We start from the raw sequence: 144,179 nt of genomic DNA on the forward strand, positions 1-144,179 counted from the left end.
ACACACAGATTGAAACACTCCAGCACTCTTGTTGTAAAATATTCTAAACACAGTTACTATTATAATATATACACCCCCTTTTTCCTTATCAGATAAATCACAGTAAAACACCACTTATTTTCATACAGAGGTGTGCGCTTAACTAGATTGCACTCCAATAAGTATGTGAGAAAGGGAGGGAAAAAGACAGAATGTGGAAAGGTACACCACTCTAAGATTCAGGAACACTATTAGCAAGGCAGAAGAGCAAAGGTCACAGGTGAGCCAAAGTCCAAAGGCTGGGCCCACTCTTAGAGAGAGCAGAGCACAAATGCGCCCAAGATCACACAGTTACATTAGGCTTAGAAAGTCTTGCAGAGGGTTCAAAAAGAGTTTAGAGAGGCTTAGGAAAGTTTATCCAGGGTGTCCCAGGCTAACCCAGGTTCGAAAGCCGGGGGCTAAATCTACCCCGTACAGTCGGTAGCAAGGGAAGCCAGGCGGGACACGGTACCTTAAGTGGGAAGGATCCTCCAGCGGTGGCAGTTGTTCCTGGTAGTGGGTGCAAGTTGCGTCGTCGTCCAGGGGAAGAGAAGATCTCGACTTGGAGGAAAGATGAAGGTCGTTGCATTACCAGGGCAGAAACCAGCCGCAGAGTTTTTCCAGTTAAAGGTGGTACCTTTGTTTCGCGGTCGTGGTAAAACGTGGTATCCCGGTAGCCGGGGTGCTTGGCACGGGCAAGGTGGCCACGAGGTATGTCGGGAAAGCGAAAAGACGATGAAACTGGTTATCCCCACCAGTCAAAGGAAGAAGACTCTCCGGCGGGAGATCTCCTCTGTCGTTGGGAAAAGTGGTGAGGCAGTCCAGCAGTGCTCCACCGGTGGTGGTGTCGTGGCAGGTCGGCTCATCTTCTCCCTCGTCGGATTCTTAGGTCCTGTGGCGACTTCTTAAGTTCCAGTCCCCAAAGCCCTGCTTTTATGCAGCAAACCCCCATTCACTCAGCCTAGCTGTCACTCAAACATGCTAAGTGGTGAGCAGGCCGCCTCACCACTTGGGCCAATCAGGATGGAGTGCGCCTTGAGTTGCCTAGGCAACTCAGTCCAGGGTGCCTAAATGTCCCTCCACCCCTCCTAAGTACCCCAGACAGAGTGGCACCACTTTGGAGGGCTTCTGGGGAGAAGCCCGCCAAAAAGTGGAACAAAGGGCTCGACTTGGGTTGGAGTCACAAAAGAGAACACAAACGCCATTTTAGAATCAAGTTTTGGTAAAAATTACTACCGGAGAATTAATATTAATTAAATAAACCGGCGGCATGTTCGAGGCTACCGTAAATAATTAAATAAAGATAGTAGCCTAAAACAATGGGAAATCCCAAAGGAAAATATTCACGGTTGAATATAAAAAGTAGTATCCACTGCCACCAGCCAAAACTCGATCAGGGGGGATGGAGACGTGCCCCCTCGACTAACAGACCCCTGGGCAATTGAATTGCCCCAGCCAGTACGTCCACAATATGATGGTTTGTACTGGTTCTGTTCAGAATTTAAGACTAGTAAAGTCAATGGTGACTTTACATGCCCTGGGAGACAGTAGTCAGTCCCAGGGTATGGAGTCTATACTGGGGGGGTCACTATGACACCCCTGTGTTACTGCACGGAGGGTGCTGTGTAACACACATCACAAAAACACATGAAGCCCTATGGAGTAAAAGACCCCATAGCCCATTAAACACATCTAGATTCAAAGAAACACACTCAAGTCATGCCCAAGAGTGAGGGTAAAAGAGTCTCACTCTTGGCAGGAGAAAAAAATAAACCCCAAAAATCCAGCAAAGCTGCTGGGCGACTCACTAGGTTAGGAAATTCAGCCTAAACAGAGAATTCTCCCTAACACTCACCCCCCCCCGACTAAGGGACAGGAGGATTTAATCCTCTCCTGGATGAACCTCATACCTCTAGTCGATGACATACATCCAAGAGAGTCCATCAGCATTTTGATGGTGACACCCTGACCTGTGCTCAATGGTGAAATCAAACCCTTGCAGGCAGTTGACCATCTCAATAGTTTTGGATTTTCCCCCTTCATTTGCATTAACCATCTCAAGGGTTGGTGGTCAGTCTGAATGACAAAAGTAGAACCATACAAGTATGGCCTAAACTTCTTCAGTGCCCACACAATAGCAAAGCATTCTCTTTCTATTGTTGCCCACCTTGTCTCAGGATCCTTCAGCTTACGGCTGATGAAGCAAATGGGGTGCTCCCTACCCTTCTCATCCAGTTGGCTTAGAACTGCACCTATACCTACATTGGAAGCATCAGTTTGTACAATGAAAGTTTGGTGGTAGTCAGGAGCTCTCAATACTGGAGCTTGGCAAAGAGCTTTCTTCAGTTTTTCAAAGGCCTGATTGCACTCCTCATTCCATTTGACCTTTTTAGGGAATTTTGGAGAGGAGATTACATTCAGTGGAGAAGCTATGGTCCCATAGTTCTCAATGAAATTCCTGTAGTACCCAGTGAGGCCTAGGAAGGCTCTCACTTGGGTTTGAGTAGTAGGTGTTGTCCAATTTTGCACAGCTTCAATCTTGCTGAGCAAAGGCCTTATTTCTCCACCTCCTACCTCATGCCCAAGGTAGACCACCTTACTTTGACCTATCTGGCATTTACTTGCCTTGATAGTCAAATTGGCCTGTCCAAGAGCCTGCAAAACATGTCCTAGGTGGTTCACATGATCTTCCCAGGAGTGGCCGAAGACTGCAATGTCATCCAAGTATGCCATGCAGAAGTCCTCCATCCCAGCCAGGACTTGGTTTACCATCCTTTGGAATGTAGCAGGTGCATTTTTTTAATCCAAAAGGCATGACCTTAAACTGGTACAAGCCAACTGGGGTGGAAAATTCAGTTTTCTCCTTGGCATGGTCTGTCAAGGCTATTTGCCAATAGCCTGATGTAAGGTCAAATGTGCTGAGGTACTTGGCTGCACCATGTTTATCCACCAACTCATCTGTCCTTGGTAAAGGGTGGGCATCAGTCTTGGTGACTGCATTAGGAGCTCTATAGTCCACACAGAATCTCAAGTCTTTGGATCCTGCCTTTGGTACTAATACAACTGGGCTAGACCATGGACTAGTAGAGGGTTCTATTACCCCGAGATCAAGCATCTTCTTGACCTCCCCCTTGATATGGGTTCTCACATTTTCTGACATTCGGTATCCTCTGCTTTTGACTGGCAGACAGTCACCAGTGAGTATCTCGTGCTGTCCCCAAGGGGTCAAGCCTGGTGAGAGTGAGACCAGGGAGGCAAACTGATTTAACATAGATTTGCACTCCTCTTGTTGCTCAGGTGTCAGATCTGAAGAGAGATTGACTCCTTCAATTTTTCCATCTAAAGGTACACCTCTGAGGAGATCAGGGAGAGACTCACTCTCTTCTTCCTCTGCTGCTGAAGCTAGAAGCAAGGCCCCTACTTCAGGTCGGGAGATGTACGCTTTCAGTCGGTTGGTGTGGAAGACTCTAGGAGCTTGCCTGGGTCTGCCCAGATCCACCAGATAGTTGACCTCTCCAGGTTTTCCCACAACTTTGAAGGGTCCCATCCATTTGTCTTGCAAGGCCCTCTGCCTTGTTGGGAGCATAATGAGAACTAGCTGGTCTTGAGTGAACTCAACCATGTTAGCCTTTTGATCATGCCAATGCTTGACCAAAGCTTGCCCAGCTTTCAGGTTATCACTAGCTTCTGCCATCATGTGTGACATTCTCCTTCGGAGACCTATCACATAGTCAGTCACTCTGACTGGCTTGAGGGGAGGAGCGCCTTCCAACCCCTCCTTAATCAGGGCCAATGGACCTCGGACCGGATGGCCATAGAGAAGTTCAAACGGAGAATAACAAACTCCCTCCTGAGGGACTTCTCTATGAGCAAAGAGAAGGCATGGCAGTAGAAGGTCCCACTTTCTTTTCAGAGGTTCCTCTAAAGCACCTATCATGCTCTTCATGGTTCTGTTAAACCTTTCTACCAACCCATTGGTTTGGGGGTGGTAGGCGGTTGAGAACTTGTAAGTAACTCCACAGGTTTTCCACATGGCTTTCATGTAGTGGGACATAAAGTTTGACCCCCTGTCGGATATTACTTCCTTAGGAAACCCAACCCTGGTAAAAATACCAAGGAGGGCCTTAGCCACAGCCGGAGCTGTAACAGTTCTCATAGGAATTGCCTCAGGGTATCTAGTAGCATGGTCTACTACAACAAGGATAAACCTGTTGCCTGAGGAGGTAGGGGGATCAAGGGGACCAACAATGTCAATCCCTACCCTCTCAAATGGGACTCCCACAACTGGGAGAGGCACTAAGGGTGCCACATTCTTGGCACCAACCTTACCAGAAGTTTGGCAGGTATGGCAGCTCTTGCAAAACTTATCTACTTCCGCCCCCATTTTTGGCCAATAGAAGTAGAGTGAGAGACTTTCCTTGGTCTTCTTGAAGCTCAAGTGACCAGCCAAAGGAATCTTGTGGGCTAAGTGCAAGAACTGTGGTCTGTTTTCTTGAGGTACTACAAGGCGTTTGTAGTCTCCAGGTTCAGACTCAGTTGGTTCACTGTAGAAGAGGCCATCTTCCCAGTGCAACCTATACTTCCCAGGCTCTTGCCCATCAGCCTGAGCAGCTGCCTGTTGGCGGAGACCCTCCATAGTTGGACATTCTTTTTGTCCCTTACGGAAAGCTGCCCTGCTGGGCCCACCTTCTGCCAGTAAAGACTGCAGCTCAGGATGGTCCTCAGGGTCTAGATCTCCAATAAGTTCTTGGCCTCCCACTAGCTCTTCTTCAGAGTCTAGTTCAACCATGCAGGGTTGTACCTCCCTCTCTGCCTCAGCTGGAGGTGGAGTTACAGGTGTAACTGTTGGAAGCACTGGAGTGCTTGCTGCTGACTTTTTCCTAGGAGTCTTGGGTTGCCCCTTTGCTCCTGATCTGGTAGTTACTGCAGTGAGTTGCTCCAGTGGTAGAGGAGTGATCTCTGTCAACATCTCCTGAGATAACCCTCGCAGGGTTTTCTCTATTGCAGGTTTTGTGAGCTCCTATAACCTTTTACTAGGTGGTCTGGGGGTATGTGACACAATTCCAAGAGCTTTTAGGTAATTACCCAACAGAACCCTACCTGGCACTTCACATTGTACACTGACAGGTATTTTTACAGACATGTCATTACACTGGATGAGAACTGGTAACTGGGGACACATCTGCACAAGCGCTCCAGCTAACTTGGTGAGGCATTTGGGTGCCTTAGCAACATCCTCTGCCTTTAAAAATGATTCACCCACCACAGTTATACTGGCCACAGTGTCTCTAATGGCAGGAGTCTCCTGACCATTCACCTGGACACTGTCTTTATAATACTCTTTAGTATTATCTGGGATAGAATTATACACATCTAAATTCTGTTGTTCCCATAACCCCAGAGAGACTAAAGAAACACTGGCTGAGACACCAATGGGTTCATCAGCCAGCAGTAGAAAGTTTCCACTTGCCATTGGGACTTCCTCTTCTGGGGCGAAGGCTAAGGAGGCAAGTTGGATCCCTGAAGGTTTACCCTTGCATCTGGGATCTCCTTTCACATGGTCAGTAGAGCCACAAACAAATCATTTACCAAATGCCTTCTGGAATGGAGGCTTGTTCTGACCTCCCTCTGGTTTGGCACCAGAGGAGACACTATTCTGCTGTGGTTTCCCTGGTGGCTTAACCTTCTGGTTTTGTTTGGGGCCCTCTTTGGAATTTGCAGTATTAGAATTCTCTTTGGAGTCCTTTTTAGGCTGTTTCCCCTCATCCTTTTTCTGAGTTACCCTAGAATCCTTGTGAGTGGCCCTGTTGGCAACCCACAAGTCAGCAGATTTAGCTAGTTTTCGGAAATCTAATTCCGTTGAATAAGCCAAGTGCTGTCTGAGCTCAGGAGAGCAGGCATCATAAATTGACTCCAACATAAAAAGATTCTTCATACCTTCATAAGTGTTCACCTTGTAACCCTTAATCCATCCCTCTAAGTTGTTCAACCCTTCACTCACCCAGGTAGCCCAAGGGGTACCATCATGCTTTTTGAGGGTTCTAAACCTCTTAAGATACTGGGAAGGGGTCTTCCCAAACCTAGCTATCAGAGCTAGTTTCACACATTCATACTCTTTCCTATCCTCCTCCCCCAACTCCATTACCACATCAGTTGCAACAGGGGGAAGCCTAGAGAACAACCAGGTGAGTATGTCATTTCCTGTGATGTTCTGGAGCCCATGATTATATTCAAACAGAGACAACCAATCCAACACATCCAACTTAGGCTCATACATAGGAACCAATTCTTTAGGCATCCGGGGTCTTTTAGGACAGGAACTTCTAGAGGAGCCAGAGAGAGAAGCATTTTCGACAGATAATTTCTTCATTTCTAGCTCATGCTTGAGCTCCATTTCCCTTATCCTTAGTTCTTGATTCATTTCCTGATGTCTCTGTTCAGCCAGAGTATTCAGTCTCTTGAACTCTAGTTCAAGTTTCATTTTCTCTAATTCGAGATATTGAGGACTTAGTGTGGGACTTGGCAAAGGCCCAGTAGGTACATCAGGTAGAGCAGACAGAGGCCTAGCGGGGACAGTCATATCAGCCGCACCCTCCTCTTCTGACTCTTCCTCAAGATTATCAACATTCTGATCAATATCAATTTCTATACTGTTATCTACATTTTCTGGCATGGTAGGTTCCTCAGACCCATCATCCAGACTTTGGTTAGCTAACAACCTTTCTATTAATTCCATTTTCTTGCCTTTAGTCAGGAGGTTCTTATGCTTACATAGTACTCTTAAACAATCAGCAGTTTTTGTAGCAAGGGACTCTTGACTATAAGTTTCCATAGTTGACATGTTAGAAAGATTACTTTTTCAGTGCTAAGCCTTGTGGTTAGATGTACTAAGGTATCCTAAAGCACTCTAAAGTGTATACTCAATACAAATCCCACCGCTGCACACCAGTGTTAGGCAGAAACCTGTGCAGTTCCCTTAGGGACCACTGCAAAAGATGTAAGACTACAGGTGTTGGCAGTAAACCCACTTGGTAGAGGTCTGTACCACCCAGATTTACCTGGTAGCTGTGGCTGAGCAGTCAGACTTCCCTCAAGAAGAGTTAGGCAGTATGCAAAGTATACAAAATAGGCACTCAGATACAAGAATACAAGCAAACACTGACCAGAGCTTTGGTATCAAAGTATATAATTATTTATTTAAAAACACACAGATTGAAACACTCCAGCACCCTTGTTGTAAAATATTCTAAACACAGTTACTATTATAATATATACACCCCCTTTTTCCTTATCAGATAAATCAGAGTAAAACACCACTTATTTTCATACAGAGGTGAGCGCTTAACTAGATTGCACTCCAATAAGTGTGTGAGAAAGGGAGGGAAAAAGACAGAATTTGGAAAGGTACACCACTCTAAGATTCAGGAACACTATTAGCAAGGCAGAAGAGCAAAGGTCACTGGTGAGCCAAAGTCCAAAGGCTGGGCCCACTCTTAGAGAGAGCAGAGCACAAATGCGCCCAAGATCACACAGTTACATTAGGCTTAGAAAGTCTTGCAGAGGGTTCAAAAAGAGTTTAAAGAGGCTTAGGAAAGTTTATCCAGGGTGTCCCAGGCTAACCCAGGTTCGAAAGCCGGGGGCTAAATCCACCCCGTACAGTCGGTAGCAAGGGAAGCCAGACGGGACACGGTACCTTAAGTGGGAAGGATCCTCCAGCGGTGGCAGTTGTTCCTGGTAGTGGGTGCAAGTTGCGTCGTCGTCCAGGGGAAGAAAAGATCTCGACTTGGAGGAAAGATGAAGGTCGTTGCACTACCAGGGCAGAAACCAGCCGCAGAGTTTTTCCAGTTAAAGGTGGTACCTTTGTTTCGCGGTCGTGGTAAAACGTGGTATCCCGGTTGCCGGGGTGCTTGGCACGGGCAAGGCAGCCACGAGGTACGTTGGGAAAGCGAAAAGACGGTGTAACTGGTTATCCCAACCAGTCAAAGGAAGAAGACTCTCCGGCGGGAGATCTCCTCTGTCGTTGGGAAAAGTATTGAGGCAGTCCAGCAGGGCTCCACCGGTGGTGGTGTCGTGGCAGGTCGGCTCACCTTCTCCCTCATCGGATTCTTAGGTCCTGTGGCGACTTCTTAAATTCCAGTCCCCAAAGCCCTGCTTTTATGCAGCAAACCCCCATTCACTCAGCCTAGCTGTCACTCAAACATGCTAAGTGGTGAGCCGGCCAGCTCACCACTTGGGCCAATCAGGATGGAGTGCGACTTGAGTTGCCTAGGCAACTCAGTCCAGGGTGCCTACATTTCCCTCCACCCCTCATAAGTACCCCAGACAGAGTGGCACCACTTTGGAGGGCTTCTGGGGTGAAGCCCGCCAAAAAGTGGAACAAAGGGCTCGACTTGGGTTGGAGTCACAGAAGAAAACACAAACGCCTTTTTAGAATCAAGTTTTGGCAAAAAATACCAACCGGAGAATTAATATTAATTAAATAAACCAGCGGTATGTTCGAGGCTACCGTAAATAATTAAATAAAGATAGTAGCCTAAAACAATGGGAAATCCCATAGAAAATATTTGCGGTTGAATATAAAAAGTAGTATCCACTGCCACCAGCCAAAACTCGATCAGGGGGGACGGAGATGTGCCCCCTCGACTAACAGACCCCGGGACAATTGAATTGCCCCAGCCAGTACGTCCACAATATGATGGTTTGTACTGGTTCTGTTCAGAATTTAAGACTAGTAAAGTCAATGGTGACTTTACATGCCCTGGGAGACAGTAGTCAATCCCAGGGTATGGAGTCTATACTGGGGGGTCACTATGACACCCCTGTGTTACTGCACGGAGGGTGCTGTGTAACACACATCACAAAAACACATGAAGCCCTATGGAGTAAAAGACCCCATAGCCCATTAAACATATCTAGATTCAAAGAAACACACTCAAATCATGCCCAAGAGTGAGGGTAAAAGAGTCTGACACTTGGCAGGAGAAAAAAAATACACCCCAAAAATCCAGCAAAGCTGCTGGGGGACTCACTAGGTTAGGAAATTCAGCCTAAACAGAGAATTCTCCCTAACAATAAGGTACTAAGAAACATTTTGAGAAAAAATTGGCATTTGCTACAATTGGACCTGAATGTAAAGAAGTACATAGGAACGAATCCAACAGTGACTTACAGGCGTGCGAAAACCATCAAAAACATTCTCAGTCCCTCTTTTCTTCCAGAAGTTAAAAAAGACCATCCTATCACGTGGCTTCTTCCACCACCAACAGGTTTCCGAAAATGTGGTACTTGTTCCATGTGCAGATATGCACTCACCAACACGATGATATTCAAAGATTCATATGGCATAAGTGAAAGAATTCTAGACTCGATTAACTGTAAAACGAAGTTTGTGGTCTATGCGATTGTTTGTGACTGTCAGAAAATCTATATAGGGTGTACAATTAGGGAACTCAGGACCAGAGTAAGAGAACCTCTTTCAACTATAGGAAGCCAGGACTTTAATTTACCATTGCCACAACACTGGCAAAGCAATCACCAATTAACAGACAAACAAAAATTAAAATTCCTAGGCCTTAAGAAAGTGACCTTGGGCCCAAGAGGAGGTGATCATGAAGCAAAACTCAGACAAGAGGAAGCAAAATTGATATGTAAATTTCGGACAGTAGAAAGGGGTCTCAATTCAGACCATTAAATGGTCTCTTTCTTATGAAATTGACTGTTTCAAAAATCATCACCTTTGAAGGATTCTCTCTTAATGTAATTGATCATTTTTATACATTGGTGCTGTCACATATTTTGAAAGAACTTAAATTTTCTCTTTCCCTGTAAAGGCTCGTTTCAGACCAGCACGTTTCTAATTTTTTATTTTTTATTTATTTTGTCTCAGACAACAACAACACACTTCAGAGTGTCAATTAATAATGACCATTGTCACCAATTTGGCGTTTTTCCGTGCATTTTTGACCAAAAGATGGCCGCGACAAAGAAAACAAAAAAAGGACCAATTGTAAACAAGCAAGGAACACATATATGTTACTATGATTAAAAATAGACACGTAATCATTTACTTGCTAGAATTCCATCATGGATATGAACACATAAGGTCGGAAACAACTTTTTAGCAACACGTAGTATCTATTGGTGCGGAACTACGAGATTAATAAATATTTTCTTTTAATTCGTATCTCACAATGTTTCAAATATACGTACATATAAAAGTCATTTTTTCATGCTAACATGTAGAAAGAATGTTGTTAAGTGGTCCTTAGCCTCCCGTAAGTGAGGCAAGGAACCCAACATGGAAAGCATAGTAAACACAATGATAGGACTAGTTAACATCATGCTGAAAGTAAATAGGAAGACGACAAAGAACCGCGAGGACCATTTGAAACAGTATTCGCGGCTGAAGGTAAGCATACAGGCGGATCCCCTTAGGGGGCTGCATTAGGAACTAGCGCAAACATGTGAGCCCACATGCAGATGGAAAAAAAGGGATTTTTTAAGAAATTATCAGGACGTCAGTACAGCGTTGAGGCTTAAAGATTACCCCATTTGACATTTGCAATTTTAAGCGACAACAGAATGTTAGAATGATAAAACCAACACAAGCATTTAAATTAAGCCGAGGCCATTTTTTGAGGACCTAAAGTCCGTAGACAAATACTAAAAATGAGCACCTTAATGTACCAGTAGCGTGTACAGGAACATTGACGCAATGTAAAAAATAAGCGGAAGTATCTAAATATTGAAAGGGAAATCAACCTGTAAAGCTTAACATTACCTTTTGTGTGAATTTACAGGGATTTAACCCATGACTTATTCGAGTCCACAGTAATGAACGTTTCAAGTATTATGAATATCCAACATTAGGTAAGAAATTTGATGAAACCAAATTTCAATGTAATTTAAATGAATATTTGAATTACCTTCAAGTACAATGTACTTCAAAACTTTTTCGTTAATCTTTATTTTTTTGTAAATTTCTTTCTCTCTCTTTGTTGTTTTATTTTTTATCCCTTACCAATCCGTCCTTTGACCCCTCACCAATGGCCAACCAAATGTTTTTATATTGTTTTGTACCATTTAATTATTGCATGAATATAACAAAAATGTTTTCATTTCTCATGTACATTAATGTTTCAACAACCTGATTCATGATTGTCAATTTATGTTTTCAAAAAATCACTATCTATTTTGATTTATTAACTAGCCCTGATTTGAAAAAGGCGATGGTTTCGCTGAAACACGTGTTATCATAGAGGGCAATTCGACAAACATAACAATATGTTTGAATAAAAGATATCTATTTATTACAAAATCAAGAAAAAAGTTTGGTATACATATTTTTTCTTTCCATAAGGGCGCAGAAGAAAAACAGTAACCCAAAACACTTTATTGTTCCTCTAAAGCACCTATCGTGCTCTTCATAGTTCTGTCAAACCACTGCACCAGCCCATTGGTTTGGGAATGGTAGGCTGTTGAGAGATTGTAAGTCACTCCACAGTACTTCCACATGGTCTGCATGTAGTGGGACATAAAATGTGATCCCCTGTCAGAGATGACTTCCTTAGGAAAAGCTACCCTGTTAAAATTACCAAGGAGGGCCTTAGCCACTGCCTGAGCAGTAACATTTCTCATACATATTGCTTCAACATACCTGGTAGCATGGTCTACCACAATCAATATACATTGGTTGCCTGAAGAAGTTTAAGGGTCTAGGGGACCAATAGTTTCAATCCCAACGCTTTCGAAAGGGACTCCAACCACAGGGAGGAGCACTAAAGGTGACACATTCTTGGACCCACTATTGCAAGAAGTCTGACAAGTGTGGCAGCTCTTGCATAATCTCTCTACATCAGCTCCCATCTTGGGCCAGTAGAAGTACAGAGATAACCTCTCTTTGGTCCTCTTAAACCTCAAGTTGCCAGCAAGAGGAACCTCATGTGCCAATTGCAATAATTTCTGTCTCACCTCCTGAGGCACTACCAGTCTCCTGTAGTCCCCTGGGGTAGACTCAGTTGGTTCACTGTAGAGGAGGCCATCCTCCCAGTAAAGTCTATGCTTCCTTGGATCCTGCCCTTCCAGCTGGGAAGCTGTCTGCTGGCACACACCTTCTAGAGAGGGACACTCTCTTTGTCTCCGGCTGAAGTCTGCCTTAGAGGGTCCAACTTCTGCAAGTAAAGTCTGCAGTTGTGGATGGTCTCTAGGATCCAGATCTCCAATTCAGAGAAGGTTTTTCTTCCAGCTCTGTGTCACCGGTAGCTGTCTGTATTGATTTTGGCTGTTCCTCCCACTCAGCCTCAGCTAGGGAAGGCGCCATTGGGGTGACCTGCGACAGTCCTCTCAGGGATTTCCTTGTCCTGTGAACCGGCTTTGGTTTGAAATCATTCTTTTTCCCAGAGACCTTGGATTTCTTCTTTGTCTCTTTCTTTTTCCTGGAAATACAAGGGTGGACTTCCTGTGGAATGGAGCTGTTGGAAATCTCCTCAACCTCAAACTGAGCGTCTCTCAAGGTTGCTTCTCTGGTCTATCTTGTTTGCTCCTGCTTCCTTTTACTGGGAGGCCTAGGGGGTGCTAGATACAAAGAGTTGTCAAATCATTTCCCAACAGGACTCTCCCTTGCACTTCATTCTGTACATTAACAGGAATTCTAACAGTCATATTTTTGTACTGGATGAGAGCTGGCAGAATAGGAACCATTTGGATAGGGCCTCCTGCATGTTTAGTGGGACCTTTGCATGCCTTAGCTACATCCTCAGGTTTGAAAAAAATCTCATCTACCACTGTAATGCTTGGCCCAGTGTCTCTTATGGCAGGGGTCTCCTGTCCCTGTACAAGAACACTGTCCTTATAATATGTTTTTGTGTTATCTGGTATGGAGTTGTACACATCCAAATTCTGTTGTTCCCACAGACCCAGGGAAACTAAAGAAACACTGGCTTGAACTCCTATGGGGTCTTCAGCCAGTAATTGAATGTGTTCACTTGCCATTTGATCTTCTCCCTCAGGGATGAAGGCTAAGGAGGCAGTGAGGACCCCTGAAGTTTTAATCTTGCATCGTGGATTCCCTTTCACATGATCTACAGACCCACATACAAAACAATTCCCAAATGTTCTCTGGAATGGGGGTTTCTGTTGACCTGCCACCAGTTTGTCACTAGACGTTTCACTAGACCTACTAGTTACCCCATGGAATTTATCCTTGCTAATGTTTGTGGCCCTCGATTACATGGTTGGAATTAGTTTTCTCTGTTCCCTCTTTCCTGTGCTGATTCCACTCTTCCTTTAAGTGAGTTGCCCGATGGTCTTTGTGAGTGGCCCTGTTGGCTACCCACAAGTCAACTGCATGTGCTAACTTTTTGGGATCAATCTCTTTTGAGAAAGCCAAGTGCTGTCTCTGCTCAAGAGAGCAGGCATCAAAAACAGATTCTAACAAAAAAATATTCCCCTTTCCTTCATCGGAATTCACTCTGTACCCCTTAACCCAACCAGCTAAGTTTTTCAAACATTCACATACCCCGGTAACACAATGGGTAGCATCAGTCAGGGTCCTAAACCTCTTAAGGTACTCCAAAGGAGTTTTCCCAAATCTGGCTATTAATGCCAGCTTTACTGATTCATAATCCTTTCTCTCAGTGGCAACCACCTGCATTACAGCATCACAGCCATTCAGGGGGAGCCTAGACATGAGCCATGGAATTAAATCATTCCTAGGTGTATTCACACTTACACAGCCAATCCAACACATCAAGTATAGGTTCATATGTACTCACTGCTTCTTTGGGCAGGTGATGCCTCATGGGACTAGCAGACCTAGAGGACCCTGAAAGGGAAGCAGAATCAAGGCACATTCTTTTCATATAAATTTCATGTTGCATCTCTCTCTCTCTCTCTCTCTCTCTCTCTCTCTTTCTCTCTCTCTCTCTCTCTCTCTCTCTCTCTCTCTCTCTCTCTCTTTTAGTTTCACCTCTTGATGTTTGGCTTCAGCTTGGGCATTTCATTTTTTGAACGCCAACTCTAATCATAGTCGTTCAAGAGAAACACATTCTGGGCTTAAAACTGGACCTGTGGGGTCTCAATGGAAAATGGCTGATGCATAAGGGCAGGCTGTGGCAGAAAGGGTCTCTCTTCCTGAGACTCTTCTACCTCCTCTGACTCCTCTTGCAAATTGGAGCTTGACTCTAAACTAGCATCCTCGTCATTATCTTCCACATTACTTGGGTGAGTTGGTTTTACAGGCCTACTACCCAAACGTTGGTGATTCAACAACCTTCTAATACATTCACAAATTTTTCCTTTCAGAGTAAGACCCCTGGTTTTACACATGTCTTTTAGTTAAACTACTGTCAAGACAATCAGGACTGCTTCATTAAAGTTATCCACATTTGGCATGTTACAATTGCTTCACGTTTTGATGGATTTCAGCCTTTTCACTGGTTTAGTTGGGCACAAGTACAGAAAATAAACAATGTAACCACACTACATTCATTCCACCATTGCCACCAGTGTTAGGCAAGAATTGATGTAGTAACCCTGTGGGAGACTACACAACACTTGTCCTCTTGGTATTAGGTAACCCACCTATTGGTATAGGCCTAAACCACACAGGTTGGTAGCGTGACTGAGCAGCCAGTCTTATCTCAAGAGGGGTAAACGTGAGCTGTAGAGCTGTAGCAATGAAATCCACAAACACAAGTAGACAGGTTTGTGTTATAAATACATATTTATTTATTTAATATTAGTTTCTAAATAAGCATTCTTTAAAAAGGAAATGCATGTAACAATCAAATATACTTTAAAACACTTTACCAGTATAAACACAGTTGATACTCTTTAATAGTGCTTCTTACACACTTCCTACACCCTGAGGTAACTTCACTAACTAGGACAGTAATGGCATTTATATATCACTAGTACACTTTGTGAATTCTGAGGTTTGTAGAAAGGAAAGGTTAGAGGAAGGAAAAAGGTTAAACAGGTTCTCAGAACATGTGAGCACCTTGAATCTTCCAATGAAGTCTAGATAACAACCTTTCCAAGCAATAATAGTTAAAAACCAATGTATCAGCTGGCTTCTGTCTGGTTGCAGTGATGCAGATACTGGGTTCCTGGGCCTCAGTTGTGGCGAGTAGAGGGAGGACGTCTGGGGACTTAGGAGGTTGGACGCAGCTACGGGCTCTTTTCGGATCAGCAGTACTTCGTGGTTACAGCGCTCAGTAAACAGCACCACCACGTATATTGGATACCATTTGGGCTTCCTTCACTCCTTGAGTCCTGCAATCTGGTGAGGTGACTCGAGCTCTGGTTGTCCTGTTTCTGGAGGGTCCTTGGGAGACTCCTCGAGTTTCTGGGCGGATCACAGAATTTGCACTCGACTATGGATTTCCTGACCCCTGGCACTCAGTTCCTACAGCAGCAAAGAAGTACAGCCAGTCGGGGAAGGTGCTCCAGTGGAGTTCGTCTCAGGGGTTAGTTGGTCCCACTAACCCAAGTGAAGAAGTCATCCCTTCCGTAACTTCTCTTGTTGATCAGAAAATGGAGTTTCAGCACAGCATCAGGGCTTCCTGGGTCAGTTCAATGGTCCAGGAGGATGCAGCAAGCTTTGTTCATGGTTTCTTCATCGGGTTGTTCTTCCCAGTGGTCGACTCTGTCTTCAGTTGCAAATCCCTCACCGTTTACGCAGGTTTCTCCCATTCATGCACAACCTAGCTGTCACTTAAACAGCAGCCAGCCAATCAGAACTGGGTGCATTCAGGCTATCCTAAAGATAAAGGACAGGGGAGTTTTGGGAGCCTCCCTCACTTCCTGCCCTTCCAGAAACACTGGAGCCAGAGGCGGGTTTCAGTACTGAAGCCTGCCAAAGGCAAAATGAACAAAGGGTTCATGCCTGGCTTGGCGCAAAGAGTAATACCCAAGAAAGACCTCCCAAATAAAAAATAGCAAAAAAAGAAGACCAGGGCCATTTTGACACAATGGTCACCCATTACATACATTACATTACTTTTGTTATGTACACTATTGGCCCTCAGGCATAACGGAGCAGACTAGACAGACAATAAGGAAAACATTGAAAGAGACACAAAAGAACAAGAGAAGAGGAGCCCCCGAGTAGTTAAAAAAACAAGGGTCCCCCACAAGGAAGCCGAAGACAGGGCATTGCATCATAAAACATACCTTACTGAAGGTCAGAAAGGTATGATTCCCAAGTCCTGGTGAACCAAATCAATAGTATCAGGAAGAAAGGAGTGTTTTCAATTCTTTCTTGAATGCTTGGAGTGAGATAAGGCTTCTTAATCTGCCAGGCAATTTGTTCCAAAGGGAGGGCATTTTCACATTAAATGCCCCATTTTCAGCCTTTGAGGTCTTACATTAGGCTGCATTATCAGATTTTGATTTCCTGATCTAAGAGTTTGTTGATTACACTAAATGAGATCCGGGATTCAATGGGAGAACGCCTGGCCTCAGTTATGTGGCGCTGCAGAGGAAGTCTGAAAACTATTCTGACTGCGCAATTCTGAGCTATCTGCAGCCTGCGCTTTTCTTGCTGACTGAGGCCCAACAATAGAATGCAGCAATAGGCCAGCTTTACTTCAATTATTGCCCTGTCAATTGTCTCAGCACTTTTTTGTGAAATCATAGGTCTCAAGCGAGCCAATAGTTTAATATAATACACTATTGTTGAGTCATGAGCCTTCATGCTCAGTGTCGAGTCCAGAGTTACCCCAGAATTTTTGTTTTAGGTAGAGGAGAGATGATATCATCTCTCAATTTGAAATGCTTTAGAACTCCCTACAATCAGCAACTCTGTCTTGCTTCGGTTCAGGGCTAGGAAGTTATCCAAAATCCAAATTTCGATCAGTGCAAAAATTCTGTTAACCTCTAACTCATCTGTCTCATGATGTCCGGTTAATGAGATGACACATTGGGTGTCAACTGCGTAGTTTGAGAATACGACCCTCTCTTCCTCTAACATGAAGAAGAAGGGGGCTATAAACAGATTATAGAGACAGGGTGACATTCTTGCCCCTTGTGGCACCCCATACAGCACTGATAGTGGCGTGTCTTCAGCGGAGGCCGAGCAAACTCTACTGCTTCTGTGTTCCAGGAATGAGGCAACCCACTGGGCTGCCGAGTCAGAGAGGTTTGCTACCTCCTTTAGTCTGGAAATAAGAATGGAGTGTTGGATTAAATCAAATGCCCCGGATTAGTCTAATGAGATAATTAGAGACAATCCACTTCTGTCCATTTCTCCTAAAAGTTTGGTTTTCAGCTCTAGAAGAGCGGTTTCAGTCCCATATTTTTTTCTGAAAACTGACTGGTTAGGATGGAGAATAGGACATAACTCCAAATGCTCAGTCAATTGACCATAGGCCACCCTATCCAAAATTTAAAGTAGAAAGGGTGTGTTGGAGATGGTGTGAAAATGTAATGGATTATCCATTGCCAAACCCGGCTTCTTAAGAATTGGGGTGACCATCGTAGATTTTAGCTCAACTGGTACATTGCTTTCCTTCAAACAGGTGTTTATGAAGTGAGACACAGCTTCAATGAGACGTGCAGGGCATGTTTTTATGATCACAGAAGAGCAGGAATCTCCTCTGCACTGTAAGGGTTTCATTTGCTCGATGATTTTTTTAGTTCACTCTTTGTTATGTGTTGAAAATTGAACTGAGAAACTGAGGGGTCGTCACTGAAACCTTTGTTTGAGTCCTTACTAGAAGGAATAGAAGAGTTCTTTTTTTCTAACATTGTTGCCTCAATTTTATGTAGCTTATTATGTAAGTGTTACCTAAATCAGGTAAATTCCCAAGCTTTTTTTCTCGGGGGATCAGAACTCAAAGGGAATTCATTCAAAGTAAACAACACAAAAGGTGAGTCTGATTACCCCTCTTTCCATTGCCCTGATGTGTCACCGTGATGCTCAGTTACAAACTAGACATATCCCATCTTGCTATTACGGGACATCATGAACCCAAAACAGGCACAGACTTATAAAAAATAAATTCACTTTTTAATATTGTAGATAAAAAAGGGCGACAAATGCCCTACATACAAAATTACACAATTGAACCATACAAAATTTGTTAAAAACCAAGATACAAAAGCACTCATGGAACAGGGTGGTACAAACAACACACAAATGCTTTGTTTGTATAGAAATCCCACAGTTCAATCATATGAGTATTTCAGATAAATGTCGACATGTTTCGGCCATTTTCTTGTTTCAGACACTATCTCTAGTGTCTTAGATCTCTCTTTTCTTAGGCCATCTTCAGGACACGATTCCTTCAGAAAGGTCAACATAGACTCTAAACCCCAGGATTGATCAGCATGACCACTTTTCTACAACAAAATATATAAAACACATACCACATATAAATTACAGGCCTCGTTCATTACACAGGTTCAAAAAAGATTTCCAAACACTAAAAAACATTACAAGTTATACATGGCAACGTGATCACAATACCAATGTTAAAACAAAACACAACATGACATGAATGTACAGGCCTCACTACAACAAACAGTATAGCATCAAGGCAATGTAAATGAGCTATTCTTAATCTATCTCTTTCATTTAATTCAGTGCTCAATAGTAAGCCTTCTTGTATGAGTTCACACCAATTCTCATCATTTTTAACTTGAGTGTCTAATGGAGTGGGAGTAATCTCCTGTTCCTTTAGTATCTTTAGTAATGTCCCTTGTATTTGATTTTGCCGTGTTGATTTGGTCATTATGAAAGTCTCTCTTTGCCTCGAAAATTGACTTTTCGTACTCACCTAATAAGTTTTTATACCTTGCTAGGAGTGCTGGGTTGTGTTCCTTTTTCCACTCAAAGAAGGCTTTGCTAACTTCCGATTTCTTGGTTTCTGAGATCAGCAGAGAACCATACCTCGCTTTTATGTTCAGTATCCTTTATCTTTTTTAACTTGCGCAGTGCCAACTTGTCTGATATACAGGTCAGGTTGTTTATCAGGATCGCAGCCATGTCCTGGGAGGACATTTCTGTTTGAAAGTTTAAAAGTTTATTGTCTAACAGTGGGTCAATGTTATCAGAGGTGATACGTTTAAGATTCCGCAGTGTTAGACTGCCTTGCAATTCCTATGTGTTCAGTTTTACACAACAAACAGCTAAGCACAGTTATGTAGCAAGCAGAAAACGTGACAATAAAAACAAACCTGATCTGTATGACAGAATCAAATTCAGAACAATGGTTTTCTAAAATACGGTGCAATTAAAAGTTTATATCAAATATGTATGCTCTGTCTGATCCCATATAACATCTATCTCTGAAGAGGAGGGAAACCAGTTGCCTTACATACTGGCGCAGACTGGCCCCAGCATTTAAGGGAACTGGTTTCCCAGGGTGCTATACTGCAGCTGAGGATTCAGCCTGCAGTGGAAAATCAAAACGGTAGGAAAATCAAACCACTGCCACCAGCCATTTAAAGTAGGAGGGTAACACAAAATGTTACATGAATAGGTCGAAAAAGGGGCTAATAAGTAATCCCCCAGCACTCCACACACAGAGAAAATGTAAGTAAAGTCAATTTCACTTTACTATTCATGTGAATAGTAGTTCACACAAGAAAAGGTATTTCAACATTATGAGAAATATAAAGGATTTCTCTCTGACACTGCACTGAAGTTGCTGTGTGCCACCATACAAAAAGTAGAGGCCTATGGAGTTTGTTAGACTCCAAAAACAGAGGAAACACATAATCCAAATAAGGTCAAAACACATGAGAGAGTGAGAAAAAAGGCTCACTCACTCCATGGTTAAAATGAAAAAGTCTGAAAGTCCAGCAAAAGGGCTGAGGGTCTCTAAGGTTGAAGGGAATTAGCACGGAAATGAGAATTCTCCCTAACAATGATTATTGGGGTCATTTTGTTACAAGGTCCCCGATGACCGACTCAGCATAATCTGGAATTCATTGGATGTGTATCCAATGCTAGTTTACACATTAAAAGACTTGCTATTTATACAAATATGTGTTATATGAGTTGTTAGAATTAGCTTCTTTAATGTTCTTTTTAAAAGAATGGTTAAGAGATATTTGAGGCAAAGGCATGGTCCCTGCTTGTTCATAAATCGATTTGATACTGCTTTGTGGCAGTAGCTGCTATCTGGTCCATATAGTACATCTTAACCTTTTAAAGATGTTTTAAAATTAATATAGGTGGTGCCCGCCTACCCATTTCATATTTCAACTCTTCTTCGATTGCAATGGGTTGCTTATTTTGATGCTATTGTGAATACATTTTCAATGTTTTTCTATGATAGCATCGATATGTGCAGAGCTGAGGCATCTTTCAATTACTGCAAAGTATGCAGATTCACATCCCTGCCCAACATGGCATTGCACATGTTCCCAATATGCTGTCTCTGTTATTTTAAAGCATTGCACAATCTTAGAACGATATTCTCTGATAGAAATTGTAACGACACAAGCATAGGAATGATTTAATAGATATATCAACATTTTTTGAGTACCATTCGTTTTTAAATGTAATGCGTTTTCAATCATTCGATATACCCCCTCCCCCCGTATCATGAGATGAAGCTTTTCCAATGTGTGCACCCATCCAAAAGTTGGATCTTACTGTTTTGTACATGCATATTTGATGTAGCCCCCGTTCAATAGGGTTGGCTTCTGCCAAAATATGTTTCTTTTAACTTGACGTTTGCACTTAATGTAACTAGCGCTGCGATACCTCAGGGTCTTGGGCGCTGCTATAAATGCTAAAACATAATAAATTAAGAAATAGCATTAGCAAGTTCTGCTCTGACCGCCACTTCCCCTCACCACCCTCCCTTGTGCCTCTTATTACTGCACTTGCACAATCCAAATTGTCGCAAGGCCTAGTATGACCATTTTTGTTATTCTTCTATTCTGTTTTTGCAATTCTTGTTACTGCACTTGCACAATCTGAATTGTCGAAGGCCTAGTATTTTTGTTAATGTTTATTTCCTTACCCCCCTTCCATTTTTGCCTAGTTGTACCTTGAAACTCCATTTGCTGTATAGTCACATTATAAATACACAATAAATACAATAATTAAATAATGTACGAAAGTAACTGTTTTCAGACAAACATTATTGTATATCATTACAATATGATTGAAGAAAGTATGTAAAAACAATAATATAACATGATTCAAACCTTATGCATGTGATTTTATATAGAAGATTCAAGGTAGGTGACATCATAGCGTTAACACATTGGTACGCAATATAATAATGCCTGTATCATCATTGTTACATTTTTTAAAGAAAGAAAAGCAGAAGTAAGTAGGAACAAAGCATGCTAGAATAGACACGTGAAAACAGTGCAGGATACATATTGTAAGACCAGTGGCCTAAAAATCAATAGGAACTTATGTTTCTCCAAAGAGTAATTAGGCTGCCGGGTGCCGTTACATGTAGTCATACACGTAGGTGGAACCCCACAGCCAAATGTTGGTCATTTGCACATTGGAGTGCAAATGTGCAAGCGCAAAATGAGTCGTGCATGCACATTTGCCCAGACCGGAGGGCAGCTGCACTGTTAGTAAGTTGCGTGCAAAAATAGATTTGCAGTACTTGCTTCTTTGTAAGAAATAGATTGACTCACAAATTCACACTGGACTTCAAAGAGTAAGCCAAAATCACCAGGTGAAAGCAATCCTGAATCAGGTAACTTTGATATCTCCCTGGATGTCTCTGATGATGACCCCATGCAGGAATCCCTCTTTGTTTGACTTGGATGTTTGTCATGGAACATTTCTGACAGACTTCAAAAGCAAAAGGACAATGAGGTTGTGCTTAATTTGATAAGGCTTGACATTATGGGGGCGATTCATGGAACAAACGTGCGCCGAAAATCTTGGTGCAAGCAGGCGCAAACATGAAAAAACATGGAAGTCGTGTTTTCTTTGGGAATGCGCCAAACCCGAGCGTGGCGCACACGGGTGCACACGTCATTGCAATAGCTCAAACGCTGTGCGCGATGCGCACAGGGAAAGCGCACAATGTCCGCGCACACACCAAAAAGGGGGTGGGACACAGGGCGTAACGCGCGGAACAGGGAACAACGTGTGAAAAAAGGCGTAACTGGGGAAGTACTGCTGTGAAGTACATGGAACGCCCACACGCACGCGAACCACACATATTCATGGAATCAAATAGGGCAAACCCGCACACGGGCAAAGACACGCACAGGCCTAAACACGTGCGCCACATGGAGGCAGGCGGTAGTGTACCTGTGCATTACAAAAGTGTGCGCAAATAAAAAGCACGTATATACAGCTATGATGAATGTCCCATACTGTGGCCCCCTAGGATAAATGACGTGCACGCAACACACAGGCACCCCATAAAAAGAAGAAAAAGAGACAAGCGCCCCCCCAGTAGCCCACGTGCATGCAAAAATAACACACGTAGTACGGTTGGCAGCCAGGAGCCCAAAAAAAACATACGCGATCAACAGGCAGGCCAGTATGGCCGTAAAAAAAAGAGGTACGCGACAAACACGACACCTGCTGTGTGAAAAATATTATGTGCATTTATTTTGGGGGTGCGCGGGATGTTTTACATGCAAAAGGGCCCTGTGTGAGTGGGGTACGTGTATTACTGGGGTTCGCAGGAAGTTTCTCATGCGAAAGTGCCCTGTGCGAATGGGGTATGTGTATTCCTGGGGTTGCGGGAAGTTTCACACGTGATTGGCCCTGTGCGAGTGGGGTAAGTGTATTAGTGGGGTTCACGGGACATTTTACACGCGAAAGGGCCCTGTGCGAGTGGGGTACGTGTATAACTGGGGTTTGCGGGAGGTTTTACACGCGAAAGGGCCCTGTGCGAGTGGGGCACGTGTATTACTGGGGTTCGCGGGAGATTTCACACGCGAAAGGGCCCTGTGCGAGTGGGGTATGCGTATTCCTGGGGTTCGCGAGAAGTTTCACACACGATTGGCCCTGTGCGAGTGGGGTACGTGTATTCCTGGGGTTCGCGGGAAGTTTCACACGTGATTGGTCCTGTGTGAGTGGAGTACGTGTATTACTGGGGTTCCCGGGTAGTTTCACACGCGATTGGCCCTGGGCGAGTGGGATACCACTCTCCTTCTGCCTTGTGTGTAGAAGAACGCGTAGCCAACACCCACCCGCTGTGAAGTAATAGCGTGTGAACCCCAACGGCTGGAAAACACACGCCCGCACCCCACGAAAAGCATGTACAGAGCAATGAAAAGCCACGTGGGATCTTCAACCCGTGCCAGGGCAACACCCGTGCGCGATATGTCACAGACGCGCTTACGCGCCAAGGGCCTTTGGTCCAATGAAATTGCGTACGTGTGCTGACGCGCTTACGCGCTAAGGGCCTTTCCTACTGCCTGACTGCCTGCTGCCCATGTGCCCTGCTATTTGGTGCCTGCACGTCAGCCAGGTTCCAGTTGCTGTGTCCACCCCTGCTGGAACAGAAGACTCCCGACTGGGATACCATCGCTCCACAGCCCAGCCCCAGGACCCAGTTGCCCACCCACACCTGCCTCGGGGGTCGCCATGTCAGGGCAAACACCATCTGAGACCACTGGCGACCCCAAGCCAGAGAGGCAGAGGGCCACCAGCTTCAGTGTGAAGGAAGTTGGTGTCCTGGTGGAGCATGTCCTGGGGCATTATGATGCCCTCTTCGGAACATCACGCGCCAACAAGGAAGGACGGGAGAGGATCTGGGATGACGTAGTGGTTGCCATCAACGCAGAGGGGAGGACTTCAGGTTCAGGAACCTCCACAAGGCCCGGCGACTCGCGGAGGGGGGCCGGGTCAGCATGAGTGACATCCAGATGAGGGTCCTGGAACACGTATGCCCAGCGCTCCACGCCCAGATCCTTCAGAGGAAGACCCATCTGGAGTTGAGAGGTAAGTGGCCAAGCATTGGTGTGAGAGACAGGGCATGTTGCAGTGTGCTGGTAGTCTGATACTTGCCTGTATGTGTGACATGGGCCATGTATGGATGTGTGTGTGCAGGGACATCATGGTCATGCATGTGAGACCAGTAATGTGCGAACCACATGGTTGGTGCATGAGTTCCAATGCACATGGGGAGCTGTATGGCAAATGCACACATGAAAGCATGCCAGTGTCTGTTCTTGCACATGGTGGGGGTGTGAGGGATGGGTGCTGCTGTCATGTACATGCATGGTGCACATGTGTGTGTGTCTGAGAAGTGTGTCTGTGACTTCGATACATGGATTCATGACACATGTACGTGATGATGTGTAGATTCACTTATGCAGTGCCGTCACCGTTGTATGCACTGTGTCTATCCACTGTGTCTGTGGTATACAAGGCATGATGCATGACCCTCTGGTGATGTGTGTGCATGGGATTAGTGTGATCCAGGATGCATGTGAGTTTGAAGGCAACATTTTGATTAATAGAGGCCTTTGTACATGTATACTGATGTTGATTGCATGCGCCATGCCTGTTTATGCATGTGTGTTGCGTGCATTCACCCATGTGTTGTGGAGGGACAGGATGGAAGTGACTTTAGACACTGCCACTCATGTGTTATTGCTTCCTGTCTAGGGGAATATTGTACTGTACCCTGATGCTTGTGTTCTAAGTCTCCCTCTACACAGCGTCAAGTGAAGAAGAGGGTGGAGACGGCGCTGTGGAGCCAAGTGGCGGGGATGCCTCCACTGGGCGGCGACGCAAGGCCCAGCCACCCTCCCAGGACTTGCCATCATCCGGGAGCGAGGGGCTGGTGCCGCGTCTGCCACTACGGCTGTGGCGGAAGGGCCGGGTGAGCCCCCACAGGGGCTTGCAATGCCTGAAGACGGTACAGAGACATCCAGGTTGGTGGTCTCCACAGAGGAGGAGGAGCCCGCTACTGAGCCGCACATGGGGCCTGGTGGGCGTAGTCACACTGGTGCAAGTGGTGCAGTCCAGGGCCAGGGCCAGGGTCAGGAGGCAGCACAGGTCACCACGGAGGGGCCTGTGCATGTCCCTGTCCTTGACCCTGTGACTGCACCACCATGCACCAGCAGGGAGGCCCCCGTCCCAGGCCCGTCCAGGCCTGTCCGCAGGTAGGGGAGAATGCCATGTCATCTGCCTCTCCACTACCTGCAGACGAGGGGTCCCATGAAGGTATGGGGTCCGTCCTGATTGGTGACGCGTGATATTCATGATGACGTGCATTCTTCCTTCCAGAGAATGCACGCCATTATGAAGAGCAGCGTCTCAACATGGCACTGTTGGGAGGGGCCCTGGTTGGTGGGTAACTACATGTGATGCGCACTCTGGTGGACCTCTCCTCCTCTGTGGAGACTATACTACAGTCGTTCTCCCTGCCGTCTTCCGGCCCAGATTCCACCAGGGCCCCCTGTGGACCTGGCCTGACCAACACAGCCAGCTTGGTGGAGATCCCATCCCTGCCACAGTCGGGATTCGGCGGTCCAGCAGGGGTGGACACCACAACTGGAGACCAGCTGATGGAGGTTGTGCAGGCATCATCGGACAGGGCACATGGACAGCAGCAGCAGCAGCAGGAGCAGGCTCTAGTTGGGAGTAATGATGGCTCGGGGCCATCGACATCAAGGGTGCAGGCATCGGCCAGAGGGCAGGAGGACCCTGGAATGGAAGTGTCTTCAGTGTGGCTGCGGTTGGGCCAGTGCATAGATGCAGAGTGGCGGCGGGCGGAAGAGGCATGGCTCACCATGGTCAGGGCAGAGTTCTCCATGCGTCGGGCGTTGAGGCGGGCAGAGTGCCTGGAGATGACTCTCAGGGAGTTGGAACAGGCCATGAGTGCCTCCCTGCAAGACCTCGGGGCCAGGGCAGAGGCCTGCCTCCGGGAGATCGACATGGAGTTCGATGATGCCCTGGCCCGGGACACCACAGAGTGAGCTGCAGGACTTGCCTGCCGCCATTGTATATAGTTAGATAGTGTTAGGTTTCCTTTCCTTTTCTTTTCTTTTTAACTCTTTATTTACGTTATTCAAAAATAAGTACAATTCAGAACAGGCAATCAAAAATGGAACAAATAGAGCATAACAAAATATCAAATGTGATAACTAAATTAAGGCAAATACAGTGAGGAAAAAAAAAAAACTCTACAAACCTTAATTGCCAATTCACCACTAACCAATTATCCTAAACAGCACTTTTACACTTAACTAACAAAAATACAACATCAAAGACACCACAAACATCAACCCTCTCCTCCCACCACCCACTGCATAAAAAATAAAAATAAATAAATAACACATTCTGACAAAGCATCAGTCGAAAAACACATTGAATTCACTCCATTGTTCATTGTAAATTTCCTCTTTGTGTAATCTACCCAATTTCAATTTCTCAAAACGAGAAAGAATTTGCAACTGAACTAACCAATCATCTACACATGGCTTTTTCCTAGTCTTCCAGACTCGTAATATCAGTCTGACAGCAACTAGAAAGACTTTATTAATCCAACACAACATCAGATATTCAAGATGTCTCACACAACTCCAAGATTTCAATATCACCGCTAATGGGTTTCTAGGAAAAGCAATCTCACACACCAAATCAACCCTATCCAAAACTTATTTCCAAAACCCCACTACCTTTTCACAATCCCATAACATGTGTAGCATAGTACCCTTCTCTCTCAAACAACCCCAGCACCTATCAGTATCACCAAGTCCCAATTTAAACATCCTATCAGGAGTCCAAAAAAGACGTCCTAAAGTCTTCTGGTGAATAAAGTGCAAATTCAAATCAGCCTTTGCCTTAATAAGAACCTTCCACATACTTTCCCAATCATCAGGTATAACCTCTCCAAGTTCCTCAGACCATGTACATCTCAATTTATCCCAGAATACTAGGGAACAATTTTCAGTCGGAAAGAGTTTTAAAAAACTAGACACCTCATGAGGAACAATAGAGAGAAAATCACACCTCTGAGGTCTTTTCAATAGAGGCAAATCAATCATCTGACTCCTCTCCAACTGTCAAGGCGAAGTCCGTCCCAATGCGGAAGTAGCAAGAACTCCTACCTCCCCATGACGGTCTTGGCGCCTGGATTAGCTGAAACGCAGGTCACCACGACCCCCACGGGGAAAGAGGGTTAGGGTCCACGGATTGGATGGGTTTCGGGATGGTAGGGTAACCGGATTGAGGGTTAGGGTGAGGTTATGGATAGGGAGAGGGTTTTGGGGATGAGTTGTTCCCAGACTCTGACCTTCTGAGTCTGGACTACCTTCACCTTGGTAGCTGCCCTTTTAACTCCTTGGGCATTCATTCAGTCATGCATTCTAACCACATGCATGCATTACCCTCAGACTGGAACCCAGCACTTGTTCCCTTCATTCACAAGTTTGCTCCGGTCTTGGATTTCTATAAACACAATATTCTATCTGACTTCATATGCAGATAACATTTTCCCCCTTTTACATACCCCCACAGGGTAAACATAAATTCAATAATGCCTTGGTCACATAATGCACTTAGCTCTAGTGTTCCACGTGTTCCAGTGCGCTTCTTCCGCCCGCCGGCTCCGCAGACTGTGCGTTGCGAAACAATCAGGTCGTTGTAGGTAGCGATTCACTCCTGACAAAAAGGAAGAGAATCAGCTTTGCCCTTTCACGCCTTTTGGCTTTTCACAAGTGCTCGCAACTGCGAAGACGGCATAGAATGGCCCGCAACAGGCGAGCATACTGTACGCTTGCACCCGCAACTGGCGAATGCATGTCACATGCGAGTTTAGTGGGTTAATAGTTAGTTCGCGAACTTCCGCGTATCTCCCCCAAAGTTATTACGGTTTCTCAACAGTCACTGGCAAGCAGAGTCTCTTTCCATCGTTAAACTTCCATCTGGTAACTAAAAAGAAGACAGGGTACTTATCTTTGACATCGCGGAGCCTGAAGGTGTGTCCAGTGGCGAGGGCGGCCCTGCGAGAAGCTTTGCTGGAGCTCCGTCAGATGCGTCCTCTCGGCAGCAGAGTCGAGCACGGACAAGCTTTTCGGGATCGCGCATGCGCGGTAGCTTCTTTGCGCATGCGCGTTGCGACGGGCGATGTCCAGGGCGTTTCCTGGCCTGCTGGAGCTATAGCTTCAGGCCCGGGGCTGCTGGGAAGCGTAGTCTTCCTTGGATTCTGTGTCCTGCACACCTTTTACCCCTACACCAAGCACATCTGCAATGGGGACAAAGGTGGCAGCGACTCAGAAACGTTCCTCCCACAGTCCCTGCAACCATCCTGCCTCTGTTCTTACCTTTAGGGCGTAATGCGGGCCGTGGGTTTCTGAAAGTACATCCCCTCCCCGCAGAAGGACCGGGTTTTGTGGGATGATTGTGATGAAATAAGCGCACTAACCTAGGGGCATGCACATTGGTGGCAGGTTCCCAGGACCTATCCTCAGGGCCGAACCCCACCCAATCAACCAAGTAATGCAATTTACCCCCTCTCACTCGTGAATTCACTATGGCCTTAACTTCGTACTCTGGGTACCCTTCTATGAAGACAGGTGGTGGTTTTTCCATGCGCATATGGGGCTTTGCTGGTTTTAGGAGCGCTACGTGAAATACAGAGTGAACCCTCATGTGGTCTGGCAGACGAAGTCGCATTGCTACTGGGTTAACCACTTGTGTGATGCGAAATGGGCCTATGAAGCGGGGCTTCAATTTTCGAGAACCTGGGAGATGCAAATGTCGCGTTGAGAGCCAAACTTTATCACCCACTTGATATTTCGGGTTAGCACGGCACTTTCTGTCAGCGTACTTCTTTGTTGTGTTCTTGGCTGTGATCAGGATTTGTCGGGCCTTTTTCCAGATCTGCCTTAACTGAGCCACTTTGGTTTGTACTGATGGCAATGCATCCGGAGTTCGTTCTCCACTTGGCTGCACGAATGGGTTGTATCCGTACGTCATGAAAAAAGGAGAATATCCTTTGGAGGCATGCTGAGAGTTGTTATAGGCTAGTTCTGCTAACCACAAGAGTTCAACCCAACCCCCTTCAGCTCCATGTGTAAAACAGCGAAGGTACTGTTCTAGCGTCTGGTTCAGTCGCTCAGTCTGTCCGTCGGTCTCGGGATGGTAACTACTAGACATCTGCAACTGTATTCCTATTTTCTTACAGAAATGCCTCCAAAACTTTGACGTAAACTGCGATCCTCGGTCTGAGACTATGTGTTGTGGTATTCCGTGCAGACGAACGACATGTTGTAGAAAAAGATTTGCAAATTCCTCCGCCGTCGGCTGGCCGCAACTGGGTATCAAGTGGGCCAGTTTAGTAAACAAATCTATTACTACTAATATCGTGGTTTGACCCTGATCTGGGGGCAGTTCAACAATGAAGTCCAATGATACTGTATGCCACGGCTGTGAGGGAGTGGGTAAAGGTCTCAACAGTCCTGCTGGTTTCTTGTGATCCGTTTTATTACGAGCACATATTTCGCAATTTGCCACATGTTCTCGCACATCTTTGTGTAAGTTGGGCCACCAATAGTGCCGTTGAAGTAGTTCTTGTGTTTTGTTCACCCCCGGGTGACCAGCCAATGGGGAGTCATGGCACCATTTAAGGGCTTGAGCCTGTAGACTTTTAGTCGGTAAATATATTTCTTTGCCTTGGAACGGTATGCCTTCCTGCAAAGAACGCTTTAGCTGTGGATCTTCCCATTGAAGTAACTCTTTCGCTGTCATGGCATTCCCCACCTGTTCCAGTAAGGTATTGGTTACACTCCCTACGATCTTGGTTAAAGGCACAATGGGTTTTTCCGCTTTCTCAGGTCTAGGAGAAACTGGTAATTCCGGATATATGGAAAGTATGTCTGCCTTCTTGTTCTCCTGTCCGGGTCGGTATGTTACCACGAAATCGAAGTCTGCGAAATACATTGCCCATCGTAATTGCCGTGGAGTGAGAGCTCATGCCGACTTTAGGAACTGGAGATTACGGTGATCCATCAGCACCGTTATGGTGTGCCTTGCTCCCAGTAGGTAGTGCCTCCATTCTGTAAAAGCCGCCTTTATAGCTAGTAGCTCGCGGTCTGCAATAGTGTAATTTTGCTCTGCAGGGTTAAGTTTTCTTGAGTAATAAGCGATTGGGTGTACATGCCCTGATTGGTCTCGTTGTGACAATATCGCTCCCAGCGCATAACTAGAAGCATCCGTTTCCACCAGAAATGGTAACGTTGGGTCCGGGTGTAACAGAACGGGGGCTGTAGTGAGCGCCTCCTTTAATAACTTGAAACTGTGTTCTGCCTCGGAATCCCACACACATTTTTTACCTTTCTTGAGCAGGCGGGTAATGGCTAAGCTTTTCTCCGCAAACCCCTGGATGAACCGAAGGTTCATCCAAATCCTAATACTGACTGTAGTTCTTTGACATTCTGCGGGGCTGGCCAATCCAGAATTGCTTGTACCTTATGCGTATCCATCTTTACGCCTTCGGGAGAGAGTATGAAGCCCAGGAATTCCACTGTGGTACAATGAAATGTACATTTTTCCAATTTAGCAAACAGATGGTGTTCTCGCAAACGTTGCAGAACGGATCTGACATGTTGCACATGTTCGTCCTTATTCCGGGAGTAGATCAGTATGTCGTCGATATAAACAACGACGAAAATGTCTAGGAAACCACGTAGAACTTCATCCAAGAAGTGTTGAAAGGCGGCGGGTGCGTTACAGAGACCGAATGGCATGACCTGGTACTCATACAGTCCAAATTTCGTTCTGAAGGCGGTCTTCCATTCGTCCCCTTCACGCACCCGCACCAGGTGGTAAGCACCTCGTAAATCCAACTTGGTGTAGATTGTGGCTCCTCGTACTTGATCCAGCAGAACCGGTATCAACGGTAGGGGGTACCGATTTTTGATTGTAATGCGGTTTATTGCATGATAGTCGATACATGTCCTGAGATCTCCAGTTTTCTTCGGAATGAAGAATAACGGTGAAGAAACAGGGGAAGTGGAGTGACAAATAAACCCATTCTGGAGGTTGGTGTCTATATACTCTTTGAGATGTTGGTTCTCAGATTCCGTCAAAGCGTAAATCCAGCTGCACGGCAGGGTGGCTCCTGGTTCCAGATCTATCCTACAGTCAAATGACCTGTGCGGTGGCAACGTTTCTGCTGCCTTTTTGCTAAAAACATCCTGAAACTCTTGGTATTCTTGCGGTAATCCCACTAGCGGCTCTCCTTTGCTTTCTTGTGTGGCCCCTAGAACCTGCACCATATGTCCCAATTCTTTAGTGCACTAAGTCTGGCAGAGACTAGAAGAGAAACACACTGTTCCACGTGCCCAGTCAATTGCCTGGTTATGTAGCGCCAGCCAAGGCAGCCCCAGGAGGAAGCCAAACTGGGGGGCGGCGATGACATTGAATTGAATGCGCTCTTTGTGCCCTTGGACGTTCAAAATCATCTCCCCCGTTTGCTGTGTCACTGGTCCGGATGTCAACAGAGATCCACCGACTGATCGAACCTCCTCATGTGTGTTCTTAGTGGCAACTGGTAAACCCAATTTAACAGCATAATCAGAATCCACAAAGTTACCGGTTGCTCCTGAATCCACCATTAACGTGATGGCTTGATCCCTTTGGCGTGTCTGAAGAATTCCAGTAACGGTAACATGGGTTTTGTGTACCTGTGTCACATTACCCAATAAATGCTTGGGGGCGCTGTGATGATTTTGGCTCGGCAGATCCCCCCTCCTTACTGGCGAGCGTTGGCGTTTCCCGACGAGGTGGTGTTCTTTGGCTTAGCTCCACATTCTTTCACAAAGTGTCCTGACTTGCCACAGTACATACACAGCTTTTCTCTTCTGCGTTTCTCCCTTTCTTCTTTGGTGATCGGTCCTCAAATTGTTCCGATTTGCATGGGTTCAATTTCCGACTTCTCTGTTGCTTTGCCCGAACCGGGCGCAGCTCTTGGGCAATCCAATTTTGTCGAATACTGTTTGGCATCCCATTTACGTCTGTCTTGCCTCCTTTCTCCTTGCCTGTGATCTAAACGTAGAGCTAACTCTATCATTCCCGTGCAGGTGGTTGGTTGCGGGTCCACTTGCACTATAAGGTCTTTCAACTCTTCCCTAAGGCCTTGATAAAATAGGGCTAGTCTTTTTTCATGGGGTCACTCTGCTTCAACCACTAATCTATTGAACGTTGTAACATACCAAATGAGTTCTCTACTTCCCTGCCGCAAGGTAAGTAACTCCTGATCCCGGATCAAGGAGGCCGCCTTCCTATCAAACATTTTACTGAACTCCTCCTGAAATACACCCCAGTCATACAGTAAAGCATCGTCCTTCTGTACTAGGGGGGTAGCCCATGCTGCAGCATCCCCCGTGAGATAGGAAATCACGAAGGCTGTGCGGGACTGGGCCGGACGAAAGATTGATGATTTGGTCAAGAAATGCAACTGGCATTGGGTCATAAATATGGAGAACTTTTGTGGGTCCCCCCGTACCTTTCTGGGGTGGCTAAGGGCATGGGCGGCTCTGTGGTCACTTGAACCTGCACTGGGGTAGGAGGAGGCCCATCTGGCAGGGGTCTACCTTGTGCTGTGAGTTCCTGCACACGGTGAGCTAGTGTTGCATAATCCTGCCTTGTTGCCTCTAAGGCATCTTTTAGTTCATGTAGGACGCAAGCTATGTCTTCCATGGTTCCGGAGTTCGTGCTACTTGGGCGTGTAAAAATACGTGGGTCCGTGCTTCTGTCAAGGCGAAGTCCGTCCCAACGCGGAAGTAGCAAGAACTCCTACCTCCCCTTGACGGTCTTGGCGCCTGGATTTGCTGAAATGCAGGTCACCGCGACCCCACGGGGAAAGAGGGTTAGGGTCCACGGATTGGATGGATTTCGGGATGGTAGGGTAACCGGATTGAGGGTTAGGGTGAGGTTTTGGATAGGGAGAGGGTTTTGGGGATGAGTTGTTCCCAGACTCTGACCTTCTGAGTCTGGACTACCTTCACCTTGGTAGCTGCCCTTTTAACTCCTTGGGCATTCATTCAGTCATGCATTCTAACCACATGCATGCATTACCCTCAGACTGGAACCCAGCACTTGTTCCCTTCATTCACAAGTTTGCTCCGGTCTTGGATTTCTATAAACACAATATTCTATCTGACTTCATATGCAGATAACGTTTTCCCCCTTTTACATACCCCCACAGGGTAAATATAAATTCAATAATGCCTTGGTCACATAATGCACTTAGCTCTAGTGTTCCACGTGTTCCAGTGCGCTTCTTCCACCCGCCGGCTCCACAGACTGTGCGTTGCGAAACAATCAGGTCGTTGTAGGTAGCGATTCACTCCTGACAAAAAGGAAGAGAATTAGCTTTGCCCTTTCACGCCTTTTGGCTTTTCACAAGTGCTCGCAACTGCGAATACGGCATAGAATGGCCCGCAACAGGCGAGCATACTGTACGTTTGCACCCGCAACTGGCGAATGCATGTCACATGCGAGTTTAGTGGGTTAATAGTTAGTTCACGAACTTCCGCGTATCTCCCCCGAAGTTATTAAGGTTTCTCAACAGTCACTGGCAAGCGGAGTCTCTTTCCAGTGTTAAACTTCCCTCTGGTAACTAAAAAGGAGACAGGGTACTTATCTTTGACATCGCGGGGCCTGAATGTGTGTCCAGTGGCGAGGGCGGCCCCGCGAGAAGCTTTGCTGGAGCTCCGTCAGATGCGTCCTCTCGGCAGCAGAGTCGAGCACAGACAAGCTTTTCGGGATCACGCATGCGTGGTAGCTTCTTTGCGCATGCGCGTTGCGACGGGCGTTGTCCAGGGCGTTTCCTGGGCTGCTGGAGCTGTAGCTTCAGGCCTGGGGCTGCTGGGAAGCGTAGTCTTCCTTGGATTCTGTGTCCTGCACACCTTTTACCCCTACACCAAGCACATCTGCAATGGGGACAAAGGTGGCAGCGACTCAGAAACGTTCCTCCCACAGTCCCTGCAACCATCCTGCCTCTGTTCTTACCTTGAGGGCGTAATGCGGGCCGTGGGTTTCTGACACCAACAAATTATATCTCTGTAGTTCCTTTTGATGCAAATCAAACATAACCTTCAAATCCTCAAAAGACCTCATACCCCCATCATACCAGATATCTCGTAACAGTAAAATGCCCTGATTAATCCAGCTTCTCCAACACAACATCCGATTATTAATCTGCAAACCCGGATTCTGCTCGATTGCCCGGGACACCACCGAGTGAGCCGCAGGACTTGCCTGCCGCCATTGTATATAGTTAGATAGTGTTAGGTTTCCTTTCCTTTTCTTTTTTATTTTGGTTGCGCTTGGACAATGCACCACGTTTTTGTACATAGTTTTTTATTAGGTAGTATTTTTGGAAGGTTTCATTTCATCAGTTGGGCTCATGGACCCTGGATTGTTCATGTGTACATAGTTCACCATTGGATTATTCTCATTTTTTTTATTTTCATCATGGAGCAATGGATTTCACTTTCTTTTTTCCCTTGCATTTGCTTTGTTGGACTGTGACTTTGGACACCATTTCTTTTGGATTTTTTTGGATTATGATTTTTTGTTTTTTATTCTTTTACGGACATGCAGCATTTCTTTAATTATTCCCATTGTTGTGTGTTTTCTTTTAATTACATTCATGTTGTGTTTAATACATTTTTTTCTTCATACTTCGATGTGTGGTATTATCTCATTGGATTCATGCATGTCATGATATGGGTTTTCACATTCATTGTGTGGGTGTGACGGACATGTGTTCATTTACATACTTGCCTTTGGGGTTGTATCATGTAATTGCCTTTTCTATGTGGGTGGATGCAATACTTGGTTGGGTGTTTGGGCTGGGGAGGCTGGCCATAAGGGCCATGATTGAGGATCTTCATGACGTGGGGGCAGGGGGACATGAGTGGGACATGAGTGGGGGCCTGCTGGCAGGTGCCCTCCACTGCTGGGGCGTGGGGGTGCAGGGGGACATGAGAGGGACGTGAGTGGGGGCCTGCTGGCAGGTGCCCTGCACTGCTGGGGTGTGGGGGTGCAGGGGGACATGAGTGGGACATGAGTGGGGGCCTGCTGGCAGGTGCCCTGCACTGCTGGGGGGGGTGCTGGGGGACATGAGTGGGACATGAGTGGGGGCCTGCTGGCAGGTGCCCCGCACTGCTGGTGGGTGGTGGTGCAGGGGGACATGAGTGGGGGCCTGCTGGCAGATGCCCTGCACTGCTGGGGTGTGGGGGTGCAGGGGGACATGAGTGGGGGCCTGCTGGCAGGTGCCCTGCACTGCTGGGGGGTGGGGGGGACATGAGTGGGACATGAGTGGGGGCCTACTGGCAGGTGCCCTGCACTACTGGGGGGTGGGGGTGCAGGGGGCATGAGTGGGACATGAGTGGGGCCTGCTGGCAGGTGCCCTGCACTGCTGGGGGGGTGCTAGGGGACATGAGTGGGGCATGAGTGGGGGCCTGCTGGCAGGTGCCCTGTACTGATGGGGGGTGGGAGTGCAGGGGGACATGAGTGGGGGCCTGCTGGCTGGTGCCCTGCACTGCTGGGGGGGGTGCTGGAGGATATGAGTGGGACATGAGTGGGGGCCTGCTGGCAGGTGCCCCGCACTGCTGGGGGGGTGGTGCTGGGGGACATGAGTTGGTGATCAGTAGTGCAAGCTGACATGTGGCTTGGCTGGGGGGCATGCCCATGGTGGATGGGCTGCCTGCGGGACATGAACAGGGGTGCAGGGTAGTCCCCTGTGGTGTGGGCTGCCTGCAGGGGCCGTGGAGGGTGTAGAGGGAACACCTGGGAGGACCCACACTGCCAATTCACATGTAGGACTCCCCGCGCACCCCCGAAATACACGTACCTGGATCCAATCGCGTGTGAGACTTCATGCGAACCCCAGTTATACACATACCCCGCTCGCACAGGGCCAATTGCGTGTGAAACTTCCCGCGCACCCCGAAATACACATACCCGGATCCAATCGCGTGTGAGACTTCACGCCAACCCCAGTAATACGCGTACCCCACTCGCATAGGCCCTTTCGTGTGTGAAACTTCCCGCGAACCCCAGTAATACACGTACCCCACTCGCACAGGCCCTTTCGCGTGTGAAACTTCCAGTGAATTCCAGTAATACACGTACCCCATTTGCACAGGGCCAGTCGCGTGTGAAACTTCCTGCGAACCCCAGTAATACACGTACCCCACTCGACAGGGCCAATCACGTATGAAACTTCCTGTGAACCCCAGTAATACACGTACCCCACTCGCACAGGCCCTTTCACGTGTGAAACTTCACGCAAACCCCAGTAATACACGTACCCCACTCACACAGGGACAATCGCGTGTGAAACTTCCCACAAACCCCAGTAATACACGTACCGCACTCGCACAGGACCAATCGCGTGTGAAACTTCCCGCGAACCCCAGTAATACACGTACCCCACTAATGCAGGGCCAATCGTGTGTGAAACTTCCCGCAAACCCCAGTAATACACGTACCCAAATCGCACAGGGCCAATCGCGTATGAAACTTCCCGCGAACCCCAGTAATACACATACCCCACTCGCACAGGCCCTTTTGCGTGTGAAACTTCCCGTGAACCCCAGTAATACACGTACCCCACTCGCACAGGCCCTTTCGCGTGTGCAACTTCACGCAAACCCCAGTAATACATGTACCCCACTCACACAGGGCCAATCGCGTGTGAAACTTCCCACGAACCCCAGTAATACACGTACCCCACTCGCACAGGACCAATCGCGCGTGAAACTTCCCGCGAACCCCAGTAATACACGTACCCCACTCGCACAGGGCCAATCGCGTGTGAAACTTCCCGCGAACACCAGTAATACACATACCCCACTCGACAGGGCCAATCACGTATGAAACTTCCTGTGAACCCCAGTAATACACGTACACCACTCGCACAGGCCCTTTCACGTGTGAAACTTCACGCAAACCCCAGTAATACACGTACCCCACTCACACAGGGACAATCGCGTGTGAAACTTCCCACGAACCCCAGTAATACACGTACCGCACTCGCACAGGACCAATCGCATGTGAAACTTCCCGCGAACCCCAGTAATACACGTACCCCACTAGTGCAGGGCCAATCGTGTGTGAAACTTCCCGCAAACCCCAGTAATACACGTACCGAAATCGCACAGGGCCAATCGCGTGTGAAACTTCCCGCGAACCCCAGTAATACACATACCCCACTCGCACAGGCCCTTTTGCGTGTGAAACTTTCCCGTGAACCCCAGTAATACACGTACCCCACTCGCACAGGCCCTTTCGCGTGTGCAACTTCACGCAAACCCCAGTAATACATGTACCCCACTCACACAGGGCCAATCGCGTGTGAAACTTCCCACGAACCCCAGTAATACACGTACCCCACTCGCACAGGACCAATCGCACGTGAAACTTCCCGCGAACCCCAGTAATACACGTACCCCACTCGCAAAGGTCCAATCGCGTGTGAAACTTCCCGCGAACCCCAGTAATACACATACCCCACTCGCACAGGGCCAATCGCGTGTCAAACTTCCCGCGAACACCAGTAATACACGTTATCCACTCGCACAGGGCCTATCGCATGTGAAACTTCCCGCGAACCCAGTAATACACGTTCCCCGCTTGCCGTTCTGGTACAGGGTTAGCACAGCAGTTTGCGCTGGATTGTGGATTTTGATGGCTTTTCCCTGCGCGAGGGGCGTTCTTGGGGCGTAACTGGCGCTGCTGCAGGGTCGCTGCGCCACCGTGCACCACGGTTGGTTTTGGTAGCTAAAATCCATGAATACGCTGTGCACGGAAATGGATTATAGCGTAGGCGGCTGGCGCAGAGATTTGCACGCGCACACTGCGCGCCAGCCGCGTGTGCCACTTGTGCACTAAACTCTATGAATTACGCCCTTGATTACTACAAGAAACTTGGCCTGTGGACAACCTCGTGTTGGTGGGATAAGTTTCTTTTAAAATCCCAGCAGATAAGAAAGCATGTGGTAGATGGTATGGTGGTCTAACAATCTTTGTAAGATCTTCACATGAATGTCATATTATTTATTTTGTTTCAGAATCACTTATTATTGAGTCACTGTGCTTATCCTTTCCATGTGGAAATATCCACCCATTGATTGATTTTTATAATAGCCCACAAATGCATGGAATCTCCACAAGCTGTGCAATTAGTAAATGTTTTATGGACAACCATATGTTAAGTAATGCGGGCCCTTTTGAATGTGGACTTTAATGTTAAGGTAGAACATGCTCCATTTGGAGAGCAGTTTGATCCTCACGAGGATGAACTGTATGGAATTTCTGACCCTGTAACGAGGGATCCACAGTGTTGCTCGAAAGATCTATTATGGCAATAATCCCAGAGACAGCGGGCCAATACTGGCCCATAGTTATGAAGGCCCTGGGGGCATTACCGTGGGTGGTATTGGCCTGCCATCGATGGGCTTATTGCCATTAGTATTCCAGGGTCTGCAGGCTTGGGAAACTAGTTTTCCAGAGTCTGCCACCCCGGAATACTAATGTGTTGACAAAACCTTTTCAAGCAGCATTTTGTTTGAAGTTTGAAAAGGTGTCACCACAGTATGCATTCGTTCTAGGAACACTATAACACCCATTCTGCTTCATTAGTACGGAGCAACAGGGCACAAATTTTGGGCCAAATTGCTCCGTACTCATGAATGGGAGGAAACTGGCCACACTCGAAAAGGGATAAGGGTCTATTTGTGGTCCATTCTCTCTTTCCACGGTCGGCAGAAAAAGAAAAAAAAAAAAGATTGTACCCGGCGCGCGATGCACGTAAGTGCGTCCATGGGATTACACTGTGGTATGGCTCGGAAACGAGCCAATCCACGTTAAGTGTATCCCGTGGAATATCGCCACCGGGTACTTATGTTATATAGGTGGTTAATTGAAAGGGGTTTTGAAGTACAAATGTTCGATTTCAGGGTGACAAGCCATGGTAATTTACTTTTGAAGTACACTCGGATAATTCAACGATTGACTACTTTTTTGTGTCTCTTTTGAGGTGGACTAGCGTAATTGATTATGCTGTAATTGAGGAATTGTGCAGTGACCATCATCCTACTGCTAAAATACTTAACAGGTTGGATTGGGAAACAGCAACAATCTTAAGCAATGTATTAAGCAAGTAAGGCTACAACCTGATTTGAGAAGAGATAAATGGCAGGAGAGCAATGCACATTTTCTTGAGGAGCAGATTTTACAACCCATCTATCTCAGCTTCAGCTATTATTTAATGGCTCTAATGACTATGAGGTCACTTGCAAATGAATAACAACACACATTTCAGAGTCCTTTCACAAAATAACTCTATTAAGTTAAATCAAAATGGCTTGGCTGGTTTGATGTGGAATGTAGAGAGGCAAAATGGGAACTTGCACAGGCATTGGAGGGGAACTGTACAAGGAATAGAATGATCACTGAAGTCTAACTATAAACAATTCCTCAAGAGGAGAAAAGAAGAACTGGCAGAAGATGCATGGAGATAACTCGTTCAGGTATCTAAAGTGAACAGCACTAGAACATTCTAGAATTCGGTATAAATGGGGCCTGAACACTTACAAATGGACAATGATGTGAGCACTTCAGTGGAGGCTCAAGCTTGGGTTGAAGATTGTGTTGTCTTGCAACATTCCAAAAGGGATGGGATGATGTCAACATCTCTATACGTCCTGAAAACTAGTCAAAGGCAACATTTGTTGGTGACACTGATAAGGCTGTGGTACAATTCACATAAGATGAGATTTCTATTGCCATAGAGAGACAGGGCTTAAATCGCTTCATGGCCTCAGATAGAATACCGGCTGACCATTTCCATGAATTATTTTCTTTCTGGGCCCACACTGGAAACATTCTCTGATCCAAGCTATTGTTTAAAAAGGAAACCCGGGGGCATCCAGGCCTGTTTCATTGTTACATTCACCACTAGGCATATGTTAAACAAAAAAGAAGCTTAGGTTAAAGGAAATAATATTCTAACACTGATATAATTTGGGATCAGGACCAGTGTGCAAAACGGCAAACAGGCAATGGACCTCTTTAAAAAGGAGCCTGTTCACCTTGTGTTTATGCATCTGGGCACAGCCTTTGACACGGGAGACAGGCTCAAACTGTGACAGATTCGATATTCCCTCAACAAATTAAATACAAAAATAACGAGCCTGTGAGTGTTTTCAGATCAAATTTCTTTGACTATTTTGCCCTTTTTTAAACAAAAAATAGATGGCAAATTAGGTAAGGGAATAAATAAAGGTTTGGGGGACTGTGGGGAGTGGCTGTGGGGGGGGCTCCTCCTCCATTTAAAATAAGAAAACAAGTGCAAAAAAGAATTACATTTTTTTAAAAGATTTCACCATTAGGAGAACAGTATTCGATGACATTGCATATATTCGCCCAGAGAAGCTTGTTAACATACTAACACACCTTTATTCAAATACCACTGCATGTGAGTGAAATGGACGAGATAGACATAGTACACCTTCCTTCCCAATTAGATCAAGTGTGTGTAAAGACACCTCTGCATTGTCTCTATATGTCAAAGATATAGTAGGCCCTCAAACAAGCTTTTCATGCCAGACCCAATGTAGGAGGTATGCCTCTGCCTGTACTTTATTGGCTTATTCGGACAACATGGTTCTTACTGCTCGCACCCCACATACTCTGCAAGTTCTAAATGAATTGTATACTTATTATATCACCAACTTGGATCTCAAAATATACACTGAGAAAACTGTTATTACGGTCTGTCAAGATGGGAATACAAGGCTCAGATTGCCTAGATTCCATTGTGATGATAACTCCATTTTGGTTGTGTCACAGTTTGATTATCTAGGCATTGGTTTCTCCTCTTGTAGATCATTGGGTGGAATATGTACATGAAGTCGAGGATCTGCGATGGAGTGTCATTTGGAAAGCAAACCCATCCGGTGACAGTAATAGAGATAGGATCAAACTCCTGCAAAAGGAACTGCAGATTATATTCCTAACCAAATGTTTGGAGATTGGGTTGAACGACAAATTGGACTGGGCAATCTGAATTTGTTCTGGGTGATGGATGCCTACCCTAGATACCCCACAATAAAATCAACAGACTCTTTTTGACTAACATATAGGACAGGTCGATATTGAGTTTAATTAGCCTTTTCTCTTTAACTGTCAACAGACCATGAGCTTTAACTCTTAAGGCACCTTCCCATCCCACCTCTGTATGCAACATGGGTGACTCATATATTGGCACTCGCCCAGCGATTTGCCAATTAGAATATAGGGCAATGTCAATTTTTTAATTTTAATTATTTTGATCTTACTTTCCTTCCCTGAGCCCATTATAGTTCTGTGATGGATTTTGATGACACTCTGCACAGCGAATCCGTACATAGATTAGTGAAAAAACTGTAGAACATACCAACTTAGTGTATGCTCCGCCACTGCGGTTCTGCTGTGTTACTAGCACCAGCGAGGTGAGGAGTTTCCATCTCTGATATCCACATGAACATCCTGTGTGGTGATGCTGTTGGTTTGTCTGTTCTTGCATGTATATTGGTTTCTGTAATTGCGGCCAATTGCTTGATGATGCTACTGGCAATTTTCATCGGTAGTGACAGGATAACCACACTGTTATGATCAGTGTTTCCTTTTCAGCCTATGGAGCCATCTATGTTGGGCTTTTAGCCCACAGTGCTGACCGTTGCCGGTCCCCCCACCACAGTGTTAGATTAAAGGTGGTAGTGACTGTGGAATACTACTACCTCGAGCACTGGCGGCACTGAGTTTTTTTCAAAATTGATAAGCTCAGGCCGCCTTCTAGTTTGTGGTCACATGATGAAGAGGTGGGCCCTTATCACCATGGAGGTGGTGTGCAGGCCACACCCTGCCTACCAGACACTGGGAGTTTGCTGGCGAGTATGAGCACTCGAGCCGTACTAGTAGAGGAGACGCGGGCAACGAGTACCCTGCCATGTACATCTGCTATACAGACTAACGATAAGCAGAATACAAGTTCCCCGTTGGTACCCTTAGCACACGGTCGCCGAGCTATGCTTCCCATGAGTCACAGAATATGCCAGAATCAACACTGGACGTTGGCTATGGCCGCTCATGTGTAGCCCCACTGATTTGTACTTAGCTCTCTCATCATTCATACTCGACAGGTACAGCAACCGATATAGTCACGGTTTGTCTGTTAGCCATGGGACAAATAGGTTAAGAGTGAACACACAGAGTCGATACTGTGCACATCTTCCTACACTGCCAAACGCTGACCGGAGTCACCCGAATTCACAGGTACAAACCCCTATGTAAACTTGAAGTAAGTTGTACTGAAGTCTGCCCAGTTCTGACCTGACAGGACTAATGGTAATTCCTGTCTATTCAACAGCAGATGGTGAAGACTATTCGTTGAAGTTATGGTCATTTAGGACCGAAAGTGATTTCCCCCTTGGAGGACCATTAGAGGCTCATTTTATACACAGAGTGAGGTACTACATTTTTAAGTACCCACCTTTGGAGATTGTAAGGGGTGCAATTAGACAACATCTATCTTCAACTCCCCCGTTGTTTTGTTTATTGATGACACAAAACATTTTTTCATTGACAAACAGGAAACATACTTGGCCTTTTTCATTCTGCCGGTGTGCTGAACCACTGACATCGACCAACTGGACAGGGAAGAAATCCACAGCAAACAAAACCCTTGCTGATATTTTTGGTAGAAGACACAAAAAGTTTTGTCCTTCTGTGTCCACATGGTGAAAGTGATCTCTTCCGGTAAGTGACTTGTTGCATAAACGCTACCCCGTGGTTAAGCGGTAGGCTTTGTTTTAGCTTAACCTGTGTAAACTTAATGCATGTCGTTCAGTTAGGTCACCATTTCTTAGTGTTCCACCCCTTTGTGCGAAGTCGATTGGCATGGCCCTCCGAATGAGTGTGAAGAGTACTGGTGCCTAACCACATGAACCACATTTACCAGCTCTATTTTTCCAACATGAGCCATATGTATTAGTTAGCCATTGCGATGTAAGAACTTAGAGCTACTTTGAGCTCAACAGATTGCTTAATTCTACAGTCTGGATATTTAAAAAGATTACTTATCAGTCTTTTTACTATTTGTTTGTTCATAGATGTGACTTTTCTACCTCTTGCTGGATTAAAAGCCAAGTCTTTTGCCACAGCAGGAAAGAGCTGTCTGAAACCGCCCATTGTCAAACCACCATTCGACAATCAACGCGTTTGGTTGGGTTTTTCATTTTTCAAAGTGAAAATAATGTTCAAACTAGAAGACTATTTTGCTTTTTATGCAGCCCTTCAAATTGTAAAACATTTTTGGGAATTTCTTTTAGGTAAAAGTGCATGTCCCTGATGAATTTCCCTGTAATTGTGTGTGTTGAGAATGAGTGAGGAATGAAACATGTTGGGTTGAATGGGAATGAAGTAGTGTGAGATTTATTGGTTAGTTGACAAGTTTATGTTTTGAATTTGGTCAACCTTATATTATTTAAGCGTGATCATAGACAATGATTTATCATTTGTCTTTGTTTATAAACCTTCCTTGTCCTGGTTTATATATACTTTCTATCCCTGTGTGCTTCTTTTTTCCTTTTACTTCATTGTTATTGTATTGTGTTCCGTTATAAGGAATTGTAATACTCTTTGAAGGTGCTTTTTATACATTATTGATTGTTAATGATTGTGAACTACAATAATAAAATGTATTTGATATAATCCTGTTTTTAGTACGATTTAGTGGTTGGTTCAATTTGCCCAACACACTAGGACGCTTATCAATTAGTATTGAAGGTTGTACTAACCCTCTTTTTTGGCCATTAACAGTGAGAGTTAGATGTTTCACCTGCGATAAAACACTGTTTACCAAAGTTTGGTGTATGTATTTTATAGGGTTGCCCATGTTAGGGGGCCATTTTGGTTGAGCAGTATAAATATTTCTCCTTACCTCCTTTGTGTTAGAAGATTAGTTTCTCCTCATCCTTCAAGGGATATGCTAATATAGACAAACACGCATCGAAAAGGACACAGGGTCAAAGTGGTATTTCTGCATTTTTTCAAATGTTTAATGCACAGCAAAATGATATGCTATTGAGAGTACATAAACTGAAGGTAAAGTTAACCGCTATATATATGGGATCACTTTGGGGCTTTTACAGACACTTCTAAACTAAAATCTGTAGGAAATTACTTTTTTAAAAACATGCTGGGGGTGAGTAAATCAGTCATGAATTATGCAGTACATCGTGAATTAGGGCTGGGATTTGTGGAAAGTACATTGGCTCTTGAATCAGTGCTTTGCTGGGCAAGAGTTTGGGGCAATGTTCACATGAGTCTAACCCACCATATAATTAAATCCATGTGGAATAAGTGGGTTTTGCAGACTATTCCTTGCTTGGATGAACTGGTGAAACATTTTTTTTAAAACAAATTAAATAACTCACCTACTTTACCAACCCAGGCTAGCTAGAAGTATAGCTATCTGAAAAATTCTCTTAGCAATGTTTATGAATTAGGCAGAGAATGTAGCAAATTGCTGAAACCTTCTAAAAGGAAACATGCAATTGGGTCCCTAAGTAATATTTCAGAATATCTGTTTTGGGGCAAATACAAGCATGAGCAATGTGTAATCACTCATGCTATGATATGATATGATATTGTATTTGTATCGTGCTCATACACAAATGTTTTAGAGCACGACAAGGCAAGGGAGGGGAACAGGGGAGAACACATCAACGATCTTACTAGGCCCAGTGACATTGAGAACGTGCAAGTGCATGGGAAAAGGGAAAGGGGAGAAAGTGCATGGTCGGGGGAGAGAGGAGAGTGTGGAGCAGAGGAGAAAAGATAAATAATAATAAGTACAAATAAATAGATAATAGAGGCCAGGTGCACAGTGCCAAGAAAGTGCAGGTCAGCAGGGGAGAGGGAGAGCAAAGGCAGAAGCAAAGAGGAAGGTATTGAGGTGCTCCCTGAACCAGAGATTGTTCTCCTCATGTTTTAGAGTGGCAGGGAGGCTATTCCAGAGGGTGGCCCAAGCCGAAGACAGACATCTATCCCCAGCTCGTTTCTTTGAAAAACGACTGACCCTGAAGGAGTTAGAGGTGGAGGAATGAAGAGCTTGAGAGGGGAGGTATTTACGGAGGGATAGCTGAAGGTATTTTGGACCCAAGCCCCAGAAAGCCTTGTGGACAATGTAGAGGGTTTTGAATTTAATCCTTGCATCCACTGGGAGCCAATGGAGAGATTTCAGAGCTGGAGAGATAGGATCCCAGGGCTTGAGGCCAAGGAGAAGTCTTGCAGTCCTGTTCTGGATTAGTTGCAGAGGGCTAGACTTAATTGCCTACATCTAAATGGTGTAATCATCTATTCATGGATGATGAGAGTTGCTCAAGCTGCTAAACCTCGGGAAGAGTTAATGCATTTTCTCTTTTTCTGCCCTGCATCTGCCCACATTAGAAAAGATACATTAACACCATGAATACCTGTTTTAAAACAGACATGAATCACATAATGTAGTCCTCCATTATATTTCTATTTAGGGCGGAATCCCTTGGTCACTGACATGTTGCATCCGATATACCTTGTATGTAAGGAAAGATGTATTGGGACCTAATGAAAGTTTACATTAATGTATTTTGTTGGGTTTCAGACATGAATTCCCTTTCTTAACAGTGATGTGACACTGATTGAATGTAAATAGTGTTTCTGAATGACTTTAAAATGGTTTAATATTTTGCTGCTGTTTTTAATTATTTTATTCTGTTTCCTATTATGTGACTATATGTTTTATGGATTGTTTTCCCAAATAAACTGTAACAAATGAACGAAAAGTTCATCCAGGTGTAAAACCATTTACTAGGCCGCGGTGGTGGTGGAATGCAGAGTGTAAACGCTATCTCTACTTTGCTGCCTCGCTACACGCCATAAGAGCTACACAATGAGCAGGTATCAACAATTAAAGTGTAAAAGCTATTTTCTGCTTTCATTTTAAGCTCCAAATCTGAGCAGACAATTAAAGTTTAAAATAGCATTTGCACTTTCATTTTCTGGCACATGGTTTTACCCCTGCATGACATTGTCATGCAGGGGTAAAACAAATGGAATCCAATGGAATTTACCTCACTCTAGCACCTGCTCGTTTTTAGGACGATTCCATTCAAATCCATTATAAAATACTGCCTGGAAAGCGCATTTGTAGGCAAAGTTTCATTTCTCTAAAACAGAGAGTGAAGGTAAAGAGTAAGGCTGATTTCCCCTTGCTTTACTCTTTACTTTTACACTCCGCTTGGAGAGCATAGCAAATTGCATACAGGGGACTAGCAACATGCAAATGAAAGCACTTGGGACGTCTGCATGCAACTACCATGTTTTTTTACAAAATCCCCCCCTCGCCATAGGAGTCATTTTAGAGTCAGCAGTGTGGAACATGACAGTGCACACTTTTATGCTTTAATTTTCCACTCAAGCTATTTTTTCCTGCCGTCATGAGGCATAACAAGGCAGTAAAGCGTAAATAGCATCTCTCCTTTGCTTTCCTCATCCTTCTCAGCAGGGCACTTTATTTTATGCCAGCATGAGATTTTCATGAGGCCTAATACGGATGGATTCTGATGGAATACGCCTCACATTAGCACTTCTTATGAGCAGGTAGATTCCAATGGATTCCATTATAAAACACTACCCGCAAAGAATATTTGCACGCAGTGTTTTATTTCTTTGAAGGCAGAGAGTAAAATAAAAGAATAAAGGCAATTGTGCCTTGCTTTACTCTTTATTTTTCCACTGCGCTTTGAGTGTGTTAAAATTGTATGCAGGAGACCAGCAACGCATAAGAGTAAGCGCTTGTGGTCGCCTGCATGCATTAACCATGTTTTACAAAATGTCCCCATAGAGAGCACTACCTTTATTCAAACATGAAAAAACGTGACCATGTAATTGTTCCAGATAGCTTCACTCTTGCATATCAATAAATCAGATGGCCTCCTTGTGGTTGTAATTAGAAATGTTTGAGTACGGTGCAGTTACATTCTGTTATATTTACCTCCTGATGCTCATTAATTCATTGTGTCTCTAATTGATATTTAGAATCATGTTCGTAATGGCATGTATGTGTTCCTCAAACTGTTGTTTAAATGTCCTGATTGTGCTATATGTATATATCTTTTGGCAAACCAATATTATCCCATATTACGCATTTGTAGTATTACAGTTGACATCTGTGCATCCTTTATATCTGACTAATTCTTTGTTATATGAAATTAATTAACTTCAGACCATTGAGAGGTGATTTTGTGATTAGGAAAGCACACAACAACTTTTCATTTTCCTAGGTGGTCTACTTTGCGCTTGTAGACAGTGAATGTGCTTATTTCTACTGATAGCATCGAAATACAATCGTATTCTTGATTGCTCTTCTCGTAAAGAGGTACATCACAATATCATAAACATGTACTTTTGATAGTTAGCCATGTTGAACACATGAGCGGTGAACCATTGCTAGCATTGGTTGTACTAATCCCTGTGTGAGGTATGCTGATTCCAATCATGTTAAGGATCTCAGTCCTCAACCAGTGTTGCTCCTCCTTTTGCTGCATTGAATACAATAGTCTGATTGGTATTTGTATTTGGGCTATGGAGCATGCTGTTGCTGTAACCAAACTGCTGTCCTTGATGTCTGCTGATTTTCAGTAGGTTTTGGGAGGTGCAAAATGTTGGTGTTGACTCTGTACTATTAGTAGTCGCTTACTAGAGCAAATAATAAAATCACAATTTTCAAGCGCAATTTTGCTAATCATGTGTTCCATGTATCATAATGAGGATGAATAATGGACACAACTTTATTTTGCCTCATAGTAGCAAGATACATGCTCATATGACTTTCTCCTGGAGCTGCAGGTGAGTGAGCCATAGTGTTACCCTACAAGGCCTAAAAGCCCTACTTGAGGCCATTATATAAAAACAAGAAATCTATGGTACATTTACTGTACCGAGTGCCTGTTGCGATCTCTGTACCAATTATGCGGATGACACACAGGTGCTTATTCCACTCATTGGCAATTACAAAGAGGACATGATCACCCTCAACACCCTATACTCCACAATCCAGACCTGGATGGTGGATAATTGGCTCTGCCTTAATAGTGAGAAAATGGAAATCTTCTTAATTGTCTCCCCCACTACTCTGGGCAATTTGGATCAGCAGTACTTGTCCTTTACTATTGACAACATCCCCATCAAGGTATCCAACAATGTTAAGACACTTGGTGTTTACCTTGATTCGGACCTGACCATGGACAGACAGGTTAATGCCGTGGCCTCCTCATCCGCCTATTACTCCAAAGTTCTCAATGCAGCCAGGCCCTTCTTATCCCCTCAGAATTGTCTTGCCATTGCTAGGGCAATAATTGGATCAAGGTGTGATTATTGCAATGTTCTCCTGGTAGGGACCTCCTGCAAAAACCTGGCTAAACTCCAACTGGTGCAAAATAACGCCCTCAGAGCGGCCACGGGCACAACAAGGAAAGACCATATCTCCGAGATACGGTGACAGGCCCATTGGCTCCCAGTCAAAGAACAAATCATCTTTAAGACACTCTTGCTTACACATAAATGCCTTCATGATCTGGCACCACCCTACCTTGCCCAAAGAATCATTAGGCACACCTCCACCAGGCCCCTCAGAAAGAGCTATGCCAACACTATTATTACTCCTAAATCGCTGAAAGTTCACTCTGGGGGATCTAGCTTTCCCACTCTGGCCGCTTTTCACTAGAACGCTCTTCCCTTTCACCTAAGGATGATCGAGTCCCACCAAGCATTCTGTAAAGACATCAAAACCAAGCTTTTTGTGTAACTGCATCCCTAACTCCTTTGCTATGTTATTGCTGATGTATTACTGATTGATTGCCCACTTGATTATGTTTTCAAGTCACCTACCTGTCATGTATTAAGCCAACGATTTCTATGCACTTGTACCCAAGAGACCAATTCAGTCACCTGTAACCTACTCAATTACACGTTCATGCAAGATTTCTTGTTACAGCGCCTCGATGCCCCAGGGCTGTAAGTGCGCTATACAAATGCACATAAATAAATAGGTGTTGTTACACTAATTACTGTGCCCCATTTAAGGAATCTCAAATCTAGGTGTTGCATTAACTACTGTCCCTCCATTTTAGGAATCTCAAATCTAGGTGTTGCTGCATTAACTACTGTGCCCCCATTTTAGGAATCTCAAAGCTAGATGTTACATGAACTAGTGTGCCCCATTTTAGGAATCTCAAAGTTGGGGGTTATCAATTTGACTACTGTGCCCCCTTTTTAGGAATCCCAACATGCTAGGTGTTGTTGCATTTTACTACTGTGCACACATTTTAGGAAACTCAAAGCTAGGTGTTGTTATATTTGTTACTGTGCCCCCATTGTAGGTGTCTCTCCCACTATCCTAGTTATTACATTCTTAAGTCTTGCTACCTCCACTACTGTGCTGTCATTTTAGGAATCTCAATGCTAGCTGTTGTTGCACCCATTTCTGTGCACCCATCTGTTTTCTCCCACTGTACAGGAGACAGAATCTTATGTCTTGCTGCTTTTGTACCCCTTTTTAGGAATCTAAAAGACAGGTGTTGTTGCATTTACTACTGTGCCCTCATTGCGGGTGTTTCTCCCACGATTGCTATTTCTACTGTGCCTCCTTTTTAGGAATCTCAGAGTTAGCTGTAGTTGTTGCATTTGCTTCTGTGCCCGCACTGTTGGTGCCCCCACTGTTGTTGCATTTGCTTATGTGCCCCCCCTTCCAGTTTTCTAGCCACTACTGCATCTACTAGACTTGAGTGACTCGCTCCTCCCAATATCCAACCCCGGCACTCCCGATCTGCAGTGACCCACCCAACCCCAAATACCCCACCTGCCACAATGCTCCCCATCACAACCAGTGCCAACTCTTACAACAGGACAAAAACAGAGCGAGAACCAACTCCTCTCTGTGCCCGCAACAATGTCCCAGCAACTACACAGCCACCCCAAAATCCAATCAAACACACAACCTTCCCACTCTCACTTTATAACCAACAGACAAAAGAAAAATGTGTTCAAACTAATACAATCCATGCCCAACCTACCACTGCCTTGCTAGCACCTTCATTCTCAAACTCCATCCACACACCACCTTCACCCTCTACCCTCAGACTCAGAAACAGCACAGACTCCAATGTCCCACTTCCCTGATGCTCTCACCACACCTTTGTTACTCCCTCATCCCCTAATACCATCCATGCACAATCATGCCTCCCTAACCCTAACCCCATAACCGTCCTGTACCCCAAATGCACACTCCCCTCATGCTCTCACCTGACTGCTGCCTCTCTACCTCCACAATGTTCAATCCCCATCCACACACATTCACGCCTCTCTACCCCATCCCCAAAACCATCCTACGCTCTGATGTCCTACTTCCCTCATGCCCTCATCACTCTGCTTCCTCCCTGCACACCAGAGGACCACCTGGCATACCACAAATCATCTCCGCCTTTCCATGCCCCCTCCCAGCTGCACTGAGGCCCTGCCCTTGCACAACGCCTTCACCTGTCCACATGCCAAGAATGACTGTCACCCCTACTCCATCTCTCTCTGCATTACCTCTAACTCCCAAATCCCATGTCAGAGGAGCACACCCCCCTAACCACCTCAACAGCTTCCAGATCCCATCCCATAAATTCCACACCCAACTCCCCACCCCTCCCAGAACCGAGGACATCACCTCTTCCCACTTCACCAAGAATCACTCTCTGCACTACATCCAACTCCCAGGCGCTCCTTACACAAACACCACACCATGACCTTAGCACCTGTCCCTCACCTCAGATCTTCTACTTGCAGATCTTCACCCCAGCCCACATCCCCCCACGCCTCAGCTAGGACCACGCAGACTGGCTCCCCTCTCAATCCTCACCAATCACTCATTCAGGGAGAGGTCCATGTCCCTCCACTAATCCCATCAGTCTGCTGACTTGTACCACCCCCGACCCTTGACCCCGACCTCCCTCAACTCACCAATTCCTCACCTCCCAACAATACCCGGCGTGCCCCCAGCATACATTCCATACTCACCCCACACAACCCCCTAGCCACCACCATTTAATCTGCCCATCCATGCAGAACATCACCCCATAGACCTTCACCCCAGCCCACATTGCCCCATGCCTCAGCCAAACCCCTGCAGACCCTTCCCGCCCCCTCAACTTCATCAAGCACCCATTCACAGAGATATCAATATCCCTCCTCCAAGCCCATCATCCTGCCGACAAACCCATCATCTAACTCCGCCCTCCCTCACCTCACTATTTCCCCACCACCCGTCATGAACCAATGCCGCCCCAGCAAGCCCAATCTGCCCACGTCTCCCCTCACTTTTCCCTGTGCCAAACCACTCTCAATCTCCATCATCTTCATCCCTTCTCTCCCTCCCACACACACTCACCACTCTCTCACCCCACACCCCAAGACATCCCCCATCCGACCCATCTCTTATCTCAGCATGGCACAGCTTGCTCTCTCCAGAACTATCACCTCATCGCCCCTCCCATTCAAACCCCCAACCTCTCTCATACACCAGTGCCAAAGTACTCAAAACTCAAAAATAATGATCGGCCCTCACCCTCAACCCTTTGTGCCTCACCTCGCCTACATCAATCTTCCATCCCGTCCACCCACAGCCCAGCTGTCAGGAATTCTCTGCTATAACTCCCAGATTGTCCCTGTTCAAATACAATCCCTCACTTACTACCTCCTCATCTCCACCTCTCTGCAGACCTGTGTCCAACTCACCATTCATTTCGTATCCACCCACCAGCCCAACACCACTCACCAACCACCCCCCTTCTTCCATTCAACTACCTCCATCACATCCAAAGCAGCCACTACACGCTTTCTCTTCCCACATCCACCCATCTGCACCTCCTCTCCCCTGCCCTAACATCATTACTGAATACTCAGACTGTCCTGTCCCCTCCCACCAATCAGCAACCTATTGCCCCTACTGTTCCCCTCTGGCAACCCAAACACATCATGCTCATCCCGCCACGAACACCACTAGAACAACTTCCTCCCACAAAGTCACCTGCCTCTTATTCAATGCCCGCTCCATGGCCAAAAACCATCACAGAATTTTATTCAACCTTCTATCCACTGAAAATCCTGATCTCATCTTCATCACAAAAACATGGTTCAGAGATGACTTTAAGCCAGTTGCAAACAAGGCTTTCCGTTGAGGCTACACTGCTCCACAACAGAGCCACCAGTGGTGGCGGAATTTCTATCCTCCACACATCCAAAGTATCCATCTCTCTCATCGAATCCCAGCCATGCTCAGCTAACTGTGAATCCCTTCTATTCTGATTCTACCTCTCTTCCACTCTCTCACACTTTTTCCTACTCATCTACAGGTCGTCGGATATGGCAGACTTTTTGCAAATGAGCTCTGTGATTCACTAGCTACCATCCTGGCCAACCATCCGCCCCTCACCCTACTGGGTGACTTCAACAAATAGTTCGAAAATCCGAAAAACCCATGACCCAACCCTTAGTTGACAGCCTAAAAGCACTCAACCTCTGCAGGCACTCTACTGCTTCCAGCCACACCGTAGCCCACACCCTTGACGCAATCTTCAGCTCCTTTTTCGTTGTCTCAGTGTCCAGTCGCAAACACCAAATCCAGGCTGACCACTCAGCCCTACCCTTCTATATCTGCACACCTAATCCACCACCCCTCGTCCACCCGATCTCACCAGAAGACCTCAAATGCTGTAACTCATTCAAGGTACTACCTGACCTAGCTGAAGCCCTACAATGCTCACTCCCACCTACAGATATACCTGTACCTATTATACCTTTTGACTCTTGCCTCAATGACTCCCTCATCCCTCTTGTTAGGCAGAATTGCACGCAGTACCCTCTGGGAACACTACACACAATCAGGACTACAGGTGTAAGCAAACACCAACCTTTGGTATAAGTCTGTACCACACACTTTTGGTAGCAAGCTGAGCAGCCAGGCTTATCTCAGGAGGGGATGTGAGCAGTAAAGGAAGTTACACAGAAGTATCACAATCACAGTGTTTCAAGTAGACACTTACACTCAAGGTTTTTTGGTAAAAAATACTTAAACATCTATTTACACAATCATTTAGAAAACATTCACTAGTAGAAATCAACTCAATATTAAACACCAATATACTACAGTACAAATCTCTTAGTTGTAGGGACATTTGGAGCTCCCCTGAACAAGGAGCCAAATGGCACTTCACTTATTTTAAATAGGAATAAAAAGGCAGAGGTTTGAACAATGGGTTAGAAAACACTTCTTTTAGATAATGCAAAGGTTCAATGTACCAGAAGGGTCAGTTCAATTCAATAGGCAAGGCCAAAGTCAATCGTTTAGTGTTCTTGTATAGGACAGCACAGTTCCAGTACAGATGGAGAAGTCTTCGTAAAAGTTTCTAGAAGTAGTTTAGATGAAAGCGAATGATATGTTGGGTCACAAGCTGATTAGGCCTGCAAGTTGGTAAAGTTTCACAAACTTTCACCGTGAGAGTTAGGACCTCTCAACCGGATGGCACAGTACCTTAAAGTGAAGCAAAAAGATGTTGCTGAAGACATTGGTTCCTGGCAGTTCCTGCAGATCTCTCTGTTCCTGGGCCTCAGTCGTGGGGACAAGAGGGAGGATGTCGGGGGACTCCGGAACTTTGCGGGATCATCGTCAGAGCAAACACAATTGAGTCACTTTGGTTTAGTAGCCTTTGCTTCAAGACACAAACTGGTTTCCCTCTCCCTGGCTAAACCTTAACCAGCATTTAGAATGGTATCCAGGTGTCTTCTGAGTTGATTGTTCCCACCAACTCAAAGGAAGAAGCCGTCTGTCAAGGAGCTTCTCTGTCGAATGGAGATCTGGCGATTCGGAGATGCAGGGACTAAGTAACCCCTCCAGCACTCTATAGGAAGATAGTGTGTGCTTGGTCTATGCATTTAAAAATACTAGTAAAGTCAATTTAACTTTACATTCTCTGGGGAGCAGTAGTTCATCCCAGAGAATGTATTTAAACCTTGGGAAGTCCAAAGGGCACCCCTGTGCCACTGCACTAAAGGTGCTGTGTGACACAACAATAAAAAGATGATGCCTAGAGAGTTATCTAGAACTCCATAATCAAAGAACACAAGAGTAAAACACATAGCAAAATACATATGAGATTGGGAAAAAAGGCTCACACTCTCTCCAGGAAAAAAAAAAAACAAGTCCTCAAAATCCAGCAAAGTTGCTGTGGGTCTCTAAGGTGAAGGGAATAAGCACATTTCTGAGAGTTCTCCCTAACACCTCTCGCCCCTTCACGACCCACGCGCACCCACAAAAGACCTATCCCCAAATGGTTCACACCCCACACCCCACCTGAAGTCTGTCAAATCCCATAACCGCTCCTTTGAGTGCAAATGGTGAGCGACAAAGACTCCCTGTAGAAAATCTCTGTTCGCTCGCCATGACCGTAACTACAAAACAGAGATCTGACAAGGGCAAAAAGACCTACTATAATAATAGAATCCTAAACTGCCACAACAGTACTTAAGAGCTCCACAGGGTCATCTCAGATTTTGTGAAGCCCATGTTCCCCGTTGCCCTTACCATACCCACACAAGTGCTCTGCGACTCCCTCTCCTATCATTTCCACAGAACAGCACTTGACAGGACAACCACCCTTAATACCAAACTCTCCAACCTCTCCCCCTTGCCAAATACCCCCCACTCAAGATCCACCTCCCCTTCCTGCAGCACCAATCTTCAAATTATTCAAGCTGATCTTGAGTGAGGAATTCCTCAATCTACTGGCCAGTAGCAGACCCTCTGGTTTGCCCCTTGACCTGTGCCCGGCCCCCCTTCTCAAAGAAATCTTCTCCTCCCATTGTGCTGGAGAACAAGCTACATCCATGCTCAATGACTCCTTCACCTCAGGCTCCTTCCCAGACCCCTTCAAAGTTGTGCACGTTGAACCCCTTCTGAAAAAGGCAAGCCCCCCTCCAGCCATCCAATTACAGGCCCATCTCCAACAGTCCAGATTACTAGCAAATCTCATTACTGCTATGCCTACTCTAAGCACAACCAAATCCAACACCCTTCTAGACCCTGCTCAGTCTGGCTTCCGACCCTGCATGGAACAGAAACCACACTGATCTCGATCTGGGACAACCTCAAAGTCAATGCAGACTCTGAACAATGTGCTGCTCTGATTCTTCTTGATTTCTCAGCTGCCTTTGACACGATTAACCACTGAACCCTACTCAACTGACTCCACTCCATTGGAATCCGAGACCTGGCTCTCACTTGGATTGCCCCAAGAAAACAAATCACTACCCTTCCCCCCGTGTACCTCCTCCACTCACCACACTGCATTAACCCAAGGCACAAGCCTCTCTGCACTCTTGTACAACCTTTACATGACCCAACGGCCAGGGATCATCTGCACAACCTCACCTGCTACAATTACGCAGATGACACCCAAATTATCCTGAGAATCCCTCAAATAAGCTCTAGTGACCTCCCTGACCTAGCAGCCTGCCTCAGTGATGTTGACCAATGGATGACTAGAAACCACCTTCTTATCAACCCAGGAAATCTGAAATCAAGGTATGTGGCAATAATGCTCTACTCCATCAACCACTTCCATGGCCGCCCTCCCTCACCATCCCCCACCACCACCACAGTCAAAAACCATGGATGCATGTTGGACTCGACCCTAACCCTGTTCCACCAAATCAGTAACATATCCAAATCCTGTCACTACCACCTCAGGCTGCTGAGACACATTTTCCCTTATCTCTCCTTCCCCAACAGATTGACGTCCATTATGTCAATTGTCATGTCCAGACTAGACTATGCAAATTCCATGTACCTAGGCACTCTGTCATACCAACTTAACACACTCCAAAGCGTCCAAAATGCATCTGCTAAACTCCTGCTTGCTCTTGGACAGAGATTACATCTCACCTGCTCTCTGCACCCTCGACTGGCTTCCCATTAGCCGAAGAGCCACATTCAGAATCCTCACACACCGAGCAGTGCACAAGTCTGGCCATCATACCTCCAAGAGAAGACTATACGCTACCACCCATCAAACACCCTAAATTCGAGCACGGCCCACCTACTAATGATCCCAGCCTCCAACTCAGCTAGACTGGGAGGATCAGCTTTCTTAACCTTGGCACTAACCATATGGCATTTGCTATCTCCCCATATTTGTCACTCAGGGATACATGGCCTTCCATAAAGCAGTAAAAACATGGCTCTTCCCAATTCCATGAAAGATCTGCTCAAGGCCATACATCAATCCACAATGACAAAGTCCAGTGAGAACAAGAACAAGCACTAACCTGAAACATAACATGTGAGCCATGGACAAGCGCTTACCAATAAATTAACTCTCTCACCCCAGAGACTGATACGTGTTCTGCCTTTTGTTGCTAAAAGCTCCATGCACCGAACTCAGCCTCCATAGTAATGCTGGTGCTGTAGTATCAATAGAGGGGACCCCTAATCAGGAATAATAACGAACAACCCTGCACTGGCATGACAGAAACAAGGATGCTTGGCCAACCGCTCTCAATAGATCATATATAACCTACCTTGAAGCACTCACCAACCCAGCCTAAAATTGTATAAAGGAACTGGAAACAGGCCCCCCGAGGCCAATTCCAGAGTGATATTCATTACCACGAACCCTCAGTACAGACACCCCCGGCGCACTGAGCTCCGTAACCATCCCATATAATGATGCCACCCACCGGTAAATGCATACTCTCATTCCTACCACTATGCTCACACGCTCCTTTACACCAATAAACAATAGAATGCAGCTACAGCCCTCGATCAATTTGGTCTAGAACACAGCTATACCCCATGACAAAATCAGCCTAGAAGCACACGTGATCTCTTGCACATGCCCCACGGCAGCCAGAATGCAGAGTCGTAGATCACCCTCCATGCTGCGCACTTAAAACTGACCTCTCACATCCACCACACTACACTCAGCACTAGAATGCAGCCAACACACGCAATCCGCTCTGGCTGCACACATACCAAGTGCACCCAAGTACTATATGCAACATTACTCTCTCAACTAATACGAACCACTGTCCCGGAGGGCGTTCAACCCACACCGCTTTGTGATCATACCAATGGTACATAAGGCGCTATACAAATGCACTATAACATAACGTAACATAACATATTTTAGTTGCCTTACAGGAATCAGGCTGAACAATATTCTTTTATTCTCACATATTATAAAAAACACGCTATACTTCCATAGTTACACTAAAGATGCTCATTATTAAAAAAGAACAAGCCGTTAGGGCTTTGTCAATGATTTTGTGTTTGCTTTGCTAAATTTTCCGAAGGAGTCTCCTCATGAGATTTTTAAATATGACCACCAAGATAAATGGTTCTGTGGCTGAAGATGTACTATCCATCCGTTTCCCAGTGACGTCAAGATTTAGCCATGAACCCTTGTGAAATATCTTTCATAAAAGTCACTTTTTCATGTATTATTTTGACTGACATTATGATACTGATTTCAAACTATGGTGACAAAGAGCATTGTGAGTAACTTTTCCATAAAGGAACTTCAAGAACTTGATGTCCACAGTTGTTGGTGAAAACATCTTGCCGAATGTACGCAGTGAAAGATGCTGGGAAAGCTGCTTGGTAGCATTCTGCACATACAGCGCGTGTTTCCCATTCGTGTTGCATAGGACAACTGAACGTTATTTGTGTTTAGGGAATGTTAATTAATGGTGAAAAGACAACTGCGCCATATTCAACACACACTGAACTCACAGTAAATGCGATAAGAACAATTATATAATGGAACATGTAGGAGTCCTTTTGGAAATGACATTGTGTGTAGTGGCCAAGTGCCCAACAACATGCTAACTTGAGAAATACATTAGTGTTGGATCATTAAGGAGTAGTGAGGTAAATTTGTCATGAGGGCATTCAGTAATGGGTAACTTCTCAAAGAACTCACCCAACTGGAATTTTCGAAACACCTGCCCAGTTGAGAAATGTTCTATACAATGAGATGGTAGTTGAAATCGTAAATGAAGCACAACTGCGTTATATTAAATGTGTGTAGTCTCGCAAAAATGCGAACAGGATCTGATCCTGTACACTACTGTATTTAATGTATTTCTTGTGTGTAAGCCAGATTAACTCCTGTTGCAACCACCGCTACTTACGATTGCTCAATGAAACAATACGGTTCCAAAACGTGTCTGAAATATAAAATATTGGGGAAAAAAGTAAAATATCACATGTCCTTTCCGATGTGGACGATTATGAGCAATTCCCATCCTTCTTCTAAGTATTCTTTATTGGCGAACAGAAGTGCCTACTTTTCTGAATATTCTTTTAGCTAAATGATGAAACACGCTCGAGAAGGATTTTTTATTTATTTGCATTTATAAAGCGCACGTCGGCCCTGGGGCATTGTGGCGCTGTTACAGCTTATTCACTTGGCAACAGGCATTTCATAAAACAGAATTGAGCGGTATAAAGAACAGGCACAAAGTACAGAGAGTGGCACATTGAGTTGTCACTCAGGTTACAGTTGAGCAGCGTGTCTATACAAGTTGGTTAGTTCTAGCGGAACAGTATGGTTTTCAACATTTTGCTGAACGCCATGTAGGATCTTTCATTTCTGAGGGATGTGGATAATGCATTCCAATTTTTGGGAGCAAAGTGTTGAAAGCTGTATGTAAAATGGTATTTTTGAACAAACGGTTAAAGAAGTGGCTTTGCAGTTTGCTAACTCCCACAAAAGTACACATCGTGATTTGGAGTGTCACTTATGCTTTGGGACCTGAAATATGGCAGAGGTCAAGTTAGAGGCATACCTGCATTCCTCAGTGACACACTGCGGCCCATGGTCTCCACCAACCACCCTTAGGCATAGCAGAAATGTGTGCCAACACGTTTTTTTTCTTCTATTTACAGCACACAACCCATGCAAATAATAGTTAAAAAAAAAAAGTTTTAACATACCTGATACAACGCAAAAAGGATCAGATTGCTCAGTTTTAAGGGATATGAAAATACACAAGATGTGTCTACTAAAAATAAAATAGGGTCTTCCACAAATAACTCATCAGGATGGTCTGCTTTCTCAGTTTTGTGTAGTCCTCCCTGTGCTTCCTGGCTGGCAATGCATTCACTGTCATCCGAGACATTGATGTCCACAGAAGGAGTTCTGTGACTCCTACAGAATCCTCAACTGAATTGCAGGTTTTAGGGATCAAAAATCATAACTTCAGGTGCAAGGTAGTTGTGAGCTTCCAGGGTGCCATACCCCATACACTGACCTGGGCCATCAGTTCTCCAAGCACCGGGTGAATATTTGTCTTTTTAGAATGCCAGATGAAGAGATGGACAGGAGTCCCTTTGGTCCTGAATTAGGAGAGCCCTGTCTGTCTCCTCCTTTTCTGTGGATGCAGTTGATTTGTACTAGTCCCTGTATGTTCAGTTGTTTCACCAGTGGCAAGTTTAAATTGACTGTAGTTAGTCAGCTCCCAGAGTCCAACATTGTCTGTACTGGCTCGCTTTGTGTATGTGTGCTTTGTTATTGGACATCAAGTTGTTTCTCTGTGACTCAAAATTGCTGATTTTGTAGTGTGTTGGAATTGTGGACGTTCATTTGTATTGGTTAGTTTGGAATGTTGCTTTTTGTTGATGATTGATTGGGAGTTGTATCACTTGGCGCGCATCCAAGTGTCGCTAAGTGTGCTGTTTGGCGTTTGGAAAGGACTCTGCTGCGAGCCACGACCGTCGACCTTCTTCTGTCCAAGGCTGTATGCACAAGAGGAAGTTTTCATCTTTATAAATGCGGCGAAACGCTGCCTGGATGGACACCATGTGAAAGGACGTCATCTCCCACAATCCTCTGCAAGCCGTGCACACGCCCCCTTTTGGAACCCGCCTCGGATTCATTGTTAAAAACCCCATGCACGCGCATCCTGCGCGCGCATCCAAGTGTCGCTAAGTGTGCTGTTTGGCGTTTGGAAAGGACTCTGCTGCGAGCCACGACCGTCGACCTTCTTCTGTCCAAGGCTGTATGCACAAGAGGAAGTTTTCATCTTTATAAATGCGGCGAAACGCTGCCTGGATGGACACCATGTGAAAGGACGTCATCTCCCACAGTAAACACTTATTTACTTTAAGTGGTTTAAACGTGTCTATGGGTTGGGCTGGGCTGGGCTATTGAATACACCTGTGAATTGGGCTGGGCTGGGCTAGTGTCTCCTCCCCCTGACCGTACTGCCTCTCCCTATAGTCCTCTAGTCTTGCCTGCCTCCTGACACGTGTCTATTCCATTCTCTCTGCAGATCCTCTGCAAGCCGTGCACACGCCCCCTTTTGGAACCCGCCTCGGATTCATTGTTAAAAACCCCATGCACGCGCATCCTGCGTGCGCATCCAAGTGTCGCTAAGTGTGCTGTTTGGCGTTTGGAAAGGACTCTGCTGCGAGCCACGACCGTCGACCTTCTTCTGTCCAAGGCTGTATGCACAAGAGGAAGTTTTCATCTTTATAAATGCGGCAAAACGCTGCCTGGATGGACACCATGTGAAAGGACGTCATCTCCCACAGTAAACACTTATTTACTTTAAGTGGTTTAAACGTGTCTATGAGTTGGGCTGGGCTGGGCTATTGAATACACCTGTGAATTGGGCTGGGCTGGGCTGGGCTAGTGTCTCCTCCCCCTGACCGTACTGCCTCTCCCTATAGTCCTCTAGTCTTGCCTGCCTCCTGACACGTGTCTATTCCATTCCCTCTGCAGATCCTCTGCAAGCCGTGCACACGCCCCCTTTTGGAACCCGCCTCGGATTCATTGTTAAAAACCCTATGCACGCGCATCCTGCGCGCGCATCCAAGTGTCGCTAAGTGTGCTGTTTGGCGTTTGGAAAGGACTCTGCTGCGAGCCACGACCGTCGACCTTCTTCTGTCCAAGGCTGTATGCACAAGAGGAAGTTTTCATCTTTATAAATGCGGCGAAACGCTGCCTGGATGGACACCATGTGAAAGGACGTCATCTCCCACAGTAAACACTTATTTACTTTAAGTGGTTTAAACGTGTCTATGGGTTGGGCTGGGCTGGGCTATTGAATACACCTGTGAATTGGGCTGGGCTGGGCTGGGCTAGTGTCTCCTCCTCCTGACCGTACTGCCTCTCCCTATAGTCCTCTAGTCTTGCCTGCCTCCTGACACGTGTCTATTCCATTCTCTCTGCAGATCCTCTGCAAGCCGTGCACACGCCCCCTTTTGGAACCCGCCTCGGATTCATTGTTAAAAACCCCATGCACGCGCATCCTGCGCGCGCATCCAAGTGTCGCTAAGTGTGCTGTTTGGCTGTTAGGCTGGGAGTATGGGGTAAGGCCATTTTCTAAGCTCCCAATTCTATCGTTTAAACTTATATGTGTAGGCTAAATGGTGGCAAGTTTACGCAGTGGGCGGCTATTGGAATCAGGCTCTTTCAAAACCACGAAAAAAACCCGTAAAAATAATTAAAAAATGGCATTGCGAAATGAGAGTGCTAAGGGCAACGGTGCAGTTTCAGTAGCAAGCACCGCATTAGCCGCACATTGGGGACCCGTTACTGATCAGAACTTAAGTAAACATGAAGTAGCGTTTGCACACGCGCGGGCTCAGGAACTTGAAAAAACATCACTCGGAGTGCCCCCGTTAGTACCTAATATGCCTAGTAGGAAACACTCACCAAATACACCGCGCAAAAGTTTCCTGAGTATGCGTATGGATACTGGACCCTCTGATTCTCAACTCCTTACTGAAGATATTTTTATCTCGCCCTCAGACAACTCGATCCTAGCGCCAGTAGTACTTGCTACACTGGAAAAACGGATAAGGTTGTCAGAAGGTCCTTCAACACCAGTCACGTTCCCTGAATTCAAACGGGCTGACGTGCACATTCACTACAAAGAAGCCACTCATACGGAGGACCTTAAGACCTCCCCAGTGCCCTCCATAAAGATTCCACCTTCCACCAATCATCCGGTGACTAGTTCGTGGCCATCTTCTCCTAACCGGCCGTCTTCTCCCCCAGTGCCTTCATCCAGTACTAACCAACTGACAGCAGACCCCTACCACTCCTCTAACAAACAGTCTTCACATAATCCGCTGGGTTTTGATATATTGGAACCAACTGATGACATACAATCTCTTGAAGCATCTTATCCGGTGCTAACAAGAATACTAAACCTACTGGATCGTGGCCATGAATATACACACTACGAATTGAGGGAATGCAAGGCAGCACTTACTGAAATCTTAATAAAAATCAATAAATTAGAAGGCTTCATATTTGCTGACAGCCTTAGACACGAACTGGGACGTCAAAATTCTACACACAAAGAAATCCCAACAAATAATACCATATCCACTCAAACAGATCCGGCTTATTTTCCAGGGAATGACTGTAAAACCACGATGCCTCCTCAGGTTACATATGCTTTTCCGCAATCTTTTGCACAAGCTGTAACCGCTCCGGCACCTGACACTACATGCTATATCCTTACGCATGCCCAACTATGTAAGACAGTTGCATCCCACGCCGAAAAATTAGAGCAGCTCCTGTTTTTCTTACAACCCAACCAGGGGGAGGAAAAAATGGGGCCCACTTCACCTAGCGTGGATAGGGGTCAGGAGCCTTATCCTGATAGCCCCTCGGTTCTAATCAAACTATTTGAGACTACAAACTCATTGGATGTTGCATCTGCTAATGTTCCAGCTACGCCTCCCCGGAACCAACCTACAGCTGGTAAAATTTCGTCTCCCCAAGTGGAGCGATCTTTCATATCCAGGAAGGAAAAAAGGCTATTCTTGCGGGCTATGAAAAGAAAAGCGGATCGCAAAAAGGTTGATAAAAACCATCAACAGGAACCTAGCATTAAACCAAAACTAACTGGAGAAGCAAATCCAAAAACCGAGATTAACATTGCAGCTAACTCAAAGAAAAAGGCTGACAGGATGAAAATAGCCGCAAATGATCTGGGGAGTGGAGATAAAACAATCAACAAAAAACTCAAGAATTCACATCTCCACATATCAAAGACTCTCAATGAAGAGACTGCCCACTCCTCATCCCAGACGCAATTACCCAACTTTTTTAAACCTATTGAGAACAAAACACTAAAACTAGAAAAGCAAGTAGAAGATCTTGCTGGCCCCACGGACATAATGAACGACTTGGTGATTGCTGCTGGGCCTTCTGTGCCCAACGATAAATTTTTGATTAAACCACAGTCCGATAACCCTTGTGAATTTGATAAAAAAATCTTACCCCACCAGGACTTACTATGTATAGGGAAAAATCAAAATACTCACGAGCCAGTTCCGGAGGGGCACATGCAGAATTCTGAACCAGTGAGTGAACCAACCAAACATTCCTCTACTATCATAGGTTGGGAAATTATATCCTTTAGTAATGGCACTAAGCGACTCAATTGCTCGGCCCTAATGCAAGCTTTCAACCGCATTCCGGGGCTGCGCACCCTGCACACAAATGATATTGAATGGATAACATTGCCACCAATCGAAAACCATCGCATGGTGTGCAAGGTTCAATCACCCATCATAACAAATCTTCTTGTGCAATATATGGAAGAGTTACGTTCCATTGGATTAATGCTCTATCCGTTTGATTCAATTGATGATGCCATTTCATTTAATGAAACGCCTCTTGCGCCCCCGCCAGTTCAATTGCCAAACATAGCTTCTGGGGCTCCTTTGTCTGGTATAAACACTGATGTAATTGCAATGAATAATACTCCTCATTAAGTAGCCTGTTGACTTATCTATCCTATCTTGGAACTCATGTGGATTCTCTAATCTGAAGGCATGGTTCAGCAATCCGCATAAAGGAATCAAATGTGATATTATGATATGTCAGGAGACTATGTGTACACACGAACTTTTGCTGCCTGGATTCACTGTTCTTCAAACTAAAGCGAAACGGGGCACCAATGGTCGGCCGTATGGGGGGTTGGCGATATGTATAAGCAGTCACTTAAATATATTAGTTTTAGATGTTTTTTATGCAACTGTAATGATGGCGGCTTTAATTATGTACCGGGGCTTCCCACCAATGCTTATCTTACTGATATCTTTATACCATAACCCAGTAACGCTTAATCAATCTGTTGCCTTCCAAGAACTTGGCACGCTATTTGATGAGGTTTTGACCCAAGATCCCACACGTGAGATTATTCTGGGAGGAGACTTTAATGCCCACTGGATGGAAGTTAACTTACCTTACACAAATCCTGTGATACTTACTCAAGCACACTACAGAGGGAATTTATGGCATGAATACCTGAAGTCTTGGGAACTAGATATTCTCCCCTTCGTAAATAGTGATTGTTGTAACACCTGGCGAAGAGGGCATAGAGCTACCTGTATTGACTATTTTGCAACATCACGTGGTATTCAGGGATCTGCTGAGCCCATTTCAATCTATGATCCAGGGGCCAGCGATCACCATATGATACATCTAAATTTACATCTATACGTAGCCCGCCTCCCAATTGATCCGCAGCACGAGTTTTTAATGGAGGACCGCCCCGGATTGTCTCTTCGATGGGATACCAAACTCTGCAACAGGGTAAATAACATGATTGCTGCACGATTACATTCATGCCATGATTCTTGCTTCCTTCAGAACACCCTGACTCAACAGGTTTACATTACAAATAAGCTAATAACTGAGATAATGAAATCGCTGAAGACTAGACCTTTATATCCACGTGACTGCATGCCTGGGCAACATTCAAGTTTTATTCGTGAAGCAAAAAGAGTTAAAAGGGTAGCTTTGCTGGCACTTCTTAAAACTTCACCGACATGGGGGCAATACATGATCGAGAAAAAAAGTGTCTTAAACAATTATCGTAATAAATGCAGGGATCACAGGCATTTTCTCCATACTCAGGAGAATCTAAAAATGTTTAGTACATTATGTCATCGGGATAGACGCTCCACCTGGGGTCTGCTCAGGGCCGGAACCACTCTACTCTCTTCTGTTCAGTCTTTGTCAATTTCGGCCCAGGCCTGGCGAACTTATTTTGAGCATATATTTGCCCTCCCCCTGATATTTAACGAATTCGAATTCAAATGGACCTGTCTAGCTCCTGCATCCTTCGCGCCATGGGATCTTGCGCATATTGAGGCTACGATAGCTGCACTTAAATTCTCGAAGGCTGCAGGCCCAGATGGGATCCCCCCGTGTGTTATCAAACAACAGCCAACTATGTGGGCTGGGTACTATGTAAAACTGTTTCATAGCATGCTGACAACTTCACTTACTCCGGCATCATGGTTAAACTCTATAGTTGTGCCAATTTATAAAAAAGGATTAAGATCACAACCATGTAATTACCGTCCAATAGCATTAATTGATACTGCTGCCAAAGTGTTTGCCATCTTGCTGTTGGGAGAGTTACAAGCGTTAGTGAAAGAGCGTAACATTTTATCAAAATATCAGATTGGGTTTCGTGCAAGGATGGGTACGCCTTTAAATGCAACAATTATGGCGCATATTATAGCAAAACCTAAAACTAAAGATTCTGGACCGCTATACATGGCTTCTATAGACCTCACTTCTGCCTTCGATTCTGTTATCCGTGCATTATTGTGGAAAAAAATGATTGCAATGAATATCCCTCTGTATGTTATACAACTGTTATCAAAGCTCCACACAAATACTACCTATTTAGTAAGAGTAAACAACGAAGGTGCAACGACCCACCCAATACAGATAAACATTGGTGTTAAGCAGGGATGTAATCTGGCTGCCACGCTGTTTAATATCTATCTATCCGGAATTAATGATATTTGGGAACAACAAATCTCCTATCCAGCAAGGCTCGGTCATCTTAAAATTCAATGGCTGGCATTTGCGGACGATATTGTAATATTTGATCGTACGCCAAAAGGCATGCAAATCAAATTAGACTTATTCTCAGCCTACTGTTTCACGCACAATCTAAAATGTAATGTTGCAAAATCCAATATAGTAGTATTGAGAAACTTCAAGAGGAAGAACATCACTCGTAATTGGAGAATTGACAACTTCCCTTTAACCATAGTTACCCAGATTCGCTATTTGGGCTATAACATAACAGATTCGCAGTCTTTAGCAATGTGGAGGGACGTACTAAATAAAAAAGCTGCCCCACTTGCCACGCAAATGCGGATAGTCTACTTGAAGTTTTGTAAATTTTCCTTGCTTCCCTTACTGCAATTTTACATCCTGAAAGTAGAATCTATTATTCTCTTTGCCTTAGATATGTGTTTAGTGAATATCAATTGCTACCTTGATCAACTGCAAGGATGTATGTGGAAGGGGGCATTGAGGATAGCCAAGTCCACACCTAATATTGTGATAAGGCAGGAATTGGGCATCACTGCTTTGTCTGCACAAAGGAATTGGCGTATGCTGGCCAATTTTGCTAGGATGTTATATCCTCCCGCTAATTGTCTTTATGAAGACTTGGGGCAACTAATGATCACTTCCGAAAGATCGTCTCTTACGACCTATTATGCGAAAATGACTGCGCTCCTTGACGAAATTGCACTGACACCAGCTGATTTAGAACATAGACCTAATTATGTGAAATATCGCATTATTGAGAACGATTGGTGTAAAACGATAACTGGTATGGCGGCGCTTAAGGGCTACAAAGAGGCAGCTCGTTTCTGTTCATCTAGACGGCCGCACAAACCATACTTAATTCAATTCCCTTGTAGCAAGGCAAGAGACATTTATTTGCGCTTTAAAATGAATCAATTCCATACCCTAGAACGTATATATGCCTGGAGCCCGCAATGGAAACAACAAGCAGGGCTAGGATGTAGATTGTGTAAGGATGGTTCGATCCAGGAAACCTTAAAACATATGGTTCTATTCTGTCCTTACTTTGAGGCAGAACGAGCATTAACAATCGCACCTCATTGTATGGAAACTGATACAACAAGGGAATGGTTATGGCTAGCCTGTTTGTGGGGGACTCGCACTAGCTTCATCTTAGCCCTTTGTCGTTTTTTGAACTCCATAAATAATCAATTGGAGAAACTGTATAAATTGAAAAACGGACAGGCAACTCATTGATGTGACCCCAACACAATTACATATGACCTGCTGTTCGGAAACCAAGTAGATTGAAAAACTGTCGTAACACTCGTCTAATACAATGCAGGTTCCGATTATATAACAGAACTTGAAGTCAACAGATGAGCCTTTATGGCCCCATTATAACAGCGTACCATTTGTTTTCCTGAAAGCATGAAGTTTAGAAACTGTGGGATATTCCCATATGTAGACACCGCGTATGCCGCTCCACATAACAAAACTTGAAAGCTATGCATGAGTTGTTTGCTCTCACCATTTGAACCTCTGTTACGGATGATTGTATAATAAGGTTTCCACAACTGAATGCAAATGGAAGGATGTCAAACGCAATACAGTTTACGAATTGATGGTTACTTGAGTAAAATTATTAACTCAGGAATGAGGTTGACCAGATTTACCCAATGTATCTAAAGATAAAATGAAATTTTTGACCTAGAAAATATTGTTTTTAAAATATGCAAAAGGAAGTATATGTACATATTATAAAAGTTGTAAAAGTTTGTTGATCGAACTAATAAAACAACGGTTTGAATAAAAAAAAAAAAAAAAAATTGGGAGTTGTATTGCAATATTGATATGTGTTTCTTTTAATATGTGTATGCTGTATCATGCATTGTTACATTATGTAAAGAATGGGTACTGTGGTTTATTGGATTAGCAGTGACATAGAGAGATGGAAAATGAATAGAGGTGCATAGTGGGATGGCAGAAATTGTGTTATTGATGTGGTTTGCTGAGGTAGCAGTTTGGGGTGTTTAGTAAACTTGGCCACTGAAATCCTAGCTAGAGTAGGGATGGCCAGTGGAGGGAGGACATCTCTGTTATTATGCTTTGAAGAGTAGCAATAGTAGTGATTAGCTTGTTGGTGAAAAACAGGATAGTGGGTTAGGGCATAGGATTATGATGTTTAAAAAGGTGCTATTAGGTTAGGGTGTTTATTTTTCATGTTTTCTGATGAGAGTGGCTAAGAAGGACTTATTAAATGGGTGGTGGGAGACACAAGGGTGTGGTAGGCTAAGGTATATACTCAACAGTATACTCAATGTGGTGCGCATGGCGTTGTCCTTCAGTATTTGTGGAGAGTTTTGTAAGGAGTGAAACCTGCATCTGAGTGGAGCAACTAAGTAGCAGTGTGTCATCTTGCAGCTCTTTTCTCTTATTATCTTTTTTATGATTTCAGGACACAGCAAAGCTGAATGAATGGTTAGTTGGTATATAGATTATTTTGGAACACGTTTAAGAATGTGACATTATGGCTGAGCATGCCAGGTATTTTCACAGTCTTTTGGTGTTTTAGGCAAAATATAACAGGTAAATGGTTTGTGGGAAATTATGAAGTGAAGTGAATGCCGCACAAAGGGTGGGTGCTGTGTTGTCACGGTTATTAGATAAAAGTATAACAAAAACAAATCTCATTATGGAATATGAATGACAAAAGAAACAGTAGTGATACCATTGTAGTTAAAAGGAGTTATGAAAGGTACATGATAATAATGAGAGCACATCAAATGTGCTAAAATACTGCACTCAGTGTACGCCAAAACAGTCCTTTTAAAGACTGCTTATCCTGCACAAATACAGTGAAATAACATCCATCACCTATAAATATACAAATACAATGAAATTACATCCACAAACTGTTTCTAAAATGACTCAACACTCATAGCCGTGGCTTGAGTTCATTGACTTTTTTTCTAGTCGCAGTTACAGTATGAAACTTTGGGGAGGCAGGTCACATATATTTTCATACATATACACATAATAGATCATTCTTAGAAAGGACTGCATATATATTTTTGTACATTGAGGCCTAAAGCTGCAGGTGTGACTACAGTTGTTGAGGCACTTATCCATGCCTACGAAATTCAACAACCCATTGGACGATACTGTTGTGCACTTCGAGCATTTCCCTATTCCAGAGGTCAGCCAATCCTGGTGCTGAGAGAACATGTTCACATGTGAACAGTAAAGGGAGAAGTAAATTATGGTCATAAGGAAGTATAGGGGAATAGGAGTGAGGGCGCTAGAGAGCCCGACCAAGATGGCAGCGGACTCGTGAAACTCCTCAGCACCCTGTAAATCCGGTCTAATCTCCAGCGGTCTCCGTGATATCTAGGCAGAGCTGATTGCGTGACCTGATCCCCCGATCTCTGCGTGTCTTGTGGGGAGCACCTTTGGCCGGAGTGTGTGCCGGTATTGGAGCGAGCAGTGGAGGGGAGCTGTGGCTGGCCTGGCAAGTGGACTGCGGTGGTGCCTGGCTCCTGGCTCCTGTGTCGGGCCACGGGGGGATGCTGCAGTGCTCCGGCGGAGGAAGGTGGCGATTCAGAGCCTGTGGGCACTCCGAGGATAGTGCGATCCTCGGTGTTGTGCTAGACGAGCGGTGAGGAGCTGGTGTGTGGCCCGGGTGCTTGGAGCTGTGGACCAGGGCTCTGCAAGGAAGGCGGCACCCTCTGACGGACCTGGGGCGCCTGCTTGGCGGGTCGCTGGAGCGCCGTTAGTGGAGAAGGGAGGAGGGAGATCCGGCGCCTGGAGGAGGGAGCGGGTCTGCGCTGGAGCCGCGCGGTCCGTAGCTGGAGGACCTGCGCGGGAGGAGGCTGGGGGCTCTATCGGCTGTGGAGCTGAGCCGCGCATAGCGCAGTGCTGTGCAGACTTCAGCAGCACTCCGGGACTGGGGACAGCGTTGGGCCCGATTTTGTGTAATGGTTCCCGAATAGCGGCCGCACACCTGTGATTTTTGGCGAGTTGCTCCTTGCACACCCCGGAGGATAATTTGACCATTCTCAGCTAATTCATTACCATTGAGTTTGTTACGTGGAAGGCTGGCAACATTCCACTTCACTGGGCGCCCACCCTGAGGCAAACACTGATCCTCGGCCTGGAACGAACTGGGAGGGGGTGCGGTGTGCTCATCGGTACTGCACCGTTTCTTGCTGGGGCGTATAATACCTCGCACACCAGCAATTTCTACGGAGTAAGACCAATATTAAACTTGCCAAGTGAACGTTTTGAGAGGGGTGGGGCGAGTCTGTTGGCCCCTTCAGTCGCCCACATCCCGGCTCTGGTCCGAGAGGGGTGGGGGGTGACCTGTCGGGGCGCACTGGATCTCTTCTGGCCTGCGGCCCGTCATCTGGGCCCCTGTTTGTTTTCTGAGCACTCTCAGGTGCTGATGGTGGGTGCCACCCCGCCTGGCCGCTGTGAATGGTCTGTGCCTAGCTGAGGGACTCTGCAGTGTTCTTGGTGGTGGCTGGGCAGGGGGCCTCCGGCGGCTCTACGGGACTTTGCAGCGGTGCTGGTGTTGTGGGGGCCTGCACCCGCGCCCTAATGGGGGAGGGAGTGGGACGGTCCTAAACGCAAATTGTGCCTGGACTCTGCCGCTTTGCTCATCATGTCTAAATCTAGTAACAGTAACAGTGGGAAACAGCAGTCAAAGCTCAGTTTCGAGCCGTCTGGTCAAGTTAAAGGCGGCGGACCGGTGGAGGATTCAGTTGCTTCCCGGGCTTCGGGGATGGATTCGGACCCGGCAGCCGCCTTTCAGGATATTAAAGGCATTCTCCTGCAGCTGCAGTCCGGGATCCAATCTCTGGATGGGAAGCTTGACACATTGACGTGTAAGGTCGACCATATGCAGGTTCGCTTGGATAAACATGGGGATCAGCTGGATGAGGCGGAGAGGTGGATCTCTGGGGTCGAGGACACGACGGCATCCATTTCCAGTGAAATGCCTGGAGTCAGGAAAGCTCTTAAAGAGCTCAGGGAGAAGCTGGATGATCTTGAATCCAGGTCGAGAAGAAACAATGTTCGGATTGTGGGCCTGTCGTGAGACCAGGGAAACATGGAGAAACGGATGGAAGAAATACTGAGAGAGACTCTGGGGTTGGACGGCTTCTCCCAATACTGTGTGGTGTAAAGGGTGCACAGAGGGCCGAGTGGGAGGAAACCGGTTCCAGGGGCGCCACCATGCCCTGTGATAGCCCGCCTGCTGAACTATCGGGACCTGGATACTATACTTCGGAAAGCCAGAGAGAAGGGGACGGTCTCATATAAGGGCAACGCCATTACATTTTTTCCAGACTTTTCTGACAGGGTGCAGGCACGCAGGAGAACATTCCTGGATGTTAAGAAGAGGCTCAGGGACAGAAATATTAAATATGCAATGTTGTTCCCTGCTAGGTTGCGGGTTGAACACGACGGCAAGACGCTATTTTTTCAAACACCTGATGAGGCGGCTTCATTCCTGGATATGTTGCTGCGAGCCACTAGACCACGAGGGAACAATGAATGATTAGCTATCAGGTTAAGCTTCAGCCATGGTACAGATTCATCTCCATTTGTGCTTCGGTTTGTGTACTGATTGGGAGACAACACATTTATAGTGGTGCAGTGGAGGGTCGGGCTTGTAGCTACCCCTAGAGCGAAAGCAGAAGCTATGTTGCTTAGGGGGGTGATGGGGTTTTGTAGTTGGGGTTCTTTGGATGGGTGGGTTGGTGTTTCTTGTTGGGTGAGGGGGATGAAGGGAGGTTGTGGGTGGGATGATCACCGACAGGTTAGGGGGTTGTCGGCAGGGGTGGGGGGAGGGTTTGTTGGGGGGTGGGGTGTTACTGGGGGCCGGGGAAGGAGGTGCAGCAGGGCGGTGGATGCGGAAATACTCACTGTGAGAGATAATCGGGAGATCCAGGGCGCAAGCTTTTTTTGACGGCAGCTCTTAATCTCATGTCAGGAAATGTCAGGGGTCTTAACGGCCCACCTAAGTGTCGGAAGGTCTTGCAGTATCTAAGGCGACATCAGATAGAGTGGCATTTCTCCAGGAGACCCATCTGACAGCTGGGAGTGAGTCTAGATTTGGTAGGGGCTGGGGGTGCCACAGATATTTTTCCTCCTACTCCTGTTCCAGGGGGGTGGCCATTATAATACACAGTTCGGTGGGATTTCGACTGACCAGGGTCCGGAAGGATCAGGAGGGCCGGGCGCTGATAGTGCAGGGGATCATCCAGGGGAAGCCATATACACTCATTTGTTATTATGGGCCCAATACGGATACCTTGGACTCGTTGCAGTGGGTGGAGAGGCAGTTGGGGGATATTTCAGAGGGGGAAATCCTGTGCGCCGGCGACTTTAACACGGTCCTAGATATAACCCAGGATTGCACAAGCAGTGGCTGACACTCGGGCAGTAAGTGCTCAGGGAAAATACGAGGTATGCTGGAGGTGTGGGGGCTGCGGGACCCATGGCGGGTGAGACACCCGGGGATCCGCGGCTATATGCATTTTTCTGCTCCACATGGTTCCGCAGCACGGTTGGACTTTATTTTAGTATCTCAGGTGCTTTTGGGACAAGTCCGAGGGGCTGAACTTTTAGCTCGCACCCTGTCTGTCCATGCTCTGCTTTTGGTGTCCATTCATATACAGGGGCGGACGGGGGCAGGGCCACCCTGGCGGTTTAGAAGCGAGGAGCTCACAGATGTTGTTTTCAGGGAGGAATTGTCGGCTGCTATAGACACATACTTTACTGACAATGAGGGGTCAGTAGACTCGGTGGCCACCCTGTGGGAAGGATTTAAGTGCGTGATGCGAGGGGTGTGCATAGCTAAGGAATCTGGGATTATAAGGCGGATACAGAGGGAATTGGCGGACAAAGAGGAGGAGGTGCACCTGCTCCAGGAGGCAGCCCCTGCTCCTACGAGGCACCAACAGGGGGAAATAATGCAGAAGCTTCAGGAATTATAGGATCTTGCTCAGAGAGAGGTTAAGTATCTGTGGGACAGAGTAGCTCCTCGACGAGATTGAGAAGGGCAGGCCACGGGGCGGGCGCTTGCCAGGGCTATCCAGGCACGCAAGAGGGCGAATAGAGTGGTAGCAATCACTGATGAAGAGGGGAGGGATTGTATTGAGGATGAGAAAATAGCCCTTGCATTTCATAAATTCTATGGCGGTTTGTACTCCTCTCATTCGCAGGCCACTCAGGCAGAGACAGAAGCTTACTTGGACGACGTGGGATTATATTAGTGCTCCGATGAGCAAAGGGAATGGTTGAATAGGCCACTGACTTTGGAAGAGGTAACTGGGGCCATCAAATCGCTGAAAGGGGGGAAATCTCCGGGCCCGGATGGCTTTACAGCCGAATTTTATAAATGCTTTGCTGATAAGCTGGCACCGCACCTATTGAGGGTCTACCAGCTTGCGGCATCTGAGGGGCGTCTCCCTGAGTCCCTTCGGGAGGCGGTGGTGGTTGTGTTGTTGAAACCTGGGAAACCCGCCGACGATTGTTCCTCATATCGCCCGATTTCATTGCTCAATCTTGATAATAAGATACTAGCCAATACTAGATACTAGATAATAAGCTGGCGCCGTTGATGTCTGTGATGGTTAGGGCCGTCAAGCAGGATTTATCCCGGGACGTTCCACGTCGTTCGGGTTGCGAAGAATGTTCAGTCTGATGGCGGCGCTACCCACGGATGAGCCGGTGATAGCGGCCCTTTTGGATGCTAATAAAGCGTTCGATTCTGTAGAGTGGCCGTATCTCATTTCTGTTCTAAGGAGGTTATGGTTGGGGAACATGTTTATTTCCTTTATATCCTTGCTATATAAAGATCCAGTTGCTAGGCCTAAGGTGAATGGGCTGACTACTGAACCTATCTCACTGGCGCGTGGGACACGCCAGGTGTGCCCGCTGTCCCCACTGTTGTTCGCCCTGGCGATCGAGCCTTGGGGGGAGCGGGTGAGAGACCAGCATATACACCGTGATGTTCAGCTGTATACTCACCGGGTGGTAATTTCATTGTACGCGGACGAAATGGTTTTGTTCATTCGTCAACCGGAGACCAATTTGGACCCGATTATGAGAGATGTTTTGTTGTTCGGGGAGGTATCTGGGCTTACAGTTAACACTAGCAAATCGGTTATTTTCCCGTTGATGGCGGCGGCGACCCAATTTTCTGATAATTGGGGGTTTCAGTGGGAGCAGGTTAGTACCCGATATCTGGGGATTGTAATAGCAAGGGAGGAAGGGGTGGTTTACCACAGGAATTATCTGGAAATGCTGGAATCGCCATCCTCCCTAGGTTTCTCTATGTATTCCTGAATGCTCTGATTCCAGTGCCTAAGAAATTCTATTTTATATGGGCATGTAAACAGGCCAGGGTCTCCTGGAGACAGTTGGTGGCGCCGGTCCGGGAAGGTGGACTTGCTCTGCCGGATTTTTAACTATATTATACGGTGGCGCAGGCTAGTTTTCTGCGCTATTGGTTCAGAATGGCGGCGGAGCGACGACATGTGGAAGTGGAGAGGGTGCTTGTATCCCCCGCCTTACTGCGGGCTGTTATCCTTTTGGCACAAGCCAGCCGGGCACACCCCAGGACATGGTCGCTCTGACGTGCAGGTCCTGGTCCCGCCTGGAGCGGAGAACAAAGGGGGAGGTAATATACTCTCTGGAGCTACCGGTCATATTTATCCCGGGTATCCCCCTGACTAGTGAGACTAGTTATGTTACTTTGATGAAGAGACTGGGAGTACACAAATTTGGGGACCTGTTTCCGGGCGGTCGGTTTATAACTCTTGATCAGCTGAAAGAGAGGGGGGTGCTCTCTGCATTGGACATCTTTCTATATTTTAGGTTACGGGTGGTATTGAAGCAACTATTTCCGTTGTTCCCTGCACAACCTTGCATAACTGATATGTTGGATAAGCTGATACGAGGGGAGGTGGGACACCGGGTGATATCTGAATTGTATTCGGCGGCTGTCCAGAGTGAGCTGAGGGCTGTGACCACATCACGGGAGTGGTGGGAGCGGGAGCTGGGTAGGGAGATACCTGGGGCCGTATGGAGCTACTGCTGTGAAATGACTAGAAAGGGGGCGGTCTGTACTAGGTTTAAACTGATTCACTTTAAGTTTTTACATCAGTACTTTTACTCTCCTGTTCAACTGAAAAAATATTTTCCCCAGCGGTCTGATGCCTGTGTCAGGTGTGGGTCGTCCACTGCGGGGTTTTTACATGTGGCATGGGAATGCGAAAGGCTACAGCATTACTGGACTCATATCTTTGGTGTGCTCGGGGGCATAGTGGGGAGACAGGTTGACCTGGATCCTGTGATGGCCCTACTGGGGTATACCAAGCTGCTACCTGCTGGGACCAGGAAGCTGGTGGGCCTTCTCCTGATACTGGCAAAACGAAAAGTGGCTATGGAATGGGGTGGGGAGAACAGTCCGAAGGTGGTCCAGTGGCAAAAAGATGTTTTTGTACTGTTATGATATGGACTCTAGGTAGGGTGCGATGCAACCTCAGCGGGGAAGGGACCGCAAGATGTGGGACACATATACTTCATATCTTCTTCGACAATCGACGGCGGTAACTGCCGGACTTTCCTCGCCATAGACCACTGGCATAGCGCCCTTCCTGGGGGTGTTGGTCCTGACTGTGCTGGGGGGAGAGCGAGAGAACCTGAGAGAGTGGGGGAGTCACAACAAGTTAGATGTTCTGCTGAGATGCGGGTGGTTGGGGTGCTCTCCGTGCACTTGGGGACCTGCAATTCAAACTGTATTGCTGCCATGTTCTTTAATCTGCTGCTTGTCAACCTCTTTCCATTGCTGTACCTTCAGGTAGTTACGGGAGGGTGGGGGGAGGGAGGGTGGGAGCGTTGGATTGTTATTTGAAATGTTAATAAAGAAAGTGTTAAAAAAAAGTATAGGGGAATAGGATTAATTACCTTGGTTTTAGCATATACAATGGCCTAGTATAGGTAACAGTGTCCTGATTTTATCTTGATCAGACATGACCTTTTTCTAAAAAGAAAATGTGATCATATTTAGCCTAATCAAGAAAAATACAGAGATACTCATGTTAATATTAGTTGTATCTAAGTTTCAGAGCGCAGTGAATCAGCGACAGAAGGCCAGTAACTGAAAGAGCTTAAGGATATTGCTTCCTTTTTTACTTGTAGCATCTCAATTTATCAGTCCAGATCTGCTAACACGAAGCACATTTTCTGAGATCAATGAGCGGGTTTCATGATACAAAATATTAATTTTGTTTTTATAGTTCATTTAATACATTATTCATCACATTTGCATTTGGATTAAGAACATCTTGCATTCAAAAGACAGGACAGCCATCCAAGAAGATGAAGGGTCAGCAAAGTGACTGGCATAGTTGGAAAATCAATTTGTCATGAATAAACAGCAGTTTGTTTAAAATAAATTCACAAAATCAAAATGTGTACAAGCAGAATATTTTTTGACATTGACTACAGCTGTGCAATATGGTTTTTAAAGAATGATATCTTTAATGGAGTGTGATGGTTTTCAACTACACATATACTGATACAAGCAATGGTTACTACATTGATTTCCCCATGATTATAACATGAGTGAAAGGGAGTTTTGCAAAAGTATGGATAACCATATAGGCACTACTTCTCCTGAACCCCTTGGACGTGAGCCCTACAAATATTGTGACTGTGTAGCCTGATGAGCTGGACTTATCTATGAATCATGTGCACAATTCCAGCCATATCTTTTTTGTTTTGTTTTGAGTTTGATGATGAAAGGACCACACACATGCCTTTGAAGTCTCCTTGCCTACACTCTCTGGGGAAAACAACAATGAACTTATTGAACTGAATTCCAAACCGTGAGTTCTTGGATAAATAATATGCAGTTGGTCTGTATATGAATTTGTCAATTATATGACATCCATCATTGTCCAGTATTTAGAAGTAAAGAAAACGGAATTGGTATTTAATAAAATTAATCAAATTATCTATCCTGCACAACTCAGTGTGCAAGGGAATGGGCAAAAAACATGTTGCTACATTACATATTATAGAAGATGGAAATGAGGTGCTAAATTCATTTGCTCATTTGAGAAGTGTAATATTTAGATAATTTGACTCCAGATTAAAAACGGTGAGAGAGATTGTATTCCGATCTTCACAAGATGTTAAACATGTTAAAATATCATAGTGCAGGTTTAAGAATGCTTGCACATTCACAGGGGACACAACTCTGTTCTTGGTACGCACACTCTGCTTTCGTGTCTGCATGTGCACATTTGGTTAATAAGATAAAAGGAGGGGGCCGGGATACTAACCAAACGCACATTTGGAAATTAATGGATCCTGCAAACATCTTTAAAAAAAAAATTAAAAAAAATGAAGGACTGATTCTGAAAAGGTTCCTTGGTGCAAGTTCCGGTAAAAAGGTTGTAAAAAAATGCAATTGCTATAAACACATATGCAAACATCCACTTGCCCCTTTTAAATCCCTTGGCACATTTGTCCAAAGCAGAGCGAGCTTCTGCAAGTGTTTTTGTAAAAGCCAATGGTTGAAAATATGCAATGATGAGATTGTTATTGCAGATCCGTTCATGCATTTTTAAGTGAGACAGCATTGGTACAGTACTGCTGTTCATTTTGCCTTTCTATCACCAAAACTGGAATAGAAATGTTTTTTTTTTTTTTTGTCGTAATTTTGTCATTTTACAACAGAGAAAGATTTTCTTTTTGGAGTTAACCACCTGCCGCTGTGTATGCTTTGTCCTTGTTTTACTCATTTCTACTAACTCAGTAATCAATTTTAAAAGGACATTTAGGTGTGAAGCAACCTGCCCATCTTAATGTACTTCACTTGGGAAACAGGCAAATGTGTTTCTAATTTACTGGAACTAGCAGTTTTAACCGTCTTTAACCTCCTGCTTCCTTTCACCAATCCTTGTTACCCTTGACCTCTCTGGACACTCTCCTCAAAGATCCCAATATAGAAATCCACTGATACGTGATTGATACTCAGTTGCACTTGAGGAATAGCAGGCAGGACATGACTTCCTTCTGTGATAACCTATCCATCATCAAGTCCTGGATGTCGACCGTGTACCTCAAACTTTAGCCATCCAAGACTGAATTTGTCCTAATCGACCTGCGCGTTAAATACCCATTCTTCCAAAAATGGCCTAGTGATATGCACCTAGAAGGAGTTGATCCCCAACTCGTGGACTCAGCGACATGCATATGCTTCATCATAGACAGCAGCCTATCCTTCCAGAAACTCATAGCTCAGAAGGGTCAGCCTGCCTCAGAATCCACACTCTCTTTCAAAATCAAACCCTTCATTCAGCCGCAGGACATCTGGAACATAGTGCCGGCTCTTGTGGTGTCACACGTAAATGGGGGAATGCCCTCCTGATGGGGTTCCGAGGAGCTGCTCACTTGACTTCCCTAAAAACTGTCCACCACTCTGCAGCACATCTTATTCAGGGTGCACTGAAATTCAACCGAATCACCCCTGTGCCACGCAAACTAGATAGGCTTCTAATTCAGGCAGGAATACTGTTCAAGGTTGCATATATCATCTACAAAGCTGCCATGAGTAGCACACATGCGTACATGACAGCTAAGCTCCACATAGCTGGTGGCCCATGCTCATGAAACAGCAAATTGGCCAACTAGTTTTAATAACAACTCGTCCGCAAGGATAGGCCCCACAAACAATCCTGGTGTTGGCTTTCACTGCAGCCATCATTTTCAAATTTTTGAAGAAGTCTCATAACTTGTCTTTTTCAACACCTGAGCAAGTACTAATTCCAATAAATCCACATAAGACAAACAGACCTCAACTCACAGTACTGCACTACTGTTAGAAGATGCCTGCCAAACCTCTGGCTTAAGAATTCTCCAGATGGTCCTGGTCAACTAATTGCTTTCACTGCCTACATGCTAGCACAGTACTAATTACACGAGCAATGCCAGAGTATTCCTTGCCTCGCAAGTAACAGAAGTGGTGAGTCAAATTAGCGCTACAAATGTCACCAATAACCATTTACTTGGAATCAACATCATAAGCATGCCATCATAAGATATAGTTATTGCCCTCACTGTGGGGAACAGAGGTGGCATGTCGCCAGCAATCAGTCAGCGATATACAAAGAAGGCAAATCTGGTGCACCACTCAAATATAACATTATTATCTATGTAATGTGGTTGGAACAACAGGTAACCAACAGCTAACAGTGCAACCTTGAGGTTCAAATGAGAAATGTAACCACCCAGGCTCACCAAGGAGAGCACTTCAGGCTACACTAGTTAGCACATTTAAAGCCCTTCATGATATTAACCAGTAACCTTATGAAGGTGAACCAAAAATATATGGAATATTACTGCCCATTTATAAAAAAGGGGGACCACAAGCTACCATGCAACTATAGATCAATATCTCTACTTGATGCCGCAGGTGAAGTCTATGCAAAAGTACTGACTTTACGCCTTCAAAAATGTTCCACCGAGAATGACATTCTGAATCATCTCCAAGCCAGGCTTCTCCTCGGTATTAGCACCATGGACCAGTGTGTACGTTTGAATGCCATTATCTCTAGGTATGTATTGGGAAAAAACCTCAGGCTCTATGCCATTTTTCTGGATCCAGGGACAGCGTTTTACAGCATCTGTCATACTAAGCTATGGCATATATTGAGAGAGGGAATCCCTGCTGCCTTTCTAGAAAACATCCAAGCCCTATACTGTCATAATAGGGCTGCTGTGAGGTGGGAGATGAATGGAGAAACTATGTATTACTTTGCTGTAGAGAAGGGGGTACGGAGGGATGTGTGCACGCCCCCATCCTCTTTTGTCTATACATTAATGCCATTGTAGAGGCATTGCGGGTGTATGTCTAGACCCCCCAAAGCTGGGAGGGGAAAGATTCCCGGCACTCCTCTATGCAGACAATACAGTTCCTCTATCCAAAACCCAGAGGGGGCTAAAACACAATCTAAAAATGTTTACAGAGAAGTGTCAAGACCTGTCTATGTCACTTAATCTTGAGATGACCAAGGTGATGGTCTTTGGTAGAAGAAATTAGAAGAAACTCAAACTAACCATCTCTGTATGTGAATATGTGCTGGAGCAGGTGCAGCACTGTGACTATTTGGGAGTCAGATTTGCTGAGGGTCTCACATGGACAGCTCATCTTGTTGAAGCTGCAGCTGCACTGGAAAAATACAGCTGCCTTTATAATACAATGGGAATGGGTACAGTAATCCCTGCAATTAAATTGTATCAGAAACAGGGGAGGGCAGCGGCTTTGTATGGAGCAGAAATCTGGGGTCGCTGCACCTCAGCGGAGCTGAGGCGGGGGGACAATGGCTTCCTACGGAGCCTTCTCATGCAGCCAAAGGGAGCCCAATTGGCAAGTGTAAGGTGGGAGTGTGCCCTAAAGACCATTGGAGAAGATATAGCCATGAAGACACTGATGTCCTGGGCAAGGCTCTGTAGCTCCCCAGCACTTGCAAAATACTGTTCAGCAATGCTAAATTTGAGAGACACTTTAGGCACGACCCCTATGCCTTGGCTGTGATTTATTTAGTGTGGCTTAGAGAAGTTGGTTATGGGGCTTTTTTGGACTAGTGCGGCGAGTTTAACTCTGAGGGATAAGGCTGGGTTAAGGAGTAAGTGCAATGATGCCATAATTAATCAAATGAGAACCTCATGTGAGGTCTTAAGCTTTGGGGCGTTGTATATATTACTGAAACAGGTCTATGGTTTGGAACCTAATCTCGATTTGGTAACTCCTGTTTATGCTCGTGCTTATAAATCCAATTACGCACCAACACTCTCAAACTGACAAGCTACACAGCAAGGTGGTCTCTGACCCCTGAGTTGGGCTATAAGGTCTGTGGCAATTCCAAGGAGTTCATTATGCATTTTTTGTTATTTTGCCCAGGATACTTACGGCCCAGTATTTCTCATAGAGAGTGTCAGATCATCTACTGAGACTGTGACCTTATGTAAAAACTCTACAGACCTGAATTTGGTGTGTTATATTGTGAAATGTGTTCAAAGAACCTGGCTGTATTGGGTTAATTACTGAACATTGGCTATGTAAAGGGACTGACTGGAGAAGGTCTTTCGTCTGTGTATCTGATGAATTTATGGTACCCTTGGATCACTGTTTTTATTAACTGTAATTTTATTGATCTTTAAGTTTATGAATTTGTGCAGAATGCAATGGGCTGGATTGGTGAATTTCCATTCCCTTAGACCATGGCTTTTACCAATTGTAATTTTACCTACTTTTAACAAACGCTACTCAATAAATATGTCCATGATGTAATGCATGTGATTGTGTTTATGTTCTTTTGGCTTTCATCCAAATAAAGTTATGTTCAACAGATATATGTTGGAAACTAAGTTAGGCTTAAGCTTGATAACAAATAAAATGAAGACTTGTGCTTGTGAGGATATCATGCCTCACATAGACTGTCAGGAAATAGAAATGGGAATGCTAAACAAGCAGCTGAATGATTTTAAACAATCAAAACAAGCGGAATACGTATCTGAATCTACAGGTTCCTGCGATCAAAAATGGTGAAGAAATGACTGACTTCCTAATATGGATCATCCTACAAATTCTGATACTACTGATGATTAGCTACTTGTTAGCCATTTGTTTTTAGGGAAGGTAAAGTTATATTGTAAGCAAACCTCTATTTGCCTTGGTGCTGAGCTGGTTGTTGTTGGAGGGGCATGATTGGAAGTTCAGCTGTCTGAAGCAAGAAGCAGGGTCATGCTGCATCTGACAATGGCTTGTGGAGACAAGAAACTATTAGCATGAACAATATCAGTAGGAGTTCCTTGCTTACTTCATAGAAGACTTTGGTTTCCATGGAGGAGCTTAAGAGAACCTTATCACCTCCCTCTTTATTGTAATTGTAATTGCTTATCTATAACTCGATTAATACCCAGAGGTTTCTAAGCGCAGACCTGGGGATCTAACCTGTGTTGCACCACTTTGTCTTGCTTCCAAGGCAATCAATTTGCCCGTGAGCTATCTTCCCGAGACATCTTGTGTTGTGGGGCACAGATGTTTACTCTCTGAGTCACCTCCCTATTTCTATTCTAGTCCTAACCCTCATTGACGCATGCCACAGACTTGTTTCCCCCAAAAGGATCTGTTGGATTATGGTCTCATTCCTTCCCGAGGCTTAGAGTGCCCCTGTATTCCCCTTGTTAGCTCTGAGCTTGTTAGTCATTTCACTCATCATCTGCCTCTCCACCTCCTCCTGGTACACCATCTGGCATAGTGCTCTGACCTTCTTCTGATTTCCTTTCCCACGCTCTGTGACAATTTGTTAGGTATTGTCACTTCTCACCTAGGGGGAGACCTTTCCCGTGATGGCAGGGAGCTAGAGTGGTCTAGCCACTATCTAATAGAGCCATTAGCAGTGGTTTCATGTGGGAGGAAATCTCATGGGGAGGGACTCTCCTTCTGGGGACAAACATGATCACCTGGGGTACAGCCCATTGGACAACATCACACCCCAAACTTCGATACCCCCAAGCATTCAAAGCCATTTCCTTAGAGTAGACCAATGCATCACAATAATAACTACTGGATTTACTACACTTATATCTGACGTATCACTTTTTTCTCTGCAACTTATCTACGATGCTGAGCTATGCTCAAACAGGCAAAATGCAAACATTTTATATCGCTCAGAGGTCATTGGACACACACACACCATACATTTCTAAACTCGCTTACTAGGAGAAGTGACAGCTCACTTCAGATGTTACCACTTGTGGCCCAATGAATTACCACCTATAATAAAAACAAGGCTATTCCCTGTCAACCCTCAGTTTCTGTGCTAATGACTGCAGACATGCAATAAAATACAACTCAATATATTCAGTTTCAGATTGTTTTATATGTAATGATATTTAGAGTTATTCAGATAAACATTTCATGCGGTATAAGCCTTGTGTACAAAAGAAAACATGTGCAATTATGTTAAATTACACAGTTTGCACTCATCAAGAGGCTCCCTCAGTCTTATCTTACCAATGTCCTTGTAAACGAACACACGGCAGAAGATGCAGCTCGGGAGAGAGAAAACAAACTACAACAGCAAAGCAAACCTTTTTTTATGAACTTTGAAAACTATGTTCATTTTAAACATTAATTAACATTATACATGAAAGCAATCTGCTGACCCTGACTAGCTACTAAATACACATCCATGCAGCCAAACCTTACTTCCTGCACTGCTAGGTCTTGAAAACCCCTGTATCTGAACTTGCCAATGATAAGAAATATCAAAACATCATCAACTTATCAGCACTGCCTCAGCCTGCAAAGGCGTCTCAGACTGCCTGAACAGCCCAGCACACGGGCAGCCCACAAGAAGGACACAACTTGGATGCCAGTGGATCTCTTCTTCCCCAGTGATTGCTGCACGTTTCCTTGCCAGTCAGCCTGCCTGTCTAAAACTCACACCCTCTGTCTGCTGCTTTTAAAAGCTACTGCTGTCATTCAAAAGGGCCTGCCTCTCTTTCTGAACATGCCCACATCAGCCAACCTGCTCAGTATTTTTCCAAAGCCTGCTAAACTATAAATGTACCTTCTCTCTTCCTTGTGCTTCCTGCGAAAACACAATGGCCTTTTTAGCAGCACATGCTTCATCTTTGCAGCCTCTGCTATGCTGCACGTTTAATGAAACCACCCAGCTCACATCTCATTGCAGAATGGCATTTCAAAACCACTTCCAATTTATTCCATCTGGACCAATTTGCACTCCATGTTAAGGATAGGGAATTCAGTTTGTTAAATGGTAGATTAAGTTAGTATGTTAATGTATATTAGCAATTATATTTGGTGCAAATTCAGTCAAATGGAACATTTCCCTGAAATGAACTAATTTTAACACATGCTTACGGCAATGATGTGTGCATTTCCATCTGGTGTATGTGCTGGCCATTTATGATGTTTGCATTTTCTATATGAAACCCCTACCACTACAAATGTATCAACCCCTGCACTTCACTGCCCCAGTTACCCCTATGTACACATCCCTAAAGGTTTGAGACTGATTTGATTGTTTATATATTCTAAACCAGCTTCCTGATGCAGCAATTATATGAAGACACTTTTTGCAACTCTGAACAGATATGGCAGGAAGATATTTTCTTTGATTTGGATCAATGATACAGGAGAAAACCTGTTCACTTCAGCCCCAAATACACTAATTGAGATTAACCTGGCCTGATAGATGGCAATCTAGTACAGTCTAGTCTAGTATAGACTCAAAGAATAAGCCACCGATATCTATGGCAAAATTAATGAGTGCACCATTTGCCTGACCAAATTAGTGGCAGAACAGTCAATATGATCACACCAGTTCTGCACACCATTAAACACTATCCCGAGACATTTGTACATTTGGAGACCCACTTTCATTTCCATCCAGATGCTGAAATACAGGGTAAATTGCCACAGCTTCCCCACACAATATTAGATTTTTCAGCAATCAAGGCCATAGCTATCATATCCATGTATAGAACATATCCAGTGATAAGTTCCTGCAGAGCCTTTGCGGTGCGGGTCAGTAAAACAGCATTGTCCGCATAGGATAGGACACAGATGTTTTTGCCTGCTATTCTGACATAGTGCACTGAAAGATGAAAATAAAAAGTGGAGCCAGAAATCACCTTGCCTGATTCTGCGAAACACCCAGAATGAAGATGTAACCTTGCCATACTATCCAATCTCACTGCAGTTGAGAGGTTGTTATGCAAAGCAATTAGCACGTTTGAGAGTGGCCAGGGCATGCCACAGGAATGTGGCAATAAGACCCGAGGCGGCGGGCCAATACCACCCCAGGTAATGCCCCCGGAGCCCTAGTTACAGACCTGAGTGTAGCGAGGGCCTTAACAAAGCCCTGGGGGCATTACGTGGGCGGTATTGGCCTGCCGCCAAGGGTCTTATTGCCATTAGTACCCCGGCCCGTTAGACCGGGGTACTAATGGCATTTTTTTCTATTTAGAAATGCTGCCGCGTTTCAAAACAGAAAAAAAAAATAATGGCTGCTGGGAGTGGGAAAACGTAGTCTGTTTTCCCTTTCCATGGTGGCCATCGGGAGTGGACGCGCTGGGAACAAAAGTGTTTCCAGCGCGTTTTCTCCCAAGAAAAGAAGAAAAAAGAAGGTAAGTGGGGTTGGGAGGGGGTAAGGGAAAAAAAAAAAAAAAAAAACGCGGCTCTGGCGGGGGACGATGGAAGCCTCCAGCCGTGTGGAGGCTCAGAGCAGGGATGGCTCCGCTCTGAGTCTCCATACGCCTGTATGCTTCCATCGTCCTCCGCCAGAGACCAAGGGATAGGAGGAAAGTGGGGTGGGGAGGGCAGTGAGGTGAGAAGAGGGAAGGAAAAAGAAAAGTCTCACCTGAGTCCCCGGCGGGGGACGAAGGCAGCCTCCAGCCATAGGGAGGCTCGGAGCGGGGATTGCCCTGTGTCGAGACTCCTCATTGGCTGAGGGGCTGCCACGGCCCTCACCGGGTACAGAGAACCCGGCACGCACAGCGTACACGGGAATACTGTGTGGTATGGCTTGGAAAAGAGCCAATCAACACGTTGGATATCCCGGTGCGCCACACGTGCCGGCTACTAATGCAGAGTATAACATCATGTTTGCTGGTTGACGCTATCAAATGCAGAGTTCAGGGGCATAAACCCGAGGTGTCCCGGAACATACTTGTACCGTATCAGCCTGATGTTGAGGACTGTTCCAACTGCTGAGCTAAATCTATATTATAGCGAAATGTGTTCCCTTGACAAACGGTTGCTAATGTGACTGCTGCTGCCTAGATATATGCTGTCAGCAATTTGAAGGACTTTAATGCTATTTTTATTCAACTTTTACACACTCAATGCAGCCAATCTGCAATGTGATTGGCCTGCCATGCATGAGTGACATCATAGAGAACCAGACAGAAAGACCTGTCTTTTTCTGTTTTTTTTTTCTCCATTTTTATAGATAAATGCAGACAGAAAGCAGATTAATTTCCGTCTGTATTTATTTGTAAAAAGCAGTAAACACGAAAAACTGGAAGCCTTAATCATAATGTTTCTGCATTTAAAAGAAAGAGGAAGTTGTGGCCTACTTTCCCTCACACTTTTGAATTCAGAAATCATTTAATTCCATATTTAATCGTAGCAACATGCCCCCTCAATGAAATATGGATGTCTGGGAGCCCCCAGTCAGGACGAATACCTCGATATGTAGCATGACAATGTAGGATATTTTTTCAAACATGAACTAACATTAATATGTGTATCAATGATAAAAAACATAGACACATTTGTTTAATTATTTGAAATGTCAAGTTGTCACCTTTGAGACCCTACAGACTGCTTAGCCACCCATTGTAACCTTTTTCAATGAAAGACAAACCCTTTTTGGTCAATATTTTTGGTGATGCATTGCCTATCACCTCGGCCTTGTTGCTCAGAGCGCTTGCATCATTTACTTTCTTCATATTCTATGTTTTTTCATGAGAGGTGTTTTTATAGTATAGTTATTGCATACAGTGAGTTGATTAAAGTCTGTACATATGTATAGACCCTTGATTGGGCATTCCTTAATTTTGGATTGTTGCTTTATCGTTGTGTGGATTGCTACTGTCATCAGATTCACATTCCTTCTTCGGAGTATAGCCTGCCCTCTGCCCTCATTCCCACAAAAGGCGAAGGACATATATCTCTTGCCTGTGCCTGTTTGACCTTTGTGATTGGGCTCACTGTTGTTTTGTAGAAGGGTGGGGGCTGAGTAGGCAGTTTAGCCACTGTTCACCTTTGTACCCCTGCTGGGCAGTAGTCCTTTTGTCACAAGGACCGATTGACCACATGAGGTTATTGCATGTTATAAATATGGGTACAACACTCACTTATTATGAGGCTGAATAGCTCAAATACATGCCTCTGCCGAAATTAAGGTAAACGTGTGTTAACTTTATTTGTATCGTGGGGGAATTATTTATATATATATTCTTTATTGTTGGGACGAAAATAAAACAAGTAATCCACATTTAAAAAAATAATTCTACATGGGAACGGCCATAAGTGGTGAATTAGTGTGCACCACAGATATCAACGCTCTGACCTATTTCTAATAGAATTCAGAGCGGCCACAAATATTTGACGTTTCAACATTATTCAAAATTGAGAAATAATAGTGTGAACCACAAGTACACATCAGTATTCAAAACATTCCTGGAAATTGATTAGAAAAACTTCTAAAAATGCATTTAGATTTTCTGAAATGCAATTGCAGTTTATACTGCCAACCTGTAAATGTCTTGTAATTGAGACTTTACTGCGTGTGATAAAGGTAATTACTGCATGCAAGTAATACGTATTGAGAAAAGCAGGCATACTCATAGCAAGGCACAATGAACTGGGTTCTTCAAGAAAAAAAAAACAATCCTCTTGCATACTTCTCACATGAGGCAGTAATTCCCAGATTCCCAGATATGTGTCTATTTCATATTGTATAGTTTGCATTCCTTGCATTGACAGAATATTGCATTGACAGAATGTGCAGCCGACAGACATTTGCACTGCATTCCATTCACACCTACAATAAGGCATAATATAATACCAGTCTCCTGGTACTCTTTTTTTTTTACGTGCACTTGAAAGGAAAGGATTCAAGAATACAAATGGTTTCCGAGGTCATAATGTCAAGCGAACAAAAACATTATCTGAACGAAGAAATGCGTCAATAGGGAGATGCGCTGAATGTCGGTGCCTCTGAAACCCACTGTGGTGTGGAATGAGCTCTCAAGGCAAAAGGATGCCACACTACCTTTTAAAATCGAACCCACTGGTTGCGATAAAGTCAGCACTGATCATAACTGTTCCTTTGTGTCACTGGGGATTGAAATCACTGCAATCAATGCCTGCAGCCTCTTTAGAAAATAACACGCTACTGCCAGGGAATATGTTTCCCCTTACATTCCAATAAACATCCATGTTGGTTTCTTGAAACCAGATGGAAATGCCAAAGCGGTGCTCTGGGAAAATGTCCACCAACATGCTGACAACATTCCTCTATAATAATGATGTGCAGGCCGGGTCGCAGAACCACCACAAGTCGGCTAGAGTAAAGCCAGTGATGATGTGAGGAAGGGGATAGGCATACCACGTTTTACATATCTGTTATCTGGAAATAGTCCTCAATGTGTGTAAAGCCCCTACTTTACAAGGCCGTGATTGCATGATGATTGACCCGCGTGGTGTTTTATATCACGCAATCCATTGGAACTCATATTACTACACAGCTTTCTGCTTCCCTGAATGCAGACGTGAAACTGGTCCGTTTGCAACGAACCCAAAGCTGCAGTCAAATCCTGCTGCCATTTAAATGCCAGCCAGTCCCCTCTTCCCAGAGAGGGTCCCATCAACATGCAGCCGGCATGCTACATACGACACCGCGCATACTAACTTAATCTCTGCATGTTGTTTAATATTCCGCCGGCATTCGGCTAGCTTGATGTATGTCGCCATTCCCACATTGCTGGGACACCAATCATTCCAGTGAATGTGACACACTGCAAAATTACAAGCACTGATTATAGGATTTGATGACCAATTTTCAAGATATATTATTCATAATGAGAGCCGAATGTGCATGGAGATGAAAGTGTTCGGTAATGGGTGAGAAAGTTGGAATGCGATTGATTGGGCATTAATTGATACATGCCTAGGGGCGACAGTCTCCTCGAAAGCCCTGATGACAACCATGGCCAAATAAGCAGTGCATACATGATTGGGGAGTGCAATGTGCAAACGCACGTTTCTGTTTTCTAAAATGATTGTAAAGAGTAATCACAGGATTGAGCATATTGAAAACGTATTATTTTTACCTTAAATAATAATAATATTATTAATAATAATAATAATAATAATAATAATAATAATAAATTATTATTATTATTATTAGTAGTAGTAGTAGTAGTAGTATTATTTTATACTAAGGCGACGCATGATATGTCCATGTACATTGTTGCATACAAACAACAACAAAAAAAACTGCAGTCCGCATTTGCAGCGAAGATCAATGCTGATACATTACATGCACTCACTCTTAGGGTTTATCTATTGGTTTTGCATCGTGACAAGGAGACAATGGCCCTCATTCCGAGTTTGGAGGTAATCATGGCACTATTTGCGCCATGACTACCTCCAATACCGGTACAGAGTCCGCCCTGGTCATGGGAATTTACCGGTCTATTCTGACCTTTGCGGCACCAGTAAGTCCCCTTTGAAAAAGCCATTCCCCATTCCAATTTCAGCCCCCATAGTGATAGGATAGGTCCGGAACCAGGAGAAACTGGCATCTGTTGGTGTTGGATTGCAGATGGTAGGCTGTGTACACTGGCTTGTTGTATCCATACGGGTAGGGTTCAATGCCTACATGGCGAGACCACTTATCTCATGCACTACAGCTCCACCCCAACTGACAATTTAGAACTTTCACACATCACGCATTCTTCAATATTAGTATGTGCTGTCAGTCACACACTTGCATCAACATTCTATTCTCATTTACAGATGGGCAGTAGGATACAACAGCATTCAGCCAGTCACTGCGGAGTGTGCCTTGTATATAGCAATGTGAATATGTTGCTATATACTTTTAAAATATCAAATGTATAATAACTGTTCTATGAGATAGTTATATTTGTTATAACGATTGTATTAAATACACTGGTGTATTAAAACAGATAAGAAAATGTTGTATCACCAATCGTATGTTTGCTTTATTTCTCAAAGAGCAAAATAGTTACTTCCAGCAGATGGTCATTTTCTTCAGTGTCCAGTGTATATGTTTTCATTTTAAATTGCAAGATATTTCTTTTTCTTTAGTTTGTGTTTTACCATCGACCCAAGGATTATAGCTTCAAAACTATATGATATGCAGCTGTAAGGCAAAATCATAGGTGAGCACACAAGTTGTGTAAAGTATACCTGTTAAACAATATTGCAATATGTGTTTTCATGCGGCATGTAGGGTTCTGTTAAAAAAGCAGTAGATGCTTCACAATGTGTATCTCTTTTGAGAGCAAGTGAATAGTGAAGCTCTTTGAAAACATATATCAATCTCACAATCCATTATAAAATGACATAGGTACAGCAAAGAGGATGCCTCACATCGTGTATTCATATAGTAGAATTACACATCCAAGTGAAATACGTGTTTTTAGTTAAGTTGAGCCTGGAGTCAAAGTTTAAATATAAATCAAATTATGGTCGCTTGTCTGAATATGGAGAGTATACTTAGAACATTGGTGTATACTCAGAACATTGGTGTTTTCAAATTGAATGCATAAACTGATAACAGGTGGTTGTTCTCAAATGATTAGGATTTGCAGAACATGAACGTAGGATTAGTGCTAGTTATCATACATGTTAGTGTTGTGTATGCAGATTTCCCATCAATGTGCAGCTGTACTCATTTCAGGGTAAAGTAGTACCCAGTGTAAAAAATAAAAAAATGGTGTTTATTTTTATTTCTCATTTTCATTATTGTTCTTTTTATGTCGAGTTATTTCTGTTTTCTGGTTGCTAGCTTCTGTAAACACAACTGTTTCATTTTCAGGTATGAATGTTGATTTGTGCAAGGTCTTGCAATTCTTTTTCATGATTGATGTGTATGGTTGTTTAGATTTACTGCATCCTCTGTGCTTAAATCCTATGTTATCCTGCATTCAGTTGTGAAGTTCTTCTCTTGTTCTTCAGACAACAGAGCAATCTCAGGAGGATAGCACATGGTCAAAGTGCTCGACTAAGAAGCAAGACGTCACGGAGCACGACGTCACGGAGCACCACAGGTTCGATTCCCGGGTCCGCCCTTAGAAACATCAGGGTAGCGCATTATAAATAACCTATAATATCATATCAATCTCCTTCCAACCAAGAACTTCTTCAGCCATAATAACAGTAGGGAGAAGTGTTCACTGCTAGCAGAACAATTGGGAAGAAAAAATGACTTTCTTTTACAAACATCTAGCTACATTACTATTGGAATGGTAATAGCCTAGAACCATGGGGCCTCATTCTGAGGAGGGCGGTAAGGGTTAACGGTCACCGGTAATAAACCCTTACCGCCCTACTATGAGTTCCCTTTGCGGGTCCTTCATAACGCCTGCTTTTAGCAGGCGTTAAGGACGGGACCCGCACAGGGACTCCAGGGTCAATAACGGTACCGTAAATTACGGTACCGTTATTGCCGCCTTCCCCCTTCGCATTGAGCCCTATGGGGGCTCAAATGGGAATGGGGAATGGCCCTGGTGAATGGGGAATTACTGGTCCCTCCGACCTCGGAAGGGCCCCGGTAATTACCCCATTCACCAGGCTGGAGTTTGGACGAGTTCGGAGGCAGCCATGCCACAAATAGCGGCGTTGTTACCTCCAAACTCGGAATGAGGCCCATTGTGTCCAGGAGGACATTCAGCTTTGAGAGGATCTGCTTCTCTTCTAGAGGTGTAGGTCAATCAACACATCATGGTCCAAATGGCTACAAGTTTGTTGCATCACGGGCTGGTGTTAACTGCAATCATCTGCATGGCAATCTATCTACCAACAAAGCTGAATCACCCCTATATGCTTGTTAAATGTTGTGTCTCTCTTTCTTGCACCGATTAACTGCTGTACCTTTGATGCCACTCATGATGCTATTAGTGATTTCATATGTGCTATCATCAGTGATGCCATATGGGTTTGTCATCAGTGTGCTTAGGGGCCATGCAATGGGGGCATCATAGTTAAGGTTGCAGAGTGTTCAGCACCTGCTGAATGTCAGGTGTTTTGTGGCATTAAATTGACAAATTAATGTCACTTCAACCAAAGTATTTTTTTCACTGAATTTCAAGGGTGTTGTTATGCTATACCTCCAATCAGCTGTAATTGGTCTTTTTTTTCTGATAACATACCTGATGTCATATCATTTGTTATCAATATCTGTTCTTTAGCTATGCAGCATTGGGTTTTTAAGTATTTCTTCTTTTCTTGTACTACTGCACTAGATAAGAAGGGATTAGTAATGGTGTACTCTGACGAGGCAGAGTGAGATGAGGCTATTGGAAATCTCTGTTCAGGAAGGCTAAAGTTGTGTACTTGGGGACTGTGATGAGAAAGAGTGAGTTGGCACACACATATAAATTACATATTATAAACACAGAACTCCTTTTAATGACTACTTATAAATGAGAGATTTATATTTTGCAAAAATAATACTTAAATCAAGATTGATGAAAATACTGGGATTAAGAAGAGGGTTGTGCTCATAGGAGATCATCATTCATGAACATTATCTATACAAATGAGTAAACACTGTATTCAATGTGCAGAATTCACATGTAGTGAAAACACTACTCATAACATTTGAAATCCTTGCTTTCTGTTTGTTATATCCGCTTTAAGCACTCATCACAAATCTAGATCTCATACATATATAGCTCTCTTACTTGTCCCAGTACTTTAATGGATAGTGAATTCAATATAGAAAAAAATAGTTTGTGAGCACATTTGAATTACATACACACTTCACAATATTGCCTATTTTCATTACTCACTCATGTCCAATCACGTGCATGGGTCGCATATAGTATTTAGATTTTGTTGTTAAATATTGAATTAGAGAGTTAACAAAAAAGGAAAGATATGAAGAGACTATGTGAATCGAATTCCAGATAAAAATATGTTTTCAAAGTGTGGCTTCTTGCAACCCCCATCCAAAACAAATCCAGAGTTCGGGCCTCATTACACGGTAGGTGGTAAGAGATTACTGGAACCGGTAAGGGCACCGATGCCGGTAATCCCTTACCGCCCTACTACGAGGTACCTTAGCAGGTCCCTCCCCTTATGCCTGGTTTTACCAGGCGTTATGGAAGGGACCTGCTAAGGGACTTCAGAGCTAATAACAGTACCGTTATTAGCTTCTTCCCCATTCCCATTGAGCCCTATGGGGGCTTTTTCTGATAACATACCTGATGTCTCCTGAATGGGGAATGGCTCCTGAATGGGGACTTACCAGGTCCTCCAGGGTCAGAATGACCCAGTAAGTCCCTATTCCGGGAACACGGACCCGGAATGCGTTAAGGGGGTAGCCATGGCGCTAATAGCGCCATGGCTACCGCCTACCGTGTAATGAGGCCCGATATATTGTTATGAATCATTGATGAGAAAGATGACATTGAACTACAAAGCTGTTCGAGAACCCAATGAAATAAAAAATAGTATCTTAATCTTCCAATAACTTTATTTTATGTGAAGGGAGAATGTAAACACTACAAAAACATTGTTAATTGCACTCTCTTTTGGAAAAGGTTCACTAAAAACGGAGAAAAAAGCACTATTTTGCTCAATTTCACAATTCACCCCACAATGTGAGCAGCTCAACAATTTATCAACAAATTGGGATTCTTCAGTATTTGCATATAAGAAAAAACATACATCTAACATTCCTAGAAATAAGTATTTACCACAACTGATCTAATCAACAACCACATTGGCACTTAACATATTCAAACATATTTAATATACTTAATATAAATAGTATAAACGCAGACTAATTTCTTTCGGAAAAGCAATTCATGGATACACAAAATCTGAAAATGGATTGGCCTAAGACACGAGAACAATATGAAATTTGAGAGCTGATTGGTTCATAGAAACAAGGATCACAAATGACAAATATTACATGGACGCATCAGCGTCCATGTAGTTATGGTTAAGTTGGTGTTTCCATAGGAAGAACATTTTTGGGTGGCTTATAACTTTGCTCCCTCTGGATGAATCCTCACCAAACTTTGCAAAACAAGTATATGGCCCACTCTGAATTATTTTGCAAAGTTTGGAGAGGTTTGGTCCAGGGGGGTCCCAAAACTTTTTTTTTTCCCATAGACATAATGGGAAAAAACTTTGCGCATGCCTACAACCCAAACCGCTGGACGGATTTACACCAAATGTGCGGCAGGAGCGGGGGCGTGTTCCCGAAAGCGTGCTTTTGCAAATTTGGTGTAAATCCGTCCAGTAGTTTTTTTTTAAAATGACCAAAATGTAAGGCAAAAAAAATAGTGATATCTCCGTTCGCTCCGCGGACGGACTTCCCGGTGCGCTCCGCGGACAGTGCCCTGATTGCCCGACCGGCTTGCGTGATGTTCGCGGACATGCAACGTGTTCGCTGATTGGACGGCGTGGTGCGTGAAGCGCATCAGATTTTCTGTGGCACCCGCCATCTTGCATTCGCGGACGACCGCGGACAGTCGTGGAACTTGGATTAAAAATTGTTTTTAGTGGAGTGTGTTGGTGTGTAAGAGTGTTTGGGCAGGGTGGGGGAGTATGAGATAGGTTCAATGTTCTGTTTTTTATGTGGCTAGACACTTTTGTTGTGTTCGATTTTTCTGCAGACAACAAGGCTGTTCTGAAATGTTCGTAAATAAACAGAATGGATTCGGTGTCAAGTTGAAAGTGTTCTAAGAAGACTCATGGGGTCCTGGAATGTTCGCAGGGGGTGTCCTGAAGACTTTGTCTGTATTGTTCGTGGTCAAGCTGAAAGTGTTCTAAGAACACTTGTGGTGTCCAGAAATGTTCGTACATAAAGAAAATGGGGTGTTCTGAGGGCGTTGTCCGTATTGTTCGCTGGCAAGTTGAATGTGTTCTAAGAACACTCGTGGTGTCCTGAAATGTTCGAAAATAAACAAAATGGGGGTGTTCTGAGGACGTTCTCCTTATTGTGTGCCTGCTTAGCTGTATCCAATGAGGGAATGGAACAGAGAATGAAGTGGAAATGGTAGAAGGGCTGTCTAAGAGTTATGCGGTCTGCGGACAGGGCGTGCTACATCCAGGGTTTTCCAGCAAATCCAGCATGGAAAGAAGACTGTAGGGATCAGCCAATCAGATGTTGAGGTTGTGGATTTGTGTTCAAAGTAGTGTACTTCAAAGAGACTGTGTGTAGTGAAGATGGCAGAAGTGGAGAAAGTCAGGGTGTTGGTGCTCGGAGATATGTTTGTGTATGGTTTACAACAATATGCTCAATGCAGGCATGTTGCAAAGAATTTTGATGTTAAAGGATTGGAGGTGGTGTGGAGCACTGTGCCTGATTGCAATGTACAGGGAATTGTACAAGTTTGTGAAGATATGGGCAGGATGAACAGTCCCCATGTGGTGGTTTTGCACTATGGTGCTTTCCATTTGGGCTATGTCAGTGCCCCTACTTTGTTGGCAGATTTGGAACACTTGGTTCAATCAGCAATGAACATCCTTCCAAATGCCAGAGTCATTTTTTCTGGATTAGTACCTAGGGCAATATGGGACAATAGTTCAGTTTTTTGTCCTCAGCAAAACAATGCTAGGTGTGTAATCAAACGAGGCATGTGTGCCTTCATGCTTAGAGCTGGTATGTTGTTCTGTAATAATGAGAATATTGATTCCAGTAATGCTGTTTAAGATGGTGGCATTTCCTTATCTTTTATGGGAAATGCCATTCTGTTTTGGAATGTAAGGGTTGCTTTGGAGAAGGTTATGTAAAGATTTTAGGAGTAAAGTAAGAAAAATAAAAAAATAAAAATACAAAATAACAGGTGTCTGTCAAGTGTCTGCAAAAAAACCCAAAAAAAACTACTCTTTTCAGAGCCAACCTCAAAGGGGAAATGGGGCACACTATTTAAATTTACATTCACCACGCTCAGATTTTCGATATGTCCGCGGACATGGCGGTAGTCCACCAACATCGAAATCACTAGCTAGGGGTTAAGTATGTTCAATGTTACATGTGTAGAAAGTCAGGGATATTATGGTTAAGTTGTACTACTAAAAACATATGAAATTCAGTAAAAAAAAGTTGTTAAAGGGACGTTATGGTTAAGTTGCGCTACTAAAAACCTATGAGATTCAGTGAAAAAAACTTTATTAAAAGGAACGTTATGGTTAAGTTGTGCAACTAAAAACCTATGAAATTCAGTGAAAAAACTTTGTTTAAAGGGACGTTATGGTTAAGTTGCGCTGCTAAAAACATATCAAATTTAGTAAAAAAACGTTGTTAAAGGGACGTTATGGTTCAAAGTAAAACCGAAAATCCCCTGAAATTCGGCAGTTATGGTAAGATAAGCAACCATAACTCGCGTCACTTTTTGGGCGGCTTATAACTCCGCTCTTCCAGGACGAATCCTCACCAAACTATGCAAAAAAAGTATATGGGTCACTTGCAAAGTTTGGTGAGGTATGGTCTGGGGGGGGAAAAGTTATAGGGCGGGTCCCAAAACTTCTTTTTTTCCCATAGACTGAATGGGGAAAAAACTTTGCTCACGTCTACAGCCCAAACCGCTGGACGGATTTTCACCAAACTTGGACCAGGAACAGCGGCTTGGTCCTGAAGGCAAATTTAGATTTTTTAAAAATGACCAAAAAGTAGGTCACAAAAAATGTGTGATATCTATATTCGGTCCGCAGACACACTTCCCTGTTCGCTCCTCGGACAGCGCCCTGATTGGCCAAGCGGCTTGCATCATGTCCGCGGACATGCAACGTGTTCGGTGATTGGACGGTGTAGAGCGTGAAGCACGTCAGATTTTCGGGAACTCACGCCATTTTGATTCGTGGACGTCCACGGTGAAACTTGGTGGAAAAATACTATTTAGTAGAGTGTGTTGGTGTGTAAAACTGTTTTGGGAGGGTGGGGGAGTAAGAGATGGGTTAAATGTTGTATTTATTTAGGTGGTAGAACCCCCTGTTGTGTTCGCTTTCTCCGCAGACAATGCAGATGTGCTGAAATGTTCTAAATAAACAAAATCGGGTGTCCTGAGGTCACTACGCCTGTACGTATGGTTCATAGGCAAGTTGAAACTGTTCTAAGAGTACACGCGATGCCCTGAAATGTTCAAAAATAAATGAAATGGGTATGTCCTGAGGACGGTAAGCCTGTCCGTTTTGTTCGCAGGCAAGTTGAATCTGTTCTAAGAACACATCATGTGTCCTGGAATGTTCGTCAATAAACAAAATGGGGGTGTCCTGAGGACGGCAGATGTTTGTCAATAAACAAAATGGGGGTGTCCTGAAGACGGTATGCATGTCCGTACTGTTTGCAAGCAAGTTGAAATTGTTCTAAGAACACATGAAGTGTCCTGGGATGTTTGTAAATAAACAAAATGGGGGTGTTCTGAGGACATTACGCCTGTACATATTGTTCGCAAGCCAGCTGAAACTGTTCTAAGAACACACGCGGTGTCCTGAAATGTTCGAAAATAAAGGAAATGGGTGTGTCCTGAGGACGCTGTCCGTATTGTTCTCTGGCAAGTTGAAATTGTTCTAAGAACACATCATGTGTCCTGGGATGTTCATAAATAAACAAAATAATGGGGGTGTCGTGAGTACGCTATACCTGTCCGTACTGTGTCCTAAGAACACATGCGGTGTCCTGAAATGTTTGAAAATAAACAAAACGGGTGTGTCCTGAGGACGGTATGCCTGTCTGTTTTGTTCGCAGGCAAGTTGAAACTTTTCTAATAACACATGCAGTGTCCTGAAATGCTCATAAATGGACGAAATGGGGGTGTCCTGAGGACACTGTCCGTATTGTTCGCTGGCAAGATGAAAGCATTCTAAGAACACATCATGTGTTCTGGTATGTTCGTCAATAAACAAAATGGGGGTGTCCTGAGGACGGTGGATGTTCATCAATAAATAAAATGGGGGTGTCCTGAGGATGGTATGCGTGTCCGTACTATTGGCAAGTAAGCTGAAACTGTTCTAAGAACACTCGCGGTGTCCTGAAATGTTCGAAAATAAACAAAATGGGTGTGTCCTGAGACGCTGTCCGTATTGTTCACTGGCAAGTTGAAATTGTTCTAATAACACATCATGTGTCCTGGGATGTTCGTAAATAAATAAAATGGGGGTTTCGTGAGTACGCTATACCTGTCTGTACTGAGTCCTAAGAACACACGCGGTGTCCTGAAATGTTCGAAAATAAACGAAATGGGTGTGTCCTGAGGACGGTATGCCTGTCCGTTTTGTTCGCAGGCAAGCTGAAACTGTTCTCATAACACATGCAGTGTCCTGAAATGTTTGTAAATGGACGGAATGGGGGTGTCCTGAGGACGGTGTCTGTATTGTTCGCTGGCAAGATGAAAGTGTTCTAAGAACACATCATGTGTCCTGGGATGTTCGTAAATAAACAAATTGGGGGTGTCCTGAGGACGCTATACCTGTCTGTACTGTTCGTAAGCAAGTCAAAACTTTTCTAAGAACACTCATCATGTCCGCAGACATTGAAAGTGCCCATATGGCATAGTTAAAATGTTTGACTCTATGGGTGTGATATGCTGCAGTGGTTGTGGCCAGGGCATAGAGTCTTGGGAGCATGGTCATATGGGTGTGATATGCTGTGGCGGTTGTGGGCAGAGCCTATAGTATTGGGTGCATGGACAAGACCAAATTTGTAAGCACCAAAGTTAAAAGTCACTATGGGTGTGATTTGCTGTGATGGTTGTACTTATTGTAATATACTTACTGTTTGGTTTAGTAACTGGAGTACATGTATTTCTTGTTCATTTATGTGATAAAAGAAAAGATCATGTTAGTATTGGTATTTTGAAACAACTTATAACATTGAATAATCAACATTTTTTTTACCCTCTTATTTAGTAGATTACAAACCAGTATACTGTGCAATTTGCTCAGTTTCTGTGTTTGTTGCTAAAATCATTGGGTCTGTGGGAGAAAAAAAAATCCATGTTCGATTAAAAAAAAAACTTTTTTTGTTATGCTACAGCCTATTTGTTTGTTTGTTTTCAGTGGCTTGTTGCAGATTTTTGGAGCAGTTAGATACCTGTTGACTAACTCTAACAATCTATTTTTTGTTATAATGAAGTGGTATTGATTTATCTGTTTGGATATTGTAAAATGTTGGGGCAGTTAGATATCAGTTGGCATATTCTAACTGTCTATTTTTTGTTATAATGTAGTGGTATTGATTTATCTGTTTGGTTATTGAAAATCTTGGGGTAGTTAGATACCAGTTGGCGTATTCAAACTGTTTATTGTTTGATATAATTTAGTGATATTCATTTATCTGTTTAGTTGTTGTAGAATCTTGGGGCAGTTAGATACCTGTTGTCATATTCTAACAATATATTTTTTGTTATAATGAAGTGAAGTGGTATTGATTTATCTGTTTGGATATTGTAAAATTTTGGGGCAGTTAAATACCAGTTGGCGTATTCTAACTGTCTATTTTTTTATATAATTTAGTGGTATTCATTTATCTGTTTAGTTGTTGTAGCATCTTGGGGCAGTTAGATACCTGTTGGCATATTCTAACTGTTTATAATTTTTTCTAATAATTAAGTGGTATTGATTTATCTGTTTGGTTATTGTAAAATCTTGGGGAAGTTAGATACCAGTTGGCGTATTCTAACTATCTATTTTTAGATATAATTTAGTAGTATTCATTTATCTGTTTAGTTGTTGTAGAATATTGGGGCAATTATATAGCTATTGGCATATTGCAACAGTTTATAGTTTTTTTAATAGAAGTTTAGTTAATGTTTAAGTACAGTTTAGTTAATACATTTTGGTTTTAAGAAGATTAAATAAGCATTTGTAAGATTTGCAGGTAATCTATGCTTTAGAGTAATGGTACTATCATTACATTCGAACCATCAACATTTATTTTTATATATGCAGTATAGTGACCTGCATTGGTTGTGGCTTCTGTGTGGTAGATTATACCTATTGTTGTGAATGTTTTCTTACCAAGTGATACTTGACCATGTGTAAATCCAGTCAGCTTGCAGTTGTTTTTGGTACCATCTACATTGTAACATAGAAGCATTAGTATTACGTATTTGTATTAGTAAGGTGGAGCGATTATCCGAATTGCAGGTAATACATCATCTACCATGGTTTGCATTTTGTACAGTTGCTGAAATGGAACAGATTCACAATTAGTTATTGATACATACACAAAGCGCTCATTGGGGATTTGTTCTTGTGTCACATTGTTGCAGAGAGTACATGTATGTTTCCACATGTATGAAATCTGGAAGATTTCATTTATAGGTATGTTTTTGTTTTCCAGTACTTGTAGTAAGTTCATTAGAAATTCTTGTGGACCTTCCTGTGAGTTTATAGTGAATTTCACCATTGCAGCACAGTAGTCAAATTGTTGTCTTATTCCATAAACACTATACGTGTTGTCAGGATTGTTTGATGCGTTTCCATGAAGTACTAACATTTGCAAACACAATTGGTCTGTACTGTGTAAGTAAATGTTGTCAACAATTGGTGGTAATTGAAATAGAATATTCATTGCTACATTTGCGTAGCAACTTACACCAATTACATTTGAAAGTTTAAATGGACCAGGTAGTTCTGTATCTGAGTGTTTTTTTTGGAGTTTGTCTTCCTTCTTTGAAGAACTACCTGGTTTACTTTCCCTAATAGGTTATTTTTTGCTTGTGGTACTTGATGAAGTATTAGTTTCTTTTAATCTCTTTGGAGGATTTGCATTGACATCCTGTTGCATTTCTGTTTGATTTAGTTTTCTTTTAGAACATTTAACTTGTTATGGAACAGGATATGTTTTTAGATGGGGGTGTATAGTGAACAAAGTCTATTGTATTCTAAAATGCAAGGAATATCAGCGTTTACTTTACTTGCATCAAAGTTGATTAGAAATAGACCGTCAAATTTACATAAGCGTGATAGTGCTATGTAGCTCATGCCTTCTTTAAAGACTGTGTTACCAATGTCTATCAATGCTTTGTCTAGGGTAAGACCTTGTGATTTATGAATGGTGACTGCGTATGCAAGAGTTAGAGAAAATTGTTCTCTGAGTACATACATGTCTTTGAAGAGAAGGAATCGAGCTGTTGAGCGTCCTATCCTTTTCACTTCTGAAAATTTGTCAAAGAGAATATTGACAAACTGAATGTTGTTGTCACGTGGGTATGTTTGAAAGCCAACATCTGTACCCAGTGCTCCATTAACTAGTCCTTGATCCACGTCAAGTTTACATTTAAGAATTACTCTGCAATTTAAGGATAATTTTAATATTTTTTCCAATCCAGCTGTGTTGGAGATTGAATTTTCTAAACTATTTAGTCTCGTTGTGGCTTGTTCACACATGGGTAGTGTCAGTTTGTCTGTGGCACTAATTTCAATTATTGGTTGCATTTCTTTTTTAACATTGTTTAATTGAATTTTGAACAGCTTGCAAGAGTTGGCATTAAGGACATACAATTGACATTATTGTGGGCTAATTATTCCATAACATCCGTAGCACATGCATTATCGCCATAAAGTGCATCACTGTGCCTGGTGCCTGGTTTACAATATTGCTTGTGCTGCTTGAGATAATATACCAACTCTAATACTTTTTAAGATGTTGGCATAAGTGAGATATGCAGATTGCCACATGTTTTCTGTTAATTATCTGTATTGGAAATGTTGCCAAAGGTTGACATTTCCAATGCTGCCAACAGTTTTAAGGCAGAGTTTGTGTCCTAAGGTTTTAAAAATAGGCTCATCTTTCACTGGTGTCAATTGAAGAAGATCTCCGAAAACAATAATGGGTTTTCCTCCAAAGAGCTCTTCGTAGTTTGTTTTGAGTACTTCTTGTAATCTGAGGTGAATCAAAGCCAACATTAGGTTGGAGACCATGCTCACTTCTTCTATTAGTAGCGTTTTCATTTGTTTTAATACTCTGCGTAGTTCCATTGCAGCTGCTGTAGAAAGTTTGTAATAGTCTAATTTGTTTTGGTGTTCTACTGGCAGGAGTAGTAATCGGTGTAAAGTGACACCGCCTATGTTGTAGGCAGCTAAACCTGTGGGGGCAGTGACAACAGCTGACAGTTTGTTGTTTGTCAATTGTTGAAGGAATTTACTGATAATTTTGATTAAGAATGTTTTGCCAGAACCAGCTTCACCACTGACGTACAGTAGTATAGGTTTGTCATTTTGGCAGGTGCATTCTTTGTTTTCATGTTGTACACCATGTGCAATTTCTTTTGTTACTACTTCAAAAATGCTATGTTGCTCGTTGTTTAGTCTTGATTGTATTATAGTTAAGTCTTCTTTATCTTCATACTGACACATGGTGTTTTCTACTTCCGTCATAGCTAATTCTGCCTCATTTGTTATTAGTGGCTCTCCCAGTGGTTCTTGGCTTCCTGTTACAGAAGGTTGACTACTGCCAGGAGTGTCCTTATATAGTTGGGCCTGGAGTTCCTCTTCGTGTTGCTGTTCATTGTGCAGCAATGTTTTGTACTGTGTAAAGTTTACATTGGTTGTAGTGCTTTCATTTGCTTTGAAAGCGTCTTAATAGGAGTCATAGTTATCTAGTATTTCTTCTTCTTTTCTCCATGGTTTAAAAAGTTGTAGTAGGGACATGTAATATAGTTCTTCATGTTGAGGAGTCTTTAATGACAATTTGATATGATTAATTACATTTGGTTTGGTGAGTTTTACTAAGCTGCCTTCTCAATTTGACACTCTGTATTTACCTTTTTTTCATCAGGTTTTATATTATTTTTGTATCTGAAGTTTTGGGCTATGTAGTATAGACACATGGTTTCCAAAGTGGTACTTCTGTTTGGGTAGTATGTGTCCAGTAAATTGTTTTTTAAAATGTCTTGGCTGTTGGGATCATTTTTGGCTATTGTTTCTATATCTTCGTATGATTTTAGAACTCTTTTTCTAGATTTAGCAGGACGAAGACTTAGCCATACTATATTTTCAGATTTTCCATACAAAGCAGTACCAGTTAGACAATCTGCTGCTTCATAGGACCCACATTCTCTATTGGGGACCATGATTATGCCCAAGCTGTATCATTTCTGAGACCGTGTTTTGTCTGATGGCAGGTCATTCCAGAGGTCTAGGAGCTCTGTTTTTCCTGCTTTGGTTAAGTATGCTGTAACATATTGTGCAACTGCAGTGGAATTGTCTGCAATGCAATGTACTGCACATCTATGTTTGCATTCCTAAAGTGGGCAATGATTGCATTGTAATCATTGATATATTTTTCATCTTCTGTTCTTTTTATGTAATATGTATTTTTAGGTGATTTACCTTTAACACTATGTCTAACTGAAGCCATGAAGTTTTTCACTTGACCTGTTTTTGTAACCGGTCTTGGGGAAACCAAAGTGGCATTTGGTGTAGTATTTCCCTTTGTTTTTGTATTTGCAAAGACAATATTTGCCACATTTGTGTCTTTGAAATTGGAAAAAAATGTGTGCATGAAGATCACTATTTGTTGCTACTGATGGAATTTCACAAGTGACATATTTTTCAATAAACTGTAACACAGTGGCGTCATTGTCTTGACCAAATTTAGGAGCATCTTTAATCCATAAAAGCATGTGGATATGTGGTGCTCCTCTGGCTTGGTATTCTTTTCTCCAAAAGAAGTGTTGCACTTCTCCGAGGGGAGGAACAGTTTTATTACAAATAAAGTGTATCATAGCAATGAAGCGATGGCGAAAATATCTTGAAACATTAACAGGATCTAGAGAACAAAGTTCTCCAGGTGTTAGTATATCTATGTTTGTTTTGTTTTTGTTTGATATGCATAGGAAATCATGTAAATCTTCCTATGCATATTCTGCACAACTTAATGTAACAAACCAAGTGGGTGGGCCAAGGTTTCTTATCAGACAACGTACATCTCCATGATGTCGAAACCAGTACTCTTTAGTACCATGCATGTTTGCTAAAAGATTTGTAATATTTGATTGTAAAACCACATCTTTTTGTTGAAATTTTTGTAATAATTGTGTAGCTGACATATTTTGAAAGTGGGATCCTGATTTTAATGTGTGTGCAACTCCGTAACATAAAGTTGCTAGTTCACTTTCAAAAAGTAGGTGGAATATGTATTTCACATTTTGTCTAAATCTGGGATCTTCAGAATACATTCTCAACGAGTAGTATTCTGATGCTGTTATTTGAATAGGTCTATCATCGTACCTTCCTCCTTTGTCAGTACGAAAGAGTAGAGGAAAAGCACGTGCTTCTATACTTTTTTACCATATGCTGATTGGTGATCCTTTTGTTTGTCGCATTTGGTACGTTTCTAGTGCATCTTCTACGGTGTCATTAGAGTGCAATGGATGAATGGTATAATGGTCTAAAGTATTAGATACTGTAGCAGGATCTAGGAGCTCAAATTGACCAGCTTCTTGTGACTCTTGAATTATTTCAGTGGTATTGTTCAAGTTTTCTTCAATATTAATTTCTTTGTAGTATTCATTATTGTCTTTTAGATATTGCAAGGCTTGTCTAACTTTATGTAAATCTACCAGTTGTTGCCAATTTTTTTTGTCTTTTTTAGGTACACCATTTACTAAGATATTTAAAGATTGCTCCATTGGACGTTGCACTCCTACAGTGTGCACATTTTGTTTTAGATCTAATGGTAAATACACTACTTTTCCACGAATACCTTTCACTAATTCAGAGGGAGGTAATTTTGCTGTTTTTGGTTGAAGGCGTATCATTGCTTGAAAGGGGTGCACTGTTTGAATTATGATGCTCTCATATAAATTGAGTTGTTGTAGGGGTTTTGGTAGTGGAAATAATTCCAAATTATTTGTGATAGCACGTGAAGGAGTTTGGTTGTTGTCAAGTTTTGTAGTGCAGTAACTGCAAAGTATTAAGGGGTCAGTTATTTCGTATTTGTTTTCTGCTATAAGGTAGAGAGCTAATTCAAACCATTAAGAGTCTTCATTGTCTTCTATTTTGTATGTTAAGTCTACAATTTTTGTGTTACTTTTATAAAAAGTTCTGTGGCAACATACACACACATGGTTTGGTACTTCAGCAGATGTACTTTTAAAGTAAGTATTTTTTTTTTTATGTGTGTAGTAGAAGGTTGCCATGCATAGAATTGTTTTTTTTTATAACACATTTTATTGATTTTGAGACAAACAAACAAACAACAAAAGCACACTGTCGATTCAGGTCATTGATTGTTTCCCACCGTCATTTCAGACAACATTTTAAATTTGAGTTCACTGCCCCTTTGCAGGAGCTACATTCGATTCCCCTGCTTTGATGGCACCCTGGATGTCGACGGGCTCCACATTCTCTCTTCCTGTCCGCTTATACAAAGTCACCTTTCAATGGGCGTCTTCCCACTTTTGCCATACTTTCTGCTCCTTGGCCGGACATCCTCTGGCCGTGTATACCCTGCACTCCATTGCAACACAGATGTCTGCATCTGTCGTCCATTGTCCATAACTCGGAGTCATCTCCGACCCCCATTTTTGAGCAATGTTTCTTTTGATAAGTGCGGTAGTGGTGAACAAACAACTTTTCATATCTTGTCAAGTCAACTTCATTGTCTATTCCCAGCAGTAGCATCTCAGGATCTCTGGGAATCTCTTTGCCTAGGACTCTAGATAATTTGTTACAACATGCGCCCCAGAACTGCTGAATGTGTGTGCATGTCCACAGTATGTAAAAGAAGGTGCCTGCCTCTGTTTTGCATCGCAGGCAGGTTGGATCATGTATTCTTCCCCATTTATAGAGGGCCACTCTAGGATAGTATACTCTGTGCAGTATATTTAACTGAATCAGCCTAAGCCTTGACAATATGGCAACCTCCCTAGGAAACATCAGAGCCATGACCCATTCTTCCGGTAGTATTGCACCGACATCAGTCTCCCATTTGGTCTGTAGTGCTCGCATTTCTGCCGTTCCAAAGGAGGTTATGGCACTATATAGGACCAACGTCACTTTTTGAGTGATTCGCTCCGGGAAAAGGTTCCTTTCTATTGGGGTAAATTCCGGCAATGCGGTCATGTCAGGGAGATTGCCCTGTAGTGCGTGTTGCAACTGAGTGTAATGGTATTGTTCGGTTTGGGGAAGTGCGAGGCTGAGCGCCAGCTCCGTGAATGGAATTACGGTGCCCTCTCTCACAACATCACCCAATGTAAGTGTTCCATGTTGGGACCAGTGCGGCCATTTGGGAAGATTATATACACCCAGGAGATTTCTGTTATTCCACAGTGGCTGGGCTAGTGACAGCTTATTGACCCATCCCACAAATGTGTGTGTGTCCGTCCAAATTTGGGTTATATGTGTCCGCATATTGGAGGTGTTTGGTTGGGCCCTTTTCCTATAGAGATATTGCATGACAGGGTTTTCAGGAGTGCCAGCTTCTAATGAACGGTTATGCGGCGCATATTTGTCCCGTGCAATTGGTCATTCACAATTGTCGATTGGCTGGCCCAATAATATGTCTGTATTCGGGGAAACCCTATTCCACCCTCCCAAATGGATCTTTGGAGCATGGCAAGTGCTATGCGGGGGGCCATCGTTCCATAGCAACTTCCGGATTGATTGATCTATTTTCCTGAATACGTTTGGGGGGACGTGAAGTGGGGCATTTTGTAATATATATATAGGAGTCGGGGGAGGGACATCATTTTAAAGAGCTCTGCCTAGTAGCGTCAGGGGGAGGGATGCCCAGTTTTGGGAGTCTTCCGCGAGTCTTGTCATCACTGGGTGTAAGTTTCTGGGGACATAATCATTAAGATTATTTGTGACGAGTATGCCCAAGTACTTGAACTGCTCCTTTCCACCTGGTAGGGGCATTGTGGGGTTATCGCTTGTTCTACCTGCCCCAGCGGGAACAGGATGGACTTAGCCCAGGACTTAGCCCAGTTAACCTGCAGGCCGCTGAAGGCACCGTATTTTTGTAGCAATCCGGTCACTACGGGACAGGAACTTACTGGATCGTGCAGGTATACAAGCAAGTCATTCGCATATAAGTACACTTTGTCTTCCCAGCTTTCTGACCAGCGGAATCCCTTCCATGTCTCATTGCCTCTCAGTATTATCGCGAGTGGCTCGATTGCTATCGCGAATATCATGGCTGACAGTGGGCATCTTTGTCTGGTTCCTTTTCCTATTTCAAAGGGGTTTGATACATAACCGTTTACTTTTGTGACTGCTATAGGTGATTTATACAGTAGTTTGACCAAGCTCATGAATTGGGGCCCAATTCCCATTCTTTGCATTATCTTCCAGATCGCTTCCCAGTTCACCGAGTCGAATGCTTTTTCAAAATCTACCGCCAACAGGGCTATGGGCCTGGAATGATGGGCGCGTTTTCTATCGTCGTATGTAAACGATGTATGTTCATGCTCGTGGATCTTTGTGGCATGAATCCACATTTATTCGGGTGAATCAAGGAGGATATAATTGGTTGGAGTCGGTTAGCTAGTGTTTTCGGTAGGATTTTGGTTTCGGTGTTGATGAGAGAAATCGGTCTATATGAACTGCATCTATCCGGAGGTTTGTCTGCTTTGGGTAATACCACTATAGTGGCTTGTCTCAGGTCTCGTGGAAGGAATCCCTCACTGTGGGAGGTTTCATACATTTTCAGTAAATGTGGTGTAACTATGCTTGTACCTATTTTTTTCCACACCTCTACCGGGAAGCCGTTGGGTCCCAGGGTTTTCCCAGGTTGGAGGTCTGCCATGGCTGCGGACAGCTCATCCTCTGTGATGTTAGTGTCTAGGAGGGCAGTTTGCTCGGGTGTTAGAGAGGGAAGGGTGACTCCCGATAGGATTGTGGTATCAATGGGGGAGGTCGGTGCTTTGAAGAGCTCCCTATAATAGGAGGCGAACCCCTCTGCGATGTCCCGATCCACCGTTAACAGTGTGTCCCCCTGTGCCCTAATCGCTCTGACATGTCTGAGCCCTTCATCTCGCTTCTCCAGCCATGCCAGCATTTTTCCTGCTTTATCCGCGGTTTCGTACACTCTGGCCTGCATTGCTGTGTGTGCCTGTATGGCGTTATCTAGGGCGACGTTCTGTAGTTGTTTTTGTGCTAGTTGCAATGCCCGGAGAGATTCTGGTTGGCCTTGGGATATATGAGCTGCCTCTGCCCTCTGCACTCGCAATTCCGCTTCCTGGATTGATTTAGCTTGTCTTTTCTTATGGGCCGCGATCCAGGAGATAAGTTCCCCCCTTAATACCGGTTTATATGCTTTCCATACGGTTGTTGGGCTTCCCACAGAGTGTTTATTCACTTCAAGGTACGATTCTGTAGTTTTTTGTACATGCTCCAACAGCTCTGGGAAACCCAGGTAGTAACCGTTTAGCCGCCAGGTAGGTGGGGGAGTCGGTCTTCAGTGTTAATTTCTATCATGAGTGGGCGCGTTTTCTATCGTCGTATGTAAACGATGTATGTTCATGCTCGTGGATCTTTGTGGCATGAATCCACATTTATTCGGGTGAATCAAGGAGGATATAATTGGTTGGAGTCGGTTAGCTAGTGTTTTCGGTAGGATTTTGGTTTCGGTGTTGATGAGAGAAATCGGTCTATATGAACTGCATCTATCCGGAGGTTTGTCTGCTTTGGGTAATACCACTATAGTGGCTTGTCTCAGGTCTCGTGGAAGGAATCCCTCACTGTGGGAGGTTTCATACATTTTCAGTAAATGTGGTGTAACTATGCTTGTACCTATTTTTTTCCACACCTCTACCGGGAAGCCGTTGGGTCCCAGGGTTTTCCCAGGTTGGAGGTCTGCCATGGCTGCGGACAGCTCATCCTCTGTGATGTTAGTGTCTAGGAGGGCAGTTTGCTCGGGTGTTAGAGAGGGAAGGGTGACTCCCGATAGGATTGTGGTATCAATGGGGGAGGTCGGTGCTTTGAAGAGCTCCCTATAATAGGAGGCGAACCCCTCTGCGATGTCCCGATCCACCGTTAACAGTGTGTCCCCCTGTGCCCTAATCGCTCTGACATGTCTGAGCCCTTCATCTCGCTTCTCCAGCCATGCCAGCATTTTTCCTGCTTTATCCGCGGTTTCGTACACTCTGGCCTGCATTGCTGTGTGTGCCTGTATGGCGTTATCTAGGGCGACGTTCTGTAGTTGTTTTTGTGCTAGTTGCAATGCCCGGAGAGATTCTGGTTGGCCTTGGGATATATGAGCTGCCTCTGCCCTCTGCACTCGCAATTCCGCTTCCTGGATTGATTTAGCTTGTCTTTTCTTATGGGCCGCGATCCAGGAGATAAGTTCCCCCCTTAATACCGGTTTATATGCTTTCCATACGGTTGTTGGGCTTCCCACAGAGTGTTTATTCACTTCAAGGTACGATTCTGTAGTTTTTTGTACATGCTCCAACAGCTCTGGGAAACCCAGGTAGTAACCGTTTAGCCGCCAGGTAGGTGGGGGAGTCGGTCTTCAGTGTTAATTTCTATCATGAGTGGGGAGTGGTCTGATATGCCTCTGGGTAGGAACTGTGCTGCACTTACTAAGTGTATTTCGGATGTTGGCAGAAAGAAATAGCCTTGATAATGAGGCATGTGCCCCAGATAGGAACGAGAATTCCCTCGTGCCAGGGTGTAGATGCCTCCACACATCTTTCAGTCCCATGGCATCCGTAAATGTGGCTAATTTGGTATGCGTGGAGGGGTTTCTCGCACGGACATGTGTGCGATCAAGCTCCAGGTTCATTACCTCATTGAAGTCTCCCCCACTATCACCAAATTGGAGGGATCTGCAGTAATTACAGGTGTTAAGTCGTCAATTAGGGAGTTAAATAAGGTCGGTGGTCCGTAAATGGCTAACATGGATATGGTGCGCTCCCAGAGAGTCCCGGTTATATGTACAAATCTGCCCCCTGTGTCCTGTGCAACAGACAACAGCTTAAAAGGTAATTGCTTGTGTATTAGGATCAGAACTCCCCGGGCCCCCATGGAAAAGCCTGAATGCAATGTTATGCGGTAATTTGTTCGCTTGAAGAGGTTGCAGTTCGAGCCAGCTAAGTGGGTTTCGGTTAGGAAAGCTGCGTGTGGCGCATGTCGATTTAGTTGTTGTAAAACAAGGCGCCTCTTAATGCTACTGCCCAGCCCGTTCACATTCCAGGTCATAATCTTAATGGACTTGGTGTAATTCCAACATTTAGATTCCATCATATTGGATAGGCATTGGGTGTGACGGGTTGTGTTGTGTGTGTCCTGTGGTAGTGAACCTTGTCTCTCTGGTGGGAGCCAGATCCCGAACTAAAGTGTGCTGTAACTTCTGTGCCCGATTGGAGCCATGGGCCATCTTAAAACAAAGAACTAAACAAACAACTTCTGATGACACTTCAAACTCCCCTACCCCCTCCCTATACTCCGCCCCAACATGAAGTATCTGTCACCCAAACATCAGTCCGAGCTCGCCAACGGTTTGCTCAGACAGCAATTAACAACCCCTACAACTTCTACAACTGTTCGCAAGTAACTAGGGGGGTGTGTGCGTCCAAAACGGCCGCTATATGTCTTCTCATCCTTGTCAAATACCTTGCTGCATTGCTTCCATTGGATGCCGTTCCCCCGTCCTGGGGCCTGCCACTTGGGTGATCGCTGCTGCCATGTCTCCCCGCTCAGCCCTCCCCCTTAAGTGGTGGCATAATGTCGTCACGGTTTGGTGGATGGTCCTGGGGGGGGTCTCTGGCCGGAGGATTGCCAGGGTGCGCAGTTCTGTTTCTTCGATTCGGTCTCCAGTCACCATCTATGTGTAGTTCTGCCCACCTCCATGTCTCTTTAGGATCAGTGAAGTGGACCGTCGTCCCTTTGTGGAAAATTGTCAGTTGGGCTGGAAAGATTAGGCCATATTTGACATTTAGAGAGCACAGCTGTTTCTTGATTTGCTCAAATGATTGCCTCGCCTTTTGCACTTCTCTTGTATAGTCCGGAAATAAAGCAATTCTGGAGCCATTGTGGGTTATCGAGCCCCTCGTGCGTGCCATTTGCAGCAATGAGTCACGGTCCCTGTAATTTAGGAACCTTGCCACCACCGTGCGTGGCGGGGACCCAGGCTGTGGACATCCAGTGGGCACTCGGTGAGCTCGTTCTATCGAGAAGAATTTGGAGAAACTATTTTTATCGAACAGATCGATGAGCCATTGCTCCAGGAACAGTTCCATGCAGTCACCTTCGGCCTTCTCAGGCAAGCCTAGAATGCGTACATTGTTCCGTCTCGATCTTCCCTCTCCTTCGTCTACTCTCGCTTTCAGTACCTTCAGGCGGGCCGTAGTTCTATGCAGTTGCTGCTCCAGGTTCCTCAGTCCGTCCTCCGTACCAGATATGCGCTGCTCGGCCTCACCGGTGCGGGACGTTAACTTTTGAAGGTCGTTACGTAGTAGCGAGACATCCACGCTTATTCCATCAATTATCTCTTTCATGGAGGCACGGGAATCGGCGATCGCGGCCATAATGTCCTTCAGAGAGATTGCTCCTCTTTCCTCTTCCATTGTTTCACTGCAGTCTTGCTCCACCGGCACATTCGCTGTGGCAGTGGTGAATTGGTCAATTTTGCTCTGAGTACCCGTTTTTCTGGATTTTTCTTTTCCCATGTCAGAGGTCTTTACACGGGAGTTTCTGTGTAACATGTGCCGCCAATGTGTCCGGAGTCCAATAAACACCTTCACCTTTCGATTTGGGAGGCTATGCGCTGGGGCCAGTTAGGGCTTGGCACCGGGATAAGTCCTGGTTTGAGGCGCCTCCGGCCCTTCCATGTGTAGGCTCCTCACTTACTTTCATGCGGTGGGCAGCCGTGTGCCGTGTGTAGGGCGTTCGTATGAGTCGGCCTGATCGCCGCCACCCGTGCCTCCTCCCCCAGCTTAGGCCGACGCCCGAGGGAGTTTCGTCCGTGATCGCTGCCCCTTCCACCGGGACTGTCCTCATATGCGTCCTCTACAGGCGCGACACTTTCTCTCCTCTGGAGCGCCTGGCGGATGAGAGGGGAGCGCGCCACTCCTCTCAGCGGGATGGATGTTGGAACGGAGGCGAGGCGGCCCTCCTCTCCCAGACAACCCCCACACAGGTCAGCTCTGCGCTTCGCCGTATGTTACTGTCCACCTGCACCCGCCCCGCGCCGGGGGATGTCCCAGGCCCGCTCCCCAAACCTCTCGTCCCCTTCGCCGGCGTCCGTTCACAATCTCGTATCTTTGCTGCGTAGGCAGGTTTACATCGGCATCACGTAGCATGGCGCCATCTTGGAAACGCTTCCTCGGGACGCTTCGGGGAGATCTCTGTCCTTCGGTCGCCTCGCTGTTGCACTTTTCGCTACGGTTTCCTTCCGAAAATTTGCAGCAGCGGTCCCCCTCGGCGAGAGTCTGATTAAAAATTGTCGTTCAACACGGATGCCAGATGATTTAAGCAGGATGTATTTAGTGAGCCCGGGAGCTCGAAGGCTCACGTCCGCATCGTTCCGTAGCTCGCCACGCCCCCGCATGCATAGAATTGTTGCTAATTTGCTTTAAAGCTATTTCATTCTGTAAGTGGCTTATACTTCCAAAATATTTATTATGGATATGGTCGATTTCTTCAAATAGGTCTTTTGCTGTACCATGTAGAAGAATGTTATTTAAATTGGCTAGTGCTAAAGCAAAACTTTTAGCATAGTACAGTTTATAGACTAGATTTCTTATAGTTGAATGATGTATTGATATCATTTTGATATAATGGAAGGTGGTTTTTCAAGTAGGTCCTGAAATGCAGGCCAAGAATGTCCTTGTTGTCCTGTGTACTTGCGCACAGGACAGGTATCCATATTTTGCAGTAGTTTAATTTTGATTTTGTCTTTGCCTTTCACATATTGATTGAGGAATTGGCGTAAAGACTTGAAAGATTTTTTGGGAATGTTACACATTGACGTGCATGGCCATTTGTATACTAGACGTTCTGATTCAGTTGAATGGAGAGGTAATTCTAAGTTTTCTGAGGATATTTTTGTAAGCAGTATTTCTTGTTCCATTATGGTATTATTAACTTTTTCATAACCTCGTCCACTGCTATGTATGGCAATTGTATTTGTTTGCTTTTGTTTGTATGCTTCTTCATTAAAATATAGTTCTGTGCTTGTAGTGTGACTCCACTCACCTCCACAGATATTTAAGAAGTTATTTCTGTTGACATTTCGTTAATTGAGAAGTCTTTTTTGTAATTTAGTCATTAGTTTTGTTAGTGATTTCATTTTGTTTAACACTAAAATAAATAACTTTCTATTGAGAAGGATTGCACTATCAACACTTCTAAGATTAATTTCCTACAATAGGTTTTAAGAGTTGCGCCTGATTTCTCTCCTATTTTTGTAAGATTTTGAATGACTCTGTGACGGAACATTTTTGCTAAAATACTTTTTTGGTATGCTTACTTGGCACTATATCAAGATGTATAGGAGCAGTTTTATCTGTAGTGATAGCTTAATTTTTGTTAATTGTTTTCTGGTTCGTTTTACATTTTGATAGAGGAGGCAAAGTTTCTGTACTTGAAGCTTGTTTTGTTTCACTAAATGACTGTATTAGCTGTTTTGTTTGAACTTTTCTTTACAAATTCTACTAGAGATGGATGCTTATTTTGGACACTTCTATTTTCATTTCCTCTGCTTCTGTGTTGCTTTCTACGGACTTGATTTTGGGTAGGCATTCTTTAGGTCTGTTGAAAAAAATAAAGAAGGTATGGGTTGGGGTGTTCTGCAATGTATGTGTGATGTGTGCATGAGTGGCTGAGTATGATGATAAAGATGTATGTGATGGTGTGTGATTGTGCATTGGGCAACTACAACCAGTTGGTATGGGTATTCTTGAATTTATGTGCTACTGAACAGGGGTTCAGGTGACAGTAGAAAGTAAGCTAGTGGTGTGGAGAAGTACATATAGTAAATCTAATTGTATACAATTAAAACAGTTGTTTGTTCTATAATATCAAAATTCTAGGTGCTGAGTTGGGTCATTAGTGCACCGAAAAATAGGAATGTGTGCCATTCTGCCTGTAAATCTCCGTTTAAGAAATGGGGATTTGTGGACAGAATGGTGCACAATCTCTTTTTTTAGGCGCAGAAATAGCATGAATTAACCTTACAGTGGGGCCTGGGGCCAAATTACCTTCAACTCTCCCTTCCTAAATATCTTCCTTCTCAAGCACTTCGCTCTTCCGCCTCCAACTCCCTCAGGGTCAGCCGCTTCTCCAAGCAACGATTTGGGGGGCGATCTCTCTCCGCAGCAGGGGCCTCCCTCTGGAACAACCTTCCTGCCTCCCTGAAACTTGAGGAGAACCATCTCCGGTTCCGGAAGCATCTCAAAACCTTCCTCTTTGCTTCTGCTTTCTCTCTCCCTCTCCCCTGCTAAATCACTGAAACTGTACTGAATCAGCAACTGGGCCACTCACCTATCTCGGTCCTTGGCCCAGCCACTCTCCCCTGCACTGCCTTCCTGGCAACCCCTGCACTGCGGGACTGTCTCTGTATCCCTACAGCCCCCCTTCCCAGCACTTGTCTGCACTTATCTTGCACTTGCCACCAGCTGGCCCTTATTATTTATCTTGTTCATTTCTAACCCTGTACTGCACTTTCCCCTCTCCTTTTCCCCCTTGCACTTTTCCTGTCCCCCCTACCCATGCACTTGCGCGATCTGAATGACACCTGGCCTAGTAGGATCGTTGTCTGTCTCCCCTTGTTCCCCCCTCCCTGCCTTGTCGCGCCTTGAAACACTTGTGTATAGGCGCATTACAAATGCCATATCATATCATATCAATAGTACAAATATTATGGTGGTATTTAACTTACTTTTTTCTGGAATTAGCAGGTTTCTTCTTAGTTGTTCTTTGTACTTCAAATGTGGCTGCTTCTTTTCAGGAGAGTGTTCTTTACTGCAATTCCAAAGGAAATAAATTAGTAGTTTTGTTTGTATATAGCACTGATTTTAATTTAGATATTGATTTTTATGTTTTTGTACAAGTATTGTTGTTTGATCCTTGAACATACTGTGTGCATGCAATTTTGTTTGAGTATGTTAACTCTTTATATTGTACTTTAAATATGTTAGTTCAACTTGCTTTGCAAATGTGTGTGTAAAAAGAAACTAAATAGCAGATAGGTTTGGAAGTGAGAGTTGATTATAGGAGATGGAAAAAATGACAGTAAATTCATTTTATAGGTTATGCAAGCTAAAAGTCAGTTAATCTGTTTATATGAATCTATAAGAATTGTACATGTACTATGCACGAAAATATGCATACCTGTAGTTAGTGTTCATGCATATGGATATGCATGCAGCTGCAAGTAGAAATCTTGGAGACTTGTACAGTATTTCTTGTAGATGGTGCTTTCCAATGATATGACACTTGTACTCAGAGAGATTAACAGAACATTTGAAGTGCTGATCTATGATGATGCAGTTAGATATAGAGGTCTTGGATGTGATTGGTGGATGGTCGTGTGACTGCTTAGCTATATCCAATGAGGGAATGGCACAGAAAGTGAAATGGAAATGGTAGAAGGTCTGTCCATGTTACGATATGTCCGCGGACATTGTGGTAGTCCGCGCCCATCACGTGTTACATGCGGGAATTTTGGGGTGGGGAGGTATGCAAATGAGAATGAGCAGAGCAAGGGAATGGTCAGTAAAGTTTAGTGGCTGTTTGTGCCAGGAGAGAGTTTCTCAGATACTCTTTTTGCTGAGAGAAGAACAGATAGCTATGGCTGTGTGTTTCAGAAAACAGATTGTTTGGATTTTGGGAGACTCGTGGATACATTGGTTGAAGGTGCATGCAGAAAGCTGTGGAGTAGCTGTAGGTCTTGGATTCCCACATGTGGAAGAGTATTGGCATGGAGTACGTGGAATGAAGTGGTTGGACTTGCTACCTCTCTGTGCTACTTTGGAGACAGAGCAACATCCAGACATAATTGTAATTCATTGTGGAGGGAACAGTTAAGCACTTGTGTCTGGAATTTCTTTGCAATTTGCAATGAAAGAAGGACTTGGGAAGGTCATGGACATGTTTCCAAATTCTCAAGTAATTTTTTCACCGATTCCGCAGAGACAAATGTGGCTTCGTTCTTCTTCATTTGGTCCACAAATGGAGAAAGCAAGGCGCAATGTTAATAAGGCTGTTTGTGCCTTTGTAAGAGATGTCGGCATGTCCTATTTTCAAAATGAAAATATTATGTTTTGTAGCACATACATTTTTCGCAAAGATGGAGTCCATCTTACTTATGCTGGCAATCAGATTTTTCTGAGAAATGTACAAAATGCATTGCAACCTTTTTTGGAATTACAGCATCCATTTTGTAGTAGGGTTTGAGCATTTCAAATTTTTCAACCACAAACAAACACCACCAAAAGGCTCTTTTCAGAGCCACCACTTCCTCCCAGCCAAAACTGCAATGGTTATGATAGGGCAGCACCCCAACATTTTAGATGTCGTGGACTGTCCGGGGATTTCTAAAAAATACACAGGGCCCTGCTTCAATTATTTTCACTTCTATTTTTAAACTGTGAAAGGCTGCTCTGAAAAGAGCCTTTTTTTATTTGTGTTGTTTTATTTGTTTTTGGGTTTTTTATACACGACACACTAGGAGAGGAGGGAAAAGGAGGGTAAGGGGGGGACACCAACCACGGGGATAAGAAAGGTAGTGGAGATAGTGGAGCACACATTCAGAGTGCTCAAGTCACGTTTCTGCTACCTTGACTGCTCTGGTGGGCAACTAGTATATGTGACCCCAGTAGTGTGCAGGATCATTGTGGCAGCATGTGTCCTGCACAACGTTGCAGCCCGGCAGGGCGTACCGGTGGACATGGTGGTGCCTCCACATCCCCAACCACATGCATGGCTGCTGTATATGGGAGGGGAAAGAGCACTTGGCAAAGCAGCCCATACCCAGCTTGTGGCTACATTTTGCACCGAAACTCCCCCCCAATGGAGTGCACACATGCCTGACACATTGCAGGTGACAATCGATGATGACAAAGGGACAGTTAATTATCAAAACCTTAACACCCTGAGAATGTGTCCTTGGATATGCAGCATTGTGTGCATCCCTAGCCACTTAAACAAACACAATCCTGTGTGACCAAAATGCACACATGCAAGCTACAGATTCCACCCACCCATGCAAAATATCACATCCAAATGCTGGTATGTCACATAAACCTCCCTCCACCCCATGTCACCCAGTCCACACACCATGCCATGGCATGCAATGTGAAAACTGCAATAAAAATATCAACACACATGACACAACTGTCACAAAGTGCACCATCACAAATAGAAACAGGCCACAGACAATCCCCTCAGACACGGATTCTGAAGAAAAGAGTGAAAAATATCCAACCTATAATAAAAGTACGTAAATGCATGCCACCAAAGGTGTGAACACCAAAACCTCGAACCTTTGGTGGCATGCATTTCAGGGAAACCCCCCAAAAAAAGGGTGCTGTGGGGTTGTCCCCCACAACACCCCGCTCACTACACAACAGAGTACATTGAGTGGTGTTTGCGGTCTGGAAACCCCTGCAGCTACATAGAAAAACTAAGCAAAAAAATGAGCCTGTGGCACTGGTTCACGATCACGAAAGTCAACGTGAACTTGCCATGTCTCAGAAGGCAAGTGGTATGTGTGTGGGTGGATGTTGGGTTGGTGCTGGGGGTAGGGGTGGGGGTGTGTTGTGTGTCCTGCAGGGCAATTCAATGCATGTTAGCATGGGAAATGCATGAACCTTCAGTGTTGCATATATTTATCATGTGAACCACTCCATTGTGGACACATCTGCTACGGAAACATATTGCTGATCCAGTGACACATCATAAGCAAAACCAACACAGGATTATCAATTTACCAGCATAACATATCATGAACACAGGACCCAAGAGTGACAATGGGCCTCATTACGAGTTTGGAGGTAGCCATGGAGCTACAAGCTCCATGGCTGCCTCCAAACCGGGCTCCTTTACCGGGTTCCTGCAATGGGGACTTACCGGGTCATTCCGACATAGGAGGACCCGGTAAGTCCTCCTTGCAGAAAACATTCCCCATTCCCATTTGAGCCCCCATAGGGCTTAATGGGAATGGGGAGGGAGGTACCAACGTGCACATTATAATTGTCCCGTTGTTACCTCCCTCTTCCCCTCACGGGACCCGAAAAAGACGTCTGGTTTTACCAGATGTCTGATCCGGGTCCTGCGAAGGGAACCTCATAATACGCGCTCCCGGACTGAAGGGGGGTGGTTCCGTACTGGCCCCCTTCATTCCGGGAGTGCAAGGGTCGTAATGAGGCCCAATGTCAGACAGTGAGGAAATGCCAATGCACAAGTGCCTCAATGTGACATTGCCACCACACGTCCCCCTACCATCATGAGAGTGGCTTTGACAACTAAAGGGGGTGGGACCGCATACAGAATTAAGTGCATCAACAATGTATACAGTCAAGGCAATACATGAATAAGCAAAATGAAATGATGCACAATCAACAATATACTCAACACAATGGAGTCCAACCATGCACTGGATAAACCATCATGAATCCCCACTACGGGCGTATACACAAGTTGGACTTCAGACTGGCCACAGATATGATGGAAGTCCAATGCCTCTGTGTAAGTTACTGTCACACGGTGCCATCCTTGCGAGCCCATGTAAAGGGGAATCAGGAGTGGCATATGTGTCCGGACCCCAAGTCAAAAACACAAACACGAGACAAGCCTGTATGAGCCCAGCCGGAACACACAGTGGATGCCACAGCACAACACTATAAAATAAATGCACAATAGACAAAAAAATAAAAATGGCCATAGAGGACCCAGGGAAGGTGGGGGCACCCAGCAGGGGGGTGGTGCTGGGTGCTCCTCAACACCCACATGCAATGATGTTGAGCCCTCCATGGGCTCATGGTCTTCACGGGCCGACCTGAGTGAGAAATACATCGTCGTTGTCACCCCCTGGTTGTACATCAGAAGGTGCGCGTTGCACAGGTGCCTGACCACACATAGTCCCAGCAAGCCCCTCACGGCAGCAAGCATGCGGCCCTGGTGAGCCTGGTTCTGTAGGAATATGGCATGGAGGTCGTCATGCAGCACCTCACGTGTAACACAGAGTTCCTCCTGCAAGGACTCATGTGTAACACAGAGCTCTGTCAGTGAGGCCTCACGTGACAGACGGACCTCCTCCCGGCTTGCATGGACTTCAGCTGAGATGGTGTGTTTCAGCTGCTCCATCCCCTGTTCTGCCTGTGCGCCCTGGATCATAATGAGTGCCAGAGTAGTTCTGAGGGAGGTGTTATCTTCCCTCAGGGCTTCCCTGTGGGCCTGTCTTTCAGCAGCAATAGCTGGACGCAGAGCCACCCGTGCAGCTGGGCGAGCCCTGTTGGAGGCCACTGTTCCCAGCCTGAGTGAGCGGCACATGGTCTGCGTTGCCTGCTGCTGGAGCTCCATCTGCCTATCAGGGGGAGAGTGGAATCGGCCGCACAGTCCATGCCTTGAGCCAACATTTCAATTGCTCCTCCCTGTTGCTGTGCAATGGCATACATGGCATTCTCCCACCCAGTGTTCCCCGGTCACGCACGGACACCACACCTGTTGGGCCCATGGAGACTTGGTCCTTGCTCTGCTTGAACTGACTGTTGCTGCAGGACTGCATTCCTCTGTGGATCTGCTGCCCCAGGAACATGAGCAACTGGGTGGAGCGTGACCCTGCACCCATAACCACCACAGGTGGACATTCCAACACTGACTGGCCCCTTGAGGGCTCAACCCCCACTGCAGGTGCATGGTTGCATGGTTGTTGATCTGAACCCTCCACCCTGTTTGCCATCATCTCCTCCTCTGCTTCCGGTGCATTGTCACTGGTAACAAAATAAAAAAACACATGAGCACACATGTCAGCAGCACATACCACACTCATAGACAACATAATATTGAGGGCCAACACATGAGGCAGCCATGTCACACATGACACAAACTTCCGGCATGCATGCAGTGGCAAAAATAGAAGGGGACCCAAAAAGCAGACATGGATGCGTGACAACTGCGAAACCCACATAAGCATTGCATGTTGCATATCTCCTTCATCACATACAACCTTCTGGCAGGCAGAGATCTTAGCCTAAAATGACAGATGTCAACAAAGAGATGGCACTTAGCATAGCCATGGCACAATTCCCAAATAGCCACAGCAGTAAGTCAAGTAGAACTGTCCATGACACATGTAAAATGCATGTCAACATGCACTACAAGAAAATTAATATTAAAAAAGTACACATGTCACAGGATGCAACAACACAAGTGCATTGAAACACAGTGAAGGGAGGCACATGGTTACATGCATGCCAGGTCACTTTGACATCACACAAGTGAATAGGAATGTTGAAGGGTGAAACATGGCTCAGAGGTGCGTGGGTGCAGTGCAGCACATGTGTACGTCCTCAACTATCAACAGAACCAAAAACGTAATGATGTCAATCTCGTGACATGACGGCACTGTAAGGGCAAGTGCAGTCATCATGTGCAAAGTGTTGGCACTGGGGTGTAGGGATGCAATGAACCCCCCATCTCCCGGGGAATGGCAGGAAGGCAGTGCATGGATCTGAATGGCTGACCAGAGTACTGTGAAGTTGCAGACAGTGTTGGCAGGTGTCAATTACATCATCTCAGTCAACTGAGACTACAGCAGATGAGAGGGGGACAGTAAGCAGGACACATGAGGAACCATCACAAGTACATCTGTACACGCAGAAGCCACAACACCAGTTGCCTAGAGGCAGGGTGGCTGTAACAGAGGGAGGCCTGTGCTCGACACAGACAAGGACACCCTAAACATGTGCATGATGAGAAAGTGACTCTGAGTGAGCATGATATGGATGACCAAATACCATGAGACGGATAAAATACCAGAGATGTAGTACAATGAGTAGCCTGCCACGGACGCATAGGGGCTTGCAGGGAATGCACATGATCCATGAATGAACACTCATGTCCACTCTGAGCCTGTGCCATCTGCACAGTCCAAGTGAGACATCCTGCATCAAGGACAAAGGATGTACCCCACAGTACAGGTTTGGCAGGGTTGAAGAGGGAAGTGTGCATGTACACAGGAATGGGTAACAGGCCATTGCAGTAGTCCAACTGGGAAATAACCAGTACCAAGAAGACAGTGAGCTGCAGGGTGGTGGAGGGGCAAGCAGCATGCCCGTTAGGAGGAGCAGCTTGCAGGGTGACCTCACATAGCCTTCAGTCATGTGACAACATAGCCCGAGTGTTGAGTGGAACAACACATCAGGCTATATGTATACATGTCAGTGAGCTTGAACATGGACAGGAGAGGCCGCCGAGTGACTTGCATGTAAGTAGGGTGCATGTGTGCAGATGAGGACTGCCCCTGTGTGCAGCACGTGGCCTGCATGCAGACTGCATCACTACAAACACACATCAGTCAAGTATTGCATGTGTCACACATGCCACTCATGAATACATAGCATGAACTGGCAGTCAATCACACCATATCACACAAGCAATACACACATGGGCTGGACACACAAGCATCAACACTTATCGGACGTTGCATCATTATCCGGCATCTCTCCCACTCCCGGGATAATTCCTTGATCGATGAACTCTGCAGCGATTTCCTCCTGCGGAGTGAGTTCATCCTCCTCTAGTGGTGGCCCACTGCCAGTCACCAAAGTTAGGGAGTAATTAGAGGCCCGCTTTTGTTTTGCCCAGCGTCAGAGTTCAGTCCAATGCTTGTAGAAATCTTGAGCTGACACCTCTTATATCCCATGGTACTGACACTTTCCGCAATGCACTGCCAGTGGAACTGACGCTGGGCAGGCGTAGTATGGCAACCTGAGTCCACCAGCATATCGCTGTTGTGCGCTGACACGTAGTGCACAAGGAAGTCCAGTTCCTGTTTATTGAAAAACTTCTTCCTTGCCGTGCCGGAGGCCAAAGCCATTTCTGGGGTCCCAGCCTCTTGCGCAGAAGCACACGTCCTCCTCTTGGCCGGCCGGTTGTGCAGTCCCTAAGTGGCTAATGCCGCTCTGGTCAGTAGCAGCAGTGGCGATGGTGCCCCATGAACCCGCAGGACCTATTGCATATTGTGTTGTTCTGTCTGTTTTATATGGATTTGAGAAGAAAAACATTATTATCATTGCTTAAAAATGCAGGCATTACCCAGGGTAGATCAGCTTTATGGTATTTGCTATCAGCTTCCACAATGCTAGTGGCTTGGGGTTCTGTGGACTATTTTAGAAAAGCATGGTATTGGCACAACAAACTTAACCCTGCAATCTGACAGAACATTGTTAATCCCAAGACTATTTAAGAATTTTACTGGTACTGGTGGATATTATCCTTACTGTGACTTGACTGTACACATGCACTTTTTTATTCAGTATTTCCTTCTTTTTTTATTGACTTGTATGTGATGATGTTGTTTAAAATAAAATTAATTGTATTGATTCTGTATTTTACTATGCAAATGTTGTTTATGGATATTTTTTATCTGAATAACCGTATTTGATGATGGTGAGTTATATCTTCCTTAGGGAAGTATAACTCTAGACATTCCAGAGTGCTTTCCATTTCTATGACAATATTCAACATTTATATTTAGTTATATAGCATGTTCACAAAGTTACTACAATGGCATACTGCACGTTTAAAATGAAATGAAAAAATTATGTTTACTTACTGTAGTATTGAAATTGTTTTCCTCAGTGCAACAAATGTTGTGCTTCAGTGCCTTTCAGGTGTGAATTCTTTATTCAGGGTGCACAGTTTTCTTCAATATATACTACAATCCATAATATTAATAATTTTACAAACAGTATTTCCATTTCCAAACATATAAAGGATGTAAAAGATGCTGTGTTAAAAATACGTAGATTGTTTTCATTGTGATTTTTTTGTAATTATTATGATATGTAAAAGGAATAATTCATATTGTATCTCCCTGTTATTATGGGTAACATTGATGTCACCTGTGCACTTTTTTTTTAACATCTCTAGCGTTAAAACCACTGGGCACATTTAGACCAAATAAGAAACAACTTGGGCACAATGCATTGACTTACATTTTCTACTGGTTTTGGGTAAATACATCTAGTAGTTTTTAAAATATTTGACAGTTAAGGGGGTGCATCCTGCTACTTAAAACCTTCATATCACAATTGGTGCTTTCCAGCAGAGAGGCTGAGAGAAGATAATAACTTTTGACTGTATATGGATGACAATGAATGGAATCATCCAAATCAGTTATTTGCAATTCATTTTTCAGGTTTCCTATGGAGCTCAATACTCAACTTAATTATAGTGTGGAGAACGACACACTTTTATTACAGGGCCTGCGGTAGTGGTCCTGTAGTTATGGTTAAGTTGTTCAACTCACAGAAAGAGCACTTTTTTGCAGCTTATAACATTGGCGCTGTTCCACGAATCCTCACCAAACTTTGCAAAGAAAAGTATATGGCCAACTCAGAATGATTTTGCAAAGTTTGGTGCAGATTTGGCCGGGGCGCGGGGGCACATTTAACGGGGCAGTGCCAACATTTTTGGAAATCCTCATAGAGACAATGCAAAAAGTAATGTGCTTGTGCCTACAGCCCAAACCGATGGATGGATTTGCACCAAACTTGTGCAAGGTGTGGCGGTTTGGTCCTGAAAGCGTGCGTGTGCATATTTGGTGTAAATCTGTACAGTATTTTTTTTTTTTTTTAAATGGCCAAAAAGTAGGTTAAAAAAGTGTGATCTCTGGGCCCGGTCCACGGACTTATTTCCTGATTCAGAGTCCGCAGAAGCCTCTGGACCAATCAGAGAGCAGCTTAGCATTTGCAAAACATCATACAGCCTGATGATTGGTCACTTAAAAAATGTGAGGTGCATCAAAACTTTTTAAACAGATGCCATCTTGGATTTGCAAACTGTGTTCATAGCCCGTGAACATCGCAGTAAAACATATTAAAAAACACAATATTGCACTTGTCAAACTAATTAAACAATCTCTCGGGAGGTGAGGCCTGATGAGGATGGGATGGGATGTGATATGGGATATGGCCATCAAAAGCCCAACATTGGGTGTTTTTTTATCTCCGAAGTCCGCGAACATCTCAGATGTTCGGGGGACATCATGCATATTTCTGCATTACAGAGTGTGTGATAAGCCGTTTTTGGATGGCTTATTGGCACTCCTCAATGAAACTGTATGCAATTTTGCAATATAATTTTAGACCTGACCCTGAATGATTCTGCAAATGGTGCTGTTTCATCAAAAGGGGGAAACATTAAAGGAGGTCCCAAAATATTTTAAAGGCTTATACATTTGGTGCTGTTTGATGAATCTACACAAACGGTTGCAAAATTATCTGAAGGTTTTTCAAAAGTTTGGTGGGATTTTGTCAAGTGGAGACCAAATTAGAGAGGGTCTCAACATCTTTAGATGGCTTATAACTTTGTTGCTGTTTTACCTATCTGCAAAAACGTTTTCAGAAAGATTACAGACCCAGCCTTGAATGTTTATGCAAGTCTGAATGTATTTTGTCAAGTGGTGGCTAAGTTATATGACTATTTTTTGTAAGTACGTTAAAAAAAACATGGACAGATTTGCAGAAAACTTGTGGAAGGAGCATTGGCAACGACCAAATGCATGGTTTTGTAAATGTGTCATTGTTTTATTTGTTGAGATGTGTCATAATGTAGGTAGAAAAAATAGTGATATACCTTTGGTGACTGAGGTACAGACAGGGCAATGTTCCTGGGCATGAGAAAGGCAAACTCTCTACTTTGATTACTTTGATTTGATTATTGGGCTATGCAGCATGGCTGAAGCCCTAGGTTTGAATGGCAAAACATATTCTGCTTGCGGCTACAGCCTGAAATGCTGGACTGGATTACAACAAACCTGCGTGAGGAGTGTATGGGAGGACAGGTCTTTAGGACCCACCTCCCCACATCCCTCTCCTCGCAGCCACCTATGCACCTGGGCCCGGGATGCAGGATGGCTGTGGATCGACATGTGAGACTGCACGGCTCACCTAATAGCATAACATAGACTCCATTTTGTAATGCACTTAGACTCCATTTTGAGTATACTAAACCCAGGCCTCTGTGAAACAGGCCGCCTGCAGAAGCTGCAGCACACACCCCACTTGATTGTGTACAATGAGCCTGCACTTCCCTCCAGCCTCCTCCCCATGGCAGCTCCACTGAAGGCCCGTTCTCACGAGCAGCTAGATGTGAACAAGTAACAGAAGAAACACTGGATAATTTACCTTACACAGTACATCATTGCCCCTGGCGGTGACCGGACTTTTAGTTGGGGTCTGGGAAAGAACAAAGTTGTCCCTATGAAGCATACCTTGACCCCCCAAAGACCCCCACATTCATGATATATGGTGCTCATGACCCCCCAACCCTGTACCCCCGGTTGAAGTGTTAAACATGAATGTTAAACCCAAGTGCCTCCCAGTCTCATCTATGCTGCTAGGTCATTTGTGAAAAGGTTTAAAACCCATACTGCCAACTGCACATATTAAAATGATACGTCCCTTGCCCACCCCAGGACATATCCGTGTAAAGGTGTCAAACGTATGTACACTCAAATCTGCCATTTACTGACCAATGGTTGCTGCTATTGTAAAATGGTTAAAATAGCAATGTATAAAATGCCCGTGTATGATATGACTGTAAGTGTTGTGACACATGTGAGCCATTTAAAGTACTGAGCCACACCTGCTGTTGATTGAAATGTTAGTTGAACTCATTGTTTCCTAGTTCTTGAGTATGTACACAAGTCTGTAATAATGTTGTAATTTGTCACTGAGATTGATGCATTCACCAACCTGGTCCTACCTCACGTTTTATGTTCATTTTCCCCATGGGCTTCAAGCAACAGAATGAAGAACGTTGTATGATGTAATGCTAATGAAAACTTCCTCTCTATTGATCCAGTAAACGTAATGCCCCCAAATCTAAGCAACCCGTCTCTATAATAGTATTCATGCTGCTCAGTAAACAGGGACCTGCGAAAAGTTACAATGCCATCTCCCCCTCCTTCTGGAGAGCTGCATATCCAACCCCACTCGTCTCCTCAAGGCTCGGCGGGGCTTGAAGGTCCCTGGTTTTCTGTTGTTGGAACATCACAGCTACACCTCCTCGCATTCCAGCTAGGCCTGCACCAAGTGTTTACCTCCCCCCATGCCTCCGACACCAGATGCCATCATAAAATCACTGTGTACCGCCATGACAAGGCCAAGAAGAATTATGAGCCACCAGTCCCAAATCCCGTCGCCTTTTGAGATGCCAGCTATGTGCCCCTACTGACCCAATGGTATTTCAGTTCACCCTAAGCTTAATGGGCCATGGAGACAGTTATTCACCCCTGTACTAACATACCGTAAAACTATCACTCACTACATCTAACAGAATAGAATGATAAAGGTAGCCTAACCCGTGCCCCCTGATAAGACACCTGGACTCATGAGACTGGGTCCTTTTTTAATGGCAACTTTATGGTGAAGCTTCAAATTGCATACTGTTTTTCTTTGTCTCCTTCCTGATATTAGATTGATGTATTGTAGGATTTATATGGTAACTTGACATAGAGGTTTGTGATGAATGTGTACGAATGGCCACAAGGGTAAATTGTTAGCACTGCAGCAATGTATTCACGTGGACAGCTTGTGCCCTGACACTCCACCCCGATGAGCCCAGCTGACCCAAGCACTCCGCGATGCCACCACGTGGATCTCTGCCAATCATGGAGCACTGCACCTACATTATACATAGTAGCTAGTCGTCTCCCCACCCAAACCCCAAGACTATGTGCCCCCTATAGCTTATCTCACGCATGACGTATTTTTGTAATAAATATGACTGTCTTTGCTATTGTCAGACAGAGCGCTCTCAGAGTTTGCATAGTCCTTTGCATGCCCTATATCGATTTAGATAAAGCCTTTTATATCTCACCCGCACTTGGTCTTGGTCTCATTCCCTGCTGGGGTGTGTCCATTATTGCCTCTCATTGAAGGGGTTTAACTGCCTTATTGGGAATGCTCACTTTCAGGAGCATCATCAAGGACCTGAAAACATGCTTTTGTGAATGTGTCTAGTGTTTTATTTTTCCAAAGTGTCAAAATGTATGTACAAAATAGTGATATAACTTTGTTGAATGGACAGTGGGCCTAGCCCTTGGCAAGGATGAATGCCTGCTCTGATTTACTTATTGGGGTATGCCGCATGGCCAAAGCCCAACGTTTAAATGGGAAAACAAATTTGGTTTGTGGCTGCAGCCCAAAGCGCTTGGCGGGATTGCAGCAAACTTGCATTCTTTTGCAAATCTCTACTCTGATTTGCCTATCAGGGAATGTGGCATGGGCAAAGCCCATGCCCCATGGATTTTGGAGACTTTTCATGCCAGCAAGCCATGCGCACTGGCCATTGGTCACATTATGAGGGTTTAGTGGACACTGAAATAGGATGCAGGGTAGGTGCAGTGGATAACGGGCTGGTTGGTGGGGCTGGGGTCATGGATGAGCTTCATGCCATAGGCAATTCAAATACGACTTGCATCACCAGAATTCACTATAGATAACAACACACATCAGTATGTGTTGCAAAAAATATGTTTGTTAAATGAGATTTACAATCTGTTCATGTATGCTAAAAGAGGAACAATTAATAACTTAAATATAGTGATGTATAATCATGAAACATTTTCACCCATAAAAACCTATGAAATTCACAGAAAAACATTGCTAAAGGGACATTATGGTTAGGTTGCACCAATAAAAAATCTATGAAATTCAGTGAAAAAACTGTTTTAAAGAGATGTCATGGTTACAAGAAAAAACAAATAAAACCAGAAATGCGCCAATTATGTTAAGCTAAGCACCCATAACTCACGCCACCACCGTGCACTGCTAAAACTAACACCCCAGACATCAAAGATGACATCACAAATGGCTTGAACCAATTACAATCATTTGATGTATGCTTGGATATAGGAAACTGAGTGTTGCAAGGTGTTTCAAAAATGTTTCAAAATGTTATGCATGCAAAGAATATTGCTTGTGTATATAAATGTTGTACACTGTTGCAGCATTGCCAGCTCATTTCACTTAGTTCAGTCCACAGGGCTGTTTCAACTTTGCTTTTCCAGATGCATTCTCGGCCTAAATAAATTGCATTACTTCCCACTTGATGTTTGCTCCCTTTTGAATTACATTGGTGTTCCAGTCATTACCTGCATTTGAAAGACTCCTGATAAATCATCAGCGATGTCATAGATCAGGGATGCACAGCTTGCTATGCTGGAGGGCCAGTTGAATTCTGCACGACTTCAGTGGTGGGCCGGACTAAGGATACTGCAGGCTTTTTTCACCAGAAGCATGCCAAAATGAAGCGAGAGAAAGGGTGCATTCTGAAGTGTACTTATTGACTAAATCGCTCTATTTCTTTTTTTGTGAGAAAATCATTTAACATTTCATAAGAACACAATTAGCACATTGGGCCTCATTACAAGACTGCAAGTCCCAGTCTGCAGATTCTCTTCCCGCTTTCTGGGGATCACAACAGGGACATGGGGTTGGTGAACAAAGTCTATCTTATCATCCAAGCATGGATGGCCACTCATGGCCTATGCTTAAACGATGATAAGACAGAGTTGATTATTTTGGGCTCTCAGGCTAACATTAAAGAACTAGGCCAGGAATTTGCCTCATTCAACATTGATGGAAACTCTATCAAAGTATCCATGGATTCTACTTGGACTCTACATTGTCTTTTGATAAACATATCAAATCCCTGACTTCCACCACAGCTTATACGTCCAAGCTACTCAGAGCTGGCAAGCCCTTCCTCTCTGACGACAGGTGCCTGATCCTGGCTAGAGCTATAATACTCTCCAGAATCGACTACTGTAATGCGCTTTACAGTGGTGCTAATAAAACAACCATCCACAAACTCCAAACCTTACAAAATAACACTTTAAGAGCAGCCTAAGGTATAAACAAAAGAACACAATTTCCCCTATCAGGCGCCATCATAAATGGTTATCCACGGGCAACAAAATACAATTGAAGACACTTTCATTGACCCACAAAGCCCTTAATAACTCTGCCCCTAACTAATTTACAGCTAAGTTTCAGAGAAAAACCATCCACAGATTAACCAGAGCCGGTAATGCTAATTGTCTGACCATACCTAAACATAAGCTTACCACTATTGGTGGCAATAGCTTCCCTGTAAAGGCTGCTAAATGCTGTAACGCTCTCCCTCAAGATTTGAGAGCTGACCAACCCTTCCTACACTTCAGAAAAAAGGTGATAAAACCCATCATCGCCACAGACCCTTAGCCTCCGACCTGATAGATCATGCCCGTTGTCCCTGTTCACCTACGTGCCTTAGCAATACACAGAGGCTTTGACTAAGCATGGCACATTTCTGCATACTGCGCATGCTTATTCTTGCAACTACAAAGGCCACTTTATCGCTGTATATATCTGCACACTCTGTATACTCTGTACTTATGCCATTTTTGTGTATATTTTTGTACATGCTATGTATATTTGTAACTATGTAATCTTTGCATTTTCATACTACTGCACCCTCTTACCTACGGGTTTGGTGCACATAACAAATGAATAAACAAACAAACAAACCAACAAGTCACGCGGTAAGGGGTTAACGGCGCTGGTAAAGGTGCTGGCGCCGTCAACCCCGTACCGCCTGATTACGAGGTCCCCTCGTGGGACCCGGGAGGGGAAGAGGGAGCAAACAACAGGCCGCTCGTAATCACCCCGTTGTTTGCTCCCTCTCCGATTCCCATTCAGTCCTATGGGGGCTGAAATGGGAATGGGGAAGGCCCGGGTCAGGGTTCCCAGAGGGAGGAATTACCAGGCCCTCCGAACTCGGAATGGCCCGGTAATTCCTCATTCTGGGAACCCTGACCCAGACCCGATTTTGGCGGCAGCCATGCCACCAATAGCGGCATGGCTACCGCCAAAATCGTAATGAGGCCCATAGACTAACGTTTGTTAGGGGAATGTACTTAAGACCTATAAAGTATCTTGACAAAATAACCCACAACCCCCAAGCTTGAGGTGTGCTCTTCTCCTAAGCTGCTACCCCATCACCAAGCAGTACAACCAAACATCTTCCACTCCTACCAACGCGCAATATATCCCAGTATCAAGTTATTTGCTGCATATGTCACAATTGTGTCATGGTGGAAAATGTCATTTTCTGGCAGAGAAAACTGCAGACACCAGGAAGTGCTTAATGGTGGCAGTGCAGACAAAGTTTAGAACATGTCCAAGCAAATAAAACTTTAACCTCAGATCAACCTCAATCCCTTCACAAGAAAAACACGCTACATGTATCAGTGCATCAAACCAACAATATATTTGCAGTGGGCCAGAAGAAAGGCATTCATCCACATCTTTTTGAATCTCCAAATAGGAATCTGTAAGAAGGTGAACAACAGTTTAAGATTCGGGAAGCTCTGAATCACACGAGAAATGCACTCTCAGAATTTCCACTGCAAATGTACCTGTAAGTATTAACTGAAACTTACTATCTTAAAAGGGATCCCTTCCAAACAAACTACCATGTAGCACAGAATATAATCTTAATTAAAAATCCAATGTGCAATCTTCAGCAACAAAATAAACATGTATGTAATATAGCCGAGACACACTACACTGCAAGCAAACCTTATATTTACTGACACTTACTTTCACATTAGCCACACTATGAGTTCTGCATTGAGAATGGCAAAAGTTTACATAACTGGTGACTAAAATACTTTCCAAAATCAAAGGCACAAAAAGAGGACAGTAGTAAGCAAAGTACTAAAGTGGACATCACTTTTTCACTAAAACCTATAAACAGGCAAAGTACACAGTTGCAACACTAACACCAACCAATTGCAAACACCAAAACATATACACACCATTTTTTAAGCATCTCTTTACAACCGCAGCTATTCCACCCGCAGCTATAAACACCCTCCGATAGCCATGGATACAAGTGCATTTAAAAAAACCTCAACAACACACATTGTCATCTTTCAAAGTTCAAATGACACAAGGGTAGAGATAAGGGCATGGAATTAGAAACATATGTACAATTGTGTGGTCTAATATCCACAGAATAATATGATTATTGCACAGAAATGTATGACTCAATAACCACTGCTCTTCTCATAGCCGCATATAGAGTTGGTCATATTAATGCAGCTATGTTTTCCCTGGCCCCACGCTCTGTACCCATGGGTATACAAACACCCAATCAAAATGTATGTTTCTGTTTGTTATAGCATTTCATTTTTTCTGATACCCGCTGTGGCTATCTCTTGCATTGAGAAAAATGTTTTTGGGCCAGGTGCAAAGCAAATTCGGTATGAAGTGTTGACTTGAGGCCTTTCTGTGGTTTGGGGTTAGTCTGTGGAGTAGTTTAAAAAAAACTGATGGAGAAGGTAGTGCCCTTGTCAAAATAGATAGCAATATATTGGGTAAATTACAAAGAAACCGGGTGTTTATGAATGAAACAGCTGCCATTTTGTTTTCTCGATGTAAGAGATAACCACGTCTATTGCCAAGGATTTGAGTAAATGAAACGCAGGAGAAAAGCTATTTGCAGGTAAAAGAAACATGCAATTGCCATCAGGCTAGAGGTGGGGGATTGTATAGGGGGCACCAAGTGAAATTTGGAGGGGGTCTAGGGACTGAGTTTGCAACACAAATCTTTCTGTAGCATCGGCTATAGCCGCAAATAGCCGACATCTCAAAGCAAACTGTGTCACAGAAACAGCATGTGTTTTGGGGGGAAAAGGAGAGGAGGCCATCTGTGGAGTGGGTAATGATAAGGGGGCTACTTGGGAGAGCCTGGGGTGCATGAAAGCATTTTTTTATGCCGTTTGTCTGATATTCGCCTCCATGAAGGACTACAGATACCGTGCTATGTGTAGCTCAGTACCCGTGTTTACAGTTTGTTTTTAAAGCAATTTTTACAGCTATAGTGACGTCTGGGGTGAAACATCACTGGCCATGGCTGAAGGAAGTGACATGATTGCCATCCAGGTCTCCCATCCATGCAGTAACCAGGAAAGACCCTGCTTAGCTTCAAACTGAGGAAGAGGACAGACTCCTCAGGCCATGTTGCCTGATATATAAGGCTAAATTTCAAAGCGAAGAAGGAGTCAGCCCCCTAAGGCCATGTTGTCTAATAAATGAACCCACCTTACAAGTTTCCTTCCTCCCCTTGAAACTAAGCACGGTTAGTCGTGGTTACTGCATGGATGGATGGATGGGAGACAGTCGGCAGTCGACTTAGTTTGAAATATATCATAGCAAACAGCATCTACCTATTTTTTTAAACCATTCTAATGTCAGTCCTTAACAGTTTTACACTGGTATTTGTAGTCTGCCAGTCAAGACGGGGGGAATAATGCCACATTACACTTTCTGCCTAATATAGTCCTATAAGGATTTATATGTTTGAGTGAAACTATGGTATTTGAAGTTACATTTATAAAGCAAAGTATTGTTGAAAGGCAGAAATGGGGGTGAGGAGGGGAAATGAGGAGAGAGCAAGTAAGTCATGAGTATTTTCCCACAATGTGGCAAGAGAGTTTGCAATCCTCAACACTGGTGCATTTATTTTCCCCTAATTGTGGTTGCTTTTCAGGGCAGAAGTAAAGGACACGTGGGTGGACAGTGTAACTTTTCTTCAGAGGACGGTCGCAACCCCTTGTTTTTTTTAGGTTGGCAAGTTTGCTCAAGTATTTGACTACCAGGATTTTACTCATGTTGTCATGGTCCCAGTGCAGAAGCTTACCCATAACACCACACAAGGCACATGTTTCGTATTGGGATTTTGTTTTCCTGGGAATATTTCACTGCAGATTTCTGGATTTAATAGGTGAGCACATTTTATACTTTGCCAGCATATGTATTGGAACATTTCATCTCTCAGGTTATTTTGCTGTTGTTCATTACTTTTCTAGAGGGGAAGGTCAAATGAACTACATTTGTATATTTCACTTTAAGATATATGTTCACTTACTGTGCGTATAGTCATAGTGGTGTGGTAAAAAAGCCAAGTTCAGCGCAGTAAAGAGGTGCAAACTTACCAGCTGTGAGATTAGCCCAATAAATGGGAGGGGTTTCATTGATAGCCACACGGTTCTTCTTTACTATTCTAAAATACTTTTTTACAGAATATTCCATAAAATACTTATTTTATAAAAAATATATAAAACATCTTAATTAGTTTACTAATTCATCAACCAGTTTCCATTATACTGGTATTTTTATAAAATGCAATTCATTGAACAGGTTTAATAGCTCAAGAAATAGCAATATTTCCTTTCCCGCAGATAATCTTTACCAGAATTCTTGAGTGCTGAGCCAAACTGTGAGATGTACAAAATGTGCAAATATCTGAATCTTCGAGCTTCTGTGAATTTACAAGTACTCAAAAGATGTCTAATATCTTGGGGACAGCCGTCTCCACCCAGGTCACAATGTCCCTCCCTTGGATAAATGTTTGTTAGATTCTTTGAGTTTCCTTAGTTTTAATCAGATTTAATCACATTTTATGTCGTTTGTCTGATATTCGCCTCTATGAAGGACTACAGATACCGTGCTATGTGTAGCTCAGTACCCTTGTTTACAGTTTGTTTTTAAAGCAATTTTTACAGCTATAGTGATGTCTGGGGTGAAACATCACTGGCCATGGCTGAAGGAAGTGACATGATTGCCATCCAGGTCTCCCATCCATGCAGTAACCAGGAAAAACCCTGCTTAGCTTCAAACTGAGAAAGAAGACAGACTCCTCAGGCCATGTTGCCTGATATATAAGGCTAAATTACAAAACCACTCAGAGAAACGGCCAGCCCCTTCCTTGCTTTGAAGTTAAACAGGGTCAGTCCCGCTTTGAAGCTAAGCAGGGTCAGACCCGGTTATTGCATGGATGTGCGACCAAATGGGTATCCAAATAATGTTTATTCTTAAACCATGCTACTTTCAGTTTTGCACTCAGAGACCATATTTTGCCTTTTGCTGAATCGCATTCCAGTATTCGTACTCTCCCAGTCAATAATACAAAAAAGTAGATGTGTTTATAGCAACAGTGGGTTTCCCATCCCTGCAGTAACTGGGACAAAACCTGCTTAGCTTCAAAGCGAAGAAGGAGTCAGCCCCCTAAGGCCATGTTGTCTAATAAATGAACCCACCTTACAAGTTTCCTTCCTCCCCTTGAAACTAAGCACGGTTAGTCGTGGTTACTGCATGGATGGATGGATGGGAGACAGTCGGCAGACGACTTAGTTTGAAATATATCATAGCAAACAGCATATACCTATTTTTTTAAACCATTCTAATGTCAGTCCTTAACAGTTTTACACTGATATTTGTAGTCTGCCAGTCAAGACGGGGGAATAATGCCACATTACACAGCCGTCTCCACCCAGGTCACAATGTCCCTCCCTTGGATAAATGTTTGTTAGATTCTTTGAGTTTCCTTAGTTTTAATCAGATTTAATCGAAAGCACAAGAGTTCAGATCACCATATTGGGTTAGGAAATCTTCTTAAATAAGGCACCATATATTTTCTTGGTTTCTCACATACAGTAAAGTTTATAAAGCATTTTATGTCACAAAAGGAGGCTCTGGTTGAAATCCAGTCCATTCTCATCAATGAGCATTTTACCTTCTCTGCATTTCCTTTGTTGATTCACAGTCTGTTAGGATTCTCTCTATATCCCGTTTCGGGTTCATCAAGTAGTCACTCTATTCCGAGTCCATAAGATCCCTTACGTCTTCATATAAAGAGTTCTCATGAAGAGCCAGTATTGATCTGTATAATGAGAGTAATTTCAAGTCCAAATGAGCCTGAATGGACTGCAGCCCAAGTTCAGGCATGCTATTGACAGGGACATGGGAACAAATAGTGCTATCTTCCACACACATCCTTCCATATGAGCCCAATTGAATTTACATGCCCTTTAGTACAGTTCTGTGCCAAAAAGAAAAGCCAGAACTACATTCCCCTTATAAAATGTTATCAACGGCAGTAGAGAGAATCTACAGAATGTATTCAAAGGTTTTTTCAGCAGACTTATAAATTGAGTTGTTTTACTCTCCATCTCAAAAGCTAGATCGTTTACTGATTGAAATGTTCTCAATTGAAAGCCCAATTATTGTATTTGTTTTACCACAGGCGCAGGCACTTGACCATCTACCAGGGAAATCTGATTTTTTTGTTCAACCATTTTCAGAATGTTAGTACATTTGCTTTAAAAGTATGTATTACCAGTTCATTGTCGCATGAATATCTCTCCATAGCTGAAATAAGATGTTGCAGGCCAATGGGAGTATAATCAACCAGGGTTTATTGGCATCATAGGCCAAAAAAATGATTTTACAGTTACCTATTTTTGGACAGGACAGAATATGATTAGACAAGAATTCTGCTAGGTCAGCCAGATAAAGGTTAAAGAAGCAGGGAGCAAGAATGCACGCCTGCCTCACACCTCGTTCTATTGATATATCTGAAGATAGCTCCCCTTGCATATTAAGTCTCACTTGCATAGTTGTTTGATCTTGCAGGACTATAATGATTGCCTTCAGGGATTGCCCATTTTTGAAACTTTATCCATAATTTGCCCCTGTAGCACAAATGAAAATATTTTGATAGGTCGATGAGGGCCCCATCAATGGGCTTGGTTTTGGCCTTGATGCTTTTCCCTCTTGATAATATTCGGGACCAAATCATTTAATGTAGTTGACAACCCTTTGCAGAATCCGATACCCTTGGACTCCACACATTTCTCTAGTTCTTGCAAGACAATTCCTGAGAATATCTTGCTGTCCCAGTCCAGAATGGCGACAGGATGATAGTTGACATGCTCAGCCCTGTCTCCTTTCTTATAGAAAAGGATGATAATGGCCCATCTCCAAGACCCTGGTACTCTTAGGGTAGCTATAATATTCTTGAAGAGACCAAACAATTTTTTCCACAAGCTTGTTACATTGGACTTCAAGATCATATTGGTGAGCGCATTGGGACCTGCTGATCTCGATGGCTTGTTAGTGTTATCCCTATCTATATGGAGCTCCCATTTCACCTCATTAGATATAAGCACTTGTTCTGATACTATTTCTTTCGGTACCTTGAAGTTACAGTCGATTGACTGGCCCCTTGCGAGAGCTCTGATTGTTAACAATTGCCCAGAAGTTCTTTGCATGGAAAGGTAACACTGCCTCTAATATTCGTTGTCCATCCCGAGGATTACGCATAAACCTATGTTCACGTGACCAATTGCGATACTTATTACAGAGCTCTTCCTTTAAAAAAAATATATATTTTGTGTGAGGCCTAGAGTTTTAAGGGTGTGACGGCTCTTAATATGCTGTTTATTTTTCAAATATGTTTCTTCATCAAAGTTATGCAGATGATTGTTCAATCTTGGAAACCCCCTGGTCCTAGGAGGTTCTATATCCCATACGAATTCAACAAAACCACCAGGAAAGTAGAGATTCTGCATCTCTGATTCAGAACACTGCTGGATAATTTTTTTCCCAGTTTTTTCCAGTTTTGTATTCAGTTTGGAGCCCTCCTTTGTAAAACGTACCACTCTGGTGCCTTTCATATTTACCTGTACCCGAGTATACGTTGTTCAGATTAGACCTTCCCAACAAAAACAAGGCCTGTAAAGAGCTGTGGTCACTGGAACTCATTAATTCTACTCTTAAATATACAGAGCATTGAAAAAGCTCCCAGAGAGACAGCCAAATAGACAATAATTGATTTAGCCTTCCCATTCGTCCATGTTGCCGCAGGAAATGATCTCCCACTATGGGGGTAATTCATAGAAATTTGCACAAAAGTGGCGCACGCGGCTGGCGCACAGTGTTCCCGTGTGAATATCGATTTGATAAAATCGATTTCCGCACACAGCGTATTCATGGATTTTAGCCTCCAAAAGCAGCCGTGGTGCAGAGTGGCGCAGCGACCCTGCAGCAGCGCCAGTTACGCCCCCAAGAACACCCTTGCGCAAGGAAAAGCCATCAAAATTAACCAATCCAGCGCAAAGGGCTGCGCCAACCCTGGACCAGTTTACCGGACTGCCAAACAGCAAACGCCAAGCGGGGAACGTGTATTACGGGTTTCGCAGTAACTTCCACATGCGAAAGGGCCTGTGCGAGTGGGGTACGTGTATAACTGTTGTTCGCGTGAATTGTTACACGCGATTGGCCTGGGTACATGTATTCCAGGGGTGCGCAGGAAGTTTCACATGCGATCGGGCCTGGGGGAGCGGGGTATGTGTATTTCAGGGGAGCGCGGCAAGTTTTACACGCGATTGGCCTGGGTACATGTATTTTAGGGGTGCGTGGGAAGTTTCACACGCAATTGGCCTGGGTACGTGTATTTCAGGGGCTCGCGGGTAGTTTCCCACGCGATTGGGCCTGGGGGAGCGGGGTAAGTGTATTTCAGGGGTGCGCGGGTAGTTTCACACACGATTGGCCTGTGTATGTGTATTTCAGGGGTGCGCGGGAAGTTTCACACGCGATTGGCCTGGGTACATGTATTTCAGGGGTGCGCGGTAAGATTCACATGCGATTGGGCCTGGGGGAGCGGGGTACGTGTATTTCAGGGGCTCGCGGGTAGTTTCACAAGCGATTGGCCTGTATACGTGTATTTCAGGGGTGCGCAGGAAGTTTTTAAAAACGCGATTGGGCTGGGTACGTGTATTTACCCCCTCCGCGTTAATGGCAACCACAAAGTCGTCCCAGATCCTGTCCCGTCCTTCCTTGTTGGCGCGTGATAATCCGAAGAGGGCATCATAATGCCCCAGGACAAGCTCCACCAGGACACCAACTTCCTTCTGACTGAAGCTGGTGGCCCTCTGCCCCTCTGGCTGGGGGTCGCCAGTGGTCTCAGATGGTGTTTACCCCGACATGGCGACCCCCGAGGCAGGCGTGGGTGGGCAACTGGGTCCTGGGGCTGAACTGTGGAGCGATGGTATACCAGTCGGGAGTCTTCTGTTCCAGCAGGGGTGGACACAGCAACTGGACCCCAGCAGATGGCAGATGTGCAGGCACAAAATGGCAGGGCACGATGGCAGCAGGCAGGGAGGCAGCAGCAGATGGCTCGTGGGAGGCTGGTCGGGGTTCTGGGGGGCAGTAATTCGGCCTTTTGGGCAGGAGCATGGTCTTCCGTGTGTTTTCGCGTGGCCAGTTTGATACGGAGTGATTTGGCACGTGAAATTCTTGCACTTCATTGTGTAATTCGAGGAAAGTCCCTTAGCGCGTAGGCGCGTCAGCACGCATATGCGATTTCATTGGACCATAGGCCCTCAGCGTGTAAGCGCGTCTGTGACGTATCGCGCACGGGCCTGTACCTGCTTTCCGTGGGGTGCGGTGCATGTGTTTTCCAGGCGTTGGGGTTCACACCCTATTACTTCACAGCGGGTGGGTGTTGGTTACACGTTCTTCTACACGCAAGGCAGACAGTGAGTGGTACCCCGCTAGCCCAGGCCCAATCGCATGTGAAACTTCACGCGCACTCCTGAAATACACGTACCCAGGCCAATCGCATTTGAAACTTCACGCGCACCCCTGAAATACACATACCCATGCCAATCACGTGTGAAACTTCACACGCACCCCTGAAATACACGTACCCAGTCCAATCGAGTGTGAAACTTCACGCGCACCCCTGTAATACACGTACCCCACTCCCCCAGGGCAAATAGCATGTAGAACTTCCCACGCACCCCCGAAATACACGCACACGCTATTTTTCACACAGCGGGTGTCCGTGTTTGTCGCGTACCCCTTTGCACATCATTTGTCCTAGAGGCCCACAGTATGGGACTTTCTACATAGCTGTATTTACCTGCTTTTGGTGGGCGCACATTTTGGCGCACATTTTTTTCATGCGCAGGGACGCGATTGCCTGCCTTCTTGTAGCGGACGTGTTTAGGCCTGTGCGCGTCTTTGCCCGTGCGCTGTTTTGCCCTATTCGATTCCATGAATACGTGTTGTAGGCGAGCGTGTGGGCGTTCCACGCACTTGCCTCCTGTACTTCCCCTGTGACGCCCACATTTGCACGAGTTGTTCCCCATTCCGCGTGTCACGCCCCGTGTTCCTCCTACTTTTGTTATGTGCTCCACACTATGTGCGCTTTCGCTGTGGCCTTAGCGCACGCCGTTAGATGACCTGTGCGCAGGCGTGTGCCGCGCACTTTTTCAGCGCACATCCCAGGTTTTACTCAAGCACGGACTTCCATGAATAGATCTACGCTGGTTTCCCTGCGATATTCACACTTGCACTGCGATTTTCACTCTTTCACTGCGAATCGCACGTTTTCACACGCTTGCGCCGATATTTTCAGCGCACATTAATTCCATGAATCGGCCTGTATGTTTCCAATTATGATTTCCAGATTCCAATCACAAAACATTTTGTTCCAAATCTCCCCACTAGATCTGCCTGTAGAGGACCTTAATGGGGCCTCAGTAGTAGATAAGCAGTGTGCATTAAGGTTGCCCGCTATCAGCACAAGGTCATTGGCAAAATAAATATTTGTCTCAGTGAGTATGGTCAATAAATCTTCCAGAATTATGACAGTTTTCTTCCTGAAGGGTTACAGTATATGTTAATCAATACAAGTCCTCTCATTGTATTTCCCCCACCTTATGACACATCTAACTGCTAAGATACCTGGAATAATAGTACTAACACATTCAATATTGTACCGTAATTAACGGTGCCGTAATTAGCGCTTTCCCCACTCCCATTATGCCCTATGGGGCAAAAATGGGAATGGGGAAGGGTAAATGGGGAATGGGGATTTACCGCCCCACTCACCTTGGAATGGGGTGGTAAATCCGCCATCCACCATGGTGTAAACAAAGTTTACACCATGGTGGTAAAGTAGGGAATTTACCGCCTGGGTTGTAATGAGGCCCAATATCTTAGATTTTTTTTTTTTATTTGGTCAGTTGATACATCAACTTTTCAAATGTTCATTACAAATACAAAAAGTGTTTCATTACAGCAATTTTACTAATTAACAATACAAATTAATAAAAGACTGATTTCAATCACATAACTTAGATTTGTCTTTGGCAGCCAATTCTCTGTTACCACCTCAGAGAATAGCATCATTTCTCTCATGAGATTTTATACCCATGTTGCTTCCCTTTGTACATGAGAGGGCATGTCATGCCTTGTGTCTCTTATTCCCTTAATCTCCAGGTGAGGCAGATGATTAAACACCTCTATACCTACATTGTTAAGGTCACTAGCCGACATTAACAAAACATGCATTCCTACATTTGTTTTTAGAATAATTTCAGCAATATGTGAAATGTTCTCATAGGGGAAGGATATAAGCTCCATGTCTTGACCTGAGAACAGGTATAGGTCCAGCACCTTTTTGGTAATGGATTGAATATTGCTTCCATTTCATTCATGGTAGCCAGACTTTTGGTGCTGCAAATGTTTTTTCGAAGTCTTATTGAACCTGAGTTATTTGTGGATGTTCCGATTTCCTTAGCAACAATTTACTTATCAGCTGCAGGAAGAGTAGTTTGATCATTCGTCCAGTTAGACTTGGGTTTCATCCTGCTTTCTTCCTCCTCTTTCGTTCATTTCTGATTTTCCTCTTTTACAGAAGATTGGTGCCAGTCGTAGGGGTTTAGTTAGTGCGTTAACAATATGCATTGTTTGTGACCCAGTAATGATTTTAGATTTGTTATTGGTTCCCAGTTCACTACTTTTATCTTTGATGTTGGCATCTGCTTGATCCTTTGCCGGTATCTTCTTGCTCGTGACAGCTTCCTTGGATGAAGATGCCACTTCTAGTCTGTTTTTAATTTTAGTTGTAGATTTCTGCTCTTTGATCTTATTCAATGCTTGGAAGAAATTTCTCTTGCCTAACTTTCTGTTTTACAGATTTGTTCATTTCCCCATTTGCAAGCAGTACTTTGAGCTTCCTATCTATAACTGTAGTGTCTTTTGAAATTCGTTTTTTCTTGTTTTTCTTTCTCTTACTTTTTGTTTCTGTGGCCTCATCCTCTGTTTCCTCTGTGTTATGATCCACCTGTTCTGTATTATTGACTCCAGAGTCTCTAGATATAGCGGGTGATCCTATCTGTGAGCTACTCAAAATGCTGATCATTCTCGCAATTTTGCCGGAATTCTGACTTGTCCGCCATTTGTGCCAATCTCATGAATTCCTGTAGTACTGACATGGAAAGAGGAGTATCATCAGATAAAGATATTGCAGAACCTTCATCCTTTTGAGCAGGCATTGTATTAGGTTCCACCCTTTTTGTTTTGTCTTGTTCATATTTTAATTCCTTCGACTCATTAAATTCTTTGAAGGAGATGAAATCTGCTTTTAATTCACTTAGCCCCTTCATATGTTCCATACTCAGTTCCATGAGCTCCTTTAACAAATTGTTCATGGACCCACTTAGGCCCACAAGAGAAGATACACAGCCCCCCACATCCTTTGTTAACTCCATCAACATTTCTGAGTATGTTTGTACTTCCCCCTTTAGTGACTCGAATACATTTACAAGTGAGTTAAGAACAACGCTCAGAGCAGATTAGGTGGAGTCTGAAAGTCTGGACAAGTCTGCATTCTTGTTACAATTTAGAGGGGGGTTTGGCCTTTCTTTTATGGTCTTGCTCTTGCTACACCTACAATTTAAAAACTCTTTGGAGTATTTGGAATTAAGTAATCTGGTGCAGCTTCGTTGCCACATACCAACCCCAAACAGGGATCTAGCCCCATGCTGGGCTTGTCCCTAGCATCGTCTCCTAGCACGTGGGAATTGTCCATATTTGTTTCATCCATCTGACAATGTTGCAGCGAGGTCGACACAAAGGATATATTGTCTATCTCACTTAAACCATGCAATTTTTGTTTTGGTATCAGATTCAATATTCTTCTATTCGTTGAAGATGTAGATAGAGTATATTCCAAATTTCATTGAGATATCTCTCATTAAGTGAGTCAGTACAGGCAAGTTTTCTTTAGATGATGGCACTTCCGTAATTGAATCTTTCTGACCCCCATATGAAGAACATTAGGTTCTACCATTGTCATGGTTACAGGAGGGTTAGGTTTTTGGTCATTCGAGTGACCGAGGGAAACTTCCACCTCTGGTGCCCTTTAGACATCTTTGTAATTGGCACTTCTGAAGTTATAAATGTTAGATGTGACCCAGCCGTACTTGCAAAACGATGTGTGTTAGATTTGATCGCCAGTTGCAAGTATCAGTGCCTGCCTACAGAAGGCTCACCTCGTTCTTACCAGACTTACCAATGCTCCTCCACTGGATCGGTAGCTCTGGACACACTGGGGGTATGTACACTTTCAAAGCCACAGTGTCTCCTGATCCGTTCCCTTCGTGTCAGCCGCTCTGCTCAGAGTTCAGTCTGCCAACTTCTCCAACTTGGCAAACACGGCCTACACTCTTGCAGCACTCCACTGCACTTTGTTTGTAGGGAACATATTGTAGCAAGGTCCGCCCTCTTCAGTGCATATACACAGCAGAAAGACTTTTAAAATGTTACTTGCTGGAGCAAGTATCGAAGTCCTGACATGGTCAACACACTTCCAGCACTCCACTGTGCTTCGCTTATAGGGAACATTATGTAGCAAGGTGAGCCCTCTTCAGTGTATAGACACAGCAGAAAGGCTTGCAAAATGCGACTTGCTGGAGTAAGTATCAAAGTCCCAATCGCAGCACTCCACTGTGCTTCGCCTGTAGGGGACATTATGTAGTAAGGTCCGCCCTCTTCAGTGTATAGACACAGCAGAAAGACTTGCAAAATGTGACTTGCTTGAGCAAGTATCAAAGTCCCAACACAGCCAACACACTTGCAGCACTGCACTGCGCTTCGCTTGTATGGAACATTATATAGCAAGGTGTGCCCTCTTTATTGCATAGACACAGCAGAAAGACTTTCAATATGTGACTTGCTGGAGCAGGTATAAATGTCCCAACAAGAGCAACACACTTGCAGCACTCCACTGCGCTTCACTTGTAGAGAATGTTATGTAGCAAGGTCAGCCCTCTTCAGTGCACAGACACAGCAGAAAGACTTGTAAATGTGACTTGCTGGAGCAAGTATCAAAGCCCCCACATGGCCTACACACTCGCAGCACCCGCTGAGCTTCGCTTGTAGTGAACGTTATATAGCAAGGTCAGCCCTTTTCCGTGCATAGACACATCAGAAAGACTTGTAAAATGTGACTTGCTGGAGAAAGTATCAAAGTTCCAACATGGCCAACACACTTGCCATACTGTTATATGTACTAGGCTGAAGAATGCTACTATTATTTGTTTTTTAAGCTAACAACATATAGGCACTAGAGTTAAGTTACAGGTAATGTTAACACAAGGCACGGTCGACAGGCCTTGAAGCATGCTTCTTTATAAACATGTTCACATTTCATCAACTTGCTTGCTAGCCGCATAGGCTGACAGCACATTGAAAATTAGACGTTCCCAGGTTTGCATGGTAGGAAGCAAACATTCGAAGTCAGGAAGCAGAACTTATGGGTCACGTAGAAAAAAACAATGAATGCACAACCATTTTATAATTCAGCATGTGCGTTTTTGAAGCTGTTCTAATGATGGTTTCAAAATGCCCATGGTGGTCTCAAATTGACTCTTAGCACATCCTAGCCTAGCAAGAAGTTCGAACAGTTCCGAAGATGCAACTTTAAAGTGGTAACTTTGTTCAAGTTGGTGGTTCAAGGCTCTCGCAGGGTCATGATCTAATACCTTCCTGAGAGAAGACAGATGGGGATGATCAGCGGCAGTTGAATACAGATCAGCTGGTCATCCCAAATGTTTCAATACATTGGCATTATAATGTGGGAATTGGTGGTTGGATTGTGATGACAAGGGTGGACAAGGTTTATGTGGTGCGGTTTGCGGGACCCAATCAAGTAAGTTAATGTATGCCTTTCTATAGGGGAATGATCCAATACTACCAATCAGCTTTCTGTAGAGGAATGTTCTAATGTTGCAATGTTGTTTGATGTTAATTAGTTTTCAATGTTATAAAAGCTTGTTTCTTAGAGGCATTTAATTGACAGTGCTTTTCATGCAGTTTTGTTCTGTTTGAATTTTGCTTTCCCAACTGCGACTGGGCCCGAATGAATTGCGTTACTTCTTGCCTGTTGTACACTCCTTTTTATTCAACATTTGTAATTTCTACAGATGAGTTCCCTAAGTGACCCTTTGAACAGGTACCAGCTATTGTTTTTTGCTATGGGAACGAACCTTGGCACATGTTATTCTTGCAGATGATAATTTTTTCCTGTTTCCGTGCTGCTTGAATATGTTTAATTG

This window comes from Ambystoma mexicanum, chromosome 1p, assembly GCF_040938575.1.
Source record: "Ambystoma mexicanum isolate Mex_15411 chromosome 1p, UKY_AmexF1_1, whole genome shotgun sequence".
NCBI classification, from domain to species: Eukaryota; Metazoa; Chordata; class Amphibia; order Caudata; family Ambystomatidae; genus Ambystoma; species Ambystoma mexicanum.